The 144,179-nt window shown below is 36.8% G+C and overlaps 4 protein-coding genes across 5 annotated transcripts in view; 2 read left to right on the forward strand and 2 right to left on the reverse strand.

Moving 5' to 3' along the window:
* Positions 1-21,830: 21,830 nt before the first annotated feature.
* Positions 21,831-39,094, reverse strand: LOC128239993 (NACHT domain- and WD repeat-containing protein 1-like). Its single transcript, XM_052956471.1, has 13 exons — positions 38,616-39,094; positions 37,137-37,275; positions 35,734-35,869; positions 34,956-35,183; positions 31,815-33,985; positions 31,286-31,524; positions 30,815-31,028; positions 30,235-30,332; positions 29,038-29,336; positions 27,346-27,604; positions 26,856-26,976; positions 25,611-25,770; positions 21,831-24,462 (listed from the first exon to the last, which is right to left on the reverse strand). Exons 1-13 carry the CDS (start codon positions 38,793-38,795, stop codon positions 24,072-24,074), a joined length of 4,635 nt encoding a protein of 1,544 aa, XP_052812431.1. The 5' UTR covers positions 38,796-39,094; the 3' UTR covers positions 21,831-24,071.
* Positions 39,095-46,971: 7,877 nt separating this feature from the next.
* Positions 46,972-86,692, forward strand: LOC128240901 (sodium- and chloride-dependent glycine transporter 1-like). 2 transcript variants are annotated; one of them, XM_052957888.1, is made up of 17 exons: positions 46,972-47,021; positions 56,475-56,595; positions 57,411-57,542; positions 58,352-58,564; positions 59,534-59,600; positions 59,839-59,971; positions 61,232-61,366; positions 62,185-62,288; positions 65,319-65,443; positions 69,516-69,628; positions 69,840-69,977; positions 71,145-71,244; positions 71,779-71,894; positions 72,389-72,553; positions 82,712-82,785; positions 84,062-84,169; positions 84,521-86,692. In XM_052957888.1, the coding sequence occupies exons 1-17, from the start codon at positions 47,019-47,021 to the stop codon at positions 84,678-84,680; spliced, it is 2,007 nt and encodes a 668-aa protein (XP_052813848.1). In that variant the 5' UTR covers positions 46,972-47,018; the 3' UTR covers positions 84,681-86,692. The 2 variants fall into 2 exon arrangements, with proteins under 2 accessions (XP_052813848.1, XP_052813847.1); XM_052957887.1 differs by lacking the exon at positions 46,972-47,021 and adding an exon at positions 49,272-49,310.
* Positions 86,693-86,906: 214 nt separating this feature from the next.
* On the reverse strand, positions 86,907-112,607 carry LOC128241896 (protein Wnt-10a-like). The gene is made up of 8 exons (XM_052959017.1): positions 112,446-112,607; positions 105,237-105,390; positions 104,573-104,687; positions 89,795-89,972; positions 88,962-89,049; positions 88,547-88,687; positions 87,811-88,029; positions 86,907-87,019 (listed from the first exon to the last, which is right to left on the reverse strand). Exons 1-8 carry the CDS (start codon positions 112,505-112,507, stop codon positions 86,921-86,923), a joined length of 1,056 nt encoding a protein of 351 aa, XP_052814977.1. The 5' UTR covers positions 112,508-112,607; the 3' UTR covers positions 86,907-86,920.
* A 31,304-nt stretch (positions 112,608-143,911) lies between these two features.
* LOC128240537 (uncharacterized) overlaps positions 143,912-144,179 on the forward strand; it is a 330-nt gene continuing 62 nt past the window's right edge. The window contains exon 1 of the mRNA XM_052957199.1: positions 143,912-144,179. This exon is cut by the window's right edge and continues 62 nt beyond it. Within this exon, the coding sequence (XP_052813159.1) occupies positions 143,912-144,179 (268 nt within the window).

Genomic DNA, 144,179 nt, shown 5'->3' on the forward strand with positions numbered 1-144,179 from the left:
AGTCTCATTGAGAAGATAAATTTCTGAAGAAAATCAGCTGTCATCCCTGGTGATCTATTGGTTTTATAGCGACACCAGCGATGAAGGGGTTTTTCAGATACAATATTGTGTATAGCAGACATGACGTTATTTATTTACTACGTGGGTGATTCATTCTGTTATCTTATATTAGTGGTTAACATTATATTTTGTCCAATAAGAAGGTAGTTTTTATCAAGAGTTTCCGATACATTAATTTTGATAAATCATTAGTCAGTCGTTATTGAGTTTAATAAGGTGAAGCGGTATATATAAACAGTGGCTGGCTAAGTTACTTGGTAGTTTACACAATGAAATGTGAACCACTAAAAACTGAAATATTGTTTTATTTTTCGATTGATTTCTGTTCTAACTATTTCAATATTTCTATAAAAATCTAATACGTATAACAAATACATTTAAAAGCCAATACAAAGAAGTTTACAACGTTGTAAACTTCACCGTTGTTAATTTTCAAGTCTGTATTGTTCTGGCAGTTTCACAAATACACGTATGATCTGCCGTACCCCTTACCAAAATTGAGACAACTATTTCGGCAGTACTTATTTCATTTAAATATATGAGCACATCATTATATATATATCACCTTTAAAAGTTAACAACAATGTCGTTTATTACGTTGTTAACTTTATGTATGATCCCATCGGGCCATAAATTTGAGTACTATGCACTAAAACATTTACTTTCTTTCAGTCTGACCTTACTTGAAAAACGTTTAAAATACTAATTTATTGTGACAACATTCCCGACATATTAGCTTTAACGAGTCGTGAATGTTAGTTGTTGTCAGGGCTAAGGCGAACTGGTGCTTCGTTGTTATTGTTTTGTGGTGGAAACTGTTTTTGAACCCGAAACATGTTTAAAGAAAGTCGTTTACTTGTTTTTTTATAGGATATTGAAATAAACAATTTCGTGACAAATGTAAACAAAATGCTTTTTACAATGATAAAACAGCATCGAATAATCAAATTAGACCTCTTATGTTTATTTGCATACAACCTTATATTCATTTAGGCAATCATTAAGTACTAGGCTTAATCATTAAAATAATCAACTTTCCCTTTTGTTTAATGGTCCGCCTACTTCCATTCATCCGAAACTCACACCCTGATTTCAGATTGTGCCTTGACAATGTGTCGGCCAATGGGGTTGTTTTGCAAGTCAGTAAGATGACCTAAAGTAATATCTAAATGAATAAGAAAGCCTCGTTCGCTACGCTCACTCCGCCCATTCTTAATAAATACTATTTTACTTCATGTCATATAACTATTATTCGTGTTATTATTAGTACTAAATATCTATCAAAGCATTATCGATGACACCATAACACTCATGACGTTTCAGACAGAATCTATACGATAATTAGTCGAACGATACTTTTATTGAAAAGCAGTTTACGCCAGGAAATGAACCATCAAACGCCTTACAGTCGCTTTTGAAACGGGCTCTGGGACGGTATTTAATATTCAACTTAAGTTAATCTTATGGTGGTACATCATTGACTTCATTCACTCTATTGGTCAATTATTAAACACATGCATCCGATTAGCTACATCGTTCTTATATATAATTAGAACAATATTGAATACCAGCCCTGGTTAAAATCGAAATAGGCTGACTGCTGATTTATCGATACAAATGTTCTGTAAATTTGAAAATTAATGATATCCCATTGGCATTTTCCATTAACACTTTTAAATTCAGAAAATAAAGCCAGTCTTATGATTATAAACGTGAATTTATCAAAATAATCACGTTTAGAAGATAATGCATATGATTCAAAACTAACATAACATAGCTAAAAAGTAAAGAGAATTTAACTTGTTAAAACAATTTATTATAAAGGTTTCCTTAGGCCTAAATACAGATACATTTGGTTCAGGTAACCCGACCCAACCTACGAAATAGGCGCCAACCCTACCGTTTTTAAAGTCAGTAGGTAAAACATGAAAAAGAAGTATTCCTATATTTAAGTCTGTATTCAATTTTATAGATAGTGCAAAACCTTTAAAGCTTTATTCAGAATATTACTTTAACATCATAATAAACAGATGGAAGTTCTTATATAAAGCCTAATATTTTTTTTTAAAAGCCTACCTTCCCTACCTGTTTTTGAAAAGAATGTAACCCTAACCAAACCATTTTTTTTTTTGGCCTTAGAAAACATACAAGAAAATTGACACGAGTTTTTAGATCAAAGAGCACATTAGAACATAAAATCTGTATTCCCTGACATTCACAGACACATTTAAGTCTTCGATAATTAAGACCTAATGAAACAAACGGCTAATTATCGTACCGATATGGAACAGTTTATACATTAGGCAGCCATATTTGGGATACGTCGGTTGATTACATTGCAGAGACCATCATGCTGGTATTCGACTCAACTCCGTTTAGTTAAAACATTAAACAAACAAAACATGTTGAATGGACTTGCTCAAGATTTTGAACCAATTATTAACCTCCCAGAAAAACATCTGAAACTCTTATTGCTCTCTGATAGCGACATCATAGATAGAAAAATACAACTAAATTATAAAAAAAATACATTCTAGTTTAGTGTAGAGCGAAGCCACGCCAGTGTAGTCAAGAAAATAAATAGATAACCGAAGCCTGCAAGGACTGATACCACATCTGATAGATTTATTAACCTTTATCGAATACATCGGTAACACCACGTGCTAATGTGATCAACCAATCACGCAACAGTCCTTTGGCGAATTGTGGTATTCAAAGACACTATTTGAGCAAATATGAACATTTGTTGAATAGTCCTAGCTGTCAATATCTTGCGTGCAGTTTTAACACTCTTAATGATTTGCCACACTATATTACGTAATAAAAGACCCCTTTTCGTAAAAAGTGCATTTCACAAACAATGAACGAGTCCCTTTAAATGTTTATGGCAATGGCAGTGTATAAAAGGCATGAATTTATGCAGTATAACAAGTATTTTACTTTACAGCTTACCAACATTATTTAAGATAAAATGGCATATAATTTTAAGTTTCATAATATGCTTGCATAATATATACACTATAAAAGGTTATTCAGAGATAAGTTTGAGTTTACAGACAATGAATTGACAATTATTTGCCTTATGGTAACATGTAATAATGCTTTTTATACATTCGGCTCGTAAGAATGAACATTTTAAATCCAATTTAGACCAATATTGAATTCCACCCAAATAACTCTGAACATATTTGGACACGTTAAAGATAATGCTGAATTCTCTATTTGGAAAGTAAAAATAAATTGTTGATAAAAGAAAACGATATATAATATTGGGTCGCAATTGACTGAGGGGCTAAGATTTATAGAAGGGTCTCTAATTATGTTTGGAATTCACCATTTAGCTCATATTCCTCTTCAATACCAAGAAGTATCAATTAATTTCCTCGAGTAAGCCTCTTGAAGGCTAGTCATTCTTATGGAAACCACTTGTCTGTCAGTGTTCAACATCAGAGGTCTGCTAATTATCAGAATAAAATGATAGAGATTTTGTATTACAGCAAAATGCATGGAAGGGTTTTGCTTAATAAACATTTAGGTTAGTTCAAATCGTTTGCTTTCTGAAGGGTATACCAATATATGTTTATAATAATTATGTTTAAAGAGTTAACTTTTTAATGATTTTACTAAATGTTTATATTATCATTTGATTAAATGCTGAAGGTTTTCATATATTTAAGACCGTATACTGATTTTAATGGTGACGCACTGGAAATTCATGAAGTTTGTTAAAATGTCAGTTATCAATAAGATATTTATTTGCAGAAATACAAAAAAATACAGATTTACACTTCAGCTTCTATTCCTTAAATGAACGGTGAACGCAACATCTTCGAATAAGATCGGATCGCGAATCATCGCATACAATTTAATTTAAAAAAATGTTTATCTTGAAAGATTTACTGTAAAGATTTCTTAAATTCAATTTAGCATTTTATTAACAATGGAAAGAAATAATGAACTTTTTTTTGTAAATATCAGTAATGAATTTCGTAATTGATGTTATTATCGGGGATATGAACTCAGTTGGGCTGGTTAAGTACGCATGGAGACCTTCGCACACCACACACTTCAACTGGCCCTACAGCGTTCATACCCTGCTAATTACATCATTCATATAAATCATAAATATAATAAATTTTTCCAAATACATGAATGTAACATGTAGTTCTTTCGTTTGATCTGTAATATAAACTTATGAATATTCTTGGTACTTTCTTATTATTAAATGGACTTTCAACCCAAATCCTGAACAGTATATCACGTACACATTACTTTACATGAAGATGATATAGCATTTAAAAATTCAGAAGTGTCCGTCCACCTTTTGTTAACTGTTATTTTTCATGTACATAATTTACTCACTTTCATATATAATTACCCCATTATGACGTCACGTGTATTATCGTATCCATAGCAACGCCGGTACGCTTCACAATTCACGTGCCAACGTTCTTAATCTCGATATCAAAAGACACAAGACAAATGTGTCAGTCGTAATGTTCTTGTATATCATTAAAGGTTAATTCGGGTTCAAGCATATGCCGAGGAGTTCCGAATGCCATAGTAATAACAAGACAGGTGCGTGGTAGGTCACGTGAAACACTCGTTTGAAATATCACGTGAAGTATCTTAGCAACAACACTCCACAAGACAAGAATCAAAATGGTTATAAATCATCCGATGTCACATCAGACACTGTCCTGCACTAATACTGAAACATGTTCAAGTTCCAGATAACGCACACAAAAAAATATTCATATTTACTGTTTCAGCATATTTACCCAGTAAATATGAGTGTTTTTGAACTGTCAGTAACTCCACAACAGCATTTACTAAGTTAGCATTGAAACGCAAGTAAACATGAAACGCACAATTAAACTTTCTTCACCTATTGGAAGGTATCCATGTTCAATAAACTCGTCTAAACAAATGCATGCTTACATTATCCATTGGAATATCCTAAACTTCTTCTTATAAGACCCTAAAGAAAACATATGAGCTCAAAACTCCCATATGAAGACACATCAAGCTAGCAGACGAACATACCTCTCTTAATACGCCTTCTGCAACAACCGACAATCTTGGTTCACACGCGGGCTTTTTTTCAGTGAATGATTTGATTAGATCCCCATATTGGGTGTTTCCTCGGACGGCATGGTTTTATGACTGAGGAAATTGAGTGAACGGTGCAGTCACTCCATTGTTATAGAGCGTATGGTCGTTTATTCCTTTTTTATGTTATTGACGTTTTGTCAGTGATTTCTAGAAGGTTTTGTCGTCATATTTACATTGATTTCGGTATAGCCTATGAAGGTTAAACACTCGCAATTGTATTTCCGAACGGTCGAAGCGAAAATGTTCTTAGCGGAATTCGACAAAGTGGCGAACATAATAATTTCGCTTTAACCCAGTTCATGCTGTCATATTTATGACTTCTTTTCCAATGAATACTCGACATGGGCGTCATATGATTTCTTACATTTTTTTTAATATGGGTGAATAATCAGTTTAACGTCTCAAACAGTTTCAATATTGTTGTATGCAACTTTTGTTTTGAATATAAAGGCAAAATGATAAAACGTCGCAGTTATATAATTATTGTTTTTGTTATTGCTTTAGTTATTATTTGTATTGTTGTTGCTATTGTTTTCCATCGTTAACAATCCTCAGATGTATATGGGCGGTTTACAATGTCAGAAATCTAAACATATAACTACGCTTCAAGTAGATCGCGTAGTAATTTCAATTTAGCAGTTAAACTTCATGACTTTGCTCTTAGGAATCATGATTATTTATGCAATAACTATTGTAACACTTCAACGGCAATCAAATAAGACTTAAGTTATACACAATATACGTTAAAACACTACAATTAATGAATTATTTTTCTATTTTCTTACGAACTACTTCTGCTGGTGTACCGGCATACATCCGAGGTCGTTTTCGATGGAAAATGGCCTAGGAGTTCCGAATGCTAGATACACTACAATTAGATAATACTATTATTATTTATATTTTATTAACTACTTCTATTGATGTACCGGCATACATACGATGTTGCTTTTGGATTAAAAAATGGCACAGAAGTTCCGTATGCGAGCTTGGCTCACAGAACCACAGGTCATACGTGTGGACGTGCATGTTACGCGATTTGCCCTCTCTTCTGTCTTTCTCAATTTTTCACGGAACCTTCATAGTACATGTGTAATGGTCGCACATATCCTATAGATTTTTCGATACTACTAGTGCTGAACCCGTTTGCCTGGCTCTTTTATCACTCTCTGAACGGTCATTCTAACTAGTGTTAACCTCTCTATACTGTCTCGTACTCACTCAAACCCCCTTTTCTCTGTCTAGTATTTATATCATGTCTCTGATTTCCTCGACTAGATCTCGTTTAATGTTCATCCTATCCATTTATCTTCCTACGTTTTTGTTAAGGGACTAGACACTAGATGATAAAAGCACAAGAAAAAAAGAAAGTTGTCAAAAACTGACATAAAATTGATATCGTTGTGTTCAAAGCATTGAATCCTACTTATCTATGTATCACATCGCTTACGACGCGTGTATCTTTCGCAGTTTTTGCGTATTTTTTCATTTCGAAATTAACTGGGTTTGTCTACCACCTAAATACCAGTAAATTTAAAAATAGCGTCGCTATATTTACATGTACTAATTACGTGACTTTCACATGCACACTATACACACTTTAACCTGGGAAACCACTATGCGATAATTTTAAACGTGTAGACTCAGCTAACACAGCGACAAAATATTTTTCTATCATGTTAAGTGATGTATTCTCGGCCACCTACTAGCTCATATTGACAATTCTAGGCTTGTTTTGAGGAAATACTGGGTTTGCCGATTTCGGGACCATCTGGTGTCTAGTCTCATTTACTCCCTTTTAACTGTTCTTCTCGCTTTCCCTTTATCTGTTCAGTAGTTATATCATGTCTCCAGTTTCCTCCACGCACTCTCGTTGAATATTCATCCATCACTCTACCCTTCTACGTTTCCCTTTACTTTCTCTACCTCATTCTTTACTCATGTTTACGCTTGATCTTGTCTATTACTGCCTCTATTCTTTCATTTCTTTTTATTATAGCTTCCACACTCTATCTCACCCTCTTCTCTTACTGCCTGCCCTCTAGATGGCGTCGTCCGCGTACATGTAACAAAATAGTTTTCGATTTACAATATTTAAACAATTATGCGTAACTTCCTCAAACACCGCCCCGATAGCTCAGTCGTAAAACGTTCCCTTCCATTGCGGAAGGTCGGGTGCTCAAACTTCGGCCGCATACCGAAAAACGTTAGAATATGGTACCAGTTGCGCCCTTGTCTAACGCTCGTAATTGCTAAATGGTAGTACTGCAAAATTGTGAACTCAGTACTGGTTCAACCCAGGAAAGTTGTATCCCGTGTATCGGTGCACGTTTAAGTACAAAGAAGTATTTTCGCAAAGAGCTAGGGTAGCGCACCCGAATCTCTTGTATCTCACTGTGTTTCTTCATGTCTTCCAATGTCTAGATTTGTTGTCACTTTTATCTCATGTCACTTATGGCATTTAAGCACAATTTAGGTCATGCTGGCGTCACTAGGGGTCAAGGCATAATGCAGTCAAAGGGCGCGGGCAGACTTTGATAAATTAAAATAAACAAACTCTTCAAACTTGGTATGTACAATTGCCATTGTCAGTAAATGGCCCCTGATGTTGGAATGAGTAAGTTGAAGGTGTCAAAACTTACCGGACTTTTGTTTCCAATCAATAAGTTTCGAACGACTCTTTAAACTTGAAATGAGAATTGATCAGGCTAAATATCAGGGTCAAATATCAAGGTCAAATACCATGGCCATGATCAAATATCAAGGTCAAATACCATGCCATGATCAAATGTCAAGGCCAAATACCATGGCCATAATCAAATGTCAAGGTCAAATACCATGGTCATTGTCAAATGTCAAGTTCAAATACCATGGCCATGATCAAATGTCAAGGTCAAATACCATGGTCATGGTCAAATGTCAAGGTCAAATACCATGGCCATGGTCAAATACCACTGTCAAATACCATAGCCATGGTCAAAAAACAGGGTCAAATGTTACGGCCAGGGTCAAATGTCATGGTCATGGTGACAATACCTAAATTTATATGGCCGGTCCCCACAGGCGATTTAAGGGTTTCGAGTACTTTTCAAATTAAACAAAAATCTGGTCGTTTTAATTCTCGTCCCGAGGAAGAATTTTCCTCGTCTCGCCTCTGTGTTTAAAACATGTATACATTTTTCTTAAAACTATGGTATCATTTCGGACATCAGTTAATTGATCCTAAATGCATAATAAAACACTTTCTGTCAGTCTTCGCCCAATTCAATCCATCAAGGAAACAAAACCAAAATAGATACCTAAATGAAGGCAATGCTTGAAACGTGTTCCGATGAAGATAGTAAGCAATCAATCGTTATGATGAAAATTGTTTTGGCCTTTCGCTTGACCAGTGTCAGAGGAGCTTGGGGTAATGAATTGATTCAAAATATCAAAGTTCTGAAACTTACATTGATTTACTTCTGTTGTCGATCAATAAATTACCAAATCGTCCTATAAGCTCTTTATATTCAGTGCGAAAACAATTATCGCAAAATGAGCAGAAGTAAGATAATTACATATTTCGGATTGTTTCAAGTTTTTTCCAATTATCATATAAATTAGTTTTAAATGTAAAAGGTAAATAATACAGTCGATAACAATTATATCGTTTTACTGCAAAATACATGGCAGCTCTAATTTTATCATTGGAACGATAGAGCCCATAGCTCGTAAGTCAGTAATGCGACAACTTTTCATTTTGTATCCTTTGACATGCAGGGGCGTACCTAAACATATATATATATATATATATATATATAAATCAATCCAATACGCTTGCGCTTACACAGTTTATTTTTGTTCAGGGGCCGAAATTTCAAGAACTTAATTTTCAAAATCAGTGATAAAAATGGAAGGCCAACGGGAGTAGGTGTATATTCATGCATCGTAATTTGACTGAATTATGGCGTTCATAGTGCTTAAAAGTAGTTTTTTCATAATTGTAACCTCATAATTGTTCTGCAGGACTTGACACCTTAAACGTTCTAAAACTCCTATATAATTTTGAGATGTGGCTTTTTTTGGAAAGGGCCGAAACTCTTGATGGGAAAACTCGAGGCCCCGTCCCTTTGCATTTCCTTTCTATATGAACGTAAGCTTTGTTATATTGCAATATTTCTGTTTCTTACCTGTGTGTACGACATATATTGTGTTAATGTGTCTTCATGCAATAAATTATGATTAAATCAACATGTTGAGAAACACACAAAAAAGATTCACATGTCGATGGGTCACTGAAATGAATTAGCGTATAACTGAACATAATTCGGTACGTCCATGCCATTTGACAGGAAATTAAATACCGGTGTTGTACAGTAATTATTCTTATAGCATTGTAACGAGTGAACGCCAGTTTTGGTTAACTTGGTTATGAAAATTTAATGTCAAAAGCAATTTAATTTATAACAATGACCTTATCTATGAGTCAATGTGACTTCAAAACTGTTTAAGACTACGGCTGAACATTTAACTAATCAAAATAAAGTAAACAGATTGACTTTTATTTTATAAGGCAGACTGTGTGTGATGTTCATTGTTTCAAACAATAACTGCATCGTATCTTTGAAAAGTTTTTGCATTAGGTGCTCTGAATTGTATTCCTCCGTCTGCAGATAGAGTTGGGATCTCTTATAATTGAAGTACTTGGGTTTTACCTATAAGTTTATTATTATTTGTTTTATTTTTAAGTTTCCTCAAGTTAATGCATACTTTAATAAGATTTATCTTTTGCGATTTATCTTTATTTAGGATTGTTGGGATAATAGTGAGGTTTGTGCACCTAAACTGGTTTAAACCCCCAGTAATTTTACATTTTCTGATCGTTCCAAGGCAGTACCTAAAAATTCTTGATAAACATACCTAGTTTTCATAAATAGTATTTATGCACTGTGCTGGTTGTGGAGTTTTGTGCTGTTCTTCCATGTTTCTTGTTTGTGATTTTATGTTCTATGTTTTTTGGCGTTTACTCAGTGCCATTAAACCGGGTTCATGTTTAAATTGTTTGCTACTGAGCTTGTTTCTGTAGCTTTTCGCATAAATATTAAAACTCAATTTGATTCAATTCAATCACTTAATTGCCTCCTTGATCGATTATTGATTATTGATTAATATTAACATATTTAATGCATTTAATTCGTATTATTATTGTAAGTGAAATAAAAAATAAATATTAAAAAAAAAAAATAATTAGTGACCTTGACCTCGACCTTGAAAACAACTAATTTTCGCCTTTGGAATTGTTGATATCTTTGATATTTCAGACACTAGAAATATTGCACAGGTCAAGTATATGGGTTTAATGTCTGTGCATATTCGTTCTCCCAAGGACATTCTTTGAAGAAAATTGACTAGACTTTTACTGCCGTGCAAAGCGATGAGACACTTAAAATCCCACTAGCAATCGAAATGTTATTATGGGTATCAAAAATGAACACCTATTTATTTTGGCTGTATTTATCAAACAAACTAAAAGGCACACACTATAGGTTGATGCCATTTAAAAAAAAAATGCATTTTCATTTTTAACTCAGTTGGCCTTAATGATAAAAATAAGAAAAAGGGTATGATTTTTGTACAAATCAAAACATCAACGTTTATAAATGAGGTCTTTTTAATTAATAGCTACTTGGCCACACAATCACATTTAAAAAAGCACCAAAATATCACTTATTAGTTAATTTTTATCTGTATCTGAATCATGTTTTTTTATCATTAAAGTTACATGAGTTAAACATAACTGATAATGCATAAACAATCATCTTCCTATAGAGTGTGTCTTTAAAAGAAAAGGTGAACTAATCATGCATCTTACCATCTGTTGCCATAGATGCTATGACTTGACCTTGACCTCGATGCGCGTTTCAAATGTTTCTTTGGTAACAGTTCATGCAACTCTGGCGAATCCATTAGTCACTGAATTTCCATCGGTTAGTAGTTTAATTCACACACGCAAGCGCAATACTGATTTTATTATCAAATGAAGTTAAAGTACACAATTTTCTGATAAGACTGATTATTAAAGCATTTAATTTCCAATAACTTACGAAAATATCACATACACAAACCGTATTGTCCATATATATTCAGATAAATATGTCCACTATATAGATATAACCGGTTACTACAGCAAAGAAGGACGGCAATGGGAAATTAAAATTGCATAGGAAACGCAGAAAACGTTTTCATGGATATTGACATTCAAAACCAAATACGTAATTCATTTGCCTGGGTTTAAAAATGTACTTGATTTACATTTGGATTGTTGGATTTTCTATTCTGGTCTGATGTAAGTTTAATGTATAGTATGCACGAGAAGATCATCGTTATTAAATGGTGACTAGTTTATAGAATGCGCATATGAGTTTAAATAAATCAATAAAATATGTCATATGTTTGCGGCCCTGATTAAAAAATCCGAATCGAGGGCATCTGCGATGCCAGGTAACGAAAGTTCGCCGAGTTACCGGCTAAGCAGCGATGCTAGAGGGTAGGATTTTTATATCCGAACCGGACACAGATCGTCGATATTTTTTTGAACATACCTTAAATTACTCTATTGTAAAAAAAGGACATTGGAAAACGCATTTTTGTACATCTCAGCATAAAGGGTGTGCGATGATGTTTACTGACGTCATTACTTGCAGTAATTTTTATTCACTGCATACGTCAAGAAGTTCCTTCAATATGATATATTTTAAGGGTTATTCTGTTTTGTTTTGAAGCTATATGTTTGTTTGGTAAATGCTTATTGAAAAAAAAGACATTGGACTATCATAATTATGCTTACATAAAATGTATACTAAAATAAATAAAAAGTATTGCGTCACATCACGTGACTCATCTAACATAGGGGGTGCTTGATAGAATTTATTCGTTTTTATTTCCCTTATTTGCACGTACACTTGACATTGATGATGATGTTATGTTTAAGTAAGAATTGTAGACTTATTGATAATAAGATTGCAGACGATGATGAGCTTAAGCGGCCTTTTGACGTCGGCAACGAAAACCAAGAAATTTATATTGATGCATTTTCTGGCAAAATTTTTTGACGTTACAAATCCGAGAATTACGTGTTTTTGCATAGGTAGGCAATAATAAGCATTATTATAGCCACGCTTATGTTTTAATGAGACACGTGAATCATACGTCTTCTTTATACATCTTCAAGCATATTCCAGGCTTATATTTCTCTTGTTATTAAACTCGAACTGAACTGTCTAGACACTGCGTTTATCATATATCACGAAGTGAGTTATTTGATTAGGGGGATACACTTTATACTACACCGTTAATCCGAAGTCGTCGGGACCCAGATTATATTCAAATTAACGATATTTTGGATTAACGAAGATTAATTTTATTAGGAAATGACGGCGTTCGCGAGTTATAACGTCGATTAATTAGAGAGAAAAAATCGGGATCGTCAAATAATTTCGAAAAAGCTATATTTTCGGATAATTGGTGTTCGGATTAACAGCGTTTAAATGTAATTTTACGGATTTCAAAATGATTTAAATAAACTAACACATGGATAAACAATTTGATCTTTAATGAAAATATACCAAATCGTACGGGCACTTTTGTTTCCAATCAATAACTCTCGAATGACAAGGTGTAGATTCTTTGAAATTGAAATGCACGTTGGCAATGGTCAAATGCAATGGTGATGGTGAACTTTACTTAATAAATAGTGCCGCTTTTGACAGACGACACATCTGATTCACGAGATTCTAGCTATTCAAATAAAGCAAAAATCTGGTCGCTTTGATATTCCTTCGGAAGGTGAATTATCACATTTTTTGCCTCTTTGTTTTAACAATGTATATATCTTACTTTAACTATGGTCCCATTTCGGACATAGGCTAATAGATCCTAAATACATAATAAAACAGTAAAACACTTCCTGTCAGTCTTCGCCTAATTCAATCCATCAAAAGACTAAACCAAAATAGATACCTAAATGAAGGCAATGCTTGAAACGTGTTCTGATGAAGATAGTAAGCAATCAATCGTTGTGATGAGATCTGTTTCGGCCTTTCGCTTGACCAGTGTCAGAGAAACTTAGGGTAATGAATTGATTAAAAATATTAAAGTTCTGACACTCATTAAGATTAACTTCTGTTGTCGATAATTAAATTACCAAATCGTCCTATAAGCTTTATAAATTCAGTGCGAAAACAATTAACGCAAAATTAGCAGAAGTAAGATAATTACAAATTTCGGATTGTTTCAAGTTTTTCCAATTATCAATTAATTATTCTTAAATGAAAAAGGTAAATAATACAGTCGATAGCAATTATCTCGTTCTACTGTAAAAAAAAACACCTTCACAGCTCTAATTGCATCACTGAACCAATACACACATGTAATAAGTCAGTATAGCGCCATGTTCCCATTTTGTAGCATTTGACATGCAAGGGCGAACCTAAGCATACTCTATATAGTACATCTGCGCTTACACAGTTAGTTTTGGGTCCTGGCCCGAAATTGCAAGTGGTTATTTTCAAAATCAGGAATAAAAATCGAAGGGCCTATGTGGGAATATTCATGCAATGCAATTTCACTGAATTCTGTCGTTCGTAGAGCTTAAAAATAGTTATTCCATTCGTGTAGTGTTCAAAATTGTCCTACAGGAGGGGATACCCCTACTGCTCTCACCCTATATGACATGTTGAGATGTGACGCTTTTGGGAAGGTCTGTAACTCATATTGGAAAAAGCCGTGGCCCAATCCCTTTGCATGTCCTTTCTATATGAACGTAAACAATGTTACATTGCACCGTTTTAGTTTCTTATTTTTTTCATCATATATCTTGTAAATGTATGATCATGCAATAAAATATGATTAAATCAACATGTTGAGATTAACACATGAAATACCTTCACATGTCAAAGGGTCACTGAAATATATGGGCGTATAATTGAAAATTATTCAGTACGCCCATGCCATATGACATGAAATAACATGACTGTGCTGTTTGGTAATTATTTATATAGCATGGTAACAAGTGAACACCATTATTGGTTAACATTTTTTGAAAAGTTTAATGTCAAAATCAATTGTATTTATAAAAACGACCTTGACTATGATACAAGGTAACCTTAAAACAATAAACTATTCTTCGGGTGAACATTTCTTCGTCTTGTGGAATTAACGAATTATCGATATAAAATAAACTCAAAACTCAATTCAATTCAATTCACTGACCTTAAATTGATTCATATTTACATTATTGACGAATTTAAATCTATTATTAATGTATGTGACAAAAAAAAGACGCTTAATGACCTTGACCTTGAAAAATAAACAAATTTCCACCAATGGAATTGTAAGTAACGTATTTCAGACACTTGAGATATTGCAGAAGTCAAGTATATGGGTTTAATTGCAGTTCATTTCCGTTTTCCCAAGGCCATTCCTTGAAGTAAATTGACCAGACTTTTATTACCCTGCAAAGCGTTGAGACACTTATATTTCCGCTAGCAATCGAAATGTTCTTATGATTATCATAAGTGGATTAATATTCATTGTTGCTTTATTTATCAAACAAACTTAAAGGCGCTCAATAAAGGTTGACGGCATGTTTTAAAATCTAAAATCATTTTTATTCATGACTCATTTGAGAATATTGATAAAAAACAAGAAAAAGGAAATGACTTATGTACAGATATAAAATATAAACTTTTAGAAATGTTGCCTTATCAACTAATAGCAACTTTGCCACAAAATCCCCAGTTAAGAAAGCACAAAAATATCGCCAATTTATTTATTGATTTATTTTTATCGGTACTTAAATCATGTCTTTTTATCATTAAAGTCAAATGAGGCAAACATGATAATGAATAAACTCATCTTCCTATCTTGTGTGCCTTTAAAGTAAAGAGTTAATTAAACATGCATCTTACCATCTGTTGCCATAGATACTATGACTTGACCTTGACCTTGACATTGAAGCGCGTTTCATACGTTTCTTTGGTAATAATTCGTGCAACTCTGGCGAATCCATTAGTCATTGAATTCCCATCGGGTTGTATTTTAATACACATACGCATGCGCAATACTGTTTGCATGATCAGTTGAAGTTCAAATTCGTTTTTTTTATCAGAAACGGATTATTAAAGCATTTAATTTTTAATAACCATTTTATGAAATATCACAAACACAAACCAAAGTATCCATATATATTCAGAATAACTTGTCCACTATATAGATATAACTGTTTACTACAGCAAAGAAGGAAGGCAGTGGGGAATTAAAATTGCATAGGTAACGTAGAAACCGTTTGCATGGATATTGAGTTTCAAAACCAAATACGTAATTAATTTGCCTTGCTTAAATAATGTATAGGGAATTGCATTCGGATTTTTGGATTTGCTATTCTGGTCTTATGTAAGTTTTATGTAAAGTATGCACCAGAAGATCATCGTTGTTAACTTTAAAGGGTGACTAGTTTATAGAATGCGAATATTATTTAAAATAAAACACGTACCGCTGAAACAGGCCAAACCTTGTTAGGAATACAGCAGATCGCAAATGCGTTCATTTAAATTCCAGAGCAATATAATTTTGAACGTTAACAACGATGACGTTAACAACGTTATTGAATTAAACATTGTTCTCAGTAATCAGCCCAATTTGTATAATAAAAAAAAATCGTTTGCACTATATCATAAAACTGAAAATGTTTCAGGACCTTTAAAGCTGCACTCACACAGATTGACATTTTTACATTTTTTTAAAGTTATTGTATCGGAATTAGCTAATTTCGGTATCAATGCCTTCAATTTTGTCATATAAGATAACTCCGAAACAACAGTATGCAATTGTTTAGAAAACTGCCGATTTTTCTTTAAAGCGTAAGTAACGCTTACAGCTATAAAACATCAATTTTCAAGCGAAAATATGGAAAACTGCGATCTAATCTTTTGTCAGAAGTCTTGTATCACTGGATCACAGATATAAACCTAAATATTGGCTATATATATAAAGTGCATTCAATTTTATTACCAATATCTAAAAGTACACTTGACGTTGATGGTGATGTAATGCTTAAAGTAAGAATTACAGACTTATTGATAATAAGATTGCAGACGTTGATAACCTTAAACTGCTTTAAAACGATCGTCTGACGTCGGCAACGAAAACCAAGAAATTGATATTGATGCCTGTTCTGGCAAAAAGTTTTGACGTTATAAATCCAAGAATTATGTGTTTTTGCATAGGTAAGCAATAATATGCATAATTGCAGCCACGATATTGCTTTAATAAGACACGTGAATCATACGTCTTCTTCATACATCTTCAAGCATATTCCAGGCTTATATTTTTCTTGTTTTTAGACTCCAACTTAACTAAATCTAGACACTGTGTGAATTAAATAAATATTACGAAGTGAGTCATTTGATTAAAGGAGGATACGCAAAATAGTATTATAATTGAACCGGTTTCAAAAAATATTCCAGAAAATTTACACATGGATAGACAGTTAATTCTTAATTGAAAATATACCTTATCATCCGGGCACTTCTGTTTACAATTAATTGCTCTCGAACGACAAGGTGTATATTCTTTGAACTTGAAATGCACGTTGGACATGGTCAAATGTAATGGTGATGATTAACATCACTAAATAAATATGGCCGCTCGCGACAGGCGGCACATCCGATTCACGGAATTCTAGTTATTCAAATTAGTCAAAAATTTGGTCGCTTTGTTATTATGTCGGAAGAGGATTTGCCTCTTTGCTTTAAACATGTATACATCTTACTTTAAACTATAGTTTCATTTCGGACATCAGTTAACTGATCCTAAAAACATACATGTAATTGGAACATCTCTACTATGGTTTCATTTCGGACATCAGTTAATTGATCCTAAATACATAATAAAACTGTAAAACACTTTCTGTCAGTCTTCGCCCAATTCAATCCATCAAAGAAACAAAACCAAAATAGATACCTAAATGAAGGCAATTCATTAAACGCGATGAAGATTGTAAGCAATCAATCGTTGTGATGAAAATTGTTTTGGCCTTTCGCTTGACCAGTGTCAGAGGAGCGTAGGGTAATGAACTGATTCAAAATATTAAAGTTCTGACACTCATGTTGATTTACTTCTGCTTTCGAACATTATATTTTCCTAATTGTCATATAAGTGTAATATAATCAATCCAAAAACAATTATTGTAAAAAAGCAGACGTCGGATAATTACTTTTTTCGGATTGCTTAAATATTGTCAAACTAACATATGAATTAGTTTTAAATGTAAAATGTAAATAATACAATAAATAACAATCCTCTCGTTTTACTGCAAAATACATGACAGCTCTAATATTATCATTGGAACGATAGAGCCCATAGCTCGTAAGTCAGTAAAGCGACAATTTTGTATTATTTGTCATGCATGGGCGTACTTAAGCATATATAAATTGTTATACCAAAACGCCTGCTCTTCGCCAGTTTATGTTGGTTCCGGGCCCGATAATGCAAGAGCTTAATTTTCATAATCAGAAATAAAAACAGAAGGCCAACGGGTGTTAGTGTATATTCATTTAACGTAATTCCACTGAAATGTGACGTTCATAGCTTTTAAAACAAGTTTTTTTTTCACTATTGTAATCCTCATAATTGTCCTACGGGAGGGGATACCCCTACCGCTCTCCATCTCTATAACATGTTGAGATGTGACGTTTTGGGAAAGGGCCGTAACTGACGTGGAATAACTCGTGGCACAATCCCTTTGCATGTTCTATTTATATGAACGTAAACAATGTTTCATTGCACCGTTTTAGTTTCTTTGTTATTGATGTTTCATCATATACTGTGTAAGTGTATCGTCATGCAATGACATATGATTTAGTCAACATGTTGAGATGAACACGTGAAAGACCTTCACACGTCGAAGGGTCACTGAAATGTATTGGCGTATAATTGAAAATGATTCGGTACGCCATTATTGGTCAACATTTTATTGAAATATATATATCAAAAGCAGTTGAATTTATAACAATGACCTTGACTTTGATACAAGGTTACCTTAACATATATATTATACTTCGGGTGAACATTTCTTCTTGCGGAAATATCGAATTATCGAAATAAAATAAACTCAATTTGTGCCTATTTAATGACTTTATTGACTCTATAATCGATTATTGATAAATATTTACATTATTAACGCATTATTAATGTAAGTGAAAATAGGACAAAAAATCAAACAAAACGGTTTGTGACCTTGACCTTAAAAAATCCTCTAATTTCCGACATCGTTGGTGTCTGTTGTATTTCAGACAATGGACATATCGCAGAGGTCAAGTATATGGGTTTTATTTCTGTGTATTTTCGTGTTCCCAAGGCCCTTCCTTGAACTAAATTGACCAGACTTTTACTACCGTGCTACAAGATGAGACACCAATATTCCCATAAACAATCGAAATATTCTTATGATTATCAAAAATGAATACATATTCATTGTTGCTGTATTAATCAAACAGACTGAAAGGCGCACAATGTGGGTTGATGGATTTTTTAGTATCATTTTTATTTTTAACTCATTTGAGATTAATGACAAAAAAGAAAAAAAGGATATGATTTATTTACAGACAAAAATCACTAACCCTTATACATATTTTTTTTTAATTATTAGCTACTTGGCCACAAATTTCCCAGTTAAGAAAGCGCCAAAATATCGCTAATTTGTTTTTATCTGTACCTTACCTGTGCATAAAAATAGTTATGATAAAACACCAACCTACGTATTGGGTGCCTTTCATGTAAAAAGTGAATTAAACATGTATCTTACCATCTGTTGCCATATATACTTTGTCTTGACTTTGACCTTGACATTGAAGCGCGTTTCATACGTTTGTTTGGTAATAATTCGTGCAACTCTGGCGAATCCATTAGTCACTGAATTTCCATTGGTTATTGCTTAAATACACACTGTATTTTTACTGTTTCTAAGATCAAATGAAGTTAAAATACATATTTTTTATATAAGAATTACATTATTAAAGCATTTAAATTCCAATAACCTTTTACGAAATATGACAAACACAAATTATATTATCCATATATATTCACAACATCATGTCCGACTATATAGATATTATTGGATACTAGAGCAAAGAAGGACGTCAGTGGGAAATAACTTTTTAAGAAAATATCAAAAACACAAAAATATGTCCACTATATAGATATTACCGGCTACTACAGCAAAGAAGGAAGGCAGTGGGAAATTAAAATTGCATAGGTAACGCAGAAACCGTTTTTATGGATATTGACTTTCAAAACCAAATACATATAAATAAAAAGGTAAATAATACAGTCGATAACAATTATCTCGTCCTACTGCTAAAAAACCTTGACAGCTTTAATTGCATCATTGAACCAATACACACATGTAATAAGTCAGTATAGTGCCGTGTTCCCATTTTGTAGCATTTGACATGCAGGGGCGAACCTAAGCATACTCTATCTAGTACATCTGCGCTTACACAGTTAGTTTTGGTTCTTGGCCCGAAATTGCAAGTGGTTATTTTCAAAATCAGGAATAAAAATCGACTCATTTGAGTTTAATGACAAATAAGAAAAAGGTTAATGTACAGATAAATATACTAACCCTAATAAATTTTGTTTTGAATTAATAGCTACTTGGCCTCAAATTTCCCAGTTAAGAATTCATTTTTATCTGAACCTTAATCATGTTTTTATTTGTTTTAATCATTCAAGCCAAATAAATTGAAAATTATAATGCATAAAAAAAATATTATAAAACACCAACCTACGTATTGGGTGCCTTTAATGTAAAAAGTGAATTAAACATGCATCTTACCATCTGTTGCCATATATACTCTGACTTGGTCTTGACCTTGATGCGCGTTTCAAATGTTTCTTTGGTAGCAGTTCATGCAACTCTGGCGAATCCATTAGTCACTGAATTCCCATCGGTTAGTAGTTAAATACACGCACACGCATACGCAATACTGTTTGTATAATCAAATGAAGTTAAATTACATAATTTTCTGATAAGAAACGGACTTTTAAAGCATTTGGTTTCCATTAATCTTTTAAGAAATGTCACAAACCATAATGTCCATATATTTTCAGATAAATATGTCCTCTATATACATTTGACCGGTTACTATAGCAAAGAAGAACGACAGTGGAAAATTAAAATTGCATAGGTAACGCAGAAACCGTTTTCATGGATATTGACTTTTAAAACCAAATACGTAATTAATTTGTCTTTGCTATAATAATGTATAGGGAATTACTTTCGGATTGTTGGATGCGCTATTCTGGTCTGAGGTAAGTTTAATGTACAGTATGCACGAAAAGATCATCGTTGTTAACTTTAAAGGGAGACTATTTTATAGCATGCTCATATGAATCTAAATAAATCACGAACGGGTAAAACAGGTGACTCAAACATTGTTAGGAATACTGCAGATTACAAAGACGTTCATTTAAAATTCCAGAGCCATAAAGCTTTGAAAGTTAACAACGATGACATTAACAACGTTTTTAAATTGAACAAAGTACTCAATATTAAGCCCTCTTTGTATAATAAAGTGTTTGTACTTTAACATAAAACTGAAATTGCTTGAGGACCTTTCAATAGGTGGACCATTTTGACAACTTTTTTGTCTTGGAATGAACCACCTTTGAAGTAAATATTTGGAAACCAATGATATAATACTGATGACATATCTACGTGGTTTAAACTTGTTTTATAAAAATGAAGTGTTATGGCTAAAAGCGTTACTAACATTTTTCAGCAAAAAGCATCAATTTTCGAACGCTATTTTTTAAAAATTGCGATCTGATTATTTGTGAGCAGATTTTTATCACTGGTTTCCAGCGCTTTACGCAAAACTTGGCTGATTAAAAATAGTTGTCAAAACGGTCCATCTGTGATAGTGCAGCATTATAAATATATGTATCAAATGTATTCGTTTTATTTCCAATATTTAAAAGTGCACTTGACGTCGATGGTGATGTAATGTTTAAAGTAAGAATTATAGACTTTTTGATAATAAGATTGCAGACGATGATAAGCTTAAACCGCTTTATAGCGATCGTCTGACGTCGGCAACCATTACCAAGAAATAAATATTGATGCCTTTTCTGGCAAAAAGTTTTGACGTTATAAATCCAAGAATTATGTGTTTTTGCATAGGTAGGCAATAATATGCATAATTGCAGCCACGATATTGTTTTAATGAGACGCATGAGCCATACGACTTCTCCATACATCTTCAAGCATATTCAAAACTCTTTTTTTTTCTTGTCAAACTTAACTTAGTCTAGACACTGTGTTCATTAAATATCACGAAGTGAGTCATATGATTAAAAGGGGATACACTTTATATTTCACCGTTAATCCGAAGTCGTCGGGACCCAGATAATAACTTCGGATTAGCGAAATTTCGGATTAACAATTATTAATTTTATTTGAAAAATAATAATTGGTGACTTAAAATATTTATTTACAATATCCGGACCGAAATGTAATTTCGAAACACCGATGATTTTGGATAATCGCTGTTCGGATAAACGGTGTTTAAATGTAAGTTAACGGTTTTCAATTTCTTTTAACAAAACTTATACATGGATAAACGAATTATCTTTATTCAAAATATACCAAATTATATAAATACACACAAGACTCAAAAGAAAATATACGGACCTTTGAAGAACAAGATCCAATTGCATTATAAAACTGGTTAGTCCAATAGTTTAGTCAAAGTTATACACAACATGTATTGTATGGTCAATATTTACCCTCAGTTAGTGGTGACCAAGCCGGACAAGTGGGTTTTCTCCGGATACTCCGGTTTCCCCCACAACATAAGACCACACTCTCGCGCAACATCGTGCGAACGACAGTGACTTAGAATAAGCTATCATAGCTTTTCTCACAATCGTTGTAAAATACATAATGTTTAAACTAATATTTACCCTAAAATTTCTTTTATCCAAACAAGTTATTTAAATGAACAAACTAGCAAAGAGATGACATGTGGAAACATTTTAAATGCTTTATACATTTAGCTGTCGTCATCTAATCAATATAGTGTGATATGGAAAGATAAACGATATTTGAACAATATTCTTAAAAAATAAATAATAATTTGACACACAGTTATCTATCAATAATACCCAGCAAACATGACCATATCGGGCCGATGTCGGCTGAATATCGGCATATCGGCCAGTTTTTGCCGATATAGGCCCGACATCGGCCCAATATTGGCATAATGACTGAAACAATGTATATGTAATAATACTTTATTAATTAAATTTGAATGTTTGAACATGATAACATAAACAATAGCTTTTGTTTTTATTATGGACAAAAACATTTTATAAATATGCCAATATCGGGCCGAAAATATTGATAAAAAGCATGTCATTTAGGCTATTTCACACTTAAGAAAAAGCAGGTTGACTATGCCAACCTTTAATTTACCTAAAAGGGAGAATGATCAGGATAACCGACCAATGCATTTGTAACTGTAACAAAATGTGATGCATTTCAGAGGAAGCTTGTTTAATCCGATGAAGATGAATAAATGTCAGTGACAACACCACCAAGGCATTTGAAGGTGACAGTGGCAATGGCAGGACTGTTCTGCAGGCATCACAACAGTTTCTATAAGATCCCCAAACAGTTGCACAATCTCTACAGGTATAAACCGCTATTTACCTTTGTTTCAAGCATTTCAGGTATATAATCCCCCCAGAAATATTCGAAGGGATGTAGGCAAATTTTAAACAAACAACCAAAAAAAAAACATTAACAAAAACCCAATTAAAATTAAGAATACCATGTTCTTGTAAATGCATTTTGTAAATACCCATATCCTGAAAAAGACCTATCTCCACCTATATATATATATATAGATGTATTAACAGAACATGCAATTATTCCAGAGGGTGTCGTGAAATTCCATCGTTTCTCACAACAGTTAGAGTTGCGAGCGACAAATGCCGCCTGGATGAAGACAGCGTCGGACAGAAATGGTGGGAGGGAAATGAGGCAGGCGCAAATATCTGAGTGCATCCTTGGAACACCGGGATGAAAAAACAAAACAATACTATGTTAAAAACGCTTAATGTTTAATGCAGTAGCTTTAGCTTAAGTATTGTTAAATGAAATAACTTTTATTTCAAGTCGTATTTTGTTTATTTATACAGTAACAGCCTGTGTGTATTATGGCATGTCTTTGTATTATAACTTGAACATTTTGATAATACTGTTCAGGGGTATTATCCACATTCTGTGATAATCCAATTGTTTAAATATTTATAGCAATGATAATAATAATAAAAAATTATAAGATCAAATAGCTTCTTTTCTTATGTAGTAATTTGTGAGTATATAATATGCATGTAGGTTTACGGCTGTTTTTCTCTGCATTATTTTTTTTTTCTCAGAAGATAAACCAAGACAAAATCTTGTGTTTAACTATCATGTTCTGTTGTCATCGAGCATGACAATCCATCTGTATAAGAATAGGGACGAAATAGGAAGGATATCGGCATCATGCTGGCTAAATATCGGCTATTAAAAATATGCCGACATCGGCCCGATGTCGAGCCGTGTTGCACATCCGACATCGGCCCGATGTAAATTCCGATGTCGGGCCGATGAAGTGGCCGATATAAAATGTTTGCTGGGTACATGCAAATTCAAATAAAACAGTTATGACAACACACTGAGCATCATGACGTCATATAATTTACGCCATCGTCAACCAAAAGGTCAATTGACATTTCATGTTTGAAGCATACATGTTAAAACCTTAACCCACCCGTCATTGTTAAATGATTTTGAATTGATCACAAAACGACTAAAACTTCAATTGAAGAAGGTTGCCAGTCGCCTCCCCTCCCAAGATCACGTGATCTTCCACAAACGCGGCACAATTGACAGGTGCGTAGTAAACACACACCATTCGGAACCCCTCGTGTACATCCCAGACTCGTAAATCCGTTGCAGATGACGATAGCATGTATCTTCCGGTCGGGGAAAATTTGACGTCCATGATGTACGAATGGTGACTTGTGAGGGTGTTCATCAAAGTTGCGCCCTTCGCTGATATTTCCCAGATGATGACGTCATGAGCTGACGAACCGTAAACGAAATATGTCCCGTCTTTCGAGAATTCTAGGGCATTACAAGATGACGTCACGTGAACAACAGGATGACCGTCCGTCTGAGTTTCAACGAGTTTGTTTTTCCTGAGAAAAAGGAGCACATTTTAAATTGTTTATACAACATACGTTTGACGGTAACATTGACGTAACATTGACGAAACGTTACGTAACGTTGGCGTAACGTTGATATGCAGGTTTTATAAAATGGATATAAAAGGAGCAGTGAAGATTGTTGCCAACGGTCGGCCGTATTTTCCAGCTTCTGAAGGGGCATAAATCGGCATTTATTGAAACCAGAGTAATTGGCCTTGTTTAAACGTTTGGCTACTGAGCTTGTTTCTGTAGTTTTTCACATAAATATTACTTCAAATCTGCGTTCCGCCACTTTTAACGTTTATATTAAATTTATTTTTAATACCTTTTAACAGGTTTTGATAATCGTAAACGTTAAATAATTTCACACGACGACAACGGCAACGACAGCAACAAAGTTATGAAATAGTTTCTTCCTTCGAAAACAGATGAGGTGTTTGATCATTCATAACGGATATTAATTTGTACCGAAACCGTCACGCTTGTAAACCGTGACAAAGAAATACCGGCCTTTATACCCGGTACCAGGTGAAAAATTTGACTTTTAGGACCAGTTTCAGTTTTGGTTTCAATGGTTTCAGCAGATTCGAAACCGGTTTTGATAGTTTTGCTTGAAGTAACAAATGTATGGTTGTGTATACAGTTTCAACAACATGGCGGAGCTACTGCATGTAGCCATTATTTCTAATTATCAACATTACCTTTTTCATTTAGCTCATTTTCCATTGTATGGCATTGTTATCAAACAGATTGAGTTTCAACAAACGTGGTTGATCACTTTCCGCCATGTTGTTTTCAAAGTAAACTAGTTTTCGGATAGAACGAACCGATGAAACCGCCTCCGGTAGGGGTTTCGCTAGTTTCAAAACCGGTTTCAGTTTTCGATAAAAAAACGATTTAACTGGTTTTGGTTTTATTTGAAACTGTAAAAACAAATACACAGAGAAATTGATATAAAACCGAAACCAGTTTCTTGCCAACAAAAACGCCTTAAGTTATACGATGTACAAACACGCTTGTCACATCATATATAACGATGTTAAATTTTAATATCTGGTGGTCCCATATAATTTGGTTTCATTTGAAGGGGTTTTGTACACTGATAAAATATATACCTTACTGTTTTTTAAGTTACTTACTTGACGGTCAACAATACACACTCCGGAGGTGAGTCGGTGGCGGCGGCCACGCAGCTCCCGTGCGCCGCCAACCGCGTGATCGGCTTCCCCTTTGGTAACTTTCTTTTGCACACAGGCTTCAAGTCGTGCTCGAACACAGCTACCTCACCGTCTAATGTTCCTGTGTGTAGAAATTTATAGAAATTAAAGGTGAACGTTCAAGAAACATCCACATAGTTAGCTTGAAAATTAGAACAATTGTATACGAGCTCTTTAACGTATAAGGGGCTCTTTAAGCGGCATAGACTGCCTTTTGTTTCATTTTAAATGGTGAAAAAAAAAAGAAAAGTCATCATTATGTCTTTATTCGAAGCAAAACGCTGCCTTCCGACGTAGTATATATGACGTATTTATCACGTGGTTAGAAGTTGTTGTTGTTGTTGTTCGGAAACGGACACTCTAACGGACTGTACCTAGCGTTATTTCTATATTCTGCTTGTGTCTAAATATGTTTAAAATGCTTTGCTACGACGTCCTGTTGAAGCATTGATACAGTTGCTTCATAGTTCAATGATACAATCAATTATATAAATATTCTATTTTGTATAATACTTACTTGTGAACGTTTTCTTGTATGTGTCACTTTTTTAATTTGTAAACATCTCATCCTTTGTGTATTGTTCATGGCCAATGGCTTATGTATTGTTCATGGCAAAAGGCTTTTGTATTGTTCATGACCAAAGGAGTAATTTTTATTCATAGCCAATGGCTTATATATTGTTCATGGCCAAAGGCTTATTTATTGTTAATTGCCAAAGGCTTATGTTTGTTCATGGTCAAAGGTTTATGTATTGTTCATGGTCAAATGATTATGTATTGTTCATGATCAAAGGCTTATGAGTTTGTCATAGCCTGTTGTTTATGTATTGTTCATGGACAAAGGCTTAATTTGTATCGTACATGGCCAAAGGCTTATGTATTGTTCATGGTCTAAGGTTTATGTATTGTTCATGGTCAAAGGCATGTGTATTGTTCATGGTCTAAGGTTTATATATTGTTCATGGTCAAAGGCATGTGTATTGTTCATGGTCAATTGCATGTGTATTGTTTATGGTCAAAGGCTTGCGTATTGTTCATGGTGAAAGGTTTATGTATTGTTTATGGCTCAAGGCTTATGTATTGCCGAAATTGCCAATACAACTTAAAACTTGCAACCGTAGAAGAGTTTAAATGCAGATTTCCAACTTTTGATCAAAACATTCTTACCGACTATAATGTACTTATCCGTGCACGTGATGGACGTTGGTGCATCTACTTCCGCTAGCCCGACCGTCCCAAGATCAGGAATTGACACAAGTCTGACGCATGCGTCCTTCTCCGCTCCGTGCTGGAAAATTAAATGAAAAAACCTCCTTCTTCTTTACAATGTATACATTAGATCTTAAAAATAAATTTCAGGGAAAGATCAGACTAAGAATCTAAAACGTGTTTAAAATATAAACATAATTCAAGATGTCCTTAATAAACCATATTTCTTCCAGAAGCCGGCTTTAAATGATTAAAAAGAGGTCGGTAGATCAGTAACTTTTCTATGAATGAACAATAGCCTAACATTAAACAAGGGATCATTTTTTGTGAGATGATCACCATCAACAAACGCTTTAAATGATTATGTTATATTCAATGCTGTAAAATGAGTATGAAATATTAAACAACAAAGTCACAAGCAGTAAAGTTCATTTGCCTATTTGCCTACCCTGTAATCGCCTGAGTGACCATGATCAAGCACCAGTAGACCGGACTGGTCAGGAAGGAAGCGAGCCTGGCGCACGAACCCCACGTGCTTTTCTGTTGAGCCCAAAATGTTGTCCCCGTCGACCACATTGCACTGGTGCATCCACCCCTGGGCGGTCGCGAGGTAGCGGCCTGACCATTCACACACGAGGTAGTGGCCTTTGCCGACGGGCGGCGTGGCGCCCTCGAGAAGCGTCTTCATGTCCCAGACGCGCAACGACCTATAGACGCATGGAAGGCAGATTCTGTGATAAAGACCTGATATTTGTTTGTCCTACAGTCGCCGTTGCGCATTAAGAATATTACGTTATTTGACGATCATTCGCAACACCTCGGCTACTTTCCATCGAAAACAATCTCGGATATATATGAGCAGTTCACACTGTCAGAAATCTATACATTTAACTACGCTGCAAGTAGATCGAGTATTTTCAATTTAGAAGTTAAAGTTAATAACTTTACTCTTCGGACTTTTAATTATTTATGCAATAAAATACTTCACTTGCAATCAATTTAAACTTAGTTATACAAAATACACCTTAAAAGAATACAATTAATTTAATACTAATATTTCAAAATTTACGAACTACTTTTACTGATTTACGGTTGTTTTCGACGGAAAATGGCCGAGGTGTTCCGAATGATTTGGCGAATTGCTGGATTGACCGCATAAATACCCCACGAAATGTATTGAATCCATTTAAATCCTTTCATTTACAATTATCTGTTTATTGTATTTTTTTATTTAGGCCTCAAAGAAGTTGAGGTAAAATTAACGAAAACATTTAGTTTTCAGCATTATACATTAATAAAAAAAATGAATTTCGTTTATTATTGGGGAAATGACGTCAAAATTGTCCAATTGAAATGCAGCAATGCATACAACAATGACATCATAAGGGCGTGCGGTTTGAATATGCATAACAGTAAATACTAAGACAATTCGAGTTTTGTATCATAGGTTCGTTATCTATTTAACATAGCATGTATGATATAGCTCTATTTTACTCATAGTATTTAACGCCGACGTTCGAAAACGCCGATATCACGGTGATCAGAGGAGCTTATAAAAAGGCATCTCAATTTATGTTACGGTATAATTCAAATATGACAAATATGATTCACATTATTAAATATTAATAACTGATAACAAGAATGTAACCGTGTATTTAAAAGCAGAAAACGCAAAAATATTAAATGATTGGTGAATGCTAAAATATTTACTGTGGTCTACTATAGTCTCATAAGGTAAAAATACCGCGTTTTATGCTCATTTTGTTTTAATTAAACTCGGTATCCTCCATAAGAACCAATATTATTAATTGTGGTTAGTCTTATTTGGGAGTAAGAGTGCATCTTTAATTAATTTTAGGAATTAACATGATTTATACCTAAGTTTTAATTGATTGGCAGTAAAGTGTATCATTGCATTAATAATTAAGATTCCCAAGAAAGAAGTCATTAAGTTTAGTTGCTATATTGAAATTACTACGCGATCTACTTACAGCGTAGTTAAAAGTAAAGACTTCTGACATTATTAACCGTCCATGTACATCCGATGTTGTTTTCGATGGAAAATTGCCGAGGTGTTCCGAATGATGAAAATACAAGCAAAATTCTAGGTATATACTTGTTTGTGTAATATTATACTTACGTATCCAAAGAACAGGTGACCAATTTACTTTCCAGCCCTGGTTCTATTGAAGACATACAGAAGCGGTGAGAATGTCCGGCAACTGTCTTCAATACAGACCACACCCCTTCGTCCGCAAGTCTCCAGATTTTCATCGAACGGTCGGACGAACACGTGAACATGTGTTTACCGGTAGTGTCAAACTTGATTGACCATATCCAAGCGGTGTGTTGGTTCTTTATTCCCTTAAGCCTCGAAGAAATAGTCCCATTGTTTGCGTCCCAGATTGTCACAGCGCTGTTGTCACCTCCCGTCATTATCTATAATTACCAAAATAACAAAATATAAACATATTTTAAAATATATACAATACATATTGACAATCAGAGAACTAGGATATTTAATAAAATAATGAAGTAATTATGTTTGTAAGTCGCCATTTTGAAAGTAGGGCGCCAAGCAATGTCCATAATCTACCGAATCAGAAATAAGTCTCATGCATCTATAAACGCCAAACTGCATTCCATTTGATCGAACTCCAAATTAAACCGTATTTTTACCTTCTTTTCGTGCATTTCTTTACATCCAGAACTCTTTTACCAGTAGAATAGTCCGTAATTGATACTATATTAAGACTAAAACAGTTGGCCGAGTCACAATTGTGATAGACACCGAACAGATTTGCTATTTGCTGGTAGCCAGGTGAGTCCTGTACTAGGGAGTGTTTCAACGTGTCTTTATACTTATACAGTGTTGCTTCCTGCTAACAGCCGGGTCAGTCCTTTACTAGGGAGCGTTTTAATGTGTCTATAAATTTATACAGGGTTGCTTCTTGCTAGCGACCGGATCAGTCCTGTATCAGTATTTCAACGGGTCGTTTTACTTATACAGGATTGCTATCTGCTAGCAGCCAGGCCAGTCGAGTACTATGGAGCGTTTCAATGTGTTATGTTTACTGATACAGGGTTGCTTATTGCTAGCCGCCCGGTAAGTCCTGTACTAAGGAATGTTTCGACGTGTATTTTTACTTATACAGGATTGATACTTGCTAGCAGACGGGTCAATTCTGTTCTTATAGGGAGCATATTAACGTGTGTTTCTTATTTATTGTACCTATTGATATTATGCGGCAAAAGAACGATCTTTTGCTCTAGCTTTGTATAAAATCGTAATATTCTGTTATTTTATAAAAATATGCTTCTTATACATGTATAGTACCTGAGTTCCGTCGGGGTAAAACTGACAGCACAAGTTTTGACAAGTCCCCTGCACTTTGGACAGCTCGGAATAATCCTTGGTATTGAATGTCATAAGGCCTGGAAAATTAAGTTCACAATTGTGCTGAAAATTTCTTATTTGTTTTGAATTGATGAAGAAACGTGCTGTGGAAATGGGATTTTTATTATTATATGCTTTCCGGTTGTATGTAGATATTTATCTGTGAAATAAAAATTGTATTTTACTGTTTCAAACTATGAAATAACATTTTGATATTTCTCAAATTAAAGCCCGCTCCCAATTCCAAATCATACATCAGAACGCCAAGGTCTGGGACACAGATTCAACGACGTCATTTCCGAAATGACGTTTCGTTCGCTTACAATTGTGCGCGCTTTTCTGAAGGGCAACACCTCACAGTCATTTCATATCATTTTAAGGCATATAATAATAAAAAAAAATGTTTGTTTCGGTGAAAGATGGTATGGCACAACCTCAACGTAATTTCTTCGGTATATAGACATAACCTTAAATATAAAAACGTACATATTCTGTCTCAACCTTGTTTTACTAAACTCACCATTCGTAAGAACAACAGCCAGTTTTGACCCATCCCGGGAGTAATCAAGGCCGGTAACCTCGAACCAATCTAGGTCGCGCGTGACCACGTGACTTAGGTCACGTGCGTTCCAGATCGACAGGTGCCCATATTTGAACGCCGTTGCTATGTGACGGTTGTCAGGGGAGAATTGAATGAAAGAAACCGCTCGCTTGTCCGTCTTAACGTGATTCAGCTGCCAAAATCAAAGTATTGTTGAAAATATAAGAGAAGAAATAAACAATAAAATATCATGAATACAGACTGCTTTGACTTCACAAGCAATTGATAACATACTAGTACCACAATAAATAGCCAGGTATTGTTGCGTGTTACACCCTTTGACTTATAAATAGGATGCTAGTGTAAAATTATCTTGTTTACTCCTCTCAGCAATTACATTTAGGTTAGGAAATTATATGCAAAAGGTGACGTCAATGGTATAAGATCTACCTGAACGCCCGATTTGTCCCACAACATGACGTCACCAAGCTCTGTGCCGCTTGCAATGACGTCACCATTGCGAGAGAAGCAGCAGGGATTGACCGCATGTAGCATAAGCTGCTGGGGATTCTCTTCAGGGTCGGGGAAAATAGGGGCCGGAAGTGATGTCACAGTAACAATTTCGGCCCCAGTAGTCGTATCCCAGATCCTCATTGTACAATCATCCGAGGAAGAAACGATCAAGTCGCCTGAAAAACATTAAACTGTAAATTACTCTCACTTAAAAATGCTTCATATATAAAAACATGCAATTCCTTTCGATTTTCTGACAGAGTTGATACTAGTAATGCGAATTTTTCTTTATAGTTTACATTGTATTCAATACATTATGAACTTGTGTAAGTTCTAGACTTTGAAATTGGAACACATTGTCGTAAAACCTTTTCGAAAATGGTTGAAACCTACATTTTGAATAGTTGTGATTTTTTAACAGAGACATGTCTTTGTTAAGTGTATGCTAAACTATATGGACATGTACCGGCCGGGGAGAAGTCGCAGCAGCGAACCGACCCTGTATGTCCGTGCAGCGTCATCTCGCAAGGATCCTCGAACGACACCTCCTCCAAGCTTCTTAGGAGTGTCCGCGGTTGTTCGTCGGTGCCAACGTCCACTAGGAGTCGCCGGATGAGGCTGCCAGATGCCTGTTGTGATGCCATCTGATAAACACCCACCGACTCGCGAGCAAGGAATCCCAAACTTGCGCCGACGAAACGAGTCATCTGCTTGATTTCGTCACTTTTAGAGAGTTTTGTAGCTTCGATCAGCTCACTTAAGCATATGTACCCGTCGTCAGCTTCGAATTTTGCTTCGATATACCTTAAGTCGAGTGCAAGCTTTTTAAATCTTTCCCAGTCTTGTAGTTTTATCAAATGATACGGCAGTTCTGCAAGCTTTCGTTCATTCAACTGCCGTCCAACATCCCGCGACCCGCCAACAACAAAAGGTTGTTTAGGAATTTTGCGATCCTCAACTTTTTCCACGCCATCTTTACCCTTATATGGCTTTCCATTGGCCCATTTTCCCTCGAAATAATCAGCAATCGCTAAATGAGCTTTCTGGGCAAATGGTTTTGGGTCATCTCCAAAGCCTGTCTGAAGGTAGCGCCTCTCTGCCGTTTCCCAAAACTGCCGATGATACCAGCCGTAAGCGCTTACTCCGTCCGTCCCTCGCTCCGCTAAATAAGATCCCAGCTCGTTCCGCACACGCGCCCATAGGAGCGGAGGGAGGCGCCGGAAAGGGGGAACCCACCATTTGAAGATGGCATCTAAAACATCATCGTCGCAAGATAGGATATCTTCTAGCTCAACGAATGATAACCCGCTCTTGGCGGCCGTAATGTACGCCAGCGCGTGACACACGAACAATCTTCCATATCGGCCTTCTAAACGATCAAACAGACGGTCAATCAAGCCAACCATGTCATCTGCAATGACGGTCGAATCTATGGTGTCAAATGAGCGCCATTGTAACGCCAGATCGACCACTAATCGCAGAAATAGCGGCAGAGGGCATTTCTTGAAAGCGGTCATGATGAGCTTTAATTGATCCTCAGTGACGGTCCTTTTCTTAGCACCCAACATGAGCTTCATCACCTCTGGGCCCTCATGGAGGGCAAGTGGCTTGACTTCAAGAAAGCACTCAGCATTCTGCAGGTTTGTCTTGAGAATATCCAACGTCCTAACCGGAAGTGACGAAACTATCATCTTCACATTTTCCGGTAGCACTTCCGAGAGCGACAACCAGCTAAGATTCTGTCCGAAATCTTCATTGGACAACTGATCCAGTGAATCCAGTATAATCACCAACGGCTTGTCAGAAGTTGCATACGCGCAGCAGGTCCTAAAATACACGATCAATTCTTTATACGCCGTCGGAATATTGTCAGCATTCTGTCCGTAAACTCGAGTAATCTGCTGACATATGTTGTAAAGGAGCAGACGCGCTGAAGCGGACTGTCCAGTGGTCCCCAAGAATCGTAAAACCAGCACACCATGGCTAATTGCGTCCTTGACCTTTTTAGCCGTGACTGCCATCAATGCCGTTTTGCCACAGCCGGAAGGGCCATGGACAACTAATGGTAAATTTGATGAAGATCGAACGTATTCCATGATTCTAGCGATCTCTATTTCCCGTCCTACAAACATGCTACTTTTTTCTTGCGCATGCGCGCGATGTTGAACAACTTCCTGAAATACACGATCCGCTTTAATGTGCAGACGCTTTTCGTAGCTGTCAAGTATTCCATCCGCAAGCGTTTTGCATACTTGGTCACAAACGATCCGTGTGCATTCAGACGCCTGCTTTACTTTTGCCGAATCATATTGGATAGAAAACATAGGGGCCTTTGATGTCTGGGACGGTATTTTCTGTTGTCGTAACATGTCGAGCATCTTTGCAGCATAGGGGTCGACTTTCCCGTCGACTAAATCTGTGATTTTCCTGTTGAGATGGAAATCGGAATTGTAATTCTTAAGGTCCCGGCGAATGAATGACGTCTGCTCTGCGTGCCGCTCATTTAGGAAGGCGCCGTTTTGAATTTCCGTTTCCGTTACAGATACGTGGTACTTGTCGCAGACGGGACTTTTGGCGCCAAAACAAGAGACGGATGCCTCGCGTAGAGCTTTCTGCATAGCTTCCACATCCGGCCACCTGCAGTCATTTGTATAAAACTAGTTATTTCATTGGTTTGGTTCAAGTAAGCGAAACCTTTTTATTGATTGGCCAATATGTATCTATAGCTACCCTGGTTCTCTAACGTGCACCAGCATTTAGCACTGTCACAAGGGACCCCCATTTAACGTCTATCCCGGAAGGCGATTAGTATTTGTTTACTTGTGCGGCAGGGAATCGAACCTGGGACCCCTGAATTGACAGGCTTGTCAAGTGTGTTACCACTAAACCACGGATCCGCCACAATTGCATTATGCGATCGTGTCTACCTAATAAATGTCGACATGACGAGTTATTACACAAAAAAATGTCAAATGTGTGTCGACTAGTCAACTTATTTATGGGACAATCGACTTACTGTATGCTGAAACATACAGTTAAAGTTACGCTTTCACAGATCGAACGTTTTGTTTTTTTGTTTTTGTTTTTTTTGTTTTGGAACGAGCCAGTTATTTGCGAAAATACATTGTACCCAGTGATATAAGACAGCGGACAAAAATCAGGACGCAGGTTTTCATATTCATGTTCAAAATTGATGTTTTATAAAGCGCTAGTAACGCGTTTAGCCATGAAACATTACTTTTTGAACGGAAAAACTGAGATCTGATCTTTAGTTAGCTGTCTTTTATCACTAGTTTTCTGATATTTACGCACTAATTTGGCTCGTTCCAAGACAAATAATAATAATAATAATAATAAAGCTGTTAAAACGGTAAATCTGTGAGGGTGCGGTTTTAAACACTGTTTAATCAATTCGATAAAGTGTGTTCAGTAAGTCTTGTCCATTAAAAAGACGGTATACCCAGTTTATTAGTAGACAAGTAGACGCCACATTGAGATTTTGTCGAAATATAATCAGTCGAATCACCATTTAACAAGTCGACATACAAATAAGTTGACAAATCTACATTATCACATCAACAAATATGATATACGCTTCCATACTGACCAGCTTTTATTCGAAGGTTCTTGATTCTTTAGCACATATTCTGCAGGAACCGCATTCCTATCCAACTTGTAATACTCCGCCAAAAGGCGCGTGTCTTTTCCCGCCTTTTCCATTTGCTCCTTCATCGTGTCAAATTCTGATTGGTCAATCGCTGCCGGAAGTGGTCGGTAGCCATATTTATGCCCAAGCAAGCACAGGAAGGCTGGCCCGATGCTGTCTTTAACGCATCTGTCAATAAAGCAATGTCAATGAATTGGTTAAAAACAAATTTATAGAGATGAACAGGATTAGTACAGTCGAACCCTGTTGGCTCGAACTCGCTTCGTTCGAATTCCTCGTTGGCTCGAACTGGCTGTTTAGAACCGATTTCTTTATACTGAATGTAATCATTCCCGCTTGGCTTGAATTTTCCGAGGCTCGATGTATTTTCACCGGTCCCCGAGAGTTCGAGCCAACGGGGTTCCACTGTACTCTAATTGCATACTGATTTCCCCACAAGACTCTTTGATCTTGAATTTTGTATAGTGTTCGTTCACACTGCAATAAATTAAAAATATGAAACTGACAATGGCATGCAATAATAATTTTATATAATAAACACCACTCTCGGTTCAAAATCAAACGTCAGCGCACAGGTGGCTATAAATTCCCCTACCCTACCTAAAGATTGCTATTTTTTGGTATCTGCAGAATATACTTATATGCTACATTATGACGTCATATATTACGTCATTAACCTATCTACATCCAAAATGATATCACAAATCGCTCCACGCACCTGTGTATCTCGGAAACGCACATGTTGACGGTACTGTGGTCGCTTGTAGCCTCGTCAGTAACCCCCCAGCGCATGTCGACTGTTCCAAACTCAACGCCAAGCCGTCGACAGAGCGTTCGGAGGAAGGGGTAAACATCTGCAATTCGAAATAAGAAATGAATCTCCAAATTTGTTTTTAATGGTAAAGAGCACTGGCGGATTCAGGGGGCGCATCCGGAAATTGTTAAAATCTTCATGGGGAGGAATCCCCCCACCCCAAACCCCCTAGCCATCAAATTTAACCAAATAAATTTCTTTTCTGAGGGAGGGGTGCAAGTAAAAAGGGTACGCCCCTAAGTTATGCCCCCTCTAACGTCGACTCCTGGATCCGCCCCTGAAGAGTAGATTGGAACGGTACGTATCATCATTCTTTGATACAATATCAGAGTGTGGAATCACGTGACTTCCACGGGGTTCTCACATGGGACGCCACGGATCAAAACTGATTTAAACAAACAAGTATGTGACGTTCATTTCTAAATGACTTTTTGACAGAAAAGATATGGCAATGTTTCTTAGTCTATAACAGACTAAGCTATTTCTGCTTCTACACGTGTGAACTATTTTCGATTTACTTGTATTTTAAAGATGCAATTATTACTTTTATTTAAAGATGGCCAAAAGTTCAACTTAACGGAATTTTAAAGAACGATACAACGCTGTGTGCTCCGTGATTTTTCCCGAGGATTGCATCGATTAAATACAAGCAAATCTAAAATAGTTCACAAGAGTGAATGAACGGTATCAGTTCTGGTTTAGAAACATTTCAGGGCCGCTATCCATAAACATCTTAATTCATTTCATATCTTAAGACGAATTCCAAGTTTTTCTAACTCATTTTTTTATTAAAAAGTACAAGCGGTTTTATACCAAAATAATGGTATATTACATACAATTAACGAGAAAAAAAGGATTTTTGATAGGGCCAAAAAAAAAATGTTTGTTTAGGGTAACCTTCCCAAAATTTCTAGGTAGGGTAGGTAGGGATTTTTTTAATTGTTTTATCATTTTTTTTTCAAAATCTGTCGTAAGTTCTGAGTGTTTTCTTGCACATGGCAGTCTTTCCTACATTACCGTCATTGCCTGACTTTGTTTTATCATATAAACAATAATTCTGATTACAATCTGCATTTATCCGCCCTTCGTAACTCTCTATTCGCTAACGAATATTTTTTTGCTCAGAAACGGAAAAAATAGTTAGGGTCGGCGCATTTTTATAGGTAGGGTCGGGTTACCCGAAACGGACATATTTTTTAGGCCTAGTATAAAGTTATTGTACCGTATGACCAGCGAGATACTTAGCTTAAGAAATTGACTTAAGTTAGGATATAACTTAAGATATGTTATGAATACCGGCCCGCTACCTTTCATTAACTGATTCCTCTCGGCCTTTGTATCAGTGAATGTTGAACTAACAAAGACAACCACTCGAGGTTGAGCGCTAGGTATGCTGCTAAGATCCAATGTCCCAAGGTCGCCCGATAGTACGGCTGAGACTACGTCCTGAAGTAATCAAACAACGTTTTGTATTCGGAGATGTAATGATTTACTACTATATTGGAGGCAAATGAAACAAAAATAGTACAACTCATTTACCAATTTGTAGAAGTTTATTATTTATATGTACGACATGGACTACTTAATATACACTACGTTGACTACTTAATTTGCACTAAGTGGATAACTTTACATACACTACGTGAACTACTTGGTATGCACTACGTTGACTTCTTAATATACACTACGTGGACTACCGTATATGCACTACGTAGATTACTCTATATGCAGTACTTAGACTTCTTTACACGTACTGTGTATAGTTTTCTATATACACTACGATGACTTCTTAATATGCACTACTTGGACCACTCATTTGCCCAACTTTGACTACTTTATATATACTACGTAGACTACTTTATATGCACAAAGTGGACTTCTTTATATACACTTCTTAGACTACTTTATATGTACTACATGCACTACCCAATATCCACTACGTGGACTACTTTATATGCACTACATGCACTACCCAATACCCACTACGTGGACTACTTTATATGTACTTTATGCACTACCCAATATTCACTACGTGGACTACTTTATATGCACTACCCAATATCCACTACGTGGACTACTTTATATGCACTACATGCACTACCCAATATCCACTACGTGGACTACTTTATATGCACTACATGCACTATCCAATATCCACTACGTGGACTACTTTATATGTACTACATGCACTACCCAATATTCACTACGTGGACTACTTTATATGCACTACATGCACTACCCAATATCCACTACGTGGACTACTTTATATACACTACATGCACTACCCAATATCCACTACATGGACTACTTTATATGCACTACCCAATATCCACTACATGGACTACTTTATATGCACTACATGCACTACCCAATATCCACTACGTGGACTACTTTATATACACTACATGCACTACCCAATATCCACTACGTAGACTAGTTTATATGCACTACATGTACTACCCAATATCCACTACGTGGACAACTTTATATGCACTATTGGACTAATCTGTATGCACTTCTTGAACTACTTTATAGGTACTACGTCGACTTCTTTATAAACTATACGTGGGCTACTTTATGTGCACTACGTAGTTTTCTTTCTTTACACTTTATTATCCATGTATATGAACAATGTACCTGAACAAAACACGAAGCAATTGAATAGTCAGACTCAAAATAAATCTACAATTAAACGTTGAAAGAAAGAATTACGAATAACAATGTTCAAGGTTAACTTAACATGTACACTTCATATTTCGTAAATTTTCTTATTGCAAAATCTTTACCTCCGGAATTGAAGATCTCGGTTTCGCAAGAATGTCGTCTGCTTGCTTCAAATAGTACTTCCATGGCTCGCGCTCTTCACGTGACCTACTATCCCACAATTCCATTCCTTCCACGGCGTCCAACGCTTGTAACCATGGCAACTCTTCCTCGCTGTCGTCTGATTTGAACGCCTTAAACATTTTGTCGCGTTTTTTTTCTGACCAGTTAAGCAGACGAGAATAAAAACGTTTTAATGTTAAAGTCCATATATGTTTTGAGGCAGAAATATTAATAAAGCACTATATTTGTGTTGTTTAAGTAATAGTCTTGTCGAACTTAAAATTCCTTTCCTTTTGAAAGCTCTAAGCAAATTAAATGCGCACAATAAATTCATGAATTTGTAAACACGTCCTTCAATTCCTAGCTTATTTTCTACAATAAATGGATTATATCTCAATGTACTAGTTAAATATTAATACATGTATATAAGGGTATTGGAGATGAAGATCGATCGAGCTTTAAGTACGACCAGCGAGATTATTATAAACCATCCGATACCCAATTATTGTGGAATTTTGTAATGACAGAGTTGTCACTCCTAATATTTATGAATAAATTTATCACTTGACGATAGCGCAGTGCACTGTATTGGTTGATAAAAACACAGAAACGAAAGTGAAAGTAAAATATATATACATACGTTTATAGAAGTATTAGCACCGCGAGGAGGACGGTTTATTCCACTTATACGAGTGTATATCGTCGTTATACACACACACACAGGGACGCATATATAGGATCTGACACAAGTTGTCATTTAATACAAGATGAAATTTGTTAGTAAGCGAGCCTCTGGCGAGCTTACTAACAACTTTCATGGACGAGTTTAATAAAATTCTTGAATTAAATGACAACGAGTGTCAGATCTTTTTTATCACATGCTTAAAACGGTGTTTTTATTACCAATTAAGTTCTGTTTTCTGAACCGATTGTTTGACAGCCAAAGTACTCAGAGTAGAATGTCAACGATGTGCCATATAAATAGTTCCAAATTAAAATGACAAAAGTAACTAGCAGTTATCAAGTTTTAAAAGCTGATAAAGCGCTTAAGAAGTCACAAATACAAAAGTGTGTAGTAAAATATCCAACAACATGAATAACAAACGATTTTAACCAAAAATCCCAATAAGTACACAATTTGATGACGTCACACTCAGAGTACATGCATTCACGCGGTTTATGTGACCTAAATCGGTCTGTCAAGTTTTCTGTGTGCACGGATTTAAAAGTTATTCGCTGTCGCTTTCTACGATGATTTTGCAGCGTTTTCTTGGTGTACATGGCGTTTCACAACATGCAGATGATAACGACGAAACCTTACTCTGTACTGCATGGATGTTGCTGTTGAAAAAGTTAATTTCCACCAGCAATGTTTCCAGAGAACATGATGTTCTAGCCGCCATGGGATGTGTAATGAGATGTCTGTGCTGCGGAATTCGTATTTGTGTTTTCGGTAACCGACAGCTGATTAAATTGGCAAGCAAATGGCATTGATTGCATATTGCTTGTGTTGGTCAAGATGGAGATGTTTGAAATGTTCTTGTGGTGTTTGTCACTATTGTGGCTGTATTTGTTGACTGACTGGATATTTCTGTGACTAGTAATCTGCATTATCTGGTTGGCGGAACATTGTTATCAGAAAGTTTGTGTACAAGATGCTTTCTGGCACTATGATTCGTTAGCCATTTCTCTCCCGAAAGTCTTACAGCTTCATTATTACGGTAAGTATTTGCTGTCATTTAAACCATTTTGTTTACAAACAATGCGGAGGGATATCTAGGTTGCGTGTGATTAGTCTGGCCAATCGAAATGTCTGATAGGTTATCTTACACATGTGTAAGATAAAAATATTCGTAATGGGTATATTACACGGAAAACAAGGGTAAGCATGTGATAAATAACTATTTAAACTAAGTTGCATATACATTTGTTTCTACAAACATTATTTTAACAGAAGAGGACAATCAATTTGTTAGACTTATAGTCTTAAAACATGTTATTATAAATATATTAATCGCAATTATCTGAACATATAATAAACTAGTTAATTATTTTATCAAGATGACCGCCACACCTACACAAATAACATTTTATGATTGAGAATAGTTAGAGAACATAAAGTAACAGTTTAATGATTGAGAATAGTTAGAGAACATACAGTAACAGTTTAATGATTGAGAATAGTTAGAGAACATAAAGTAACAGTTTAATGATTGAGAATAGTTAGAGAACATAAAGTAACAGTTTAATGATTGAGAATAGTTAGAGAACATAAAGTAACAGTTTAATGATTGAGAATAGTTAGAGAACATAAAGTAACAGTTTAATGATTGAGAATAGTTAGAGAACATAAAGTAACAGTTTAATGATTGAGAATAGTTAGAGAACATAAAGTAACAGTTTAATGATTGAGAATAGTTAGAGAACATAAAGTAACAGTTTAATGATTGAGAATAGGTAGAGAACATAAAGTAACAGTTTAATGATTGAGAATAGGTAGAGAACATAAAGTAACAGTTTAATGATTGAGAATAGGTAGAGAACATAAAGTAACAGTTTAATGATTGAGAATAGGTATAGAACATAAAGTAACAGTTTAATGATTGAGAATAGGTATAGAACATAAAGTAACAGTTTAATGATTGAGAATAGGTATAGAACATAAAGTAACAGTTTAATGATTGAGAATAGGTATAGAACATAAAGTAACAGTTTAATGATTGAGAATAGTTAGAGAACATACAGTAACAGTTTAATGATTGAGAATAGTTAGAGAACATAAAGTATCAGTTTAATGATTGAGAATAGTTAGAGAACATAAAGTAACAGTTTAATGATTGAGAATAGTTAGAGAACATAAAGTAACAGTTTAATGATTGAGAATAGTTATAGAACATAAAGTAACAGTTTAATGATTGAGAATAGTTAGAGAACATACAGTAACAGTTTAATGATTGAGAATAGTTAGAGAACATAAAGTATCAGTTTAATGATTGAGAATAGGTATAGAACATAAAGTAACATTTTAATGATTGTCTTAAACATTAGAATATAACTTTAGGCTGGGAGTAGGACGCCAGCTTCAGGTCATCTTACTGACTTAGAATACAACCTCATTGGCTGACACATTGTCAATGCAAACTCCGACGCAGGGATTGTGTATCAGATCAGTGGCAGTAGGCGGACCATTAATTTTACATAATAAAATGTAGACCACCTGATATTTAAAGAGTATTAGGATGTACTTACACACAATTAAAGGTTAAAACGACGGCATCACATGAAACCATTTAAAAAAAATATATAATTACATACTAAAAACCTTCAACCGTTACTGAAAATCCGCAACGATTTCGTACTCAAACCATCGTCGGATACCTGCGATACACACAACGCTATGCATCGAAGTGTAACGGGAGAAAGTACCGTGGTTGCCGACGATGTCATCAAACGTAGCATGCCAAAAGATAAAGAAATAGCATTAATTTTAGCAAAAATGCAACACTTAATTTCAAAAAAGGGATATATCGTAGATGATCTTAACTTTCATGACTGTGTGAATAAAATGCTTGAGGATCAAATAAACATTGATATCGAAATGAATAATAAATTTAGCTGACCTTGTGTCAATGTATTGACATTACAAGTACAATAAATCTGTTTCGCACTTTCATCTAAAGTGAGAAAGTACCTTTTGAAGTAAGCGTTCGGCCTTGAAAATACATGTATTATACTGTAGATTTAAGAGTAAACCTTGACCTCAAGTACTTTAAATTGAAATTTTTATACGTTGCCTTGACTGGTATTGAATAATGGTCTTAATTGGATCTAAGAACGATGTAGCTAATCGGATGACTGGTTATTAATAACTGACCACTAGAGTGAATGAATTGAATGATGAATGGCCATAAGATTTACCTCAATTGAATACTGAACATTTAAGGCAAATATAATTGTAAACCAAAAAACAATCATATTCAGCGATTCATTTTTAATTTCTGTCTACTACAGTTAGAGCGGCTGCTCTTTTAGTGTTGCATCTTGTTTTTATTTATGTTTAGGTAATAAAACGCATCGCAAATTTAGAATTCGTAAATTCTTTTTTTTTTATATGTTTTTTTTTGAACAGCAGTTATTTGAATAACAATGATTTGTGTACATACAAAAAAATATTACCGATATTTTAGCGCTTTTTAACTGATGTATATGTGGCCACGTAGCTATTAATTACAAATTGCATTTTTTTCAGTACACAACTCGAATGTTTTTGTTTTGTTTTGTTATTAAAGTGAAATGAGTAAAACATGATACACATTACATCAAAACATTTTATTGGCATCAGCCGAGAATTGATGTTTTATGGCTAAAAGCGTTACTAACAATTTACATTAAATTTCGGCAGTTTACCAAACGACTGGGATCTGTTCTATTGTGAGCTATGTTATATGACTGAACTGAATGCATTGATACCAAAATCAATTGATTCTAAGACAAAAACGAAAACAAATGTCAAAACTGACAAATTGTGAGAGTGCAGCTTTAAAGGAATATAAAAAAATCAATAAAAAGATTTTTCAAAAATGCCCCTTATATATTTTAGATATTTTTAGATTGCATCGATATTTAAGTTTATTATAAGTTAATATCAACCAATTTCACTATTCAGTTTAAGGGATGGTATTCAATATTGGTCTTTATTGGATCTAAGAACGATGTAGCTAATCGGATTATTTGTTATCAATAACTGACCAAAAGAGTGGATGAAGTTAATGGTGTATGACCATAAGATTAACTTACGATTAATATTGAATACCAGCCTAGGGTGGCAATTCCAGCACAACATACCTTTGGTCAAACCCACACATCATAATTTATACGCAGATGGGCTCATAAAATAAAAATAAAACATAGTTTTCCATCAATTGCTTCGGCATTTCTTCTGTCATCGAAAGTTTTATGCGAGAAAAACGTGCATTATCAGAAACTGCAACACTCGGTATTGGAAAGTGTTATCTAATAGCGTTTGCATGCTTTTGTATAAAACAGCCGACAGGTAAAATTCTAAAGGTCTTTGCTGACAAGAATTTGAGAGTGAAATACTTGAAAAACAACGAAAGTTTGATATCGAAATGATAAATTTGGCTAACCTAGTGTTAACAGATTGTTTTAAAGTCAACACAAAACCAGATTTACATTGAAAGTTAGAAAAATACCTTTAAAGTAATTTGGCCTTAAGTCATAAGATAAGAATTCATTGATTAGAAGTAGTTAACCGAACAGCTTTATATCCAGCGAGTTATTGTAATTGCAGACTAGTACGGACAGCACGACTTCAATTTAAGGAAATGCAGTTTTTGAGTTTATAAATGCTTTAGGTATGACTGTATTTGAACGCAGTTATTTGAACAGCAATGAAACTCCAATAAAAGTGTCATTAGTTCATTGACATCAATCAAATATTTATTCAGTATTAAAAGTACTAAAATCTTTATTGTTTTGATTTAATTCACTGTACTACTACACCTATTATAGCTTTACAAATACATTGCAAGTGATTTCCAATATAACCAAGACTAGAGTAGCATACCTTAGCCATGGAAACAGCAATACAATAAAACAATAAAGTAGTAGTAGTAGTAGCAGTAGCAGTAGCAGTAGCAGTAGCAGCAGCAGCAGCAGCAGCAGCAGAGCAGTAGCAGTAGCAGAAGTAGTAGAAGTAGTAGTAGTAGTAGAAGTAGTAGTAGTAGTAGAAGTAGTAGTAGTAGTAGTAGTAGTAGTAGTAGTAGTAGTAGTAGTAGTAGTAGTAGTAGTAGTAGCAGTAGCAGTAGCAGTAGCAGTAGCAGCAGCAGCAGCAGCAGCAGCAGAAGCAGTAGCAGAAGCAGTAGCAGTAGCAGTAGCAGAAGCAGTAGCAGTAGCAGTAGCAGTAGTACTGGTAGTGGTAGTGGCAGTGGCAGTGGCAGTGGCAGTGGCAGCGGCAGCGGCAGCGGCAGAAGTAGTAGTAGTAGTAGTAGAAGTAGTAGTAGTAGTAGTAGTAGTAGTAGTAGTAGTAGTAGTAGTAGTAGTAGTAGTAGTAGTAGCAGTAGCAGCAGCAGCAGCAGCAGCAGCAGAAGCAGTAGCAGTAGCAGAAGCAGTAGCAGTAGCAGTAGCAGTAGCAGTAGCAGTAGCAGTAGCAGTAGTAGTAGAAGTAGTAGTAGTAGTAGTAGTAGTAGTAGTAGTAGTAGTAGTAGTAGTAGTAGTAGCAGTAGTAGTAGTAGTATCTGTTTCAGTAGGAACATCAGTAGCAGTTGCAGCAGCAGCAGCAGCAGCAGCAACAACAGCAGTAGTAGTAGTAGTAGTAGTACTAGTAGATGTCGTAGTAGAAGCAGTAGTAGTTGTAGCAACAGCAGTAGCTGTAGTGGTAGGAGCAGCAGTAGCAGTTGCAGCAGCAGTAGTAGTAGTAGAAGTAGATGTATATATACATTTTATAAAATTGTATTGTAGTTTGTTCTGGTCATTAGAGTGTAAGTAATAGTAAGTGAAACAGTTAAGGCTGTTTACAGTATGAGTGCTTTTTCTGCTGCTGTTGTCTTCATTTTTGAATTAGATGCAAATAACTTTACATACAAAGATACCAGGGCCCGTTTCAATAAAAGCCTTAATGGTAAATTGAAATTATACTAGAGTCATCTTTTCGTTATTTCGCTACAAAATTGCTTGATTTGGACACAAGCCAGTATAAATTTGAACATAGCCATTAAAAAAATAAACACGCATTTGAGGAACTATAACTAACCATTTGGTCGTGTATTCAGATGAAAGTTACGATTATGATCTTTTAATGAAATTTGCGAAAGTAAGAGCTTGCCCTAGATACAAACAATCTCACAAATACTCTTGAATAAAAACATATTGGATCGTATGTCATATATTAGGTCTGAGTGTATTTGTTTTTATCAGCAGTGTCAGTTTCGCTATCCAGAACAATAATGCAATATGTCATAATACTGACATCGAAATGTAATTGAAACTTTTGTGCCCAGGATTTATTGATACAAAACACGTCCTGTATCATCATTCAAATCACTTACATTTTAAAGCGATACACATGAGTGTGAAATAATATGGCGTTTTTTGTTCCAATCGGGAACAAAACCTATGAACGGTGAGTAACGGTGGGTTTTGGTGAGTTGCGGTGAGTTATGGAGAGCGTCGGTGAGTTAAGGTGAGTACCGGTAAGTAACGGTGAGTTACGGTGAGTTACGGTGAGTTACGGCGAGTTACGTTGTACGGTGAGTTACGGTGTACGGTGAGTTACGGTGTACGGTGAGTTACGGTGTACGGTGAGTTACGGTGTACGGTGAGTTACGGTGTACGGTGAGTAACTGTAAGATACGGTGGGTTACGGTGTACGGTGAGTTACAGTGAGTTACGGCGAGATACGGTGAGTAACGGTGAGTTACAGTGAGTAACGGTGAGTAAAGGTGAGATACGGTGAGTAACGGTGAGTTACGGTGTACGTTGAGTTACGATGTACGGTGAGTAACGGTGAGTTACGGTGCGATACGGTGAGTAACGGTGAGATACGGTGAGTAACGGTGAGATACGGTGAGTAACGGTGAGTTACGGTGTACGGTGAGTTACGATGTACGGTGAGTAACGGTGAGTTACGGTGTACGGTGAGTTACGGTGAGTTACGGTGAGTTACGGTGAGTAACGGTGAGTAACGGTGAGTTACGGTGAGATACGGTGAGTAACGGTGAGATACGGTGAGTAACGGTGAGTAACGGTGAGTTACGGTGAGTAACGGTGAGATACGGTGAGTAACGGTTAGATACGGTGAGATACGGTGAGTAACGGTGAGATACGGTGAGTAACGGGGAGTAACGGTGAGTTACGGTGAGTAACGGTGAGATACGGTGAGTAACGGTTAGATACGGTGAGATACGGTGAGTAACGGTGAGATACGGTGAGTAACGGTGAGTAACGGTGAGTTTCGGTGACTTACCGTCAGTTTCGGTGAATTATTGAGAGTTTCGATGAATTAGTGAGAGTTTCGATGGGTTTCAGCGAGTTTCGATAAACTACGATGTTAAAGAATTAAACCATATGTACCACATCCGCAAACAAACTATATACGCCGTTGTATTCAATATTATGAAAATAAGTCAACGTTTTGCTTCGTAAACTAATATAGCTCAAAATGCAGACTCCATAAATTGTTGACCATGTAAAGAGCCATAGAAGTTTAATATTTATGATCAGTTCCCACTTCAAAGTTTAACAATCGTTATCTTCTCAAAACCCGCGTCTTTTTGTTATTACCAGATGTCTTCTCTTGCTGGATCTACGTACCTTCTTGTCTCTGGATAACGTTAAAAGAAGTTATGGTAATCTTGTTTTATTGCACTTTTTTCTTTTTTATCATTTCATTTCAAAATGCATTCATTTAGTAAACAAAAGACGTTAAGATGTTGTTTTTATTAGAGTGCCTTGTAAAGTGACAGTGTGATTTTGACGAAAAAACTCGGAATATGTGGCTGCAACAGTGAGCTTGTCTGGTTAGCGCCCACTCGCTCTTCACCTAGGCGACCCGGGCTCGATTCCCGGCCTAGGCATATGTGAGTTTGGTTGGTGGTCACCAAGCCGGACAAGTGGGTTTCCTCCGGGTTCTCCGAGTTTTCCGCTTTTTCAAACAACACAAGACCACCCACACTCTCGCGCAACATCGTGTCAACGAGAGTGAATTAATAGAAGTTAATTTAATAACTTTCTTCGAAACACTTAAATAACTGATTTTGTAGTCAAACAAAATAGAAAATTTGTAACGCCATCATAATTATAATTTACTACCATAACCGTCGTCATTTTCAACCGTTGTCGCCGTCCTTCGACGAACGAAATGGGCAAGTTGTATCGACTACAGAACTTTTACATACTTTTACTTACTATGATCACCGTCGTCGTCGTCGTCCTCCTCCTCATCCTCCTCCTCCTCCTCCTTTCTCCTCCTCCTCCTCCTCCTCCTCCTCCTCCTCCTCCTCACCATCATCATCATCATCATCATCATCATCATCATCATCATCATCATCATCATCATCATCATCATCATCATCATCATCATCATCACCATCATCATCATCATCATCATCATCAAATATGTTCATATTCCCACTTCTAATGTATTTTCAACAGTCACTCTTTACGGATCTGGTCAAGGATCAGGCAAATTTTTGTCCGGGACGATCCGGGACAGTCTGGAAAATCAATGAAACTGTGGCTTTACAAATTTAATTCTAACTCTGAGTTACTGTGAGTTATGGAGAGATCAAGTGACTTACGGTGAGTTACGGTGATCTATAATAAAGTGGTGAATTCGGTGCGTTACAATAGGCTACGTTTTATCACAGTGAGCTACGGGTAGTTACGGTGAACTACTGTAAATTGTGGTGAGATGCAGTGAGTAACGTTAAGAGACATTAAGTTACGGTGAACTACTGTGCGTTGTGGTGGGTTGTGGTGAGTTACGCTAAGAGACAGTGAAGTACGGCGATTTACGGTAACTTACGTCGGGTAACGATGAGTTACGGTTAGTTACTTGTATGCATCGGAAAGGTACGCTGAGTTTCGGTGAGTTACGGTAAGTTACGGTATGAAATGCTGAGTTACGGTGAGTGACACGGAGTTACGGTGAGTTACGGTGAGTTTTGGTGAGTAACGGTGAGTTTTGGTGAGTCACGTTGAGTTTCGGTGAGTTACGGTGACAAACGGTGAGTAACGGCGAGTAATGTTGAGTTTCGGTGAACTACGGTGATTAACGGTGAGTTTTGGTGAGTAGCGGTGAGTAACGTTGGGTTTCGGTGAACTACGGTGATTCACGTTGAGTTTCGGTGAGTAACGGTGAGTAACGGTCAGTAACGCTGAGTTTCGGTGAGAAACGGTGAGTAACGGTGAGTTTCGGTGAACTACGGTGAACTACGGTGATTAACGGTGAGTTTTGGTGAGTAACGGGGAGTAACGTTGAGTTTCGGTGAGTTACGGTGAGTTACGGTGAGTAACGGTGAGTTACGGTGAGTAACGGTGAGTTTCGGTGAACTACGGTGATTAACGGTAAGTTTCGGTGAGTAACGCTGAGTAACGTTGAGTTTCGGTGAGTTACGGTGAGTTACGGTGAGTAACGGTGAGTAATGGTGAGTTTTGGTGAGTTACGGTGAGTAACGTTGAGTTTCGGTGATTTACGGTGAAATACGGTGAGTTTCGGTGTATTACGGTGAGTTTCGGTGAGTCACGTTGATTTTTGGTGAGTTACGGTGAATGATTGAGGTTTCGGTGAATCATGAAGGGTTTGGGTGGATTTTAGAGAATTTCAGTGAGTGACGGTGTTTAAGAATTTGCCCATTTATACCCCATCCACAAACAAACTAAATACGCCATAGTATTCAGTATAATGAAAATAAGGCAACGTTTTGCTTCGTAAACTAGTATAGCTCCAAATGCAGACTCCATAAATTGTTGACCATGTAAAGAGCCATAGAAGTTAAATATTTATGATCAGTTCCCACTTCAAAGTTTAACAATCGTTATCTTCTCAAAACCCGCGTCTTTTGTTATTACCAGATGAATTATATTGCTTGATCGACGTACTTTCTGGTCTCTGGATAACGTTAAAAGAAGTTATGGTAATATTTTTCATCGCTTTTTTGTGTTCTTTTCATTTCATTTTATCATGTTTTTATTTAGTTATATAAAAGACGTTTAGATGTTGTTTTATAAGAGTGCCTTGAAAAGTGACAGTGTGATTGTGACGACGAATCTCGGAATATGTGGCTGCAACAGTGAGCTTGTCTAGTTAGCGCCCACTCACAATGTGCTTAGAAGACTCTGGCTAGTTTCCCAGCCTAGGCGCATGTGAGTTTGCTTGGTCGTCACCAAGCCGGACAAATCGGTTTCCTCCGGGTACTCCGATTTCTCAAACAACACAAGACCACACTCTCGAGCAACATCGTGTCAACGAGAGTGAAGTTGTAGAAGTTAATATAATAACTTTGTTCAAAAGTCGTTCTAAAATATGAAATGATCTTGTAGGCAAACGAAATAGGAATGTTTAAACGACATCATTACCATAATTTACTATCATAACCGTCGTGATTTCAACACGTCGTTGTCGCTCTCCGACGAACGAAAGGGGAAATTTGTATCGATATTATTAGTAGCGGATCCATAGGGGAGGTGCACTTTTTATTTAATATACCAGATATTTTTTTATAAAATACGCCTAAAATGCACCATTTCGGACTAAATATTGTGAAGATTTTAGGGAGTGTACCTCCCCCCGCCCCTGTTTAAACCAAATAAATTTCGGTTCTGATGGAGAGGCGCAAGTCAAAAGTCGACGAGTCATTCCTATGAAATGAATGATTTACTTTATCCATGAAAGTTCGATATTCCAATAAAAACCTGTTATCCTAGTCCATATTCCGACTAGGCTTATATCTGACGTGCTCAATATTCTTATATTATGTAAATCTGAAAACATTTGGTCAATATTCCCACTTTGCATATACGTTTAATATTTCCACATCACATACATGTTCAATATTTTAACTTTACCTATCTGTTCAATGTTACTACTCACATATTTGTTTCAATATTCAAATTTCACTAGTCTGTTCAAAATTTCAAGTTCAAATATGAGACCAATATTTCAACTTAAGTATATGATCAACTTTTGCACGCCACACATATGTTCAGTATTCTCACTTCACTTATATATGCATTCATTATTCCCACATCACATCTGTTCAATGTTCCCACCTAATTATACATAAATTATTCCCACTTTACTTAGTTATTTAATTTTACCACTTATAAATTTAATATTTCCACACCACGTATATGTTCAATATTCTCCTCTTATAAGTATGTTTACAATACTTGTATTCTCAATATTCCCATCTCTTAAGCCTATTCACGATACTTTTATGTTCAATATTACCCTCTCATAAGTCTGAACATTCACAATACTTTTATGTTCAATATTCCCTTCTCATAAATTTTTTCACAATATTTCTATGTTCGATATTCCCCTCTCACAAGTCTGTTCACAATACTTGTATGTTCAATAGTCCACTCTCATGGGTCTGTTCACAATACTTGTATGTACAATATTCCCCTCTCAGAAGTCTGTTCACAATACTTGTATGTACAATATTCCCCTCTCAGAAGTCTGTTCACAATACTTGTATGTACAATATTCCTCTCTCGCAAGTCTGTTCACAATTCTTGTATGTTCAATATTCCATTCTCATGAGTCTGTTCACAATACTTGTATGTTCAATATTCCCCTCTCATAAGTCAGTTCACAATACTTGTATGTACAATAGTCCACTCTCATGAGTATGTTCACAATACTTGTATGTTCAATATTCCCCTCTCATAAGTATGTTTACAATGCTTGTATGTTCAATATTCCCCTCTCATAAGGCTGTTCACAAGACTTTATGTTCAATATTTCCCTCTCATAACTCTGTTCACAATACTTGTATGTTCAATATTTCCCTCTCACAAGTCTGTTTACAAAACTTATATTTTCAATATTCCACTCTCATAAGTCTGTACCCAATACTTATATGTTCAATATTCCACTCTCATGAGTCTGTACACAATACTTATATGTTCAATATTCCACTCTCATGAGTCTGTTCACAATACTTGTGTGTACAATATTCCCCTCTCACAAGTCTGTTCACAATACTTGTTTTTTTTCAATATTCCCCTCTCATACGTCTGTTAACAATACTTGTATGTTCAATATTCTACTCTCATGAGTCTCTTCACAATACTTGTATGTTTAATATTCCTTTCTCATAAGTCTGTTCACGTCTGTTCATAATACTTGTATGTTCAATATTCCCCTCGTATAAGTCTGTTTACAATTCTTATATGTTCAATATTGCCCTCTCACAAGTCTGTTCACTATTCTTGAATGTTCAATATTCCCCTCTCATAAGTCTGTTCACAATACTTTTATGTTCAATATTCCCATCTCACAAGTCTGTTCACAATACTTGTTTTTTTCAATATTCCACTCTCATAAGTCTGTTTACAATACTTGTATGTTCAATATTCCCCTCTCATAAGTCTGTTCACTATTCTTGTATGTTCAATATTTCCCTCTCATAAGTCTGTTCACTATTCTTGTAAGTTCAATATTCCTCCCTCATAAGTCTGTTCACGTCACTTGTAAGTTAAATATTCCCCTCTCATAAATCAGTTCACAATACTTGTATGTTTAATATTCCTTTCTCATAAGTCTGTTCACGTCTGTTCATAATACTTGTATGTTCAATATTCCCCTCTTATAAGTCTGTTTTCAATTCTTATATGTTCAATATTGCCCTCTCACAAGTCTGTTCACTATTCTTGTATGTTCAATATTCCCCTCTCATAAGTCTGTTCAAATCAGTTGTAAGTTCAATATTCCCATCTCATAAGTCTGTTCACAAGACTTTATGTTCAATATTCCCCTCTCATAAGTCTGTTCACAAGACTTGTATGTTCAATATTCCCCTCTCACAAGTCCCTTCACATCACTTATATGTTCAATTTTCCCCTCTTATAAGTCTGTTCACAATACTTATATGTTTGATATTCCCCTCTCATAAGTTTGTTCACATCACTTATATGTTCAATTTTCCCCTCTCATAAGTCTGTTCACAATACTTTTATGTTCAATATTCCCCTCGCATAAGGCTGTGTTTCGGTGACTTACGGAGGCCGTCGGTGAGTTTCGGTGGGTTACGTTACGTTTAGATAAAGTTCGGTGAGTCACGCTAATTTTCAGTGAATTACGGTTAGTTTCGGTTAGTTTCGATGAGTTACGGTTAGTCTCGATGAATTACACTGATATTCGACGAGATACGGTTAGTAACAGCGAGGAACCCTGAGTTTCGGCGAGTTTCGGTGAGTTTCGGTGAGTTACGGTGAGTTTGGTGAAGCTTAGGTGAATAACGCTGAGTTTCGGTGAGTTACAGTCAGTTACGGTGAGTTTCGGTGAGTTTCGTTGAGTTTTGATGACTTACCGTTAGTTTCGGTAAGTGTGTGTTGTTTGGAGAGTTTCGATGGGTTTCGGCGAGTTTAGGTGAGTTACGGTGTTTAGGAATAGGACCATTTATACCCCATCCACAAACAAACTATATACACCATAATATTCAGTATTTTGAAAATAATGCAACGTTTTGCTTCGTAAACTAGTACAGCTGAAAATGCAGACTCCATAAATTGTTGACCATGTAAAGAGCCATAGAAGTTTAATATTTATGATCAGTTCCCACTTCAAAGTTTAACAATCGTTATCTTCTCAAAACCCGAGTCTTTTTATTATTACCAGATGTATTATCTTGCTTGACTGACATACTTTCTTGTCTCTGGATAACGTTAAAAGAAGTAATGGTTATCTTTTTCATCGCTTTTCTGTGTTCTTTTCATTTCATTTTATCATGTTTTCATTTAGTAATATAATAGACGTTTAGATGTTGTTTTATAAGAGTACATTTATCACAGACAGTTTGATTGTGGTGAAGAAACTCGTAAATAAATTATCTTGTAGACAAACGAAAAAGGACAGTTGTAACGACATCATCATTATAATTTAATACCATTAACGTCGTCATTATCAACCGTTGTCGCCGTCCTTCGACGAACGAAATGGGCAAGTTGTACCGACACCGTTACTATAATGTATGACCACCCGTCGACCTTCTTTTCATCCACATTGTTCATCAACATCATCATCATCATCATCATCATCATCATCATCATCATCATCATCATCATCATCCATATCATCATCATCATCATCATCATCATCATCATCATCATCATCATCTCGATTAAACTGGCGAGCAACGACTTTACCACTCACATACCTTTTTCAATATTCAAACGTCACTAGTCTGTTCAACATTTCAAGTTCACATATGCAACCAATATTTCAACTTTAAACATATGATAAACATAACCACGCCACACATATGTTCAATATTTTCACTTCACTCATAAATGTATTGAATGTTCCCACTACACAAATAAAATCAATATTCCCATCTCACTTATATATTCAATATTCCCATTTTACAAATTCGTTCAGTATTCCTACTTCACTTATATATTCAATATTCCAATTTCACAAACTCGTGCAATATTCACACCTCACTTATATATTCAATATTCCCATTTTAAGAATTCGTTCAATATTCCCACCTCACTTATGCACTCAATATTCCCATTTCACAAACTTCTGCAATATTCCCACCTCACTTATATACTCAATATTCCCATTTTAAGAATTCGTTCAATATTCCCACCTCACTTATACACTCAGTAATCCAATTTCACAAACTCGTGCAATATTCCAAGCTCCCGTATATACTCAATATTCCCGTTTCAAGTATTCGTTCAATAATCCTACTTAACGTATATATTCAATATTCCCATTCTAGAATTTCGTTCAGTATTCCCTCTTCACTTATATATTCAATTTTCCCATCTAACAAACTCATTCAATATTCCCTATTAACTAATATATTCAAAATTCCCTTTTTATAATTCGTTCAATATTCCTACTTAGCTTATATTTTCAAAATTCCCATTTTAGAAATTCGTTCAATATTCCCTCTTCACTTATACATTCAATATTCCAATTTCACAAACTCGTGCAATATTCCCACCTCACTTATATATTCAATATTCCAATTTCAAAAAACTCGCGCAATATTCACACCTTACTTAAATACTCAATATTCCCATTTTAAGAATTCGTTCAATATTCCCATCTCACTTAATATATACTCAATATTCCCCTTTTAAGAATTCGTTCAATATTCCCACCTCACTTATACACTCAATATTCCCCTTTTAAGAATTCGTTCAATATTCCCACCTCACTTATACACTCAATATTCCCCTTTTAAGAATTCGTTCAATATTCCCACCTCACTTATACACTCAATATTCCAATTTCACAAACTCGTGCAATATTCCAACCTCACGTATACACTCAATATTCCCCTTTTAAGAATTCGTTCAATATTCCCACCTCACTTATACACTCAATATTCCCCTTTTAAGAATTCGTGCAATATTCCAACCTCACGTATATACTCAATATTCCCGTTTGAAGTATTCGTTCAATATTCCCACCTCACTTATACACTCAATATTCCCATTTCACAAACTCGTGCAAAGTTCCTTCTTGATGAATGATATTATATAATTATGGTTTTATACTGTATGGCGATTTGATTTACATGTATGACTTTTCTGTTAGTCTAGTTATTAATCAATATAAAGGCGTTATATACAAAGATACTAAGTTTTCTTAACAGGTTTTCATTCTTTGGTGAAACTAATAGTATACACTTTTGCATATTTGGTCTCCTTCTATAATACAATGGAATGTATTTACCTCTTATATCAGAATAAGGATTACATTCTAAAACAATAGAATTAATCTTCTAAGACTTGGTATATTTTACTGAATTATAGGTAAAGAGGTTTGTTTCGCATTTCTTTCACTTTCGACTTAAGTCTGTATGCAGATACACGTAATCTAGATAAGTTATACCGAAACTTTTTAACATTGCATGAAATTAAATATGGTTGAAGTTTAAAACTCGCTATGTTCTTGTTAAACAATGCTCTACTAGATTTGTCTAATCTTCCATTACAATTTTGAAAAAAAATCATTTAATTTCTGTTAAACATTAGAAAGAAATATTTTATAATTAACTTCATCCTGGAAAAGTCATACATCATAAAATCCGAGTGTACTTAACAAGTTTCGTATCAATGAACACCAACTTGTCTTATTTTGGAACCTTTCACGATCAGTTAACAATGTAAGGTATATTTTCTTATTGAACTTATTATCGTTTGTACGTAGCAGCTTAGCCCAATAGTTTATAAAACTGTAATATCTTAATGACTAGTTATTAACACGTCCCAGTTTACAAAAAATAAATTCATTTTGGTGTACTCCTTTTAACACCTAATAATATTTTACAAAATTACATATGTTCTCGCTCTATGGCCTTTTTCTTTAACAAAGCCCCATACGTCACTGCCTTAATTCAGAATCGGCGTGATCAGTTTATAAAACAAGTCTAACTTATGTCTAGCAGTAAAATCAGTCAACTTATACAAATATTTGTTCATCTTAAAAAAATGCCTCTAATGCTTGGCCTGTCATTGTACTTTGTGCATCTGAAAAATAGCCACCTAGGGTAAAAACAATTCCTTGATAATTAAACTTATTGTTAATCTGAATTCCATTTCCGTTATAATATAACATATCTTAGCCGGAAGTCTTCTTCCTTTTCTAAAAATCATAACTTTTGTTTTTCCAGTATTAACAACTGTTTTCCATCGTTCGCGATATTCTTTTAATACAGTTAGACTATCTTGCAATTCGTTTGCAGTGTTTGCTAACAGAACAATATCATCTGCATACATGATAAGAACAGGCTTAAAAGATTCTATGTCAATGCCATCAAAATCTTTTTCACGGAAAAAAAGTCTAGATCATTTAAATACAAAGAAAATAGAAAACGAGATAAAGATTCTCCTTGTCGGACACCTACTTCACATTCATACTTTCCACTCAGCTGATTACAATATTAACTCTAGACTTAATGGACGAATACATAGATTTGATTTTATCACATATTTTTTCCACGAAGTCCTAACTTAATAAGTTTACACCAAAGATTATCTCTGAAAACATAATCAAAAGCTTTAGAAAGTTGACAGAAGTTATAAAGTAATAATACTGAATGTTTTTTAAGGCCGTAAAAGAGAGAGCGGCCTGGGGCAGCCATCTGGAGTTTATTCTGACCTTGATCGGCTTCGCTGTGGGGCTAGGAAATGTTTGGAGGTTCCCTTACCTCTGTTACAGAAATGGAGGAGGTTAGTAGGAGGCGAGTTAGTAGGAGGAGAGTAAGTAGGAGTGTACGTAGGAGGAGGTTAGTAGGAGGAGAGTTAGTAGGAGGAGAGAAAGTAGGAGTGTTAGTAGGATGAGAGTAAGTAGAAGGAGAGACAGTAGTTTTAGAGTTAGCAGGGTAGTTAGCAGGAGGAGAGTTAGTAGGAGGATCATTTGTAGGAGGAGAGCTAGTTGGAGAGTTAGCAGGAGGAGAGTTAGTTGGAGGATCATTTAATTTAGTAGGAGGAGAGCTGGTAGGAGAGTTAGTAGGAGGAGAGTTAGTAGATGGAGAGCTAGAATTAGAGTTAGTAGGAGCAGAGTTAGTAGAATCAGAGCTAGTAGGAGGAAAATTAGTAGGAGGAGAGTAAGAAGGACGAAAGTTAGTAAGAGGAAAATTAGAAGGAGGGGAGTTAGAAGGAGAAGAGCAAGTAGGAGCAGAATTAGTAGGAGGAGAGTTAGTAGGATCAGAACTAGAAGAAGGAGAGTAAATAGAAGGAGAGTTAGTTAGAGGAGAATTAGTGTGAGGAAAGTAAGTAGAAGGAGAGTTAGTAGGAGAATAGCTAGTAGGAGGAGAGTTAGTAGGAGAAGAGTAAGTAGGAGAAGAGCTAGAAGGAGGAGAATTAGTAGGAGGAGAGTTAGTATGATCAGGGCTAGTAGGAGGAGAGTAAGTATGATCAAAGCTAGTAGGAAAAGAGTTAATAGGATCAGAGCTAGTAGGAGAAGAGTTAGTTGGAGGAGAGTTAGTAGGAGGAAAATTAGTAGGAAGAGAGTTAGTAGGATGACAAAATGCCTTTTCTTTCAGGGGCTTTCATCATTCCCTATTTCATCTGCCTGGTGGTTATGGGTATCCCCTTGTTTTTTATGGAGCTCAGTTTTGGACAGTTTGCAAGCCTTGGACCCATCAAGATCTGGGCAATCAACCCTGCAATGAAAGGTAGGTTAACGCTTGTCCGGTAAGCGCATTGGTTAGAGCAATCGCTTTTCACTAAGGTGTCTAGCTTTTGATTCTCAGACTGGGCAACGTAAGTCATGTATGTGGTCACCAAGCTCGACGAGTAGGTTTCCTTTGGATTTTTCAATTTTCGAAGCGACAAGATATTGCACCCACGTCTTATTTCGTGTCAACGGTAGATGTTAGTAACATTTTGTTGTTATGACTTGATTCACATTCGGTGCAACATGAATATATTTAAACTAAAACTAGGTCTGGGGTGAATATAAAACACAATCGTCCCAGGTCAAGCGTCGTCTTTGGAAGGATATCTTCGAATATATGTCGATTGATATCACTTAATTCAGAATTCAATTGTAAGCTCGCATGAATCACCGTCGAGTCAAATTCCTGGGTAGTTTCCACCAGTACATGTGTTCGTTTTGAGTGACTATTAAAATTTGCCTCTGAATTGTTAGGCCAACACCCACGCCCTATTGGGTGACGGACACCTCTACAAGAAAAAGGACCCCCTCCAACATTCGTCCAACCCCAAAACATAGACATGTTCGACACTAAGTAGTTTATAATTTTTGACATGCAATAAGGGAGACCAACAAAGAATCATCCCATATGACAATATTTTCAGATTGTTATTATTGTATTTTCGCATCTTTTCCTGATTTATTGAAAGAAACATTGCAAACAATTAATAGTCCGTTTTCCGTTCTCCGTTTTATTTAAAAAAAAATGAGATTGAAAAAACGGTGTCAATATATTCCTCTGTGATTTTGATGATTGTACTTTTCCAGGTCTCGGGTTTACCATGGTGATTGTTTCAACATTTATCTCCCTTTATTATAACGTCATCATCGCGGTCTGCATCTACTATTTCTTCGCGAGTATGACGAGTGAGCTCCCTTGGTCAAGCTGCAGTGACTATTCATGGGCCTCGTGTTATTGTAGGGATCCCAACATGAACTCGTCCGACCCTGACCCCTGGAACATGACTCGGCTTGAATGTGGTATGTATGAATGTGTGCAACGCGTGTGAGAAATATCTAAAAAAGTGTTGTTTTTTTTAAATCATAGAGCTTCATAAAAATTAGTTTCTTGATTTTGCTCTGACCTTCATCTCCTAACGTGAATAAATATATAGACTTTTAGAAAAGGTTAACATTTTAACTGTTGTCATACCTGAGTCCTCTTTCTATAAAGTATTTATTCGTGAATTGTAAAAGTCTTATGGATAGATTTATCCTGGGGGACGTTTCAATAAAGATTTGAGTCGATTTCAGTCGTAAAATGAAATAGTCTGATGGTCATACAAGAATAAAGGGGCCATTTCAATAACGATTTTAGTCAATTTAAGTCGTAAAATGAAATAGTCTGATGGTCATACAAGAATAAAGGGGCCATTTCAATAACGATTTTAGTCAATTTAAGTCGTAAAATGAAATAGTCTGATGGTCATACAAGAATAAAGGGGCCATTTCAATAACGATTTTAGTCAATTTAAGTCGTAAAATGAAATAGTCTGATGGTCATACAAGAATAAAGGGACCATTTCAATAACGATTTTAGTCAATTTAAGTCGTAAAATATAATAGTCTGATGGTCATACAAGAATAAAGGGGCCATTTCAATAACGATTTTAGTCAATTTAAGTCGTAAAATGAAATAGTCTGATGGTCATACAAGATTCATTAGGGCCGTTTAAATTAAATATTTAGTCGATTTTAGTCGTAAATTGAAATAGTCCTAGTGTCATAATTTCGCTTATTTACTTCATTTTTATGTGAATTGAACTTAAGTCAGTTCTTAAAATAAACACAAAGTTGAGGAAATAGGACCAATCAATGTGTTACCATTTGTAACGTTTACGAAGATTTTAGATAATTGTAGTCGACTAAATTTGCAAATTGAGCTTTCGTTGATGTATATGATAAAGCTGACATTTTTATATCTTTTGCACCAATACTATTTTCTTCCAGTGAGACAGTTCAACGAAACCCCTTTCAGAAAAGAACTCGTGAGGAGCCCAAGTGAGGACTATTTCAAGTAAGGCAGCCAGTCATATAAACTGTCTCCATCAAAGCAAATTTACCAAGTGTCTCTCCTCTAGAATTTATTTATACTTCGTAACAGTATGTCTATTAAAATGGAGTGATTTTTTCCTGTTTATTCGGAGGGTAAGCGGTTCTTGGGGCGAGGGGATGGGGGACCTAAGTTACGCCCCATCTAACATCGAATCATGGAACCGCCCCTGTTATGACACAATCTTTCACAACCTTTTCAGTAATCGAGTTCTACACTTATCAGACAGTCTCGGGGATACAGGAAGTGTCCGCTGGGACCTGGCTCTATGTCTTCTGCTCGCCTGGACCATCGTGTTTCTCGTGCTCACCCGGGGCATTAAATCGCTGGGCAAGGTAGGCCAAACAACAAGTATGTGTAAGAATGGTGTGTAATAAACAGAATAGCTGTACTCCAAAGTCGATTTAAGTCAAACAACCTCATCATTCCTTACAGCGGATATTAATGTCCAACATAAATTTTCATGTCAATATGGTGGATCTGTCAAAGTGTACCATTTTAGATAAAAATTAGTCAAAATGTTCAAAACCCATATTTCCATGTTAAGAGCCTGTTCTTAGAGGTCCTTGTGACGGGGCTCACGCCGCAAGTTACGCCCCTAAGGTGCTACCCCTTTTACGTAAAATCCTGTACCCGACCCTGTCTCGAGCATGTAAAACATAACAGAGTTTTGCAAAGTTGCTCACAGCATGAGTGGAGGTCAGGATAGGACATCATAACGTTACACTCTAGATTACGGCTAAATATTTACATTAAAGATGCACTCTTACTCCCAAATAAGATTTACCACAACTAATACAATTAGTTTTATTATTAAAAAAGGATGAATAATTGTCGATAGTTCTTATGAAGAATAGCCGGTTGAATTTGAAAGAAAGGTGCATAAAACACGGTATTTCTTCCTTTTAAGATTATAGTAGATCACAGTTAATCTTTTAGCATTCACCAATCGTTTAACATTTTTACGTTTTCAGCTATCAAATACTCGGTTAAAGCTGCACTCTCACAGATTGAATGTTTTGACAACTTTTTTTATTTTTTGTCTTGGAACGAGCCAACGTTTGCGAGAATCCATGGAAACCAGTTATATAAAACTGCTGACAAAATAAGATCGCAGATTTTTACATTTAAGTTAAAAAAATGGTGTTTTATGCATTTTTCTTAAACCGTTAATAACGGTTTAAGCCATAAAACATTCATTTTCGAACGGAAATATGAAAATCTACGATCTAATTTTTTGCCAGCAATCCAAGATCACTGGTTTAGAGATATAACCGCCAAATTTTGCTCTTTCCAAGACAAAAAAAAAATTGTCAAATCGGTATATCTGTGAGAGTGCAGCTTTAAAACCTTGTGATCAGTATTTAATATATCCCATAAATGCATTGTTTAGTAAGTAGTTAAAAATTGATCAGACAAAATTTAAGTTTGTTATACATGTGTATGTATTGATTTGAATAAGAGTGTCACTTTAATCAGTTGCTTAACTTCATCGCATATACCACATGGTTCTAGAAATCGTTTTAATTGTTGTGATTATAACATAGCTTTCCCTTTTTAAACCCTTTCTTTATTTGATTTTTTTTTATTTCAAGGTCGTGTACGTGACGGCAATCTTTCCCTACATCATCCTGACGATTCTGTTGGTAAGGGCGGTAACTCTAGACGGTCATGAGATGGGCGTGGACTTCTATTTATCACCGGACCTTGACAAACTGTCGTCTGCTGATGTAAGATGTGTTGAATCGTTTATCTATGTTATGAATGCTGAAAGCTATAACATATCTCCATCGAGTTCGTTTCCTGGGTAGAAACCAGTACTGGTATCCTTTTTGAGTCCACTTGAGTGAGAGGAGGGCTGCTATACCACTCGACCACTCTCACCCTAGTAGCGAGTAAACCCACAACATCTGGATGAGAGGCGGACACCTCAAGCACTCGACCACTCTCACTCCACGTTGGGATATAACCCAAAACCTCTCGGTGCGAGGTGGACACCTATACCACTTGACCACTCTCACCCTAGTAGCGAGTAAACCCACAACATCTGGATGAGAGGCGGACACCTCTAGCACTTGACCACTCTCACTCCACGTTGGGATATAACCCAAAACCTCTCGGTGCGAGGTGGACACCTATACCACTCGACCACTCTCACCCTAACCCATAACCTCTTTGGTGAGAGGCGGTGAACTGTACAACTCGACCACTCTTAACCAAGTAGGGATTGAACCCAAAACCACTCTCATCCTGGTAGGGATTAAACCTATAGCATCTTGGGTGAGAGAGGTTAGCTGTACTACTCGACCACTTTTAAATTGGTAGGGATTCATCTCCACTTTAGGGAGAGGCGGACAACCCTCACCGTGGAGAGGATCTATCACACAACCTAATGAGTTAGAGGCGGACACCTATACCACTCTCTAAACAACAACAATGGTTGGATTAATCTGACAACCTCTTTCGTGAGAGGCGGTCATTTCATACGACCACTCACACCCAATACCATGGTGTATAAGATGATACAGTTTGAACATGTCAATTGCAGGCGTGGTCGGATGCAGCTGTACAGATTTTCTTCTCGCTCAGTGCCTGTTCGGGCGGCCTCATTGCCATGGCAAGCTACAATGAGTTCAACAACAATGTTCTCAGGTATGTTAATAAGAGCCGCAGAGCGAACGGGAACGTTCATCTGTTTATGTTTTGTTTCCTCAAGCTTTCTATTAATAATGTGTATCACTATTCTGTAGAAACGGACCAATGGTTCCATTGATTACTCTACATCGACTGTTTAACATAATTATGAATCATGTTCGTCATTGCCCTGTAGGGACGCGTTTATGGTACCAGTGGTCACTCTCCAATGACTGTCTAACTATGAATCATGTTTGTCATTGTCCTGTAGGGACACGCTTATGGTACCAGTGGTCACTCTTCTATGACTGTCTAGCTATGAATCATGTTTTTCACTGTCCAATAGGGACGCGCTTATGGTACCAGTGGTCACTCTTCTATGACTGTCTAACTATGAATCATGTTTTTCACTGTCCTGTAGGGACGCGTTCATGGTACCAGTGGTCACTCTTCTATGACTGTCTAACTATGAATCATGTTTTTCACTGTCCCGTATGGACGCGCTTATGGTACCAATGGTCACTCTACTATAACTGTCTAACTATGAATCATGTTGGTCATTGTCCTGCAGGGACGCGCTTATGGTACCAGTGATAACTCTACCATAACTTTCTAACTATGAATCATATTTTCATTTACCTGTAGGGACGCGCTTATGATACCAGTGGTCACCCCCTGTGACTGTCCAACTATGAATCATGTTTTTCACTTTCCTGCAGGGACGCGCTAATGGTACCAGTGGTCACTCTTCTAAGACTGTCTAACTATGAATCATGTTTGTCATTGTCCTGCAGGGACGCGCTTATGGTACCAGTGGTCACTCTTCTAAGACTGTCTAACTATGAATCATGTTTGTCATTGTCCTGCAGGGACACGCTTATGGTACCAGTGGTCACTCTTCTAAGACTGTCTATCTATGAATCATGTTTGTCATTGTCCTGTAGGGACGCGCTTATGATACCAGTGGTCACTCTTCAATGACTGTCTAACTATGAATCATGTTTGTCATTTTCCTGTAGGGACGCGCTTATGGTACCAGTGGTCACTCTCCAATGACTGTCTAACTATGAATCATGTTTGTCATTGTCCTGTAGGGACACGCTTATGGTACCAGTGGTCACTCTTCAATGACTGTCTAACTATGAATCATGTTTGTCATTTTCCTGTAGGGACGCGCTTATGGTACCAGTGGTCACTCTCCAATGACTGTCTAACTATGAATCATGTTTGTCATTTTCCTGCAGGGACGCGCTTATGGTACCAGTGGTCACTCTTCAATGACTGTCTAACTATGAATCATGTTTGTCATTTTCCTGCAGGGACGCGCTTATGGTACCAGTGGTCACTCTCCAATGACTGTCTAAGTATGAATCATGTTTGTCATTTCCCTGCAGGGACGCGCTTATGGTACCAGTGGTCACTCTCCAATGACTGTCTTACTATGAATCATGTTTGTCATTTTCCTGCAGGGACGCGCTTATGGTACCAGTGGTCACTCTTCAATGACTGTCTAACTATGGATCATGTTTTTTTCACTGCCCTGTAGGGACGCGCTTATGGTACCAGTGGTCACTCTTCAATGACTGCCTAACTATAAATCATGTTTTTCACTGTCCAATAGGGACGCGCTTATGGTACCAGTGGTCACTCTCCAATGACTGCCTTACTATGAATCATGTTTTTCACTGTCCAATGGGGACGCGTTTATGGTACCAGTGGTCACTCTCCAAGGACTGCCTTACTATGAATCATGTTTGTCATTGTCCTGTAGGGACACGCTTATGGTACCAGTGGTCACCCTACTATGACTGTCTAACCATGAATCATGTTTTTCACTGTCCTGCAGGGACGCACTTACGGTACCAGTGGTCACTCTCTAATGACTGCCTAACTATGAATAATGTTTGTCATTGTCCTGTAGGGACGCGCTTATGGTACCAGTGGTCAATCTTCAATGACTGTCTAACTATGAATAATGTTTGTCATTGTCCTATAGGGACGCGCTTATGGTACCAGTGGTCACTCTCCAATGACTGTCTAACTATGAATCATGTTTGTCATTTTCCTGCAGGGACGCGCTTATGGTACCAGTGGTCACTCTTCAATGACTGTCTAACTATGAATCATGTTTGTCATTTTCCTGCAGGGACGCGCTTATGGTACCAGTGGTCACTCTCCAATGACTGTCTAAGTATGAATCATGTTTGTCATTTCCCTGCAGGGACGCGCTTATGGTACCAGTGGTCACTCTCCAATGACTGTCTTACTATGAATCATGTTTGTCATGTTCCTGCAGGGACGCGCTTATGGTACCAGTGGTCACTCTTCAATGACTGTCTAACTATGGATCATGTTTTTTTCACTGCCCTGTAGGGACGCGCTTATGGTACCAGTGGTCACTCTTCAATGACTGCCTAACTATAAATCATGTTTTTCACTGTCCAATAGGGACGCGCTTATGGTACCAGTGGTCACTCTCCAATGACTGTCTTACTATGAATCATGTTTGCCATTGTCCTGTAGGGACACGCTTATGGTACCAGTGGTCACTCTCCAATGACTGCCTTACTATGAATCATGTTTTTCACTGTCCAATGGGGACGCGTTTATGGTACCAGTGGTCACTCTCCAAGGACTGCCTTACTATGAATCATGTTTGTCATTGTCCTGTAGGGACACGCTTATGGTACCAGTGGTCACCCTACTATGACTGTCTAACCATGAATCATGTTTTTCACTGTCCTGCAGGGACGCACTTACGGTACCAGTGGTCACTCTCTAATGACTGCCTAACTATGAATAATGTTTGTCATTGTCCTGTAGGGACGCGCTTATGGTACCAGTGGTCAATCTTCAATGACTGTCTAACTATGAATAATGTTTGTCATTGTCCTATAGGGACGCGCTTATGGTACCAGTGGTCACTCTCTAATGACTGCCTAACTATGAATAATGTTTGTCATTGTCCTATAGGGACGCGCTTATGGTACCAGTGGTCACTCTCCAATGACTGCCTAACTAAGTATCATGCTTTTCACTGTCCTGCAGGGACGCGCTTATGGTACCAGTGATTAACTGCTTGACCAGTTTCTTCGCCGGGTTCGTCATTTTCTCAACCCTCGGGTTTATGGCGCATCAGAAAGGTGTATCAGTGGATGACGTCGCAGTAGATGGTATATACTTTCGTAAAATTGCATTAATTTTGTTAGTTTAAACATATTTTATTGCATGACAATACAGTCACACATTATATGATGATGATAACAACAAAGAAACAGAAAACAGTGCAATGTAACAAAGCTTACGTTCATATAAAAAGGACATGCAAAGGGATTGGGCCACGAGTTTTACCAACATCAGTTACGGCCCGTTCCCAAAATGTCACATGAAAAGCAAAAATGATTACGTTGTCACATAAACTATGAAACTAAATGTAATATTTCATGCATTTATGTAATGTTCATATACTATAATAGGAATGATAATAATGTGTCAAATAACTACGATACAAAAGATTTCTAATTAATAAATCGTATAATGCAATAAATAATAACAGATAAAGTAGAAGTTTAGCTAAGTGCAAGAAATAAGATTGAAGAGAGAGAGCTAGAGATATCAAGAGAGAAAAAGTGAAAGATGAGAGAGGTGGAGTGCTCCTTGTGCTTACTGTGGAGTGTCTAAGAAGCGATTACTGTACTTGATAAAGTGGTGCACTTCCGTAAATATTACAACATTATCATCATTAGAGAGGTTAGAAGATCCGAAAAGTAGTTTGTTAGTGCTCAGAGGATGAAATTGTCTAGTGCTACGAAAAAGTCTCTGCCTTTCGACTATAAATAGTGAGCAGTTAAAGAAGTTCGGCATTTTCTTCAGTATTACAGTGACCACATAACAGAGAGTCTCTAATGTGATTATTAAACAAGTCTGAATTGAGATCACTGCAGTTATTTCTTACGCGTGCATGATAAACCGACCAGCGGCGTTCTCCACAGACAAATAACGATGGAACATCAGGCCCTTTAAACCTTTGTTGTAAACTGCGCTTGAAAGACGAGAGTGAAGGCGAGTGTCTTGTGTCTACATCGAGTTTTTTCCACAATGAGATGGCAGAAGGAATTGTTGAACGACTGTAGATTTCTAATCTCCTATTAAGTGTTACTAAATTTTCACTGTTTCGTAGATTATAAGGGTTAGAGTCATTTACTGTCATTGGGAAGAGCTGCGATAGATAAGATGGTAGTTCTCCACTTTTATATTTATAGACTAGGATGAGTTTTTGCATTGTTCTTCTATCCGATAAGGAAATCCAACCAATTTCTTTAATCAAGTTTGCAATTGACACAGACCGAGTAAGACTTGTAACAATTCTAGCTGCCTCATATTGAAGTTTCTCGAGTGTTTCTTTTTCATATTCAGTACAATTATCCCATACTACTGAAGCATATTCAAGGATTGATAATATTCGTAGGAAAGATAAATTTGATTGAGAAATTTTCGACGAAGTTTAAATTTGAGAGCTTGCATTGAACCAAGAACCTTTTTTGTAGAAGCAATTGTGTTTTCAATATGTTGATGCCAGGTTCCGTCAGAACTTAGAAGTGTTTGTGTGTGTCGTAATAAGTGAGTGTTGTTGAATTAACTAAAAGATGTGGGCGCGGTTTATTTGACAGTGCGCAAAACATTGCTTGAGTTTTTGATGGGTTGAATTGAACAAGCCATTGTTTTGACCAGTCAGAAATGGTTTGCATGTCAGCATTTATAGTATTCTCCATATATTCTGTGCTAGCTGACGAGACAGCAAGGGAATCATCTGCAAAAGTCGAGTTGTACTTTGTAGTGCGTCCGCTATGTCATTAACGTATATGAGAAAGAGCAGAGGGCCCAATACTGAGCCCTGTGGTACACCTGCTGTAATGGGTTTAAACTGGGAAAAGGATGTGCCAATGAACACTTGTTGACTTCGATTTTGTAAGTAATGGGATATCTAGTTGATTACATTACCGGTAATTCCATACTGTTTAAGTTTGAAAATGAGTTTGCGGTGCCAAACTCTATCAAATGCCCTGGATATGTCACAGAAGACTAAGGTAGTTGCTAGTTTATCATCGAATGACTTGCTTATTTGATTGTAGATATCAATACGCTGATATGCTGTAGAATGGCCAGGTACAAATCCTGACTGATTTTTGAAAATAAGATTGTTATGATGCATATAGTTATATGCGTGTTTGAAAACGATACGTTCCAATATCTTTCCTACGCAACTAATCAGAGATATAGGTCTATAAATGGATAAACAGGTACTATCGCCTTTTTGAATAGAGGCATAACGTTTGCGAGTTTCCATTTTGTGGGGTAAGAACATTCAGTTAGAGATCTATTGAAGAGAATACAGAGAGGAGTGCATACTGAAGATGAGGTTGCTTTTAGCATTTTGTGGCTTATTTCGTCTGGACCACTAGTTTTGTTAGAATCGAGGTTATCAATAACATCTTTTATTTCGGTTTCGGTAACAGATATATTACTGAGTTCGCTCCGTGGTTTTAGGTTAAACGTCGGCAAAATAACATTGAGATCGTCAACACTAGAGATAGAAACAAAATAATCGTTCAGGGAATCTGCCTTTTCCAAGTCAGTAAACGAATACGAATTATCTGGGTTGTGTAACGGAGGTATACTGTTTCCATTGCTTGCATTCTTTTTTAGAAGCATTCGAACAGTTTTCCAATATAAACGCGGATTTGAACTATTAGACTCAACCATTGTATTTTCCAAGTTACTGTAAAATAATTCCTTTGCATGTTTTATCATATTAGTAACTTTGTTCCTTATGTTCTTATATTCGGACTAATCGCCTGGTTTGTTCGATAAAGTGGCTTTTTTCTTTAGCTTATCACGCTTGTGTGATAGTTTTCTAATTTCTGAGTTGTACCAAGGCTTATCTTAATTTTGTATAGTTGCAAAGTAAGTTGGGATGCATCTTTCAGCTATTCTGATGAAAATATTAGTGAACTCATTTGAGGCTTCGTCAATACTGTCCTCGTTCAATATGCGCCAATCAGTACTTGAAATGAGAGCGTTCATTTGGTTAAAATCCGCTTTTTTATAGTTCCATACCTTTCTTTTAATTGAAGAATTTGATACGAAATTACTTTTGATGAATGCGTATGTCAAAAAATGATCACTTATGTGTGTAATAGTTTCAGAAACTCCTGAATTTAGGACACTAATATGTTCTGATACCGCGATAGGGTCTAATAAAGTACGAGAAGTATTCGTTACTCTAGTCGGCGTGTTTATGACATTATGTAGATTATTAAGTAGCATAGTATCTTTAAATTTGTGGTTTGAGGGGTTCAGCTGGTCTTCGTTAATGTCACCCAGAAGAATAATATTCTCACACAAGTCAGAAGCCTTTTCAAGGCAAATATTAACACGGTCCCAAAATTCAATTCTAAGATGATGATTGCGATATAATAAGCATATAAGGAAACATTCAGTCTTGTATCTAATTTCTACCCAAAGCGATTCGGAAAGATATAATTCTAAGTCTAGCCTACGCATAGGTCTAAAGGAGGCCGAAACATAAATTAAGAAACCGCCCGAATGGCAAGAATTGTCTTTTCGGAACAGGAATTCATGATCATCAAGTCGTAGGAGATCATCATTAATATCAGGAGAAAGATGTGATTTATTTTGTTGAAAGTGTTTAAAACGAATTTGACATTAATCAAAATAACATAGATAGTCGATGATTGTCAAAACAAGCTGTTCTCATACACTTACTTTTATTGAAGAACGTAGCCATAAATGAACTTGTTATTATGCTGCTGACTGTGTTATTGTTGTTCTTGTTGTAATTGCTATTGTTGTTGTTGTTGTTGTTGGTGTTGTTGTTGTTGTTGTTGTTGTTGTTGTTGTTATCGAAGATGATGAAGGCAATAATAGCGGTGGTGTTTTAAGTTCTGCAGCTTATTAAAGTGATGGTAACAATGGTGATGACAGCGTGCTTATGCTGCTACAGCTGCTACTGCTGCGAGTTCTAAAACTACTGTTACTGCTGCTGTTGCTGCTACTGTTGCTGCTGCTGCTGTTGATGATGATGATGATGTTGGTGATGATGATGATGATGATGATGATGATGATGATGATGATGATGATGATGATGATGATGACGACGACGACGACGACGACGATGACGATGACGATGACGATGATGATGATGATGATTTTTTAACGTTACAGGTCCCGGTCTAGCGTTTGTGGCGTACCCGGAAGCCCTGTCACAGATGCCGGTTGCACCGCTGTGGTCCATCCTGTTCTTCCTAATGATGATCATGCTTGGATTCAGCTCTCAAGTGAGAAGATTATGGCTATGATTATTTCAATAATTATGCAAGTTGTAATGTACCGATTTAGCGTCTTAGCACAATACCGTTTTAAATTTAATATTATGGGTAATACCACTTGAGTGATCAAACATTTATAGACGCATGTATATGCCAACGAAATTTCTAATATACAATATATTATTTGTTTTAGTGTCGGGCCTCATTTCCTTGTTTTCAGTTTTCAATCGTAGAGACCGTTCTTACGGGCCTTATAGATGAGTTCCCGTGGTTGATGCGCGGCCGCGGACGAACTGTCGCCTTCCGAGGATGTTTCTGTTTGCTTGGCTTTCTTCTAGGGCTGCCTATGGTAACCGAGGTAAGATAGTTTAAAGATGCCCTCTTGCTCCAAAATCAGATGTACCACAATTAATATAATTGTTTTGATTTACCAAAATTGATAAATAAATGTCGAAAACATGGTTCGTAAGAAGGATACCCTTTGAAAGAAATGTGCAGAAAACAAGGTGTTTTAGACGATGGTTGATCACTGTAAACTTTTAGGACCGACCAGTCATATAAAATATGTGCGTTTTCAGCTATGAAATACACCCTTACACTATTGTTATCAGTTATTAATATATTTCATAAATGCATTATTTAGTAAGTAGTTAAAGGTTAAACACTCAAAATGTATGTGTGTTATACATGTATACATGTATGTATTGATTTTAAATGGAAGTGTCACTTTAAGCTAAACTAAGCTAATGTGACCTAATGTTAACTATGTGAAAAATAGCAATGCAACGTGATATTAAGGTTAGCCATTTGCGGTCTGTTGCCATTCTGTTGGAGTTGCCAGTACGATCGATCACATTCTTAGGCACTTAGATGTGTGTTTTTGTTCATCAGATTTGGGCCGTGGCCAATAGGAGCAAAGGGGCAAATTAAAACTTCAATATTTCTATTTAAGTTTCAACAGGTGCGGGCGAAGGCAAACCAATTTTGACTATAATTTATATTTTGAATAATAACGCTGAGCATTTATTGCTGTTTCTTCGAAGATAAGAAATTTTCCACTAAGTAATGGTTTTATAGAACTGTTTTAGTTTTAGAGAAAATAACAGAGAAATAACAGAGAATATATCTTCAAATTAGCTGTGTGAAGTCAGCTTAACATATGACATTGGACATTGGACATTCAAAATCGAATGTCGTGCTGGCACGACTTTCATTTTTGAATGTCAAATGTCCAATGTCGTGCCAGCACGACTTTCATTTTTGATTGCCCAATGTCCAATCTCGTGCTAGCACAACATTAGATTTTGAATGTCCAATGTCCAATGTCTTATGTTTAGCTAACTTCACACAACTCTTCATATTACCTTTGAATTGTTTTAGGCAAGATGGCCAACATTTTAAAACATTTAAATTACGGTTCTAACAGTTGGGCGAATGTCAAAAGTGTATGCCCCTTAGTTACACCCACTCACAATTCCTGGATCCGCCCCTGTACATTAATCTTTTACCTTCAACTATATTTCAGGCCGGTTTCCATCTACTAGACATCGTTGACAACTCGACGGGCGGCTTCCCTTTGTTGTTTGTCGGATTCTTTGAAACAGTGGCAATCATCTTCGTCTACGGTACGTTATTTTGCATAATACCTATCGCCAGAGTATAGTCATAGTTCTCATTAACTGTAAAAAAAAATATTTTATTAAAAAATGATTTTGATCTGTTTCTCGAAAAGAAAATATTGACGTATTGAGATAGTCTTGGTGGTGTTGTCGGTGACCTTCGTCGTTGTTCAAAGACATCAATCTCAAACACGATTTAAGGTATTCAAATGAAATTTGTACACATGTTGCCAGAGACAGTATGTATAGTAACGTTCATAACTAAAGCTCTAATAGTTGACGAAGTGTGCCCCGTTTTCTCTTTCTCCGTTTGGGGTTGGAATAATATCGCTTGATTTCAATACAATCTAAGATTATGGAGTCAGTTACATTAATACAATAATACTATCAAAACAATGAATTTTAATATAGATTTAAAAATCAAATAATCAAGACCTTTAGTGTATATTTAAGGGAATCAACTGTTGTCGTTATTTCATAAAAGTAATCACAAGAGTACTTTCCCCTTCTTAACCCTAAGTTTCCGGCTTTATTCGGCAGGTTACGTTCGTTTCCGTCGCGATATCGAGATGATGATCGGAGATTCCGGATTTGTACGAGTGATGTTCTACTACTTCGCGCCAATGTGGATCTGTCTGACGCCTCTAGGACTACTTGTAATGACTTTGTTCGATGAAACTATATTAATATTCGTAGATTTCTGATTCGAAGATATTATTTTACAACATAAGAATGGATTACCTTTCTTCAAAATATTGTTTAATATTTTTAAAGGAATGGCATGTATTTGAAAAAGCGCAAACATTTGAGCTACGTACATCAATGGTGGATGTAAGGTCATAAAAATAATATTTAAACGCTACCAATAAACCAAAAGGTCACAGGTTCGATTCAGGTTTCGTCGATGTAATATTACTTGGATGTGTTTCACTTTTAAGACGTGTTCAGCACCGTGCGGTCGCCCGAACATTTGGTACTTTGTGTTTTGTTTCTTTCTTTTTTAAGAAAATACCACTTTAACCCAAATTTTAGTCGGTTTTTAATTAGAAAACATGTCCAAATAACCACCTTAATCTAATGGCCCTACCCCCAAAGCATCCGTACGTACACCCGGATGATGTAAAGTAAATGTATTTTTTACCCTTTTCAGGCTGTGATTTTGTTCAGGTCTATACAATACGAGACAAAGCATTTCGCAAACCCGGAAGTGTTTCCCGTGTGGGCTGACGTCATCTGGTGGCTTATCGTAACCGGGTCCCTTATCTCAATACCGGCCTGGTTCCTGGGGTATGGCTACAGACATGGTGGGAAAGAGGTAACCATAGTTGGGCGCGGTATATCTGTTGTACAGGCGTGGTTACTTTAAACAACCGTGCTCTATTTATTTCCTATTGTTGGTTTTTTTTATTACAAAATGGTCTATCTATTGCGTACCATTCGTCGCACAGGCGTGGTCGATTGTTTTATAATGTTGTTTTTTCTTACAAAATACGTGGTCTTTCTGTTGCATACCGTTGGTTGCACAGGTTTGGTCTATCTGTTGCATACCGTTGGTTGCACAGGCGTGGTCTGTCTGTTGCATACCGTTCGTTGCACAGGCGTTGTTGCATACCGTTGGTTGCACAGGCTTAGTCTGTCTGTTGCATACCGTTGGTTGCACAGGCGTGGTCTGTCTGTTGCATACCGTTGGTTGCACAGGCGTGGTCTGTCTGTTGCATACCGTTGGTTGCACAGGCGTGGTCTTCCTGTTGCATACCGTTGGTTGCACAGGCGAGGTCTTCCTGTTGCATAACGTTGGTTGCACAGGCGTGGTCTATCTGTTGCATACCGTTGGTTGCACAGGCGTGGTCTATCTGTTGCATACCGTTGGTTGCACAGGCGTGGTCTGTCTGTTGCATACCGTTGGTTGCACAGGCGTGGTCTGTCTGTTGCATACCGTTGGTTGCACAGGCGTGGTCTATCTGTTGCATACCGTTGGTTGCACAGGCGTGGTCTATCTGTTGCATACCGTTGGTTGCACAGGCGTGGTCTATCTGTTGCATACCGTTGGTTGCACAGGCGTGGTCTATCTGTTGCATACCGTTGGTTGCACAGGCGTGGTCTGTCTGTTACATACCGTTGGTTGCACAGGCGTGGTCTGTCTGTTACATACCGTTGGTTGCACAGGCGTGGTCTGTCTGTTACATACCGTTGGTTGCACAGGCGTGGTCTGTCTGTTACATACCGTTGGTTGCACAGGCGTGGTCTGTCTGTTACATACCGTTGGTTGCACAGGCGTGGTCTGTCTGTTACATACCGTTGGTTGCACAGGCGTGGTCTATCTGTTGCATACCGTTGGTTGCACTGGCGTGGTCTATCTGTTGCATACCGTTGGTTGCACAGGCGTGGTCTATCTGGTCCATCTGTTGCATACCGTTGGTTGCACAGGCGTGGTCTTTCTGTTGCATACCGTTGGTTGCACATGCGTGGTCTTTCTGTTGCATACCGTTGGTTGCACAGGCGTGGTCTTTCTGTTGCATACCGTTGGTTGCACAGGCGTGGTCTATCTGTTGCATACCGTTGGTTGCACAGGCGTGGTCTTTCTGTTGCATACCGTTGGTTGCACAGGAGTGGTCTTTCAGTTGCATACCGTTGGTTGCACAGGCGTGGTCTTTCTGTTGCATACCGTTGGTTGCACAGGCGTGGTCTTTCTGTTGCATACCGTTGGTTGCACGGGCATGGTCTTTCTGTTGCATACCGTTGGTTGCACGGGCGTTGTCTATCTGTTGCATACCGTTGGTTGCACGGGCGTGGTCTGTCTGTTGCATACCGTTGGTTGCACAGGCTTGGTCTATCTGTTGCATACCGTTGGTTGCACAAGCGTGGTCTATCTGTTGCATACCGTTGATTGCACAGGCGTGGTTTATCTGTTGCATACCGTTGGTTGCACAGGCGTGGTTTATCTGTTGCATACCGTTGGTTGCACAGGCGTGGTCTGTCTGTTGCATACCGTTGGTTGCACAGGCGTGGTCTGTTGCATACCGTTGGTTGCACAGGCTTGGTCTGTCTGTTGCATACCGTTGGTTGCACAGGCTTGGTCTATCTGTTGCATACCGTTGGTTGCACAGGCGTGGTCTATCTGTTGCATACCGTTGGTTGCACAGGCGTGGTCTATCTGTTGCATACCGTTGGTTGCACAGGCGTGGTCTATCTGTTGCATACCGTTGGTTGCACAGGCTTGGTCTGTCTGTTGCATACCGTTGCACACGCGTGGTCTATCTGTTACATACCGTTGGTTGCACAGGCGTGGTCTGTCTGTTGCATACCGTTGGTTGCACAGGCGTGGTCTATCTGTTGCATACCGTTGGTTGCACAGGCGTGGTCTGTCTGTTGCATACCGTTGGTTGCACAGGCGTGGTCTATCTGTTGCATACCATTGGTTGCACAGGCGTGGTCTATCTGTTACATACCGTTGGTTGCACAGGCGTGGTCTATCTGTTACATACCGTTGGTTGCACAGGCGTGGTCTATCTGTTGCATACCGTTGGTTGCACAGGCGTGGTCTGTCTGTTGCATACCGTTGGTTGCACAGGCGTGGTCCGTCTGTTGCATACCGTTGGTTGCACAGGCGTGGTCTATCTGTTACATACCGTTGGTTGCACAGGCTTGGTCTGTCTGTTGCATACCGTTGGTTGCACAGGCTTGGTCTGTCTGTTGCATACCATTGGTTGCACAGGCTTGGTCTGTCTGTTGCATTCCGTTGGTTGCACAGGCTTGGTCTGTCTGTTGCATACCGTTGGTTGCACAGGCTTGGTCTGTCTGTTGCATACCGTTGGTTGCACAGGCTTGGTCTGTCTGTTGCATACCGTTGGTTGCACAGGCTTGGTCTATCTGTTGCATACCGTTTGTTGCACAGGCTTGGTCTATCTGTTGCATACCGTTGGTTGCACAGGCGTGGTCCATCTGTTGCATTCCGTTGGTTGCACAGGCGTGGTTTATCTGTTGCATACCGTTGATTGCACACGCGTGGTCTATCTGTTGCATACCGTTGGTTGCACAGGCGTGGTCTATCTGTTGCATACCGTTGGTTGCACAGGCGTGGTCTGTCTGTTGCATACCGTTGGTTGCACAGGCGTGGTCTATCTGTTGCATACCGTTGGTTGCACAGGCGTGGTCTATCTGTTGCATACCGTTGGTTGCACAGGCGTTGTCTATCTGTTGCATACCGTTGGTTGCACAGGCTTGGTCTATCTGTTGCATACCGTTGGTTGCACAGGCGTGGTTTATCTGTTGCATACCGTTGGTTGCACAGGCGTGGTCTTTCTGTTGCATACCGTTGGGTGCACATGCGTGGTCTATCTGTTGCATACCGTTGGTTGCACAGGCGTTGTCCATCTGTTGCATACCGTTGGTTGCACAGGCGTGGTCTTTCTGTTGCATACCGTTGGGTGCACATGCGTGGTCTATCTGTTGCATACCGTTGGTTGCACAGGCGTGGTCTTTCTGTTGCATACCGTTGGTTGCACAGGCGTGGTCTTTCTGTTGCATACCGTTGGTTGCACAGGCGTGGTCTTTCTGTTGCATACCGTTGGTTGCACATGCGTGGTCTATCTGTTGCATACCGTTGGTTGCACAGGCGTGGTCTTTCTGTTGCATACCGTTGGTTGCACAGGCGTGGTCTTTCTGTTGCATACCGTTGGTTGCACAGGCGTGGTCTTTCTGTTGCATACCGTTGGTTGCACAGGCGTGGTCTTTCTGTTGCATACCGTTGGTTGCACAGGCGTGGTCTATCTGTTGCATACCGTTGGTTGCACAGGCGTGGTCTATCTGTTGCATACCGTTGGTTGCACAGGCGTTGTCTATCTGTTCCATACCGTTGGTTGCACAGGCGTGGTCTATCTGTTGCATACCGTTGGTTGCACAGGCGTGGTCTATCTGTTGCATACCGTTGGTTGCACAGGCGTGGTCTGTCTGTTGCATACCGTTGGTTGCACAGGCTTGGTCTGTCTGTTGCATACCGTTGGTTGCACAGGCTTGGTCTGTCTGTTGCATACCGTTGGTTGCACAGGCGTGGTCGGTCTGTTGCATACCGTTGGTTGCACAGGCGTGGTCTATCTGTTGCATACCGTTGGTTGCACAGGCGTGGTCTATCTGTTGCATACCGTTGGTTGCACAGGCGTGGTCTGTCTGTTGCATACCGTTGCACACGCGTGGTCTATCTGTTGCATACCGTTGGTTGCACAGGCGTGGTCTGTCTGTTGCATACCGTTGGTTGCACAGGCTTGGTCTATCTGTTGCATACCGTTGGTTGCACAGGCGTTGTCTATCTGTTGCATACCGTTGTTGCACAGGCGTTGTCTATCTGTTGCATACCGTTGGTTGCACAGGCTTGGTCTATCTGTTGCATACCGTTGGTTGCACAGGCGTGGTCTGTCTGTTGCATACCGTTGGTTGCACAGGCGTTGTACATCTGTTGCATACCGTTGGTTGCACAGGCGTGGTCTTTCTGTTGCATACCGTTGGTTGCACAGGCGTTGTCCATCTGTTGCATACCGTTGGTTGCACAGGCGTGGTCTTTCTGTTGCATACCGTTGGTTGCACAGGCGTGGTCTTTCTGTTGCATACCGTTGGTTGCACAGGCGTTGTCTATCTGTTGCATACCGTTGGTTGCACAGGCTTGGTCTTTCTGTTGCATACCGTTGGTTGCACAGGCGTTGTCTATCTGTTGCATACCGTTGGTTGCACAGGCGTGGTCTATCTGTTGCATACCGTTGGTTGCACAGGCGTGGTCTATCTGTTGCATACCGTTGGTTGCACATGCGTGGTCTTTCTGTTGCATACCGTTGATTGCACACGCGTGGTCTATCTGTTGCATACCGTTGGTTGCACAGGCGTTGTCTATCTGTTGCATACCGTTGGTTGCACAGGCTTGGTCTATCTGTTGCATACCGTTGGTTGCACAGGCGTTGTCTGTCTGTTGCATACCGTTGGTTGCACAGGCGTTGTCCATCTGTTGCATACCGTTGGTTGCACAGGTGTGGTCTTTCTGTTGCATACCGTTGGTTGCACAGGCGTTGTCCATCTGTTGCATACCGTTGGTTGCACAGGCGTGGTCTTTCTGTTGCATACCGTTGGTTGCACAGGCGTGGTCTTTCTGTTGCATACCGTTGGTTGCACAGGCGTTGTCTATCTGTTGCATACCGTTGGTTGCACAGGCTTGGTCTTTCTGTTGCATACCGTTGGTTGCACAGGCGTTGTCTATCTGTTGCATACCGTTGGTTGCACAGGCGTGGTCTATCTGTTGCATACCGTTGGTTGCACAGGCGTGGTCTATCTGTTGCATACCGTTGGTTGCACAGGCGTGGTGTATCTGTTGCATACCGTTGGTTGCACAGGCGTGGTTTATCTGTTGCATACCGTTGGTTTCACAGGCGTGGTCTGTCTGTTACATACCGTTGGTTGCACAGGCGTGGTCTGTCTGTTACATACCGTTGGTTGCACAGGCGTGGTCTGTCTGTTACATACCGTTGGTTGCACAGGCGTAGTCTGTCTGTTACATACCGTTGGTTGCACAGGCGTGGTCTGTCTGTTACATACCGTTGGTTGCACAGGCGTGGTCTGTCTGTTGCATACCGTTGGTTGCACAGGCGTGGTCTGTCTGTTACATACCGTTGGTTGCACAGGCGTGGTCTGTCTGTTGCATACCGTTGGTTGCACAGGCGTGGTCTATCTGTTGCATACCGTTGGTTCCACAGGCGTGGTTTATCTGTTGCATACCGTTGGTTGCACAGGCGTGGTCTATCTGTTACATATCGTTGGTTCCACAGGCGTGGTCTATCTGTTACATACCGTTGGTTGCACAGGCGTGGTCTATCTGTTGCATACCGTTGGTTGCACAGGCGTGGTCTATCTGTTACATACCGTTGGTTGCACAGGCGTGGTCTGTCTGTTGCATACCGTTGGTTGCACAGGCGTGGTCTGTCTGTTGCATACCGTTGGTTGCACAGGCGTGGTCCGTCTGTTGCATACCGTTGGTTGCACAGGCTTGGTCTATCTGTTGCATACCGTTGGTTGCACAGGCTTGGTCTGTCTGTTGCATACCGTTGGTTGCACAGGCTTGGTCTGTCTGTTGCATACCGTTGGTTGCACAGGCTTGGTCTGTCTGTTGCATTCCGTTGGTTGCACAGGCTTGGTCTGTCTGTTGCATACCGTTGGTTGCACAGGCTTGGTCTGTCTGTTGCATACCGTTGGTTGCACAGGCTTGGTCTGTCTGTTGCATACCGTTGGTTGCACAGGCTTGGTCTGTCTGTTGCATACCGTTGGTTGCACAGGCTTGGTCTATCTGTTGCATACCGTTTGTTGCACAGGCGTGGTCTATCTGTTGCATTCCGTTGGTTGCACAGGCGTGGTCTATCTGTTGCATTCCGTTGGTTGCACAGGCGTGGTTTATCTGTTGCATACCGTTGGTTGCACAGGCGTGGTCTGTCTGTTGCATACCGTTGGTTGCACAGGCGTGGTCTGTCTGTTGCATACCGTTGGTTGCACAGGCGTGGTCTGTCTGTTGCATACCGTTGGTTGCACAGGCGTGGTCTATCTGTTGCATACCGTTGGTTGCACAGGCGTGGTCTATCTGTTGCATACCGTTGGTTGCACAGGCGTGGTCTATCTGTTGCATACCGTTGGTTGCACAGGCGTGGTCCATCTGTTGCATACCGTTGGTTGCACAGGCGTGGTCCATCTGTTGCATACCGTTGGTTGCACAGGCGTGGTCCATCTGTTGCATACCGTTGGTTGCACAGGCGTGGTCCGTCTGTTACATACCGTTGGTTGCACAGGCGTGGTCCGTCTGTTACATACCGTTGGTTGCACAGGCGTGGTCTGTCTGTTACATACCGTTGGTTGCACAGGCGTGGTCTGTCTGTTGCATACCGTTGGTTGCACAGGCGTGGTCTATCTGTTGCCTACCGTTGGTTGCACAGGCGTGGTCTATCTGTTGCATACCGTTGGTTCCACAGGCGTGGTTTATCTGTTGCATACCGTTGGTTGCACAGGCGTGGTCTATCTGTTACATACCGTTGGTTGCACAGGCGTGGTCTATCTGTTACATACCGTTGGTTGCACAGGCTTGGTCTATCTGTTGCATACCGTTGGTTGCACAGGCGTGGTCTATCTGTTGCATACCGTTGGTTGCACAGGCGTGGTCTATCTGTTGCATACCGTTGGTTGCACAGGCGTGGTCTATCTGTTGCATACCGTTGGTTGCACAGGCGTGGTCTGTCTGTTGCATACCGTTGGTTGCACAGGCGTGGTCTGTCTGTTGCATACCGTTGGTTGCACAGGCGTGGTCCGTCTGTTGCATACCGTTGGTTGCACAGGCTTGGTCTATCTGTTGCATACCGTTGGTTGCACAGGCTTGGTCTGTCTGTTGCATACCGTTGGTTGCACAGGCTTGGTCTGTCTGTTGCATACCGTTGGTTGCACAGGCTTGGTCTGTCTGTTGCATACCGTTGGTTGCACAGGCTTGGTCTGTCTGTTGCATACCGTTGGTTGCACAGGCTTGGTCTGTCTGTTGCATTCCGTTGGTTGCACAGGCTTGGTCTGTCTGTTGCATACCGTTGGTTGCACAGGCTTGGTCTGTCTGTTGCATACCGTTGGTTGCACAGGCTTGGTCTGTCTGTTGCATACCGTTGGTTGCACAGGCTTGGTCTGTCTGTTGCATACCGTTGGTTGCACAGGCTTGGTCTATCTGTTGCATACCGTTTGTTGCACAGGCGTGGTCTATCTGTTGCATACCGTTGGTTGCACAGGCGTGGTCTATCTGTTGCATTCCGTTGGTTGCACACGCGTGGTTTATCTGTTGCATACCGTTGGTTGCACACGCGTGGTCTATCTGTTGCATACCGTTGGTTGCACAGGCGTGGTCTGTCTGTTGCATACCGTTGGTTGCACAGGCGTGGTCTGTCTGTTGCATACCGTTGGTTGCACAGGCGTGGTCTATCTGTTGCATACCGTTGGTTGCACAGGCGTGGTCTATCTGTTGCATACCGTTGGTTGCACAGGCGTTGTCTATCTGTTGCATACCGTTGGTTGCACAGGCTTGGTCTATCTGTTGCATACCGTTGGTTGCACAGGCGTTGTCCATCTGTTGCATACCGTTGGGTGCACAGGCGTGGTCTTTCTGTTGCATACCGTTGGGTGCACATGCGTGGTCTATCTGTTGCATACCGTTGGTTGCACAGGCGTGGTCTTTCTGTTGCATACCGTTGGTTGCACAGGCGTGGTCTTTCTGTTGCATACCGTTGGTTGCACAGGCGTGGTCTATCTGTTGCATACCGTTGGTTGCACAGGCGTGGTCTTTCTGTTGCATACCGTTGGTTGCACAGGCGTGGTCTTTCTGTTGCATACCGTTGGTTGCACAGGCGTGGTCTTTCTGTTGCATACCGTTGGTTGCACAGGCGTGGTCTATCTGTTGCATACCGTTGGTTGCACAGGCGTGGTCTATCTGTTGCATACCGTTGGTTGCACAGGCGTGGTCTATCTGTTGCATACCGTTGGTTGCACAGGCTTGGTCTATCTGTTGCATACCGTTGGTTGCACAGGCGTGGTCTATCTGTTGCATACCGTTGGTTGCACAGGCGTGGTCTATCTGTTGCATACCGTTGGTTGCACAGGCGTGGTCTTTCTGTTGCATACCGTTGGTTGCACAGGCGTGGTCTATCTGTTGCATACCGTTGGTTGCACAGGCGTGGTTTATCTGTTGCATACCGTTGGTTGCACAGGCGTGGTCTGTCTGTTGCATACCGTTGGTTGCACAGGCGTGGTCTATCTGTTGCATACCGTTGGTTGCACAGGCGTGGTTTATCTGTTGCATACCGTTGGTTGCACAGGCGTGGTCTGTCTCTTGCATACCGTTGGTTGCACAGGCGTGGTCTGTCTGTTGCATACCGTTGGTTGCACAGGCTTGGTCTGTCTGTTGCATACCGTTGGTTGCACAGGCGTGGTCTGTCTGTTGCATACCGTTGGTTGCACAGGCGTGGTCTGTCTGTTGCATACCGTTGGTTGCACAGGCGTGGTCTATCTGTTGCATACCGTTGGTTGCACAGGCGTGGTCTATCTGTTGCATACCGTTGGTTGCACAGGCGTGGTCTGTCTGTTGCATACCGTTGCACACGCGTGGTCTATCTGTTGCATACCGTTGGTTGCACAGGCGTGGTCTGTCTGTTGCATACCGTTGGTTGCACAGGCTTGGTCTATCTGTTGCATACCGTTGGTTGCACAGGCGTTGTCTATCTGTTGCATACCGTTGTTGCACAGGCGTTGTCTATCTGTTGCATACCGTTGGTTGCACAGGCTTGGTCTATCTGTTGCATACCGTTGGTTGCACAGGCGTTGTCTGTCTGTTGCATACCGTTGGTTGCACAGGCGTTGTCCATCTGTTGCATACCGTTGGTTGCACAGGCGTGGTCTTTCTGTTGCATACCGTTGGTTGCACAGGCGTTGTCCATCTGTTGCATACCGTTGGTTGCACAGGCGTGGTCTTTCTGTTGCATACCGTTGGTTGCACAGGCGTGGTCTTTCTGTTGCATACCGTTGGTTGCACAGGCGTGGTCTATCTGTTGCATACCGTTGGTTGCACAGGCTTGGTCTTTCTGTTGCATACCGTTGGTTGCACAGGCGTTGTCTATCTGTTGCATACCGTTGGTTGCACAGGCGTGGTCTATCTGTTGCATACCGTTGGTTGCACAGGCGTGGTCTATCTGTTGCATACCGTTGGTTGCACATGCGTGGTCTTTCTGTTGCATACCGTTGATTGCACACGCGTGGTCTATCTGTTGCATACCGTTGGTTGCACAGGCTTGGTCTGTCTGTTGCATACCGTTAATTGCACACGCGTGGTCTATCTGTTGCATACCGTTGGTTGCACAGGCGTGGTCTATCTGTTGCATACCGTTGGTTGCACAGGCTTGGTCTGTCTGTTGCATACCGTTGGTTGCACATGCGTGGTCTATCTGTTGCATACCGTTGGTTGCACAGGCTTGGTCTGTCTGTTGCATACCGTTGGTTGCACAGGCGTGGTCTATCTGTTACATACCGTTGGTTGCACAGGCGTTGTCTACTGTTTCATTATGTTGCTTTTCCTTACAAGATGCGTCGTCTAGCCGTTGCATACCATTTGTTGAACAGGCGATGTTTTATTTGTCGCACTAGAGTTTTCTATCGCTTATGTGTTGTCTTTGCTTCAGATGCGTGGTAGATTTGTGAACATGTTTTCAGGAAAAGATCATGCTTGTTTGTATAAATTAATCCCAATCATATCAAGCTTTTTTTGCACCACTGCATGATGTGACGTCACAATAAATTAAGAATAGTGCATCACCAATAACCGTATTTGATAGTATGCACCAGTCAATTATTACCACCGGCTCTGGGGTGGGGGATGGGGGCTGTGGTTACAATTGACTGATGCATAAGTTTGTGTTTTTGTTTGTTACAGTTACTAAGTGAAATTAACGCTCCAACAGGCAAGTGGCGACCAATGATGGCTTCAAACTGTACTGGCGATTACAGGTATGTCGGGGTATGAAAAAAAAATGTCCACACCTTTAAAGTGTATGGCCACAGTTGTTTGTTGTTTATGTGTTCTTGATAACAAAGGAAGCAACGTCATAAATGGCAATCGGCGATCACCGTTGGTTTCATACTGCACTGGTGATTACAGTTATGTTGGGGCGGTGTCAAAATATGTCCACACATTAATGACCAAAGGCGTTTTATTCGAGTGTTGTCTTGATAAAACATGCAAGCAACTCCCGAAAGACAAGTTACGACTAAAGAAGCGTTCGAATTGTATTGGGGATAGAGGTATGTCCGGGGTATGGTCAACAGTATGTGTCCACACGTGTATGGCCACAGGCGTATGTTCTGATTTGTATCTTGCTAATACATGTAAGCAATGTACCGAAAGACAAGTTGTGACTAAAGATGAGATCGAACTGTATTAAGTTACTCATATGTCTACATTATGTGTCCACATTTCCATTGCCATATGTGTATTTTCTGGTTTCCTTCAAATATCCAACACTCGGACAGACAGGCGGCGACCGATGATGGCTTCAATTGTAAACGATAAATGGGGGTATTTCGGGTCTAAACCGTGAATTTTTTTGTCCACACTTTCTTGACCACATGTGTTTGTTGAGTTGTTACTTATTACCAAAAAACATCAATGCTCCGACAGACTTGTGTCGATCAAAAAGGCGCCTTACTGCACGTGAGTGCCGGTCTGTCGAAGGGTGGCGGTGGAGGGAATGTAGCTAAACCGGTTGGCCTGAATCGGTTGGTAGTAAGTGTAAACGCTTTTAACCAAAGTGTCCCGGACGTTTGTTTGATTGTCACCAAGCCGGACGATTGGGTGTCATGCAAGTGCGCTTGGTTTTCTTCCACCGTGATACCATACACTTATGAAACATGCGCCAACGAGCATAATTCATAACTCACAAATCTATACCACATGAGCGAACAGGTGTAAAAAGGATGTCCTAATGTAAGAACTGTGTTTCACAATTGTTGATAAATAACGTGTTTCTTAATTAGTACAGTAGGTTTTGCCCTTTATTACTAAGTGAAATGTTTTGAGAAAATTGGAAAAGAGTTCAGAATGAAACTTATTTTTTATCAGATGACTTGTTTCATTCTGTTACTTGTTTACCATGAGTCCCGAGGATAGCCGATACATCCCGAATGAAGCCGAACACCCCCGAAGAAAGCCGTTCATGACAGCTTTCAGTTCGATATTGTAAGTAAATAATTGGATAACGATTGTTTTTGTTGTTTTTGTTTCCAGGAAGAAGGTGGCTTCGGTAAAGAACAAGAGTAAGAAGTATTCTATTGACATTGATGACGTCATTGCTCTTCCAGGAAACTCTAACCAACGCAATGTGGATATACCGAGGTTTGTTAGACTTCTTCCGAGTATTTAAGTCGGTATTAGATAGAGATTGTCTGAGCTATGACTCGATGATACAGAGGCAAAGGTTTCATTTTTCTAACCAGTTTACGATCAATTCCGGGGATAGCCGATACATCCCGAATAAAGCCGAACAACCCCGAAGAAAGCCGTTCATGAAAGTGTTTTTCCAGTACTTAAACGCTAGTTAACTATGCAGCGAAACAAACCTACACACGGATATCTCGCTGTTTGTTGTTGTATTGTTTTCTTTTGTTTCATTACGCTCGATTTGAACTTACTATGGTCTTGGAAGTCATAAATCAACAAATTAAATAAATACCGTTTACACTTCAGTGGAACAACGCAAGCAAACGGGACGACAGTATCAGACGTGTACGACAATGCGGCCTTTGACAGAAGTGACATGCATGAAGGTCAAGGTCAAGGTCAAACGGGAGGCCAAGACGAAATCACACGTGGTTTCAGTTATACCCTGAACCATGAACGCCTGTAAAGGAAGATTTTGTTTGTTGTTTGACTGTTTTTGTTATCTGTTAAAAGGACTCGCCCGCAGATCTAATGTTGGCATTTTTTTTTCAAAATGTGTTTAAGTTGAGTAATTAACACCATTACTGGCATACTCTCCTTTAAACATAATTTTGTAAATCTAAACCAAAGGTCATTTAATTACCATTAGCGTTTCTGACGCTTTTAGCAAAGTAAAGCCTTTTGTCACTTTTTATGATTCTACTTACATAGCTGATTTCACATTACAACCAGCATTTTGTTCATATTTTAAATGAAAATATCCTTATAAAACGTGGTCGTTTCCCTTTAATTTTGCAAGTTATTTTTTATTGTGTTAGCAAATACGATACAAAAACACATTCAATGACTTTTGGAGACTAAAGCTATTCTCTTGATGATAATAACCATTTGTGTTAAAGATTGAAGTCCAATGTCCTATTTAATTGACATTGATATTATTCAGTGATTTCAAAATGGCCTATTCCCATTTTATGAAATAATAAGGCTTATTTGATATGTGTTATTATCAAAGAAAACACCATCAACTCTATTAACTATGTAGAATTTTTGCCAGAATTATTGTAGTGCTATCTATTTTCAATATTTTAGCTCGCCTGTTGTTTTTTTCTTCATAAAACGGACAGTCGAACGAACAGTTGAGATTTAGACATAGTCTTGGTGTTGTTGTCGCCGATGTCTTCATTTTCGTTGTGCAAAACCTTTAACCATTACCATATCTCAGAAACCGTTCAATATATTAAAACAAAATCGTAAGACATGTTGTCAGAACCGATACGCACATGTTTGGCAAGACACACAACTCTGTGTTTATACATATTTAGTTATTTCCCATGTTTGTCTCAAAACAGACGAGCGTTGGAGTTCGCTCAGTTGCGCTCTTATTTTTAGTTTTAAAGCTGCACTCTCACAGATTGACAGTTTTTTTACGTATTTTTATCATTTTTGTCTTATAATCAGCTGATTTGATATCTGAATGCATTCAAATATTCATGTAAGTTAACCCGCTATTGAATAATAATTGACTGTAATCTGATCTTTTGACAACAGTCTTATATCACCGGTGTCCAGACATTTGCACAACGATTGGCTCATTCGTAGAAGAAATACAAAAAAGCCAAAACGATCAATTTGTGTGAATGCAGCTTTAAATGACCGTTTAGAGTAGGGTTCTTAGTTAGAAATAAAGAGAAACCAACTTACATACACAGAGTTTAATATCATCACTTTGGAACACGTTTACATATTTTCATAGCAATATTGCAAATATATACAAACAATAAGGAAAGCTTAATAAATATGATGATAAAATTCAATAAATACATTAAATTATTTACAAAAAAGCAAACATGAAAAATATGGATCAAAAATGATATGATGCACACATATACTTATCAATATATAAACATAGAATGTGTATATACATAATATTATTCACTCGTATGTTAAGGTAAATCCACATCGTGTGCTAAGTATATGGACTGTTTGTTCATACTTAGACACACAAAGATCAACATGTTTGACTTATTCAATATAATATTTAACCATGTCATTTATAAAAGATGCACTCTTTCTCCCAAATAAGATTTACTACAATTAATACAATTGTTTTAATATACCAAAACGGATGAAGAAATGTCGAAAACAATTATTTTTTTATGAAGGATATGGAGCTTAATTTGGAAGAAAGGTGCAGAAAACACGGTATTTCTACCTTATGAGACGATAGTAAATCACTGTCAATCTTTTAGCACTCACCAAGCATAAAATATGTTTGGGTTTTCAGCTATTAAATACATGATTACAATCTTGTTATCAGTACTTATTTTTTTCCACAAATGCATTATTTCGTAAGTAGTTATTTCTCAAAATTTATGTTTGTTATACATGTGTATACATATTGTTTTTGAATAAGAGTGTCACTTTAAGCATTTCATGTTTTTAGCGCAAACACTGAAAAATGTGATATAAAGCTATAACAAAAAATCGTTTATTTTGTTATAATTGTCTTGAAAACATATGAACAGTGTTTAAATAAGCATACCAAGCTTTGGAGAATTTAAACTTCAGCACTGGCCAAATATGAGTCAAAATGAGGTATCTGTTCGCATCAAATAAACTCAAGACACGTCTGTTTAAGTCCGTAATCGCATAACGATATGCGTGCTAGCTTCTCAACATATTACGTCATACAAATCTATGACGTCATCATTTACACACAGTGACCCACTCATTGTAGACACAAGTCTGGCAGACGACGTAGCAGCACCAGTGGAATTTACAATTACAGCGCTCGGTACGTCGAATCTGAAACAGAGACGGTTCTAACTATAGTCATGATGATGATGATGATGATAATGATAATGATGATGATGATGATGATGATGATGATGATGATGATGATGATGATGATGATAATGATGATGATGATAATGATGATGATGATGATGATGATGATGATGATGATGATGTTGATGATGATGATGGTGACAACAACGACGACGATGACGACAATAACGACGACGACGATGATGATGATGATGATGATGATGATGATGATGATGATGATGATGACGCTAAATGCGCAAAATGGGCTTTCGTAAATATGAAGTAAGTAAGAACACAAAAGACTTTTGTGCATTTTGGCGTTTTTACAGTATTAAAGCTGCATTGTCACAGAGATATACCGTTTTTACAACTTTTTTTTTTTTTTTTGGAAAGAGCAAATTTTTGCGTAAATATCTGCAAACCAGTGATATAAGACTGGTGACAAAAGTTCAGATCGCAGATTTTCATATTTCCGTTCGAAAATTAATTATTTATGGCTTAAACCATTACGGTTTAAGAAAAATGCATGAAACATTGTTTTTTGAACTAAAAATATATAAAAATATAAAAATCTGCGATCTAATTTTTGCCAGCAGTCTTATAATACTGGTTCCATGCATTTTTGCAAAAAAATAGCTCGTTCCAAAAAAATATATATAAGTTGTCAAAACGTTCAATCTGTGAGAGTGCAGCTTTAAAGTGAAATGCGCGAAAAACAAAACAAACAAAAACGCTTTGACATTCTTACACGGTGAAACAGTATATAGTACCTTCATAGTGTTGTAGCCACGCCCACAACACAACGTGTCACAGTTAGAAGGCCCTTTAGTCGTCTTATTGCAGTACCGGCCCGTGGTCCCTGGGGCATCAACGAGGGGGTCAGGGTCACAGAAATTTGGGGATTTCTCGTAGTAAACGAGCTCTGATTTATTTTGTTTCTTTACGAGACGCCGTCGGGATTTCTTGTCGGCCTTGTTACTTAGGTCAACCTGTAAAAACAGACGGTCAATTAGTACTCAATGTATACACTTTAATAGATAAATGAGAGGATACGAAACACTATTTGTATTGGTTTGTGTACTTGTTAAATACCTTTTTATGCGCTACTTGTCCCAAATATGTATATAATGCACTTTCCTAAAATCTTTAACAAATGTTCAGAACTCTGTTCAAGTAAATAACATTGTTAACGTCATCGTTCTTAACTTTCAATCGTTTCTTCTCTGGAAGTTTTAAGAATACATATGCGATCTGCTGTATTTCTAACAAGGATTGAGAAAACGGTTTCAACTGTTTTTGTTTGAATTTAAATATATGAGCACTATTAAAGAATTAATTCAGGATATTCCCATGAACACACAAGCGGAGCCTTGTTTCTGTAAATATAACAAACCGGGCAAATACCTTTTTGTATTTTCTTCAAGTATATTGACTTAAACGAAATTTCCATGAAATCAGGATCACATCCTGCACCTTTTCCCGAATGGAATAAATAAAAATACTTACAAGGGAAGCCCTTTCGTATTTATCTTTTAGGATATCCCCGACAACCCGGAAGTCGGGGGACACTTTCCAGCACGTGCGGATTTCACAACTTCCGGACATCCCGTGACATTTACACTGCTTCCGGACATTCTTTAAGATAACCTGCGTAAAAACAAATGTCAAGGTTATGAGATTGAATAAATTGCTTCAAAGAAACGATGCTGAAAACAAGTCTGACACGGTAAAATTCGGAAAACCATTCAAGGGAGATCAATGTTGTTCTGTTGTTATAAACAAATGTTTAACGGTTGTCGAACTTGCATTTGAAAATCTTTGTAGTGTATCAAAGAAGTAATTATCGGTCTAAAACGAGTATTACCAAAATGACAAGTTCAAATTGACTAGTTTTTCTTTCCTCATCTAAATGTAGACTTACCATTCTCCCTGCCCTGTTGTTATGGTGGTTAATTCGACCATGAATATCCCGGGCCCGGTCCCGGGCTATTGTAAACTTTTTAGCGAATCTGTAAAAAAACAATGTCCATTTTACAAAATATTTATCTTTTATAGCTGAAAGTTTTATCATAATTCACTTGAGGTTTCTCAATTTTGAAATCATTACGAGACGGTGACGTCATCATTTTCATTATAATAATGCATCTCGAAATTGGCAGAAGCTGATAAGCCATTTACATGACTTCTACATTTTATTGACGCCCTTATTGAGGATTTACGTCTCCCTGCACTCTTAATCTGTCATTATATTTACTACATAAAGGGAAATTACACAATACATGGTAGAGATTAACCTCGCAGCTGTCGACATACAGGTTAAGGGAACAACCTCCTTACGCAAAAGTGACCTTAATTTGGCACGGCTTCTTATTTTACATTCAGGGCGACAAAGATTATTCAATCAAATTCTAAATAATAGTATAAGTTAACCGTGCACCTGTCGCCATTCTCATAGTTATGGAAGCAGCCTCCTAGCATAAAAGTGGCATTCGTTTGATTTAGCCATGACTTCTTATGTTACACGCAGGACTACATAATCTATAAGGTTCTTCACTGTTTTGTAAAATAATAAAATTTTAAATAAAAGTATAAGTTAACCGCGCATCTGTCGCCAACATCGACGTTATGGGAACAGCCTAGCCTCCCCATTCAATGTTGTCCTTTTTTATGTCCATTGTAACTCATTTTACACCCTCACAACTTGAGCTTTAGCAAAAAAAAATTTTTTTAAAATAGTATAAGTTAACCACGCACCTGTCGCCAAACTCGACGTTATGAGAACAGCCTCCCCATTCAAAGTTGTCCTTAATTTGGCCATGGTTGCTCATGTCACACCCGCACGATTTGAGTTTTCCCATACTGCACGCCTTGGACACTTGGTGGGTGACGCCTGCGGACGCCAGCGCGTACGCGAAGGCCGATTCCTTGTAGCCTGAAAGATAAACTAATATAATTATAATGATTAATATGAGAAATCACACTGTAGACAATAGGGCTTTTTCGATCGTCAGTGTCTATAGCATAAAGGGTTAAAAAAATAAAACATCTTTTTCCATAGTATTCAGGTCATTAACATGTAATTATTTCAACATGCACAATCTGTTTTTAGAATTTACATATGATATTCCATGATAGTTCATAGTCCATATCTTCTATGAATGCAGGCAAAGCCTTGCCGTAAAGAAGTATGTTTGTTTCCGGTTTTCGGACCTACCCTATTTTTTCCCCGACCCTAGACCTTTTTTAAGAATAAGAGCGATGCTAATACTGAGTGTATGTATGTCCTAAAGCATTTAACCAATAGTGTTTGGTAACAGAAGCATATCTAGAAAAAAATGGCTAATATTTTTTTTCAAAAAAAAATGGAAAAACAAATTCCAACCTACATACCGTATTTTTAGGGGCATACAACCGCAAACAAACATATTAGTTTAGGTAGGTCAATCAAAAGTTACAGAAATGGATATAACACATATAGAGCAATGCTTTAATAAACCCATTTTCAATGAAGCCGGTTCTAACATTGTGAGAAGTAATGGTTTGTATTTTACCAATCGAATATCTTAGTATTTAAACAAGGCATACATAAGAGCTTTGCGACTGTCCTCAATGTTTAAGTTAAGTAATTATTTCGTTATATCAGTTAAAATATTTAAGACCCAGTATACAAATGTATATGAGTAATGAATTGGTATTTTCCATTCATTTCTGTTTAATAAAGCATTGTGTGAACCTCTGGGTTTAATCAAACATTGCATGAGACTTTATCATACCTATATATATATATATACGCACTTTCATGTATTTTTTTCTAATTATTTAACACTTAGTGCAATTGGGTTGTTCTCCGGAAATTGTTTTTATTTACTTTTGAATTATTTCCTCGTGCGTTCAAGTAGAATAAGTGAGCATTTTGAATTTTGTTCAAAACCAAAAAAGTAAATATAACTCAGACCAAACAAACACCTCTGTTTTTTCATACATCGATTGTAAATCATTACAAAAAAAGCACACGTGTTCATTAAATATCCCCATTCATAATATTTGTGTGAGATCAAGAGGACGAAAAGTGTAATTATATCAACTTAAATCCAAGATTATTTGTATCATATTGAGTTCGTCCATTAAATATGCATTAATAGGCAGTTACCACTCAAAATCTAACTAGGCGAAAGAGCCAAATTGAAACGTTATGGACTTGAATTCAAAAGCAACACCAAAATAATCGCCGGAATTCAAAGTTTCCACACGGTTAGAATCAGAGTGGTAATCGAATTTGGCACATGGCATGGCCCGCCGGTGTTTGGCACTAAAATTTATAAGCGGATTGATTTGATCATATGGATTTTCATTGCCCATTTTATTTTGTGTGTTAAGGTGTCATAATTCTTTCCCACTGTACATGAAAATTAAATTTATGGAAATATTTTCATCAATAATTTGACATTAAGTCCTAAACATATGCTTAACGAGTCATGAGTCAAAAATGAGTACACCATTATTATATTCTAACATATACAATGTATAAAACACATGCATTTTCAACTCTCACTGTAGCTTTAACTTATTAACTTATGTCTTTTCACCATTGAAGTAATAGTTAGATGGCATGAATTAAAAGCATTGATTAAGAATGGGCTGACTGAATAAAGCGACCGGACCCTTCTTAATCATTACGAAATTAATTCAGGTCATCTAACAGACTAAGAATTCAACCCCATTGGACGTTACATTGTCAACGCAAACTCTGACACAGGGAGTGTGTATCGGATGAGTGGCAGTAGGCGGACCTTTAAACACCCACGAATGTTGGAATTCCTCATGATTACTGTAGTGCTTTATGATTACCTATCTGCAATTTCATTGGTTGTAAATATGATTCTAAAGTTTGTTATCGCTGTTTATAATTCCACGGATTCCGCATTAAAATTCACTATCAATAATATGTCTGTTGTTATACCATAAGGAATATTAATTCGCTTGTTGATAAAAGTAGGATTCAAATATTTAACTAGATTTTAAAACTAAAATAACCATCAACGTAAAAAACGTAAAAAAAAATCAAAGTTTGTGTTTGGCGTTGATATTTTTTATTTAACTGCATTGTAAAACCCAATGTATAGTTAAATAAAAGTTAAAATAACGCAGAGTCTGGCTCAGATATTGAACTTCATGAATTTCAAACTAAAAGACCCATCAGAGTAAAAAGTCAAAGTTGTTGTTTGACGTTAATAAATTATAGTCTTCATTGTAAGCTTGAGGTATAATTAAAGTTAAAATCACGTTCAAAATGACAAAGTAATATGACTCATATACAGTTATGAATGAATCTCAGACAAACACAACAATATTGGTCACACAGCACAAGCTTATTAAATAAATCAACAAAATGCTCTAGAAAAAAGCTTAGAGCCCTATTTACACTTGCTTGTTAGCAATTACTTGTAATTATCTGTGATATGATGTGGCGCAGAAATAATAATTTATACATTAATATGAGCCAGCAACTTTCATACAATAAGCCCTATGGCTGGGACAAAAACCACAGGTACTTGTTTCATATATCAGGAAAACCTGGTTAGCGATCCAAGAAGTGTTTAATCTACCTGGGTATATTAATTACTGGTCGCGTGGATTTGATTATCCACTTGCCAGAAATATTAGACGTAATTTTACTTGATTAATTTACTATCCCAGTAACTCTGAGGTAAAAGTCATTTTTTGTGTTTGATATGAGCCAGGTATAAAACGCTGAGCAACAAGTGTTCCAGTTTGTGTCCGTTTTTCAGAAACAGAAGCTACCTGCAGTCGGAACATACTGTTTTTCTCTGAATGTACACGTATGTTCATTCTAAAATGAAGTCCAATGTGCTTCATGCCTTTGAAAGCATAGTCATATAAAAGAGAACCGTGAATTTACAACTGAGTAACTTAGACAGATATTTGGAGACTCATTCAGGATTATTACAACCTACTTCTTGTAATCATCTTTTGGCAACGTCAGTCATGAAAATTTACGACTTCCCTTGTAATATATATTTTTAAACAAGCCAATCAGAGTCGAGATTTTCGTGAACATTAATTCGGTTAATGACGTAAGTGACTCACTCGCTTCATATATTAGATCATTACGTCATATTGAATTATATATTATACTGAGTTTCCAAAATTAATTAATGCGGTTCACTCCCTTTCCTCTGAATGTATATCAACGTTCAGGTTATAGTTCTAAAATGAAGTCCGATGTGCTCCATGCCTTCGAAAGCATACTCATATAAAATAGAACCATGAATTTAATACTGAGTATATTTGGAGACTCATTTAGTATCATTACAACCTATATCTTAGATTCATATTTTGGCAACGTGAAAATTTACGACTCACCTTGTAATATATATTTTCAAACAAGCCGTGGAAAGTGAAGTATTTCCTGTACACTAATTCGGTTAATGACGTATATGACTCACTCGATTCATATATTCGATAGTTACGTCCTAATGAATGATCTATTATACTGAGTTTCAACTATTAATTACTGCACCCCCCCCCCCGTTGGAACAAATTAGTGATATTGTGATACATAAACTCGTTACGTCTTTAATACATGAGCTAAAAAAATTCCTATACATATCTCCTATACGTCTGTAATACATTAACCCTATACGTCTGTAATACATTAACCCTATACGTCTGTAATACATTAACCCTATACGTCTGTAATACATTAACCCTATACGTCTGTAATACATTAACCCTATACGTCTGTAATACATTAACCCTATACATCTGTAATACATTAACCCTATACGTCTGTAATACATTAACCCTATACGTCTGTAATACATTAACACTATACGTCTGTAATACATTAACCCTATACGTCTGTAATACATTAACCCTATACGTATGTAATACATTAACCCTATACGTATGTAATACATTAACCCTATACGTCTGTAACACATTAGCGCTATACGTCTGTAATACATTACCCCTATACGTCTGTAATACATTAACCATATACGTCTGTAATAAATTAACCCTATACGTATGTAATACATTAACCCTATACGTCTGTAACACATTAGCGCTATACGTCTGTAATACATTACCCCTATACGTCTGTAATACATTAACCCTATACGTCTGTAACACATTAGCGCTATACGTCTGTAATACATTACCCCTATACGTCTGTAATACATTAACTCTATACGTCTGTAATACATTAACCCTATACGTCTGTAATACATTAACCCTATACGTCTGTAATACATTAACCCTATACGTCTGTAATACATTAACTCTATACGTCTGTAATACATTAACCCTATACGTCTGTAATACATTAACCCTATACGTCTGTAATACATTAACTCTATACGTCTGTAATACTTTAACCCTATACGTCTGTAATACATTAACCCTATACGTCTGTAATACATTAACTCTATACGTCTGTAATACATTAACCCTATACGTCTGTAATACATTAACCCTATACGTCTGGTATACATTAACCCTATACGTCTGGTATACATTAGCCCTATACGTCTGTAATACATTAACCCTATACGTCAGTAATACATTAAACCTATACGTCTGTAATACATTAACCCTATACGTCTGTAATACATTAACCCTATACGTCTGGTATACATTAACCCTATACGTCTGTAATACATTAACCCTATACGTCTGTAATACATTAACCCTATACGTCTGTAATACATTAACCCTATACGTCTGTAATACATTAACCCTATACGTCTGTAATACAGTAACCCTATACGTCTGTAATACATTAACCCTATACGTCTGTAATACATTAACCCTATACATCTGGTATACATTAACCCTATACGTCTGTAATACATTAACCCTATACGTCTGTAATACATTAACCCTATACGTCTGTAATACATTAACCCTACACGTCTGTAATACATTAACCCTATACGTCTGTAATACATTAACCCTATACGTCTGTAATACATTAACCCTATACGTCTGTAATACATTAACCCTATACGTCTGTAATACATTAACTCTATACGTCTGTAATACATTAACCCTATACGTCTGTAATACATTAACCCTATACGTCTGTAATACATTAACTCTATACGTCTGTTATACATTAACCCTATACGTCTGTAAGACATTAACCCTATACGTCTGTAATACATTAACTCTATACGTCTGTAATACATTAACCCTATACGTCTGTAATACATTAACCCTATACGTCTGGTATACATTAACCCTATACGTCTGGTATACATTAGCCCTATACGTCTGTAATACATTAACCCTATACGTCAGTAATACATTAAACCTATACGTCTGTAATACATTAACCCTATACGTCTGTAATACATTAACCCTATACGTCTGGTATACATTAACCCTATACGTCTGTAATACATTAACCCTATACGTCTGTAATACATTACCCTATACGTCTGTAATACATTAACCCTATACGTCTGTAATACATTAACCCTATACGTCTGTAATACAGTAACCCTATACGTCTGTAATACATTAACCCTATACGTCTGTAATACATTAACCCTATACATCTGGTATACATTAACCCTATACGTCTGTAATACATTAACCCTATACGTCTGTAATACATTAACCCTATACGTCTGTAATACATTAACCCTATACGTCTGTAATACATTAACCCTATACGTCTGTAATACATTAACTCTATACGTCTGTAATACATTAACCCTATACGTCTGTAATACATTAACCCTATACGTCTGTAATACATTAACCCTATACATCTGGTATACATTAACCCTATATGTCTGTAATACATTAACCCTATACGTCTGTAATACATTAACCCTATACGTCTGTAATACATTAACCCTATACGTCTGTAATACATTAACCCTATACGTCTGTAATACATTAACTCTATACGTCTGTAATACATTAACCCTATACGTCTGTAATACATTAACCCTATACGTCTGGTATACATTAACCCTATACGTCTGTAATACATTAACCCTATACGTCTGTAATACATTAACCCTATACGTCTGTAATACATAAACCCTATACGTCTGGTATACATTAACTCTATACGTCTGTAATACATTAACCCTATACGTCTGTAATACATTAACCATATACGTCTGTAATACATTAACCCTATACCTCTGTAATACATTAACTCTATACGTCTGTAATACATTAACCCTATACGTCTGTAATACATTAACCCTATACGTCTGTAATACATTAACCCTATACGTCTGTAATACATTAACCCTATACGTCTGTAATACATTAACTCTATACGTATGTAATACATTAACTCTATACGTCTGTAATACATTAACCCTATACGTCTGTAATACATTAACCCTATACGTCTGTAATACATTAACCCTATACGTCTGTAATACATTAACCCTATACGTCTGTAATACATTAACCCTATACGTCTGTTATACATTAACCCTATACGTCTGTAATACATTAACCCTATACGTCTGGTATACATTAACCCTATACGTCTGTAATACATTAACCCTATACGTCTGTAATACATTAACCCTATATGTCTGTAATACATTAACCCTATACGTCTGTAATACATTAACCCTATACGTCTGTAATACATTAACCCTATACGTCTGGTATACATTAACCCTATACGTCTGTAATACATTAACCCTATACGTTTGTAATACATTAACCCTATACGTCTGTAATACATTAACCCTATACGTCTGTAATACATTAACTCTATACGTATGTAATACATTAACTCTATACGTCTGTAATACATTAACCCTATACGTCTGTAATACATTAACCCTATACGTCTGGTATACATTAACCCTATACGTCTGTAATACATTAACCCTATACGTCTGTAATACATTAACCCTATACGTCTGTAATACATAAACCCTATACGTCTGGTATACATTAACTCTATACGTCTGTAATACATTAACCCTATACGTCTGTAATGCATTAACCCTATACGTCTGGTATACATTAACCCTATACGTCTGTAATAAATTAACCCTATACGTCTGGTATACATTAACCCTATACGTCTGTAATACATTAACCCTATACGTCTGGTATACATTAACCCTATACGTCTGTAATACATTAACCCTATACGTCTGTAATACATTAACCCTATACGTCTGTAATACATTAACCCTATACGTCTGGTATACATTAACCCTATACGTCTGTATATACGAACCCTATACTCATGTGACGTCACAGCCCAATATATGACTTTATTTAATAACATACACTTTTAATCAAAGTAGAGTTAATGTATAAAACATCAGGACCCAATTTTTCGAAACTGTCTAAGTTCCTTGTAACAGGATTAAGCTAAACTCACTATTTTTATTCAATAGTTCATGCGTAATATTTACTTCTTTTTTATACTTTCGACAGAAATTATTATTATGATACTTACAATAAACCCTTTTTCAATTAAAATTAAGAATGTAATTCAGCTAATTGATATACGCGACTTAAGCCTGTAAAGAAGATTCGAGAAATTGGGGTCTGGCTCTGAATGTTCTGTTTAAAACGATTTACTATACAATGCATGTTAAATTGTTGCCATATACACATACATATGGTATCGCTTGTGCCAAATAAAGCATGTTCTGTTCTGTTCTGTTAAGTCTTTAATACGATTATCATCTTTAATTGAAATCCTTAAATAATTTTGCTATTCAAGTAATATTTTGACAAATAAAATAGAGTAAGTCTTCTTGAATACGAAACAGACAAAAATGTAAGTGCTATCAAACATAAGTTATGTTTTTCTAACAAGTGCTGTCTTACTTATTAAGAACAGATATTAAACGATTTAATTTCAATTTAAATCAACATTTTTCTGACTTCGTTTCGGAGAATGCTCAGCATCTTGCGGCAAAAATAGATAATTAATGAAAAAGTGAAAATGATTATTTATGAAAAATAAATTTACTGTGATCAGTCAATTTGTCTTCATCTTATTAATGTTAAAATTCCCAATTAAAATATTATTTATCTACTAATCGAAATCATTATAGTGAGAAGTTTATCGATCAACTCTGTTATATTTATCACCTGGTCGATCAACTCTGTTATATTTATCACCTGGACGATAACTATTTCCTTAAACATTGTTGATGTTCTATCTAATTGGTATGTAATAAATTATCATTACGCACAGTGTCTAAAATGAATCGGGAATGCATTTTTTGATCTAAATTACTTGTATTATTGATTGAATACTTTATTTTAAGTAAAATACGTTCATCTTTCCTAGATGTGATTCAGGTTACGAAATAGAGGTTTCTCATGGATTTATCATATCTTCCATAGAATTCCATTTCGATGCATTGAAATTGGAATTAATTTCTGTAGAATAAACATAAATGAATAATCAATTCAAATTGGAACATTCGATTTCAGTTTAATTCAATACTTGAGGAGGCTTGGAGACACTACTTACACGTGTATATGTACGTACACGTCGACTACTTCGTGGCTGCCTCACTATAACGTATCTAAGTACTACTTTTTGAGTACTACGTCATGATGTGTGGACGTTCTACTTTTTGAATACTTCGTCATGACGTATCCATGTACTACTTTTAGGGTATTACGTCTGTACGTGTGTATGCACTACTTTGGGGGTACTTCGTCACGTGCCTATGTACTACTTTTTGAGTACTTCGTCATAACGTGTGTTTACGTATTACGTCATTAAGGTAAATGTACAAGACGAAAACGTCTGGTGGAAATGGCTAAGGACTTTAATATTGAACTTTAATATTGAAAAGTATGAAAGTTACATCACACATGATACATGTTTAAATATGTGCGGGTGACAATAATATATGTCATAAATATTTACGTATTCCTATCGGAATTGACACGGTGTCGTTAACTGTTAGGATTATAAACGTAATACTTTTTTACGCTAACATATGATAATGTTTAATACGAGTTTAGTGATAATATGTGAACATGTAGTCTGGCCTACCTGTTTCATGTCGACATACGGATTTATAACAAAACATGTTTGCCACGGTAATGCCGACTTATCAACTCATTCAGTCGATATGACAACTTGTTTTCATCGACAAAACTAGTTAAACATGATTTGTCGACTTCAGTATTGTGAGTTAATATTTTGTCGATAAAAATTCAGTCAACATATCCTGGTGATAAGTGAACAAGTCTATATAACTTTGACATCATGTCGTGTCCTATCTCATTCTGTCGACATTAAACAAGTCGACAAGACTACATCATCACATTTTCAGTATAAACGCTATACGCTTCCATACGCTTAGGGCCATGTATCATTATATAGACCAATCAGTTATCAAATAACGTATGCCAAAACATAAATTACAGTCAAAACTCGCTATGTCGAAGTCGGTGGAACCTCTGAAAATACTTCGCTATAACGAACATTCGATATAACCGAATAACATAAAGTGTGAAATGAAACCGAAAAATAAAGTTCGAAATAACCAGGACATCGAGATAATAGAGTTCGATATAGCAAGTTTCTAATGTATATGGAAAGAATAAGAGAGGAAAGGCATAATAGACTACGATTTCTAACTTCTTTTCACCATGGCCGTACAGACTAAACATAGCTTAAATATGGACGGAATGAGAGAGAAAAGGCATAGGAAACAACGATTTCTTTCGTCTGCTAACCATGGCCTAACAGCCTAAACAACTTAAATATGGAAAGAACAAGAGAGGAAAGGCATAGGAAACAACGATTTCTAACGTCTGTTAACCGTGGCCCTACAGTGATTAAAAGAAGACGCGCTCAAAAATTGTAGCAACAAGAGTGACATACAGACGACAAATCACTTTTCTAAACTATCTAATCTATTAGCACAGCCGATGTCCTGATAATGAATGACGAGCTTTGAAAACCATTTCAACAAGTATTAATCATCTTAAGTCATGCTAGGAGCTCTTGGCTAAGTCTGTACTCCATCGCCACGGTATTGCAAGATTTATCTTATTCTCTGATCTAACCTGAAAATTATTTCATTGATAGAATTACAACGGAAAGTCTATTTTTTGCCAACCACCTTAACCGACGATGTCTTGTTATCCATGTTTTGGAAATCTTAACAATTTTACGGGCTTTTGATCATAGAGTTGTTTTAACCGCAGTAATCTAAACAGTCAACTCGAGTTTTAGAATTTGTTTAACACAGTGGAAATGGTCTGAAATACCGCGGTAACATAGGTAGAGTCGCTTAAAGGCACAGTATCTGCAAGTATGACTTAATCAAATATAATTATAATTTGATCATAGAGACACATTATCTCAAATTTTGACTTAAGGTACATTATCTGCAGTTTTGACTTGATTAAATATAATTATAATCTGTTCATAATGGCACATTATCTCAAATTTTGACTTAAGGTACATTATCTGCAGTTTTGACTTGATCAAATATAATTATTATATGTTCATAATGGCATATTATCTGCATTTTCGATTTCGAATGAAATATATAATTATAATATGTTCATAAAAGCAAGTTATAATCTGCGATTTTGACTTAATTAAAATATAATTAAGATATGTTTATTAAGGCGCATTATCTGAAATTTCGACTTCATCATTTATAATTATGATATATCCGAAAATTATGAAAACATATCAATGTGATATGTTGTATAAAATTAGTTTTATAATTTATTCAATAAATAAATAAATAAACATGCGGCGCATAAAGAAAGGATCGAACTCGGGCCCGTGCGGTTTATGCAGAAAGTGACTATAACCACTACACCACGGATATAGATGGCTTTACATTTATGAAGACTTTGTATTAAAAATCTGCGAATATTGTTTGTACATTTATGTTTATGGTATTCAAGGGACCTAATGCAACCAGTAATTCATTTCTTTATACGTAAATATAATAGGGTTATTAATACTGAGTTTTGATCCGGGCGGTTCTGTTTGATGCAAGCCGAGTGAAACCGAAATCTGCGAAAATCCATTTCAGTCGAATACAACTTTCAGGATTAAAATACAATACTAATAACCCTCTTATTATATACATCACTGTTAAATCATCTAAAGCACACATTTATTTTCATAATAAATGTTATTTTTATGACGCACTATTTAGATTCATGACGTCATTTTAACATCGCGCAACGATATTTGCTATTGCGTGACGTCAGCAGAGTCGAATACGGCCGTTATGTAGTTGAGTGGAAAACGGACTATCGCATTTTATCATATGTTTTGTGTGTGGACTTATTATGAGAATATGTTAAAAAAAACAGGTTCAAACCGAGTATGTGCCTTTAAAATAGGTTGGAACAGCTTGAAATGCAAGCGTTTTGCCGAAAATGAACACAATTTAGGTATGAATGGAGGACATTCCAAAATGGTAGTTTGTCATAATTTATTACCCAAGGGTTTGGGCTGTCGAACTTGAAGTGGGTATCAGTTAACATGAAATTATCCCGGTAAATTAGTCCGTAATAATTACTTGTATTTCATCTGCTCGAAATATGATCGGTTTCAACGGATAAATTGGCTTCGTTGCATAATCGGATATGACAAATGTGTTTTTTGTGTTATTGCGCAGAACATGAATCACGGCGGAGTAATTGGGTTCTGACGAGGCAGGAGGAATGAAACTAACTTCTATAAATTCTGAAATTGCTTGACCTACCCTTCCCCATTTGCCCTCTAGAATTCTACCACAAACTTCATTTGCATTTTTGTATTGTTATCACTCAGTTGTTAAAGCTGTCCTCTGACAGATTTACTGTTTTGACAACTTTCCTTTTTTGTCTTGGAATGAGCCTATTTTTGCATAAATGTCTGGAAATCAGTGATATAAGACTGTTGACAAAAGAGTGGATCGCAGTTTTAATATTTACATGTACGTTCGAAAATGATGTTTTATGGCTAAAATCGATACTAAAAATACTTTTAAAAAAATCGGCTGTTTTCCAAATAATTGAGATAATTTTTGTTGTGAGTTATATTTACGACTGAATTGAAGGCAATGATGCCAAAATGGGCTGATTCTGAGGCAAAATAACTAAAGAGATAAAACCTCTCAATCTTTGAGAGCACAGCTTTAAAGGGATGATTTAAGTGAAAAAAGGTACACTAAATGCCTCTGTCGTTATATATCAAAGTTTCAGTTAAAACTGAATCACACAATTGTTTTCATATAAATGGACGGATGGGTTCCTTACAAATGTGAAAACTATTGACATAGTGTATTTCTAGGGATAAAACAATGACTTTCGCCTGCAAAAAATCATATACAAACATATAAGTACGTATTTAATTTAAAATTAATTGGAAATTTAACCAAATAAAGTATTTTGATTTAAGTATCTCATTTGATGGGTTTGTGTACTTGTAAGTCTTCTTTTCAAAGCAAATATGATATATATTGCATTGGTCGAAAGGCATTTTATATAGTTTATAAAATTAATAACAGTCAGAAGTAAGTTTTGATTTTTCTTCCTCAGTTTCGATTATGACAACATGCACTGATTGGTCGAATTAAAGCTACCTATTTTATTTTCGAAATCGATTATTACTTTGGTCCGATTTTCAGTCTTTATTTAGTTAACATGAAAGTGATATTTTGTGAACTTGAATCAAACAAACGGTATATATTTAAAACATTTAAAACACAGCACTTTCAAACATTTTCTCTCGTGGAAACTTTCAATTATTTATTTTTTTAAATTGTTCCCCGGCATCGCCCTTAAAATGAAGCAGGGCAAATATATGGTATATAATAGTCAATTTATACTGGATTTTAAAATCAGGGTAAACATCATATTTCAAAAAAAGAAGCCATTTATTTCGGAAATGATAAAAAAGATATAAAATCAGACAAAGCCTACGTGTGATATATTTAGACCAGGAAATACTTTTAATTAGTCCATTGTCCCCGTAATAAAATGACGCACGCATCTGTCATTTTCCCACCATTTGTACGTTCAGTCAACAACTAAATAACAATATAACAGTACCGTATTGATCTGGCGAATTTCACGGGCTAATGCGTAGATATACAACACCGTTTTCCGTATTGGTAATCAAATTGTTCGAATATCAGGTCAACGGTTATCTACTAAATGGTCTATTCGAGATCGCAGTTTCAATAGGCTGGGCTTATCAGTCGATCGGAACACATAGGACGACAAGGATCGAATATCTCTCTCTCTTTTTGTCAAACTAATTACCTTCACACTAATTATCTGTTTCTAACTTAATTAGGGGTCATCCATTTGTTAGCGCGGAAATTTGAGTGTAACTTGCTCATGGGATATTTTTGTATTTTATCATTTACCGTAAACGGCGATAACATAATCTAAAGATCTTCTAATTTGATTTGTGAAAAAGTTGATAATGTTGCGGGGCAAATGGCTAAATGTGACATTGTGTTCAGCATTTTTGGGGAAAATGAAAATCTCATTTTGAGATCAGTTTCATCCATCTTCGATAATTATACATCAGTTATATGTAATGAACCGATACATACTGATAATTTGCCAATCCAAACATTCTATAAACACAACGGAATATATTATAAGGCGAACAATGTGACTATTCAAAGACATATTAAAATTTAAAGTTACTCGCTCATGAATTGTAAAAAGTACATTTTTATTACAAATTAAAGTGTGGCAAATCATTAGGAGTGTTAAAACTAATATACTGACAGCTGAAACCCTACAGTAAATGTTGATATTTGCTCAAATATCGTCTTTGAAGACCACAATTTACAATCGCGTTATTAAATTAACGGCATTGAGCGGTTTTGTTGTTGCGAGATTTAATGACTGACATTATCATTTGGTGTACAAATGTATTATTATAACGTCAAAATATCCATATACCGTTTTACTTGTCCTTATGGCATAATGGAAAAGGCCTCGATTTTCTATATTATTCTTGACTTTACCCGAGTGGCCTCGCACCCCACTAAAACCAAAATATTTCTTTAAACTTTTTTTTTCTTCTGCAATTTCGATACCACAGAGTAAAATTATGAAAAAATAAGTGTGTCATATGCATTACCGGAAAATTTATTATTTGGTTCAAAAAACAATAGCGAGTCCCTTTAAAGATAAATATACATCAATCAAGTTAACGAGAACGTACTTCTAACTACCCACTTCAATATTATGATTATATAATATAAAATACGTTTCCTGTTGGTACAAAGCTTACAAAGATGGTAGAGTACGAAGTACCTTAAGATGTCAAAACAGGATATCATATTACATGTTGTACCTAACAGTTCGCGTACATCGTTAACTTTTGTACTAACTTGACATCTGCAGTTCACCATACCATAAAATAAAGAAATCCCAGTTCTTAACTTCAATGACGATGACTTAATATATTTTGAGCCTGAAAACCATTCGACCTAATAAAGCGATACCAAACAACAACAACAAAAAAGGCCTATGGTAATAAAGAAAAGTTACCTTTATTAAGCATCGGGCTTGCATGAGGATTTTTATTTTTCTTCTCTAGACTTGAACAATTCCAACGATGCTCTCGAAGCTGATGTTGACACTCGTGCACTGCAACCTGTACGCCCTGAAACGTCATAAAACATTGTGACGTCACTTCCTGTTGATTATTTTGATGAGTCATATCATTATCATTATTGATGTACAAAGTTTCGTCTACATGTGTATATCAATCTTAGGGAGTTATCTTATCTTCAAATTTAATTCATTTGTTGTGTTTTAATTGTATTTTATCTTCAATGTGAATGTTTAATTTTTCATTTATTGTGTTATAATTTAATATAGCTAATAAAGTATTTAAAGTTTTTTTATATACTGAAATGAAGAAAAAAAAGTCTTACGTCATAACCATTTACTGACTTGGATTAATGACGTCATGACCTTAGGATATTTTGCATACAGTCTATACTACGTCGTGGTAAATATACTACAGTGTGGTGTCAAACACGTAATACATCTGACGTATAATGTATTCTTTCTTGAATTGATGACGCCACGACGTCGGTATATTTGCAAACATCCCATACTGGCGTCGTGAAAGGTTCATTAGCCATAATTTGGGTCAACTAACATCTAATTGGTTATGACGTCACAAACGCATCACACCTTTACTTACTTGTATTGCTGATGCCACAACGTCAGGAAATTTTGCACATAGTCGATATTGACGTCTTGAAAGGTCGGGAAAGGTTTTGCAGATTGTGTTCGGGTCAATAACGGGCTCTTCTGGGGGAATGTTGAGTTGTAGAATATCGTTGTTGTCAAGGCAACTGAAAAGATAAACAGTTATATATAATAAACTTAACTGTTCTGAAAAAAGAGGAATGCAATAATAACTAAATTATTATGCTAATATTACAAATCCGTTTCTAAAAGTGCACAAAAAACAACTTGTATAAACACAAAGTTTTCCAAATCGGGTGTATTTTTTTTTGGTAGTATTGTAATTAATCTTAGTGCAGATACTTAATAATTATGTAATTAAAAAACGTAGACGAGGCTATTAATAACTGTATGGTTTAACATAAAAAATCTGCAAATCGTTTTTGGAAATAAACTAATTGCTTAAAAAGTGACAAAAATGATATTTCACTGAATGGCTTAATGGAATAAATTTGCAAATGGAAATTTAAATGCAAATAATTGCACCTTAATGACTTATTAACTACAAGACATATTTAAAGCAAAAAAATAACTAACATATGGACAAAATATTTAACAAATTTGAGCCATTTAAATAAATAAAAAATGCTAAAGCATTGCGGCTTTATAACATTAAGTAGGACATTCCGCTTAATTCCGTTAATTTGGACACCCCGGTTTTATTACCTTAATTAGAACACCCCGCAATAAAACCAGGCTGTCAGACAAATCATCTTTTTATCTGACCACTCATAAACTTTGAGACATATGTAAACACATTTTAACACTTTAGTTTTCCAAATTTGAAATCAAACCACATTAAAGGGGTTTTAAGTTCATTTGGTATGATTGAAAGGCCTGCGGCCATACTTTGACGATTCAATCAACTTTAATCTTTCTTACAATGCATGTTGCCTTTAACGTTCAGTACACTTTGATACCGAAGAATAAAATGCATTTTCAAACCTTCGTACGCTGAGTAATATCGGAACACCTCGGCCATTTTCCATCGAAAACCGTTTTTGTTTTTGATTGGAAATGGCCGAGGAGTTCCGATTGCATTGCTTAAAGTATTCGTGATTATGAAAAATGGCCACCGCGCGTATGAATATGATAAATGAAAAGAAAATAGCCAACCTTTAGTGTAATTTAATGTTTGTTGTATGATCAATGTATTTCGACGGCAAAACAGAAAAGAAAACAAATAAATTAATTCTATTTCGTTTAATAAACCTTCTATGGCAAATTGTACTTCAGTTGTGGTATTCAATATGCAGTTTCAATTCATGGTCATGAATCATTGACTCCATTCACTGTATAGGTCCGTTATTTATATCGAGCAATCCGATTAGCTACATCGTTCTTAGACCCAATTTAGACCAGTTTTGAATAATACTCCAGCAGTTATAATAGACCGAATGGGTTATGCTAGCGTTATTTCTTATGTCCATTTTGGAATTGCCTTTCATTAATATTCCAATATACAATTAAAAAAAGGTTATATATATATGTTCAAATTAATTTTGAGATTATATATTTCAACTGTCATTTTCTAATTAATTATTCATCCAATCTTTCGATCGATAATAGTGTATCTAATGCTTAATTACAGACCACAAATCAACTATAGAAAGAGTTGGGCTTGGTATTTAAGTTTTATTCACGATTCTGTATCAGTATAAGAAATCAAATTAATTTCAAGTATTTCAATAATTCACTTGATAAATTAGGCTCTTTTGTCATCAAACGCATATTTTGTAGTTCAAATCAATCCACTAGATAATGCTTAAGTGCTAGAAACATCGCTAATAGAACACACATTTCGACAAATGTTTACTTTATAATGATGGCGTGAAGTGCCTAAATCGGTTTTACATTTGTAAATACGGTGTTCAGAGACTTCGAGTGGCTTTTCTGGTTCGTTTGAGAGAAAATCATTCACAGATTGGATATTTGTAAACGATCTGTTTTTAATCCTCCACAAGAAACACACCCGTCTACAACTTCTGTCGACTGAAGATCCCAGAAACTTCAAAATGCGAGTCTAGCTTTGTCTATTGTGAAACACAAACGGGCATTTTCTTTCGGGTTTGTTTTGTTGATTTTCGGCAAAATTATGATATGCATTTGCACAACGTACGCTTGTTCTCAGACTGTTCATATTTGCAAAGAACACACAGAAAATTATTTCTAATAAACTTATAAAACGCTTTTTTGTGTGTTCTTAAATAAAAAAAAAATACTAAAGTGGAGGTCAAAACGTTTTTCATGTCATCAATAGAATCTTTATATTTTAAGATAAACGTAATTTTCAAGTCCCAAAAAAATCCGGGTAATTCCGGAATTTTCCGGGTATGTCCGGGAAAATCCGGGTATTTACGGCTGAAAATTGGGGAAAACGGTAATAGCGAGTAAAGGTCTGGTCCAAACATCAAATAGCACACAAGTGAAATATCAACTTCAACTTGTATACTTACATAAAGCATAGAATGATTCCAAATCTTATGCATGCTTAATCTTTTTGAAGTACGTATTTACACCTAGAACGTGTTGATAAATATCATTCGTCAATATTTCAAAGGAAACTAATTTTAGGGTTAAAAAGGATTTGAGTTATTGCTAAAAGCTACGAGTTGTACTCAATTTCAAGTTTTGCTGAAGAATATTTTTGATTTGGAATTTTTACTAAAAAAGTTAATAAACACAGTTTATGTATATCATAAACATTTTTCTACTTCTACTCGTATGTAAGCGATGTTAATATATCTCATCTGCACTTTAATCAGTATATCTAAATAAATAAACTTGTACAGTAACTTTAAGCAAGGGATTTGAATAGGATGGCCAAGAGCATTTTGTCAAATCCTATGTCTTTCGTGAGAAATCAACAAGTCACTCAATTAATAGAGACGATCACCCAAAGCAAATAGTTTCCGACCATGGCGTCAAGTAAAGATACGCTAATCTGTTCCATTCTTGCGAAACTGCCATAAATCTCCCACTATATGATAAGTTATCCCGTATAATACCTTCGTATCCAAGGTGTTCCGAATACCCGGTAGCCATAATGGTTTGTTTACATTTAAATCCGGCCATGTTTATTCATTCAGGACAAGTAAGACCCTTTAAAAAGAAAACTACGAGCTTTTTTACAGGATAATTACAAGAAAACATATGTCTGTTGTTTTGCCCTATGCTATTTTAAGGGTGTTTTAAATGCAGAGTTTGTGTGTTGTATAATTAACGTTCGTATTTCCGCTTCCGGTGTTTACGTCAGGGGGATAATGCGATGGTTACATCGACATTTTGAAACTTTTTTGCATTGTTACACCCTGCTCACAACTGTAAGGCAAATTTCCACTGAAATCAGCGTTTTTCGCTAACGCATGAACAATTAAGTTTTCTATTATTTTATTTTTTATAAATATTGTCTTAAAGCTGCACTCTCACAGATTGATCGTTTGACATCGTTATGTCTTTGAATGAGCCAATGTTTGCGAAAATGTCTGAAAACCAGTGATAAAATACATCTGGCAAAAGATCAGATCGCAATTTATCATATGTAAGTTCGAAAATATATGTTTTATGGCTAAAAACGCTTTAAGAAAAATAATATTTTCGGCAGTTTTACCAAATTTTTGAGATTTGTTCTTTTGTGAAATATCTAATACGACTGAATTGATATAATAAAATGGTCATTGATGCCCAAATCAGCCGATTCTGAGACGGCTTTAAACCCTATGCCTTATAACCTTATCGATAGAGGAAAAAAATGCATATATTAATGCGATGAATTCATAATATTTCCTTTGTTCTAGGCTACACACAACAGCTTTGTAACTTTGATATATATTCAGGTCGAGCTTTAATACAATGTCATGTATAGTCGACAGTAGTACGGACTAAAACAATATGGGTCGGTAGGAAGAGATATTTCTTTGCATGGCAAACAATATTAAACTATTCTTCGCATTTCAAGTTAGATTGGAATTCATATTTGGCTGAAACAATATGGGGTAGGTAGTGAGGGGTTTTTCTTTGCATAGCAAACAGTATTATGTTATTCTTTACATTTCAAGTTAGATTGAAATTCAAATTTGGCTGAAACAATATGGGTCGGTAGGAAGGCATTTTTCTTTGCATAGCAACCAGTACTAAACTAGTATTCACATTTCAAGCTAGATGTGCATTTCTTGACTACAACTCCCTGTTGGACCACCCACACCCCCTACCCCACCCCCGCAAATAATAATAAAAAAATCATGTCGGCAGTGAAAAAAAAAAAAAAAGTTCAACCTGAAGCAAAAAATACTTGTTTGGCCTTACGTGATTAAAACTTCTTTTCTCATTTCTCATTTCAAGGTTTAATTTGTTTATACATAACTTGACTCTTATCATAATTCTTTAACATCGATATCTGCAGGTCTGAAATAGAGGTTTCAAGCGTTTTAGATATAATGGGGCGTAAAACATCGTATAATCTAGCATTTAAGACGTACCTAACAGTTTTAATTACCTTTGACCTAAGAAACAATCAGTTACCCTCATTGTAAGCCCGATAATTAACCCGCTAGATCAAGCATTAAATCACCAAGATTCAACATTCTCAAAACACCCGAAAATCTCCCGATTAACAGTTTCTCAAATATGGCCATCAAGCAGTAATTTGAACTTGTCTAAGGTTACCGAATTATCTGTTCAACTATCAGGCATATCTTTTAAGAGCCCAAGAGCCCATTAATGGTGTAAATGCTATCTGGGCTCCTAATCCAGGGTGTGGGCTAGAGATGCGAAAAGCCTAAAGCCCAAGGCTTGTATTTACGTATGACGGATGAGTTATGAGGAATTTAGAGGGCCCAAATTGCAGCCATCTGGGCTGTTTTCTTAGCTTCTTATTACTTAAATTATTACATGATGACATATTTGATTAATATGACATAGGTCTAGACTAGATATTTCTGTTAAACAGAAGCTCAACCTCAAACACCGTTTATTCACCTATACCACTATACATGGCAAATGAGGGTATGTACATTATTCATGGCAAATGAGGGTATGTACATTATACATGGCAAATGAGGGTATGTACATTATACATGGCAAATGAGGGGATGTACATTATACATGGCAAATGAGGGTATGTACATTATACATGGCAAATGAGGGTATGTACATTATACATGGCAAATGAGGGTATGTACATTATACGTGGCAAATGAGGGTATGTACATTATACGTGGCAAATGAGGGTATATACATTATACATGGCAAATGAGGGTATGTACATTATACATATATTATTTTTTATTGTGTCAGTTATGACCAAAACTATTATGTTTTTAATTATAAGTAGTGATGTCCATTTGAGTTTTGTAGAGCCATTCACCATAAAATTAACTATCAATGTGTACAACTCAAGACGTCCAGATTATTATTATTATTATTATTATTATTATTATTATTATTATTATTATTATTATTATTATTATTATATTCACATTGATTTTACTGTACAACGGCAGTCGATGCAATACTATAATGGAAGCGTACATCGTGTATACTTATAGTGTGATAATGTAGTTTTGTCGGGTTTTTTATGTCGATTGCGACGTTTAACATGACATGTCCCAAAAGTACGTTTATTAATTAACTAGATAAGTAGACATAATTTTGACGACATGTAGTGTTATAACTAGCTAACTTAACTATGTATGTATAAGTACGACAACTTACAATTTATGACAAGACATGTCGCAAAAATGTTTGTCAGTTTTCTTATTTATTAACTAGAAAAGTAGATATACTATTAGTCTTTAACAAGCTAACATAACTATATAATTATGTATAACAATAACAGCTTAAATTTATAACACGACATATCGCAATGAGTTTGTCGACTTGTTTACTAGTTACGTCGACATAATTATTATGAAATGTCGTGCCATAACTAGCGAGTCGACATTAAACAAGTCGACATGATTTCATGATCAAATTATCAGTATATACGATATACGCTTCCATAATATTAAATACTAATGGTGTGACCATGCAGTCATCATGTGTAAATTGTTCAGACTTGTACGCTTATTGAATAGAAATGACGACTTATATTTACCGACAAAACTAGGTGAACTTTCTAAACCGATTTCAATATATTGTGAAATCGACATAACTTGTAAAACAAGATTCGTCGACAAAACCTACACCATTATGTATAGTTAATAAGTAAATATAATTTTAGCAACATATCTTTTAACTCGTCAAATGTATTTCCCAATATAAACTGACTATGTAATAAGGATTTATTTTTTAGTAAGAAAACAAAGAAATACGAGATACCACAAGACTGAGGTTCAAGGTCAGGACTCGTATAGGAATGGAAAAGTGATTCAGATAGTTTTAGAAACTGCCATTGCTTTTCAAAACAAAAAAGAAATGCAAGAAAACTGCCGAAAAACACGTCTATGATTAAATGGAATACAAGTGAATTTTTATGCTCTTTTACTTTGATATGAAAAAAGGCGTTTTGTTAATAATACCACATGGTTAGTGGCTATAGAACGATTTATTATTTATCTTTTAAAGTATTTTTTCAAGCCATTTGAATGTTCACATGATTTTACAATTTATAGAAAGTTTTGCCGACATCAAACTAATTTGTTAATATTTCATCTATTATCATAAGTTGTCTTGTCAATGTGTCCGAACCAATTCAATTTGAGTTTTATGTTTTGTATCGTTTTCATAAAATAGCCATTGGTATTATATACGTTATGAATTGGCGAGTTTTTATAACAATTCCAAAATATTTAAAACAGTTAATATATATGATTCGTTAAGTTTGTGTTTGAACAGAGCACAGGCCTATTACCTGTGTTCTTAAAATCTCAGTGCCCAATCTTACTTTTGATTATACATTTGTTTCTATAAAGTGTCTTTTTTGTCTCAGGGAAATAGAATGGATTCGCATGACAACATATATATATATATATCACTGATAATTGTTCTGAATGGTTTAAATTTCTTTTGTATATAATTAAACATAAAGCTTGAAGAGATAAGTATAAGGTTTTTAATGTAATCGGTGTATTCTCAAATGGCCAAATGATTAAATAGCTTAAATAAATTTCATACGTCATTTTATTCAAACGCATGCATTTGACGTCACAACACGTGAACATACCTTACGGACGGAACGACCGTGAGAAACATAAGAAGAAGACACCACGTAATCAGCGGCCACATCCGGTCTGTTCCCAGGGCTCCCCGACCCCATCTGACCCCGCCCCAAGCATGGACACACTTCCGGTGCTCGGTGCCGTCTGTCCGTCCGTGCGCTTCTTTCCGGGAGTTCACATTTACACTTGTGACATTATAACTGCACTGTTTTACTTGTTCACATCGACATGCGCACTCATGATTAAAGTTTGTATTAAACTGATCGTCTGATGTTTCAGAAGAATTAAAACTAAATTCCTTCATTTCCGGGAAGCTGCCGCTATGTAAGCACCCAGATGACAAGGATTGCGTGACAACCTCTCCGCACACCCCGACACCCTCACTTTGTCCGCATTCTTTTGTCACCCTAAAGTGCCGATTTATATCCGAGCACTTAGTATTTTTGTTAATAGATGAACAACCACTGTCAGCAATGTCACGATGCATATTTAAACGCTCTACTCCAAATAAGTGTACTTTTGGAAATATTTCTTCTATCATTTCGACAAAACCCATGACTTTTGATGACTATAATTAAAGCATATCCAATTGTATTAACATCTAACCATTTTAAAAAAAATCTTAGTACGTTGTCTTGTATATTTTAGTTCACATAATTCAATTATAAAGACACTACGCGGATTAAATTTAATTGAGTGAAATAATAACAATAATCACATACAGTAACTCTGACACTAAAAACTTATTAAATTTAAAATCTGAATTAGGAACAACAACACGTGGCAATTTCGATGACCAAATTACAACACCAGTATAGATGAGAATAAGAATTAAAACACAGCATTCAACTCCAATATCCCCATACGATTATAGTGAAAATCCCGAACAGTGCTATTTTCACATCATTCTCCGCTAAATCCACCCTGATTGGCTGTATCTATCCATTCACAAACACCGGATCCGTTTAACTGACGCGTGTGACCCACTCAAATGACTATATGACTAAACGCTATATCTGCGAATGAGGAGCGAAATACCCAATATTCGAATGATGAGTAAACCTGTGATCTATAAAATCGGCTTAAACCCACGTATTTCACCTATAATTGAATACGATAACACTTTTATTGCCTTTTGTTTCAATACAAGTTACAAGTATACTAAACTACGAGCAACACCAATTCCTTCAACAATTGTTTACCTAATACCGACGTTCCCGCACTTAAATCATAATTATACTTGAAATAGGGTTAAATCAGTTTGATTCTAATTTACACTGACGTAAAGTTTTATAGTGATTAGCGAAAGGGTTTTCGTCAAAATCACGTCATTTAATTGAATAATAGCGACCACAGGTGTTTAAAAACGTCAATAAGGCAACTATATCATTGTTTCGAAATTATTTTGTGAACAACCGTTTTAAGATATATGAAAACATAAAAATCAAGGTATCTCTTCTTCAGACTGACATAGCTAAAAATTTATTTATCGAAAACAAGTTTTATCAATTGGAAACGGGTCGAAATTTATATCATTTCATGCATAATCTATTCGCCTAATAAAATAATAAATAATAAATACAATACTAACAACCAAACAATCATCGACACACGTTCACATATTTTGTTTAGCCTTTCAACAAAAGATTGGTGTTTATCAACAGCCAATTTAGTTGTTAATTTACAGAGAAATGAGATTCTTCTATGGTTGTTTTTTTTCTCGATTTATGCTTAATAGTTCGCTATAAGTGATCCGATTTTTTGTTATGTATTTTGTACTTCAGATGATTACGAAACGTCCATGAGGTCAAGGTCATGAACAGAACACTACGTGACTATAGGTCGTACAAATATAGTCAATGAAAATGCAAATGTAGTACATTACCTTGGAAGTAGTAATGTAGTCTATAACATAGAAGTAGAACTCTAGAGAAATCTATTGCCAAAACAAACATACGAATGTAGTCGATTCCATGCCTTTAATACACATGCAATTGTTGTCAATTTCATGATCTTAATTCAAATGCATACATAGTAAATTTTATAATTATAACATGACCTTAATACACATACAATTGCAGTCGATTCCATGACATTAATACACATACAATTGCAGTCGATTCCATGACATTAATACACATACAATTAAAGTCAATAACATGACAATAATACACTTAAAATGAAGTCAATTCCGTGACTATAATACACAAACAAATGTAGTAAATTCCATGACCAAGGGTAGTCAATGCCATGGCAATAATACACTTACATGTGTAGTCCATTCAATGACTACTCTAAATTTTGAAATGTAGTCAATTCCATGACCATACTACACAAACAAATGTAGTAAATTCCATGAACATACTACACATCCAAATGTAGTAAATTCCATGAACATACTACACATCCAAATGTAGTAAATTCCATGGCCATACTACACATACAAATGTAGTCAATTCAATGACTATACTACACATACAGATGTAGTCAATTCCATGACCATATACACATACAAATGTAGTCAATTCCATGACCATACTACACATACAGATATAGTCAATTCATGACCATATTACACATACAAATGTAGTCAATTCAATGACCATACTACACATACAAATGTAGTCAATTCCATGACCATACTTCACATACAAATGTAGTCACTTCAATGACCATACTACACATACAGATGTAGTCATTTCCATGACCGTACTACACATACAAATGTAGTCAATTCCATGACCGTACTACACGTACAAATGTAATCAATTCCATGACCATACTACACATACAGATGTAGTCAATTCCATGACTATACTACACGTACAGATGTAGTCAATTCCATGACCATACTACACGTACAAATGTAGTCAATTCCATGACCAAACTACACACACAAATGTAGTCAATTTCATGACCATACTACACATACAAATGTAGTCAATTCCATGACCATACTACACATACAGATGTAGTCAATTCCATGACCATACTACACATACAAATGTAGTCAATTCCATGACCATATTGCACATACAAATGTAGTCAATTTAATGACCATACTACACATACAAATGTAGTCAATTTAATGACCATACTACACGTACAAATGTAGTCAATTCCATGACCATACTACACGTACAAATGTAGTCAATTCCATGACCATACTACACATACAAATGTAGTCAATTCCATGACCATACTACACATACAGTTATAGTCAATTCCATGACTATACTACACATACAAATGTAGTCAATTCGATGACCATACTACACATACAGTTATAGTCAATTCCATGACTATACTACACATACAAATGTAGTCAATTTAATGACCATACTACACATACAAATGTAGTCAATTCGATGACCATACTACACATACAAATGTAATCAATTCCATGACCATACTACACATACAAATGTAATCAATTCCATGACCATACTACACATACAAATGTAGTCAATTCGATGACCATACTACACATACAGTTATAGTCAATTCCATGACTATACTACACATACAAATGTAGTCAATTTAATGACCATACTACACATACAAATGTAGTCAATTCGATGACCATACTACACATACAAATGTAATCAATTCCATGACCATACTACACATACAAATGTAGTCAATTCAATGACTATACTACACATACAAATGTAGTAAATTCCATGACCAAACTACACATACAAATGTAGTCAATCCCATGTCCATACTACACATACAAATGTTGTCGATTCCATTAGTAAACACCACACACAAATGAAGCCAATTCCATGAACATACTACAAATACAAATGTAGTCAATTCCACGACGATACTACACAAACAAATGTAGTCGATTCCATGACAATAATACACATAAAAATGTAGTCAATTCCATGACCAAACTACACATACCATGTAGTATATTCCATGACCATACTACACATACAAATGTAATCGATTCCGTGACCCTACTACACATAACGATATAGTCAGTTCCATGACCATACTACGCATACAAATGTAGTCAATTCCATGACCATACTACACATACAAATGTAGTAAATTCGAAAAACATACTACACATACAGATATAGTCAGTTCCATGACCATACTACATATACAGAAGTAGTCCGTTCCATGACCATACTACACATACTGATGTAGTCATTTCCATGACCATACTACACACACAGATGTAGTCATTTCCATGACCATACTTCACATACAGATGTAGTCATTTCCATGACCATACTACACATACAGATGTAGTCATTACTACGCATACAAATTTAGTCAATTACATGACTATACTACACATACAAATGTAGTCAATTCAATGACTATACTACACATACAAATTTAGTCAATTACATGACTATACTACGAAAACAAATGAAGTCAATTCAATGACTATACTACGCATACAAATGTAGTCAATTCAATGACTATACTACACATACAAATGTAGTCAATTTTATGACCATACTACACATACAAATGTAATCAATTCCATGACTATACTATACATACAAATGTAGTCAATGTTATGACCATACTACACATACAAATGTAGTCAATTTCAAGACCAAACTACACATACAAATGTAGTCAATTCCATGACCATACTTTACATACAAATGTAATCAATTCCATGACCATACTACACATACAAATGTAGTCAAATCCATAAGAATACTTCAAATACAAATGTAGTCATTTCCATGACATTAATACACATACAGCTGTTGTCATTTCCATGACCATACTATACATACAACTGTAGTCATTTCCATGACCATACTACACATACAAGTGTAGTCAATTTAATGACCATACTACACATATAAATGTAGTCAATTCCATGACCAAACTACACACACAAATGTAGTCAATTTCATGACCATACTACACATACAAATGTAGTCAATTTCATGACCATACTACACATACAAATGTAGTCAATTCCATGACCATACTACACATACAAATGTAGTCAATTTCATGACCATACTACACATACAAATGTAGTCAATTTCATGACCATACTACACATATAAATGTAGTCAATTTCATGACCATACTACACATACAAATGTAGTCAATTTCATGACCATACTACACATACAAATGTAGTCAATTTCATGACCATACTACACACACAAATGTAGTCAATTTCATGACCATACTACACATACAAATGTAGTCAATTTCATGACCATACTACACATTTAAATGTAGTCAATTTCATGACCATACTACACATACAAATGTAGTCAATTTCATGACCAAACTACACACACAAATGTAGTCAATTTCATGACCATACTACACATACAAATGTAGTAAATTCCATGACTATACTACACATATAAATGTAGTCAATTCCATGACCATACTACACATATAAATGTAGTCAATTTCATGACCATACTACACATACAAATGTAGTCAATTTCATGACCAAACTACACACACAAATGTAGTCAATTTCATGACCATACTACACATACAAATGTAGTAAATTCCATGACTATACTACACATACAGATATAGTCAATTCATGACCATATTACACATACAAATGTAGTCAATTCCATGACCATACTACACATACAAATGTAGTCAATTCCATGACCATACTTCACATACAAATGTAGTCACTTCAATGACTATACTACACATACAGATGTAGTCATTTCCATGACCGTACTACACATACAAATGTAGTCAATTCCATGACCGTACTACACATACAAATGTAGTCAATTCCATGACCATACTACACATACAAATGTAGTCAATTTAATGACCATACTACACATACAAATGTTTTCAATTTAATGACCATACTACACATACAAATGTAGTCAATTCCATGACCATACTACACATACAAATGTAGTCAATTTCATGACCATACTACACATACAAATGTAATCAATTCCATGACCATACTACACATACAAATGTAGTCAATTTAATGACCATACTACACATACAAATGTTTTCAATTTAATGACCATACTACACATACAAATGTTTTCAATTTAAAACCATACTACACATACAAATGTAGTCAATTCCATGACCATACTACACATACAAATGTAGTCAATTCAATGACCATACTACACATACAAATGTAGTCAATTTAATGACTATACTACACATACAAATGTAGTCAATTTAATGACCATACTACACATACAAATGTAGTCAATTTAATGACCATACTACACATACAAATGTAGTCAATTTAATGACCATACTACACATACAAATGTTTTCAATTTAAAACCATACTACACATACAAATGTAGTCAATTCCATGACCATACTACACATACAAATGTAGTCAATTCAATGACCATACTACACATACAAATGTAGTCAATTTAATGACTATACTACACATACAAATGTAGTCAATTTAATGACCATACTACACATACAAATGTAGTCAATTCCATGACCATACTACACATACAAATGTAGTCAATTCAATGACCATACTACACATACAAATGTAGTCAATTTAATGACTATACTACACATACAAATGTAGTCAATTTCATGACCATACTACACATACAAATGTAGTCAATTTAATGACCATACTTCACATACAAATGTAGTCAATTCTATGACCATACTACACATACAAATGTAGTCAATTCCATGACCGTACTACACATACAAATGTAGTAAATTCCATGACCATATTACACATACAAATGTAGTCAATTCCATGACCATACTACACATACAAATGTAGTAAATTCCATGACCATACTACACATACAAATGTAGTCATTTCCATGACCGTACTACACATACAAATGTAGTAAATTCCATGACCATACTACACATACAAATGTAGTCAATTCCATGACCGTACTACACATACAAATGTAGTCAATTCCATGACCATACTACACATACAAATGTAGTCAATTTAATGACCATACTACACATACAAATGTAGTCAATTTAATGACCATACTACACATACAAATTTAGTCAATTTAAAACCATACTACACATACAAATGTTGTCACTTCCATGATAAAGCCATTTAGCTTGTATCAAAACATAATACACATTCAAATATAGTTAGTACCATGACCATTATATACAAACACATACAAACATTATTTGCTTAAACAAAGCTCTTGTCAATGAAACACATACAACATTTTTTTTTAAATAATACTTTAAAGAACATAATCAACACCCTCATATATATTTCTACATGTTGCCAATTCCTGGAATTTAAATTACTTCTCAAAACAAAAAAAATACAGAGGCCAAAAACGGTAGGCTTTTTTCAATAATTTTTAGAAGGCTTTATAAAAATAAAAATAAAAAGAACGTTATTGCCATCATTGTAGAATGGTGTTTAAGCTTTCAAGGTTTTACAAATACATATTAAAACACACATTAAGCCACACCAAATTAATGTTTCGTTCTTCGGATGTTTGCCAAAAACAATCGGAGCGAGCCAGCGAAAAAAAATAAATATCTTTTTGTCAGTTTTTATAAAAGAGCGAAAAATATTTTTCCTTATTATCAATATAAATAAGAAAGATTGTTCAATATGATTGCCCTTAAACCCAATTAAATGCAATCTTGAACTGAACCTCTAATGGACATTTGGAAAATGTCGGAATACATACAATTTATCATCCGTGTGTAGTACAAACATTAGATGGAAAAAAACAACAAATTTTATAATATAATTAAAACTTATTTTAATATGGCGATCATTCCTAAAAAAAAATAACCCTGCATTTAGGAAAAAGTTTGAAACGGCTTATATAAATATACCTGAATCACTTTAACATCATTTGCAACTGTATCAAGACAAACTTAGGATTGATTTTGGATTTGTAAAAAATGATATTTACACAGGCATCATCAAACATTAGGCTCCCTATACACTTAAATTTCTAGACTAAGTTTTGTTTTTATTATCACAGGAAATACAATGGCATGAGCTTAACAAAACAAAAAGAACAAGGGTATGTTCAGTGTACTTTTATGTTCATTTAGATGTTTTTATGCACCAGCCAATTGTATATGGCCTCCCTTAGTCCGGAAAAGCGGGGACTTTGACTTCCGGTCCATCCAATCCCGGGTAAAATACCAGACCTGCAGGGACAAACTGCTGGTAAAATCTCTGGCAAATGTTGTTGTTTTTTGGCCTAAGCGTTTTTTTCTCAAGTTTATATGTCGACCTGTTTCTATTTTTGAATGCTTCTTTCATTAATACGGGTATGTATTGGACTGTCAGTACGACTATGTTTAATGTGTGGATTTTATGACAGTTTAAATGTCTCGACAAATTGGAAAACGAAATTAACATACATAAAATAAATTAAATTCAATTCATTTCTATATAAATACACGCCTCATTTCTTCAGTGTGAATAATGGAATAGAAAAACATTCTGATGGAAAATGGCGATACTGAAATCTATCTAAATGATTCATTCTGATAAATTATAAAAAGAGAAATGAGGAGTTCATTCCTCTTTTACCCTATGACGTGATATAAATAGGACAGCATATATGGGTATACATATAAGCATTTTTTAGTTAAAGGAACACACCATAGGTTTAAATATGATAGATGCACAAAGGAAAAGTATACATTTTAAAGGTACACTCTCACTGATTGATTGTTTAGACAACTTGTTTTATTGTTTTGCTTGGAATGTGCGAATATTCGCGAATATGTGTGGAAACTACTGATACAAGACTGCTGACAAAAGAGTAGATCGACGTTTTCATATTTACGTTTAATAATTGATGTTTTATTGCTAAAAGCTTTACTAACGCTCTAAGAAAATTGAAATGTTTGGCAGATTACCAAACAATTGAGATCTGTTATGTGAGTTATCTTATATGACTGAATTGAAGGCATTGATGCCAAAATGAGCTGATTCTGAGACCAAAAAGAGTCAAAACTGTCAATTTGTGAGAGTATAGCTTTAATGCATTATTATGTTTAACTACTTGGACTTGAACGATAAGAAACAGGCATAGAATTTATGTACAGATATAAAAATATTATCCTTCATATATTGGGTTTTCAATAAATAGCTACGTGGCCACAAACTCACCTGTTTTTTTAAAGGCCAAAATATAGCCAAAATTGCTTTTATTTCTTTTGTGCGTCTATAAAGTAAAACCTATTTTGTTAAACTTAAGAGTACAGCAACGAATTGCATAAAACTTGGATAACTTGTCCTCAGGTTATATTTAAGCTAGTGTGTACAATTAAATGCTTTGATTGGTTAACATTTGTTTTGGGATAAATATTAACCAATCAATTTTTTTCGGCTAACTTAAACCAAACTAAAAACAATAGCAAGTTATATACAATTGGCTGCAGCCCATCTAAGTATACCCATAGATGGTAGTATCGGTCAGCGACAGCGTTTCTTTATATAATTATGTACATATTGGGCCACATTATTGTTGTTCATACCCTACTATTACTGTTTTTTTTATGTTCTAATTCTGTGTAGTAAGTTATACTTTTTTTTCGAAACTATGAACGTCACATTTTTTTTGCAAGCTACGCTAAAGGATTGATCGCATTTTTTTCTTGCGTTTATTCTGTATGAACGCAGTAGGGCACGCGAGCAAATTCCATGAAGCGGGCTAGTTAAATAGAAATATATGATATTAAGGAATAGTCAAGAAAGTTCGTATTGAGTAGACTCATGCAAAACAGGATTCAATCCTAAAAAGTGTTCTTATAACAAGCAAGAATGAATCTCAAGGTCGAACGTGATATGTATAATTACGTGATATATATTGTCAAGTGATATAAATTGTCAAAATAGACATAGACTTATAATTGCAATTGGTTAAAAGTAGACTGTTAACAAAATATTCTGACGATTAGAATTTGGCTAAGGCAAGAAGGACAACGACAAAGAAGAGTTAACGGTAAAGCATTGGCTTACGTCAAAATGAGGAATAAACTTGACAATGGGGAATAAACTTGAAAACGTGAAAAGAAAACAGAGTTACCTTAGGCTCAGAGCATTGGCTAAAGTCATAATGAGGAATAAACTTGAAATACCAGACACGGTTTAGCATTGCCTAACATTAAAATGAGGAGATATCTTTAAAATACCAGAAACGTTTAAATTGGCTAACGTCAAAATTGGGAATAAACTTGTAAATAGCGGCAACGTTAAAGCATTGGTTGACATCAAAATGAGGAATAAACTGGAAAACACCCGCAACCTTTAAGCATGGGCTGACGGCAAATAGGGAAGAACATGAACATACCAGCAACGGTTTATAATAAACTTGGACAATGACTTAACAATTATTAAAGTAGTATTATCCAAAATGGATTTCTGGGGAAACGATGGAAAAATTCATCAGCTAATCCAATATTTCATGACCTATTTGCAAAAAAAAACAACATCATGTACTGCTGCATGGAAAACTAGTGGTTGCTCCCAAATAATTATCGGTGACTTCAAACTCCCTGTGGCAGGATATTCCAGGTGGTTCCAGTTAATCCTTAACTTTTATTTTCTCCATACCCGTTCTGATTCATTTACTACGCACGCGAGATTAATGAATTAAATGGTCGCGGATAAGAACAAATATGCTGCTTAATTAACAAATTCGTGATAAATAAAACGGCCGCGGACGAAAGGGGTTGGCTTGGTTTTGATAGAATTATTATTTTCTAGACGGAGCTTGCTTTTGATTTTCGTTTGTTTCTTCGTTTTTTCTGTCTGGGTCACTGTGAAAAGAAAATCAAGCATATGCGTATGAATTTACAGGAAAACAACAACAGTTTAGACTAATAACGTGGTTAAAGAACTTTGGGGAAATGATTTCAGTCGGGTAAGTGTTGCTTTGAGACATCTAACGTTACAATAAATACGTCCTAGAAGAGAGAAAAAACAAACAGACAGACGTTGCAAGTACTTTCAGCTTTCAACACATTGTTTGTTCTTTGCCTATAGTATATTTGGAATTTCTTTTGCAAGCCACACGTAAAACTAACCAGACTTGTCTGATGGGTTAGAGGAGGTTCATTAGCTTTGATATATACTTCGAAACCAAAAAGTATCACACAAATTATGACGATAATAGCAGTCTAGGTTTGAGTGATACTGAACATACATTCACAGCAATTGTGGGTGCAACCCTGTCAAAGTCTCTTAGCAACCACAACTGAAATATCACACAACTTATGGTGGGAAAAGCAGTCTCGCTTATTTTGAGACTGTTTATTTACAGCAATGGAGCATAAAACCTTGACAAAGTCCCTTAGCAACCACAACTGAAATATCACACAACTTATGGTGGGGAAAGCAGTCTCGCTTATTTTGAGACTGTTTATTTACAGCAATGGGGCATAAAACCTTGACAAAGCCCCTTAGCAACCACAACTGAAATATCACACAACTTATGGTGGGAAAAGCAGTCTCGCTTATTTTGAGGCTGTTTATTTACAGCAATGGGGCATGAAACCTTGACAAAGTCCCTTAGCAACCACAACTGAAATATCACACAACTTATGGTGGGAATAGCAGTCTCGCTTATTTTGAGACTGTTTATTTACAGCAATGGGGCATAAAACCTTGACAAAGTCCCTTAGCAACCACAACTGAAATATCACACAACTTATGGTGGGAATAGCAGTCTCGCTTATGTTGAGACTGTTTATTTACAGCAATGGTGCATAAAACCTTGACAAAGCCCCTTAGCAACCAGAACTGAAATATCACACAACTTATGGTGGGAATAGCAGTCTCGGTTATGTTGAGACTGTTCATTTACAGCAACGGTGCATAAAACCTTGACAAAGCCCCTTAGCAACCACAACTGAAATATCACACAACTTATGGTGGGAATAGCAGTCTCGGTTATGTTGAGACTGTTCATTTACAGCAATGGTGCATAAAACCTTGACAAAGCCCCTTAGCAACCGCAAAATAACGCACATATTATGACGAAAATAGCAGTCTCGGTTAAATTGAGACTGTACATTGACAGCAATATTGGTTGCAAACTTTTCAAAGACTCTTCGAAGCCACAACATAAGACACAACTTATGACGCAATAAGCAGTCGCGGTTTGTTCATTTACAGCGATGGTGCGTTCAATCTGTCAAAGCTTCTTAGCAACCTCGGATGTATGCCAGTGCATCAGTACAAGTAGTTCGTAAAATTAATAATAATGATATTATAGGTATACTTAAATAATTCTGACATTGTAAACGGTCCATATACATCTGAGGTTGTTTTTATTAGAAAATGGGCCGAGATTGCCACACTTGATTTGGTCATACAAAAAAGTGCATTTAATAATTATCTGCAAAACAATCATGTTAGATTGCTGACAAAAATCAGATCGTAGATTTTTATATTTCCGTTCGACAACGGTTTAACAAAATTGTATAAAACATCAGTTTTTGAACTTAAATATAAAAATCTGCGAGCTAACTTGTTGTCAGCATTCTGATATAACTGGTTTCCGTGGATTTTTACCAAGACAACAAATAAAAAAGTTTTCAAAACGTTCTATCTGTGAGAGTGCACCTTTAAGCTTCCATAACGCTTATAGTGCAGTAACGGTTCATCAAATATTCATACGCGCTGAATGAAATCGCGGAGCGTTAATTTAATAAGGTGAACCCTACAATTGGCTTTGAATAAACTTGAAACGATTTAAGATAATTTGGAATTTGTAAATTAATAACAATGGATAAAAGGGAATGTTTGAAAAAGAAATGTGAAAAGGTCTGTATGATTATTTGAAGAAGGGCTGGTCGGTGGCAAATAAACGGAATTTGAGAGGATAATCTCTTTATTGTTATTTTATTTACTCATTTTTAAATGTTTGGATAAAAACCTTGTTTAAATATTGAAAATCAAATATTTAATATTGGGTGGCAAAATATATTCTAATAACATCAATAATGACATTGTTGACAGTCCAAGTTCGAAATTCAACTTTAATGATTTTTAAACGATTTTTCAACTATTGACCATGGAGGCTATGATAATGAATTATCCAGAGTTTCAGACTTATGACGCAAAACTGAAAAAAAAAATCTAGTTAAGTATTATTGATAAAATTTGTTGAATTATATAACTATTTGAAATTATTATTCAAAATTATTTTTGTTATATAAATAAATAAATAAATAAATAAATAAATAAATAAATAAATAAATAAATAAATAAATAAATAAATAAATAAATAAAATAAAATGAAACATACAATGAAAACAAAATAAAATAAATGATAAATAAAACATAAATAAAATAATTAGATAAAAAAATACATAAAACAGGTAAAGTAAATGAAATAGATAAAAGAAATAAATTGAATAAAATAAAGAAAAGAAGGAAAATGAAGAAAATAAATAAAACGAATAAATAATAATAACACGAATTAACACACATGAATACATCAACTCGGACTTAAACTAGCCAATAAATTTATTGAGGGAGAACCCCTAAACAGGCCCCTCTGACGGCCAAATCCAGGAACTGCCTCTGACAGAAACATCCGCCTCTAAAGTCAAATTCATGACACCGTTACCATGCGATCGGTCTAGAAGCAAGTCTTCTGTGATATTCTGGGAAATGAAATACAAGGGGGCGTGTTGTACACCTGTCACTGCTGCTAACAAACAGTCAAAGCTTTTCAATTTAATATCATTGTTTTGAATGAAAACTAGTAAAACATCAATGCAACGTTAAACACAGAATTTGAAACAATCATTAAAAAATCAAACATTTTATCTTACCCTTTAGACAAAAGGGAAGAATACAGTGTGTACAAAAGAAGAACCTTGTATAAAGAGGAAGAAATATCTTAAGTGATTAATCAAGTTTTAAAAAGCTCTACTTTAGGATGGACGATGAAATGACACCCGCCTCGTTAGCTCATTTCGATTTCACGCCATGATGCTCACTAAAGATGTACTTGATTATCGCCGACCACTTTTAATCGATTAACATTTTTGAGGAATTTCACAACTTTGTCAAATTTAAAAGCTCGTATTTTAAACAGTATTTAGACAAAAACCACATCAAAAGAACCTTACACGGTCTCTGTGAATGGAATTCAACGCCCCGGGTTCGATGATTAAAGGGTTCAAATTTGATTCTCAAATAAACATATGGTCAACCAAACATATACACATTGCTCATTCGGGCTACTTGTTAGCGACTTGATGAAAGCTTGACTTAACGGGGGTCTTCAATATTTGGTTATTCCTGATAAATAAACGTATTACCATTTATTACAAACAAAGATACATTTGCGACTTCTGCGGTTTAGGACAAAGAAGGATAGTCATGTGTTTTAAAACCATCCAACCACTCCGAGTGATGAAGAGAAGTGGGATCTGGGATGTACCTAGGCAGAGGCCAGTACGCATGGGGTCACAAATCAATTTGACCCCTCTTCCCTCCCATCTCCCTCCCCCCAAATGGCAAATGCTGACATCTCGAACTCAGGATGTTTGAATTGAAGGCTTTGGGGATATATGCGGTACGCGTAACTTTTGTTTATATTTTCACTGAATGTTGTTGTTTAGATTACTTTAAAATGATTCTTCCATAACTGTATTCTTCCAATTTGTTCTACGGGTCCCTCCCATCCCTTCCCCATAAAACGTATAGGAACCAAAGCAGTTTAAGACTTCCATATACACACACTACGTGAGTACAATAATAATGGATCCAGTACGCCCCTAAGGATGTCCACTTTCGATTCAGGATATCCTTAATTCCATCCTGTTGTGAGTACGGGACTCACATTTATTCTGACATGTTATAAGCTCGTTTGTGTTTTGAACAACACAAAGCCGCTGTACTGCCAAAGGCTTTTCGCCTCAGTTGCGTCGGCGTTTTCGTTTTGCAAACTCCTGGCCATTTCTAAGATACCATTCAATATCTTACAATGAAACTTGGTGCATATGTTGCTAGGGGCAAAATGCACATGTTAAGCAAACGCGGCGCACAACTCTGGGTATAATCAGTATTGTTATGCCCCTTGTTTGACAGAACGCAAAAGAACAGACGAGCATTCACGTTTGCTTTGTAGCGCTCTTGTTGGAAAAATAAAATTAAACAAAAGTTGAATTTAGCGTTTAGAAGACCATAAATTAATTGCAAGATTTTCCCCCCGCCCGTCCCCTCTTCATTCTGCCGACCATTAAATCTTATTGACTCAAATGAAAATGTTGAACTTGGGTCTGTATTTGCGAATCGGTGCGGTACTCTCCGAGAACGGGGTTTATTCATACCTACGGTTTGTTCACACGTAATAAAGAGAATTGTTACGATCTTGATCGTAGTACGTCTCGAAACACATGTATATCGTCCTTTATGTAATAAGAAAGAGCATGCACACATATCATTTTAGGAAAATAAAAACATGACACCCCACCCCTATTTAAGAGAAAATTTGGATGAAAATCTAGTAAATATTTTACATTGGCCTCACATGATTCTTGCTAAACATGAATAAGATTAACAAATCATATACATATTTATTACTTTTTGTCCTGAGAAATACTTTCCTTTCGCCAACCGACATGTACTTTAACCTTAGCTTGAAAAGTCGAACACAAATGTCACCTGTTCGATGTTATGAATTTATGAAATCATTATTAATGTATATCAGATAATTTACAGGAATTTCTGATTAAGAATAGAAATGAGAGGAATCGCGGTTTGTTTTAGTTTATGTGCATTTTATCACACAAAGCCTATGTTTTAGAGGCAAATAAATCTGAAATGGTATTAGCAAACTCGTTAATTATATATTTAATAGGATTTTCTCAACATGGGACTTGATTACGCTCCACAAGAACCTAATATTTAGTGACACTATCATACCATTCCCCGTAAGACGTGTTTTCTTTTACTTCTTTGTAACGTTGAATAGTGGAGTTTAAATATCAACATCTACTTGGTATCGAAGAATCAAACAAAGTTGAACGATAGGTCTTCTGGTCGATCGGCCAGACAGTCGGTTAGACTGTCAGTCATTCAGTAGTTCCGTTTGGTCGGTCGGTCGGAGGGTGTGTCGGTCGGACGATCGGATGGTCGGTCGGTCGGTAGTTCCGCGCGTTCGGTCGATCGGTGAGTCGGTCGGTCGGACGGTCTGTCGGGTGGTTGGTCGATACTATGGCAGCAACGAAGAATGATCACAGTGCAAACGTACAGATGGGAACGTGTTTTCAACAATGTGGTTCTACTGTTTACAATCTCTCCTTGGTACGACATCGCTCCTCGGACTCTTGATAAGATTCCCCGCCACCTCTCACCCCGCTGCCCCCTACCCCCTCCTGCAATTCCTGCACCCCTCGCGAACTTTTTTTGTCAACCTATTATACTGCTGGGGACGGTTGACTGCCCGTGTTTTAACATTGCTGTGTGTGTTACTGTTTATCATCTGTCCTTGGTATGATAAAACTCCTAAAAATGTTTTTGATGAAATGAACTCCCCCTCCCACCCACCACCCCTCTTTCGCGATCTATATATGTCTACTTCGTAATTTCATTTTTTTTTTCAACATGGAAACTTTTAACTTGGTCGGAAACTGAGATTGAAAGTCGGTGGGCTATGTTTGTCGAGTAGTCTGTTTATCATTGGGTAGGTATGCTGGTCAGACGACGGACCGGTCTATGAGACTTCTATGGGCCAGTCGGTGCGTACTTTGGTCGGTGAGTCGGTGTTTGCTTGTATATTATAATATTACATGTATACTGTATCGTAGTCATGCTAGAAAGGTAAATGGAGAAGTTGTATCTAAAAGTGCACAACAATTGAAATGAAATGTGTTATTGTCCCTACAGCTTGTTTTCAAGGACATCTTGCACAAGAGTTTTTCGAAATAAATAGTATAAACATTTTTTTTAGTATGCGTGCAGAATACTGCCAAAAATTAATTAACTGCAAACCGCTAACCACCCTCGTGGGTATTGTATTACGTCTGAATAAATCGTTCCAAAAAGGGAGTAACCACCCTTTTGTTTCGTTTACCGGTAGCAGGAGCAGCTCCATTATAAAGACATAAGAGGGAGCGTACATGTGGCACAAGTTAGGGTGTGCGCTACTGCCTTTCGTAAGAGCCATCACTTGTTAATATGTTGATTTGACACGCGATACTCCGAATAGAACGATAATGATATTTACAGTACAGTACGGTACTACGATATCGAAAACACAATATCACGATATTACGATGGTGAAAATGCAACAGTACGATGGTGAAAATGCAACAGTACGTTTTTGAAAACGCAACAGTACGATGGTGAAAACGCAACAGTACGATTGTGAAACGGAACAGTACGATGGTGAAACGCAACAGTACGATGGTGAAACGCAACAGTACGATGGTGAAAACGCAACAGTAAGCAACAGTACGATGGTGAAACGGAACAGTACGATGGTGAAACGCAACAGTACGATATCGAAAACGCAACAGTACGATGGTGAAACGCAACAGTACGGTGGTGAAACGCAACAGTACGATGGTGAAAACGCAACAGTACGATGGTGAAAACGCAACAGTACGATGGTGAAAACGCAACAGTACGATGGTGAAAACGCAACAGTACGATGGTGAAAACGCAACAGTACGATGGTGAAACGCAACAGTACGATGGTGAAAACGCAACAGTACGATGGTGAAAACGCAACAGTACGATGGTGAAAACGCAACAGTACAATGGTGAAAACGCAACAGTAAGCAACAGTACGATGGTGAAACGCAACAGTACGATGGTGAAACGCAACAGAACGATGGTGAAAACGCAACAGTACGATGGTGAAAACGCAACAGTACGATGGTGAAAACGCAACAGTAAGCAACAGTACGATGATGAAACGCAACAGTACGATGGTGAAAATGCAACAGTACGATGGTGAAAACGCAACAGTACGATGGTGAAAACTCAACAGTACGATGGTGAAAATGCAACAGTACGATGGTGAAAACGCAACAGTACGATGGTGAAAATGCAACAGTACGATGGTGAAAATGCGACAGTACGATGGTGAAAAATGCAACAGTACGATGGTGAAAACTCAACAGTACGATGGTGAAAAATGCAACAGTACGATGGTGAAAAATGCAACAGTACGATGGTGAAAAATGCAACAGTACGATGGTGAAAACTCAACAGTACGATGGTGAAAAATGCAACAGTACGATGGTGAAAATGCGACAGTACGATGGTGAAAAATGCAACAGTACGATGGTGAAAACCCGATATTATATCGCGTTTTCGTTATCGTTCTGTCGTATAATCACATGTTCGTATCATATTGTCGTGTTTTCTTAATCGTACTGTCGTATTTTCGCATTTTCGTCATCGTACTGTCGTATTATCGCGTTTTCGTTATCGTGCTGTCGAGTTTTCGTTATCATAATTTCATGACTTCGCGTTTTTGTTATCCTACTGTTGCGTTTTCGGTATCGTAGTTTCGTGATTTCGTGTTTCCATTATAGTACTATCGAGTATCACGTTTCAAATCAATTCCGTAATACACCCTCTCCGGCAGGAACGTAAAATATAGACTCTTGTATGGCGGCTCCACAAGAAAAAATCTGTATAATTCTATTCTTAAATGGTGTGCGGAATGTCATTTAATCTATTCAAATGTTTACTACAATACTGACATGAAAAGTTATCCAATTTTAAGTAGGCGCACGTGGGCAGATAAACAATGAAAACAATATAGATCAAAATACATCGCGGAAGTGTTAACAATAGTATATGAGTCATATTCATAGCATTTAGTGGTTAACGGTTTGATTTCATTTCTTCTTTATAAACCCATAAACATCAGGATAATTGGAAAGGCTCAATTGGAGACAATTAATTGACAACGTGATAAAACGGTCCTAATTTTCCGTCAAATTTACCATTATCTAGATTGCAGACATTTTGTCTGTTTGAATTACCATAAATTAGGTTTAAAATATATCGCGCAACATTAGAGGCAAGACTCAGAGACAGATTTGTAAATTACCCGAGTAAAGAGTACAGTTTTTTTCACCAATTGTTTTATTTGTGTGCGACGTTTGTGAATGGGAAATGTAATTTAATTGCGGTATTTATGCACTACAGTGCAAAAGGGTAATTTGTATTTTCGGGGTGAATGAAAGAGCCTGTAAGTGATTGCTGGCGAAACAGTGAAAAAACTAAACACGACGAAACACGAACAATATAAAAAGGCACTGTATTATAAGTTACACGGGGTTAGTAGATGACCCTTTACGTATAACACGGGTGCGAAACGGTGGCACTGCATTCCTCGATTTCTCAAATAAGCCCTCATAATTGTGATATTAGATAAAATAACGAGTCATACTTACGTTTTATGATGATATCCGTTCTTTGCTCTAGCTCAGAAGTGTCGTTGGCTCTTTTTTATACACAGCTCCTAAAAGAGCTTGAGCCACTGTTTCGCAGCCATGGTATAAATAACTTCGATAACTAGTTTACATGTTTAAATGTTTCATTTATTCACCGAAATCGGTAAAAAGACGCCATTATGGTACGATATAAATTTGGTGACCAAATATGGAAAAATATGGGGTCACCGCGTGACCAGCCCTGGACCAATGGCGTTGCTTCATTTATGTTGGAGGCGTGATATTTAGTGTCATCTCTGTTCGATAGAAATAAGCAGAAACAAACAATAATATCGCCAAACAATTATTCCTTTCAAACGGTTGAAATCATTTTTGTACGAATCGGACGGCCGTATTTATAAAACTTCCTAAGTATTTTCTTAAGTCAAAATCCTTCATTTTTCAAACTCGTAGAAACAAGAAATGTTTAAGCGTTTTCAACATTAAATTACGAATATACAATATATGTATTAAACATCTTGAGAACTGCTGCCTTCTCATTGGACAAAATAAATTGTTGAACACTAAAATTCCAGTGGCCGTTGTGAAAAAATATGTCTGATGTTTACGTGAAATTTCCATAACGATATCTACAAAAAAACTTATGCGTAATAACATATCTGATTTTTTTTTATAGTCTTCATTTAAAATAAGTTTTATCAAAAAAGGACCTAAATATTCTTGATATGATATATCTCCTTAATCGTTGAAACGAACGGACGATACCAAAATTGTTTAAATGAAGATAAACAATTAAAAATTGTTAAATACAAAAAAAACCCACATTCACTTCTTTATTACTTTATGTCCTATAACACGAAATAAAGATGATTACGAATTGAATAATTAGAAAAGTATTATCTTGTATATAATCTCAAAGAAACAATCAAAATGAACAATTTTACTACGTTCGGCAAGATTAGGGGATTTCAGTTAGTCAAAGTATTATCGCAGAGATTTCGGATATAAACCTGGTTTCGCGTGCGTTCAAAATAGACATCTTAGATGTAAAAGTTAGATGGCATGAAGTAAAATGTTATTGATTAAGAACCTTTCTTAATCATTAAAATGTTACTTCAGGTAATCTAACTGTTTAAAATTTTAAGGTGCGTCTCCCTCCCCAACTCCCCTAACATCTTTCAAACTTACTTTTTACATGTATGTCAATATGACAAAATGTGTAATAACATACGCTCAAAATGCACCATTTCAGACACTTGATGATGTACATCCGACTGCCCGTATTTTAAACCATATAAATTTCGGTTCTTGGGAAGGGGCGCATATCAAAAGGTTGTGCCCCCTAAGTTACACTAAATCCAAATAAAGCATACGGATACAAGTGATACATATACATTTTAAGAAATCAATATTATTATAAACAAGCTGTTTTTGTCGAAATGGTATTTTCACTCAAAAGATAAAAGAATGATTTGCAATGACTGACCGGTCATGTATTGGTCATATTAATGCACCAGTCAATTGTAACCACGCACCCCCCCCCCCCCCCCCAGATCCGGAAATAGCGGGGACTTTGACTCTCGGTCCAGCCAAGCCCAGGCAAAGTCCCCGCTCTACGGGGACGAACTGCTCGGGAACCCCCGCCAAATTCCCTCGCACCCAAGGGAATCTAGGTAAGGCCCCTTCCCCGCTATATTTGGCGGGTAGACAAAACAAATGCATTCACCCAGCACTGCGGGGCCACCTGGAAGGTAAAAACACGGCCCATTTCCCCGGCTGTCCCCGGTATACCCCCGGACCTGGGGGCCGTGGTTACAATTGACTGGTGCATAATGTTTAACCCTGATACCGCAAAAATCTTCGAAGGGAGAAAACCAAAAAAACACAACGTATGTGTTTGTTCAGAATTACCTCCCATTTAAACTTGAAAACCGCAAGGGAGATAATCACAATATTCGTTCTATTATCTGATGCATAGATTTATCTCCTAAATAATTGTTATTTAATATACTTTAGCGTATTGGTGACACAAAAATTGGAACATCGAATGATCTTTTCGTTGTTGATTTTATCTTTCTCTGAACGCTGGCTTATTCCACATATATTGGTATTTTTTTCCACTCAAAAGTTTTGTTTCTACGCAATGCTTTTCTCACGTGCACCCCTGTGCGGAACGATGAGTAACCTTGACGAATCGATTTTCGCGCATGCGCACCACTTCGAGTTACCGCCTTTCCTGCACAGCACAGCACAACTCGTTTTGTTTTTTTATTGGAAATAAATTTGACAGGTATGTAAACATTAATTTCTTGTGCATGTACACTCTGCTGTATGTAACATTTTATGCATATATTTCATCAAATTGTAACCTAGTTTTTGTAAATATGTTTATAAACATTCAGCGTGATATGAGACATATTGCATCGTTGAAAGAAGCCAAGCTCATACCATAATTTATTGGTGTACATTTCGTTTATTGAATACAGCTGTATACTTTAATACTTCAAATAATGTTCTCTATGATAGCTTGTATTTTGATAAACATGAAAGCTGTTCTTTTGGCGTATGGCTTGAATAGTTTTTTATGTTTCTAATGAAGAATGTCTCCCTCGCTAATGATAGCAATTTATATTATCCGTTCTGTTCTAGTTGTAGGAAACAGACCTAGTATTATATCTATATGAGCCGCACTTGATAGTACTTGACATTTCGTTTTGTTCCAATGGTAAATTGTTGAGCATGTAAATTATATGTTTTACTATCATCATCATCATCATAATCATCATCATCATCATCATCATCATCATCATCATCATCTCAGCACATTATTTTGTTCAGCAGTATGTCTATTCATTTGTATATTTTATTTGCCATTTTGTTATTTTGTGGACCTTCAAGTCAAACGTGAACACACATTCATCTGTAATTCGACTACATATTTATATATAAAAATATATATACATTTTTAGAGGTCAGCATTTTCTTTTGTCTATCAGAAGGCAGTATTTCTCAAGTTGTCTAATATATATATATGTATAATTTATTATGTGATATAAATTAAGATCATATATAATATTTGCAATACTTTATACCGTTTGATGAGTATAAATTGTTAAAAGGAAAATAAAATATCTAATGTCCTGGTTTTTATCAATTTGTAATTTCGTAACATCATTTATCTATCTTGTTTTCACTTTTACCTGTGTTTCATATTAGCAAGGAAAATATATGTTTTACGGTTTAAAACGCCCTGTAAAATTTTACTGAAGTATTTCTGCACGACAGGTTTATTCATAATCACCAAAATAATCACCGAGACGATTGTTTGGTTGCTGTGGTATCTTTAGGCTATTAATATCACTAACAAGGCAGAGAGATATATAAACTTTCCTCAAAATTTAGTCATGGGGAAGATTTTAAGAATGTATTTACTAAAGTTATTGCTATAATGCGATGCATTCGCATAACCATTGATTTTGTGTGGGTGCGTACAATCAATTGTAGTGGTCTACATTATACTGTATTTACAAAAGTAATCGGTTTCACGCGATGCATTCGCATAACCTTTGATTTTGTGTGTGTACATACAAACAATCTTTAGTGGTCTACATTATAATGTATTTACAAAAGTAATTAGTTTGATGCGTTGCAGCTGCATGACTATTGATTTTTGTACATAAGTGCACACTATCATCTATAAGGTAATAGTGGTCTACATTATAGCGTGCAAACTACCCATTGACTTTGACAGCCACTGGTTATATCTAAAGCTTCATTTGATATAAATGTATTGGCTCATTTGACAAAATATTATGTTGACCACTAAAGCAGGTTTGATATGGATAAAGGAGAGGTAAAATCATATTGAATTTAGTTGATATGGCTAGTATGTTTAATATAAAGTGAATAAGCATAAATAACTTTGAATAATGGCGAAAAACCATTCAGTGGATACAAACTATTTATGTATTGTAAACAGAACAAGAGTGGTCTTGTAATGTACGTGTCGGCCTAGCACCCACGAGGTATTGGTCTCAAATCCTAGAAGGAGTACCTTCCCATGGCCTCTTAAAAAGGACGTCAGTACTGCTTTCCAGTATCAGGAAACTCATTCAAAACATTTTCATATCAGCTATCCGATATCTTCACACTCAAGATTAATTTGGTTTCAGCTATTTAAACAAAAAAAAGTTTTTGTTTTCGTTTGTGTCGTTTTTTTTTTGCTTCCTCAAGTGTGAATGTTGGTGTTTGAAAAGGCTATTGTTCCTAATTCACTAACAATCTACCAAATCAAGATGCTGCATCTCTGAACACATCAAAGGGATTGTTTAAGTGACACTCGTATTTAAAACAAAGACATAAGCATGTATAGAAAACATAACTTTTGAGTGATGAACCTTTAACTACTAAGTAAATAATGCATTAATGGACAGTATTAATAACTGATACCTAGATTGAAACCATGTACAGTCGAAACCCGTTGGCTCGATGTCCAAGGGACCGACCAAAATACTTCGAGCCTCGCGAATATCGAGCCAAGCGGGAATGCTTATAAGTTATATTGAGAAAAATAAAAATAAGAATAAAGTTTGAGCCAATGAGGAAATCGAGCCAGGCGATATCGATCCAACGGGTTTCGACTGTATTTAATAGCTGAAAGCGCACAAATATTAAACGACGTGTGGGTCCTAAAACATGACAGTGATCAACTATCATCTCATAAGGTAGAAATACCGATTATATTATGTATATACATTTTATTTGGGAGTAAGAGTGCGTCAGTATTAAGGCACCTTGTAAAGTGTTGTGATTCTTGGTTCCCTACCTACCATGGTTTGTATGGCCATTACCTACAACTTTATCTATTAAAATGTCAGTCGATGTCATGGTGAGAACAAAAACAATACTAGATGTGGCAGGGGCGTGACCAGGATTTGGCTTTGGAGGGGGCCTTAGAGGAGCTTAAGTCTTCAATGTTGCATTTGAATTGATGCAATTGCTATTGTTTTACTGCATCGTTATACTAACATTAAAAGTACACTTAGATAATTTTAATTTAATTTAATACAGTAGGTGATAGGGGTGGGATAGGGAGGCGCCGGAATTGCCCTCGTGGATCAAACACAATAATGCCTGTGGCAGGGGCGTGACCCAGTATTTAGCCTTGGAGGGGGCATTGGAGGGGTTTTTGTCTAAATGGTGCATTTTGGTGTATTTTGCAGATGATGCATATTTTATCGTATTACAATACAACAGTATGGCATCAAAAGTTCACTGGGAAATATTTAATTTAATTAAATAGAGGTAGGGGAGTTTGGGGAGGGGGGCGCAGGGTGTGCCCTTATGGATCCGCTTGAGTATATAAGCTTTACGTTAAGTTTACTTGCATTTTCGGTCTACTGGTTATGTGATAAGAAATTCGTAAACACATACACGCACATACACGCTTCACCTCATGATACCACATAACTGCGCTTTAACTCATCAACTATGTTCATTCATACAAACAATCTATCACCATCAGAAACTTGATGCACATTTTATTTCCCTTGATATTACCATAAAATTGCATGCTTTGTAGAAATGCATGTTTTGAAGAAGAACAGGTTTTATAACTTTACTCAATGGCTCACGTGAAAATCTCATCGCCCCATACCAGTTATATGTGAATGAATTATTAATGTAACGCTTCGCCAGCCTACGGCTACAATATGCACTGTCATTTATCACTATCAAGAATACTGTAAACGTAATGTTGATATACTCTCGAAATAAAAGGGACACCATGTCTGTTCATCTGACGTTTTTATTTTCGTTCTCTTGTTTAAAGGGACACTATGTATTGTCAGATGACTTCTCGAATTTAAAGGGATACCATGTTTGTTCAGCTGACGTTCTCGAATATCAAGGGATACCATGTCTGTTCGGTTACCGTAATCTTTCGCGTTCTCTAATTTAAAGGGACACCATATCTGTTCGGCTACCGTTATCTTTCTCGTTTTCTTATTAAAAATGGATACCATGGCTGTTCGGCTAGCTTTATCCTTTTCGTTCTCTTTTTTAAAGGGATACCATGTCTGTTCAGCTAGCGTTATCGTTCTCATTCTCTAATATAAAGGGACACCATGTATGATATGCTAGCGTTATCTTTCTTGTTTTCATGTTTAAAGGGACACCATGTCTGTTTGGCTAGCATTATATTTCTCGTTCTCTAATTTAAAGGGATCCCATATCTGTTCGGCTAACGTTATCTTTCTCGTTCTTTAATTTTAATTTAAAGGGATACCATATCTGTTCGGCTATCGTTATCTTTCTCGTTTTCTAATTTAAAGGGATACCATATCTGTTCGGCTAACGTTATCTTTCTCGTTCTCTAATTTAAAGGGGTACCATATCTGTTCGGCTAACGTTATCTTTCTCGTTCTCTAATTTAAGGGGGTACCATATCTGTTCGGCTAACGTTATCTTTCTCGTTCTCTAATTTAAAGGGGTACCATATCTGTTCGGCTAACGTTATCTTTCTCGTTCTCTAATTTAAAGGGATACCATATCTGTTCGGCTAACGTTATCTTTCTCGTTCTCTAATTTAAAGGGATACCATATCTGTTCGGCTATCGTTATCTTTCTCGTTTTCAAGTTTAAAGGGATCCCATATCTGTTCGGCTATCGTTATCTTTCTCGTTCTCTAATTTAAAGGGATACCATATCTGTTCGGCTATCGTTATCTTTCTCGTTCTCTAATTTAAAGGGATACCATATCTGTTCGGCTATCGTTATCTTTCTCGTTCTCTAATTTAAAGGGATACCATATCTGTTCGGCTATCGTTATCTTTCTCGTTCTCTAATTTAAAGGGATACCATATCTGTTCGGCTATCGTTATCTTTCTCGTTCTCTAATTTAAAGGGATACCATATCTGTTCGGCTAACGTTATCTTTCTCGTTCTCTAATTTAAAGGGGTACCATATCTGTTCGGCTAACGTTAACTATCTCGTTCTCTAATTTAAAGGGATACCATATCTGTTCGGCTAACGTTATCTTTCTCGTTCTCTAATTTAAAGGGATACCATATCTGTTCGGCTAACGTTATCTTTCTCGTTTTCAAGTTTAAAGGGATCCCATATCTGTTCGGCTATCGTTATCTTTCTCGTTCTCTAATTTAAAGGGATCCCATATCTGTTCGGCTATCGTTATCTTTCTCGTTCTCTAATTTAAAGGGATACCATATCTGTTCGGCTAACGTTATCTTTCTCGTTTTCAAGTTTAAAGGGATCCCATATCTGTTCGGCTAACGTTATCTTTCTCGTTCTCTAATTTTCGTACCATATCTGTTCGGCTATCGTTATCTTTCTCGTTCTCTAATTTAAAGGGGTACCATATCTGTTCGGCTATCGTTATCTTTCTCGTTATCTAATTTAAAGGGACACCATATCTGTTCGGCTAACGTTATCTTTCTCGTTTTCAAGTTTAAAGGGATCCCATATCTGTTCGGCTATCGTTATCTTTCTCGTTCTCTAATTTAAAGGGATACCATATCTGTTCGGCTAACGTTATCTTTCTCGTTTTAAAGTTTAAAGGGATACCATGTCTGTTCGGTTAGCGTTAACTTTTTCGTTCTCTTATTAAAAAGGGATACCATGTCTGTTCGGCTAGCGTTAACTTTTTCGTTCTCTTATTAAAAAGGGATACCATGTCTGTTCGGCTAGCGTTAACTTTTTCGTTCTCTTATTAAAAAGGGAAACCGTGTCTGTTCGGCTAGCGTTAACTTTTTCGTTCTCTTATTAAAAAGGGATACCATGTCTGTTCGGCTAGCGTTAACTTTTTCGTTCTCTTATTAAAAAGGGATACCATGTCTGTTCGGCTAGCGTTAACTTTTTTGTTCTCTTATTAAAAAGGGATACCATGTCTGTTCGGCTAGCGTTAACGTTTTCGTTCTCTTATTAAAAAGGGATACCATGTCTGTTCGGCTAGCGTTAACTTTTTCGTTCTCTTATTAAAAAGGGATACCATGTCTGTTCGGCTAGTGTTAACTTTTTCGTTCTCTTATTAAAAAGGGATACCATGTCTGTTCGGCTAGCGTTAACTTTTTCGTTCTCTTATTAAAAAGGGATACCATGTCTGTTCGGCTAGCGTTAACTTTTTCGTTCTCTTATTAAAAAGGGATACCATGTCTGTTCGGTTAGCGTTAACTTTTTCGTTCTCTTATTAAAAAGGGATACCATGTCTGTTCGGCTAGCGTTAACTTTTTCGTTCTCTTATTAAAAAGGGAAACCGTGTCTGTTCGGCTAGCGTTAAATTTTTCGTTCTCTTATTAAAAAGGGATACCATGTCTGTTCGGCTAGCGTTATCTTTCTCGTTCTTAAGTTTAAAGGGATACCATGTCTATTCGGCTAAAGTTATCTCTCTCGTTTTCTAGTTTACAGGAGGGAGTGACATGCCATACATTTTTGACGAATTAACGTCTTCGGCAAAAACTATGCCCATTGTTATGCTTTAAGACGGACTATTCTCCAAACGGAAGCAAGTTGAGCAAATACACTTATGAATATAACGCCAAGCACATACAAATGTTATATTGAAAAACATTTAAGCACTTCTCATCTACAATTGAATACGGCATGAAGAAACAAAGTCGAACGGCTGTCTGCAGAATCGACCAACAATAAAATCTTAGTCATACTGTTGCAGTGACGTGATTCATCATTATATGGACCTGTATCAAATACGTAGGAATGTGATGAACATTGGGGCCACGGATGTGTTCGGGGTGGTCGGGGTGTCCCTTCCAGATAAATATTTTTTGTCTATGAGAGACGTAAATTCCGGCACTTTTATATGATCAATTTTCAGAAATGCATATTCAAATTTTCCGTTACGGTAGTATTTGTCTGGAAATGTGTAAAATAACGATCCAGTCGTAGCCATACGGTCCAGTAGTAGCCATATGGCCCAGTAGTAGCCATATGGTCCAGTAGTAGCCATATGGTCCAGTAGTAGCCGTATGGTCCAGTAGTAGCCATATGGTCCAGTAGTAGCCGTATGGTCCAGTAGCAACCATATGGTCCAGTAGTAACCATACGGTCCAGTAGTAGCCATATGGCCCAGTAGTAGCCATATGGTCCAGTAGTAGCCATATGGCCCAGTAGTAACCGTATGGTCCAGTAGTAGCCATATGGTCCAGTAGTAGCCGTATGGTCCAGTAGTAGCCATATGGTCCAGTAGTAACCGTATGGCCCAGTAGTAGCCATATGGTCCAGTAGTAGCCGTATGGTCCAGTAGTAGCCATATGGTCCATTGTCCAGTAGTAGCCGTATGGTCCAGTAGTAGCCGTATGGTCCAGTAGTAGCCGTATGGTCCAGTAGTAACCGTATGGTCCAGTAGTAGCCATATGGTCCATTGTCCAGTAGTAGCCATATGGTCCAGTAGTAACCGTATGGCCCAGTAGTAGCCATATGGTCCATTGTCCAGTAGTAGCCGTATGGTCCAGTAGTAGCCGTATGGTCCAGTAGTAGCCGTATGGTCCAGTAGTAACCGTATGGTCCAGTAGTAGCCATATGGTCCAGTAGTAGCCGTATGGTCCAGTAGTAGCCATATGGTCCATTGTCCAGTAGTAGCCGTATGGTCCAGTAATAGCTATATGGTCCAGTAGTAGCCATATGGTCCAGTAGTAACCGTATGGTCTAGTAGTAACCGTTTGGTCCAGTAGTAGCCATATGGTCCAGTAGTAGCCATATGGTCCAGTAGTAGCCGTATGGTCCAGTAGTAGCCATATGGTCCAGTAGTAACCGTATGGTCCAGTAGTAGCCATATGGTGCAGTAGTAACAGTATGGTCCAGTAGTAGCCATATGGTCCAGTAGTAACCGTATGGTCCAGTAGTAGCCGTATGGTCCAGTAGTAGCCGTATGGTCCAGTAATAGCCGTATGGTCCAGTAGTAGCCGTATGGTCCAGTAGTAGCCATATGGTGCAGTAGTAACAGTATGGTCCAGTAGTAGCCGTATGGTCCAGTAGTAGCCGTATGGTCCAGTAGTAGCCGTATGGTCCAGTAATAGCCGTATGGTCCAGTAGTAGCCGTATGGTCCAGTAGTAGCCGTATGGTCCAGTAGTAGCCGTATGGTCCAGTAGTAGCCGTATGGTCCAGTAGTAGCCGTATGGTCCAGTAGTAGCCATATGGTCCAGTAGTAGCCATATGGTCCAGTAGTAGCCGTATGGCCCAGTAGTAGCCATAGGGTCAAGTAGTAGCCGTATGGTCCAGTAGTAACCATATTGTACAATAGTAGCCATATGGTCCAGTAGCAACCGTATGGTCCAGTAGTAACCGTATGGTCCAGTAGTAGCCGTATGGTCCAGTAGTAGCCATATGGTCCAGTAGTAGCCATATGGTCCAGTAGTAGCCGTATGGTCCAGTAGTAGCCATATGGTCAAGTAGTAGCCGTATGGTCCAGTAGTAACCATATTGTACAAAAGTAGCCATATGGTCCAGTAGCAACCATATGGTCCAGTAGTAACCATATTGTCCAGTAGTAGCCATATGGTCCAGTAGCAACCATATGGTCCAGTAGTAACCATATTGTCCAGTAGTAGCCATATGGTCCAGTAGCAACCATATGGTCCAGAAGTAACCATATTGTCCAGTAGTAGCCATATGGTCCAGTAGTAGCCATATGGTCCAGTAGTAGCCGTATGGTCCAGTAGTAGCCATATGGTCCAGTAGTAACCGTATGGCCCAGTAGTAGCCATATGGTCCAGTAGTAGCCGTATGGTCCAGTAGTAGCCATATGTTCCATTGTCCAGTAGTAGCCGTATGGTCCAGTAGTAGCCGTATGGTCCAGTAGTAGCCATATGGTCCAGTAGTAACCGTATGGCCCAGTAGTAGCCATATGGTCCAGTAGTAGCCATATGGTCCAGTAGTAGCCGTATGGTCCAGTAGTAGCCATATGGTCCATTGTCCAGTAGTAGCCGTATGGTCCAGTAGTAGCCGTATGGTCCAGTAGTAGCCGTATGGTCCAGTAGTAACCGTATGGTCCAGTAGTAGCCATATGGTCCAGTAGTAGCCGTATGGTCCAGTAGTAGCCATATGGTCCATTGTCCAGTAGTAGCCGTATGGTCCAGTAATAGCTATATGGTCCAGTAGTAGCCATATGGTCCAGTAGTAACCGTATGGTCTAGTAGTAACCGTTTGGTCCAGTAGTAGCCATATGGTCCAGTAGTAGCCATATGGTCCAGTAGTAGCCGTATGGTCCAGTGGTAGCCATAAGGTCCAGTAGTAACCGTATGGTCCAGTAGTAGCCATATGGTGCAGTAGTAGCCGTATGGTCCAGTAGTAGCCGTATGGTCCAGTAGTAGCCATATGGTCCATTGTCCAGTAGTAGCCGTATGGTCCAGTAGTAGTCATATGGTCCAGTAATAGCCGTATGGTCCAGTAGAAGCCGTATGGTCCAGTAGTAGCCATATGGTCCAGTAGTAGCCATATGGTCCAGTAGTAGCCGTATGGTCCAGTAGTAGCCATATGGTCAAGTAGTAGCCGTATGGTCCAGTAGTAACCATATTGTACAATAGTAGCCATATGGTCCAGTAGCAACCATATGGTCCAGTAGTAACCGTATGGTCCAGTAGTAGCCGTATGGTCCAGTAGTAGCCATATGGTCCAGTAGTAGCCATATGGTCCAGTAGTAGCCGTATGGTCCAGTAGTAACCATATGGTCAAGTAGTAGCCGTATGGTCCAGTAGTAACCATATTGTACAATAGTAGCCATATGGTCCAGTAGCAACCATATGGTCCAGTAGTAACCATATTGTCCAATAGTAGCCATATGGTCCAGTAGCAACCATATGGTCCAGTAGTAACCATATTGTCCAGTAGTAGCCATATGGTCCAGTAGCAACCATATGGTCCAGTAGTTACCATATTGTCCAGTAGTGGCCATATGGTCCAGTAGCAACCATATGGTCCAGTAGTAACCATATTATCCAGTAGTATCCATATGGTCCAGTAGCAACCATATGATCCAGTAGTAACCATTATACGTGCATCAAGTATAAACTCAACCTTTGCTTTCTGTTTCAGACAATCCATTGACAATGTCCGGCGAATGGCAGCATGGTCTTCTTGGTTGCTTTGACAACTTCACTCTGTGCCTTATCAGCTGGCTGGTTCCCTGTTACCAGTTCGGAAAGAATGCGGAAGCAGTTGGAGAGAGCTGTCTGATATGCGGCCTGGGATTCCTGGTCCCTGTCGTAGATATTTTCCTTGCCATCCATATTCGTGGAAAAATCCGAGAGAGCAAAGGAATTCAGGGAAGCCTAATTGGGGATCTTCTCTACTGGTGTTTTTGCCCGCTCTGTTCCC

Source organism: Mya arenaria, chromosome 7 (assembly GCF_026914265.1).
Source record: "Mya arenaria isolate MELC-2E11 chromosome 7, ASM2691426v1".
NCBI lineage: Eukaryota > Metazoa > Mollusca > Bivalvia > Myida > Myidae > Mya > Mya arenaria.

What these genes read in the sequence shown, in the direction of transcription:
- LOC128241896 (XM_052959017.1), bottom strand. Translation starts at nt 112,507, where the DNA reads ATGTGGCCGCTGATTACGTGGTGTCTTCTTCTTATGTTTCTCACGGTC. An exon ending in TTGTGGCATCAGCAATACAA is followed by an intron (nt 104,688 to 105,236) that starts GTAAGTAAAGGT and finishes ATGACGTTTCAG; the next exon opens with GGCGTACAGGTTGCAGTGCA. An exon ending in GTGGCTACAACACTATGAAG is followed by an intron (nt 87,020 to 87,810) that starts GTACTATATACT and finishes TCTCTGTTTCAG; the next exon opens with ATTCGACGTACCGAGCGCTG.
- LOC128239993 (XM_052956471.1), bottom strand. Translation starts at nt 38,795, where the DNA reads ATGTTTAAGGCGTTCAAATCAGACGACAGCGAGGAAGAGTTGCCATGG. An exon ending in GTCACCTGTTCTTTGGATAC is followed by an intron (nt 27,605 to 29,037) that starts GTAAGTATAATA and finishes ATGCGTCTATAG; the next exon opens with GTCGTTGCGCGTCTGGGACA. An exon ending in GGATAAGTACATTATAGTCG is followed by an intron (nt 25,771 to 26,855) that starts GTAAGAATGTTT and finishes TTCTACACACAG; the next exon opens with GAACATTAGACGGTGAGGTA.
- LOC128240901 (XM_052957888.1), top strand. An exon ending in GCATTAAATCGCTGGGCAAG is followed by an intron (nt 59,972 to 61,231) that starts GTAGGCCAAACA and finishes TTTTATTTCAAG; the next exon opens with GTCGTGTACGTGACGGCAAT. An exon ending in ACAGACATGGTGGGAAAGAG is followed by an intron (nt 72,554 to 82,711) that starts GTAACCATAGTT and finishes TGTTTGTTACAG; the next exon opens with TTACTAAGTGAAATTAACGC.